The sequence below is a fragment of the Rhinoderma darwinii genome, assembly GCF_050947455.1.
Source record: "Rhinoderma darwinii isolate aRhiDar2 chromosome 1 unlocalized genomic scaffold, aRhiDar2.hap1 SUPER_1_unloc_3, whole genome shotgun sequence".
NCBI lineage: Eukaryota > Metazoa > Chordata > Amphibia > Anura > Rhinodermatidae > Rhinoderma > Rhinoderma darwinii.
This window is the reverse complement of record NW_027461667.1, coordinates 109,937-254,115: the sequence shown is the minus strand read 5'-3', so window position 1 is coordinate 254,115 and position 144,179 is coordinate 109,937. Positions and strand designations below refer to the sequence as shown.

At 42.2% G+C, this 144,179-nt stretch overlaps 1 protein-coding gene across 1 annotated transcript; it reads right to left on the bottom strand.

Annotated features, from left to right (window-relative positions):
• Positions 1–38,103: 38,103 nt before the first annotated feature.
• LOC142673162 (uncharacterized) lies at positions 38,104–138,731 on the bottom strand. Its single transcript, XM_075847173.1, has 18 exons — positions 138,630–138,731; positions 138,351–138,465; positions 129,497–129,594; positions 129,221–129,332; positions 121,192–121,289; positions 120,916–121,027; positions 112,888–112,985; positions 112,612–112,723; positions 104,584–104,681; positions 104,308–104,419; positions 96,284–96,381; positions 96,008–96,119; positions 87,985–88,082; positions 87,709–87,820; positions 49,953–50,104; positions 49,319–49,492; positions 49,111–49,234; positions 38,104–40,079 (listed from the first exon to the last, which is right to left on the bottom strand). Exons 15-18 carry the CDS (start codon positions 50,028–50,030, stop codon positions 38,428–38,430), a joined length of 2,028 nt encoding a protein of 675 aa, XP_075703288.1. The 5' UTR covers positions 50,031–50,104; positions 87,709–87,820; positions 87,985–88,082; positions 96,008–96,119; positions 96,284–96,381; positions 104,308–104,419; positions 104,584–104,681; positions 112,612–112,723; positions 112,888–112,985; positions 120,916–121,027; positions 121,192–121,289; positions 129,221–129,332; positions 129,497–129,594; positions 138,351–138,465; positions 138,630–138,731; the 3' UTR covers positions 38,104–38,427.
• Between the last annotated feature and the right edge of the window lie 5,448 nt (positions 138,732–144,179).

Here is a 144,179-nt window from a genome sequence, read left to right as displayed (position 1 = left end):
GATGGACTCAGGAATCGATAATTTGGAAGATGTTTTAACATTTGGAGATGTCCCACCTAGAGTTGCCTCTCTAACCAACCCTAGGTACTGGAGTTTCCCGGTTTCTGTGGGCATTGGCGCACAAAATGACCCTTAAGGCCACAATACATACATACTCCAGAGGAGCGTTTTCGCTGCTTCTCTTGTTCAGACAACCGGACTCTGTCTACCTGCATGAGTTCTTCAGGTAGTGAACTAGGGGAAGGCAATAGTGGTCTCTGGACCGAGGGTGCTGGTCTGTGGACCCGGCTCTCCTGCCCAACCTCTTGAGTGCGCTCCCGTATTCTCATGTCAACCCGAGTGGCTAACAGGATGAGGGCATCCGAGGTAGAAGGAAGGTCGCGGGGCACCAGTTCGTCCTTGATGAGAGGACAGTCCTTGCCAGAAGGTCCCCACCAGTGCCTCATTGTTCCATGCCAGCTCGGCTGCCAGGGTACGGAAGGAGATAGCATACTCCCCTACTGTGGAACCCTCTTGCTTGAGGGTCAACAGAGTGGCCGCGGCAGAAGATGTTCGACCCGGCTCTTCGAACACAGCACGAAAGGACTGCAGGAACAAGGCTAGGTCCGAGGATACAGGTCCTTGTTGTTCCAAGATTGGGTTCGCCCATGCAAGGGCCTTGCCAGCAAGAAGGGAGATGATAAATGCTACCTTGGCCTCCTCGGAGGGGAAGAGATGAGCCCGTAGCCTAAAATTAACCATGCATTGGTTAATAAATCCTCTACATGTTCTGGATCACCGTCATAACAATGAGGAAGAGGCAGAGAAACTGTGGATCCGGAACGTACAGGAGGCGCAACGGGCAGTGGTACAGCAACAGCCTCTGGAGGAAAAACCGGAGGTGGAACAGTGAGTAGATCCAGACGGACCATGATAGAATTTACAGCCTCAAGGAGTTAATCCTGGCGTGTGCGAAGGTCATGGATCTCTGACTGTATCTTCTGGACAGCTGACCAGGTCTCACTCTATACAAAAGTCTATAGCAGTTCGTAACACTCGGGTACCTGAACTAGTCCAGAGAGTGGCTGTGGCTTCAGCACGGATGGAGGTCGGTGGAGCAGGTTGCGCCAGACGTGGCAGGCAGTACAAGATGTGGAAGAAGACACTGGACGTGGCAGAATACACTGGACATGGCACATGACAGCAGGTGCAGTAGGACACGACTCCAACAATAGTAGGCACAGGAACAAGAACACAGCACGAGATACAGGAACAGGTAACAACTGGAACGGGAAACACTAAGGGACCATTTGCAAGACAGACTTGGGATATACTAACAACACTCAGGCAAGGATCAGAAGGGCTGGTGCCTTCTTATAGACAAGGAAATCATGTGGGTTGATGATCATGATTTTTTTCATGCGCACTCGCTGGCCATTTAAGAGCGGGCACGAGCATGCGCGCACACCGTATGGGACACAGCGGACCAGAGCGGAAGTGAGCGCTGGCATCTCCTAGGAAGGAGATGGGGACCAGCACTCACAGATCCATGGCTGCGGGCGTTGGGAGTGAGTGAACCCGACGGAACCGCGGCCATAGACGCTACACTCTGGAAGAGTGAAGACCTCTGCTAGAGGTCGCAGCTCACCCCATCCTGATATAGACCGACCACAAGAACCTCACTTATCTCCAGTTGGCTCAACGGCTAAAAACCGTCAAGCCAAGTGGTAGCTGTTCTTCACCCATTTCCAATTTGTGCTTCACTACCGTCCCACCGACAAAAATGTGGGGGCTGATGCCCTGTCCTGGTCGTTTGAAACAAAAAAAAGACACTGTGGAGACCCCTCAATGTATCACAGACCCATCCTGCATTATTACTGCTAATCCCCTGCAAGTTAGACATACCTCCGGCGAGGGCTTTTGTTCGGTTGGCAGACATGAGGAGAATTCTTCGCTGTAGACACAGCTACAAACTTGCTGGGCACGTGGGTGTTCATAAGACTCAAGATCTGATTGCTCGTCATTTTTGGTGACCCACGCTGCCCAAAGATATCGTGGACTTTGTCTCTTCCTGCACTGTCTGTGCGTCTAACAAGGTTGCTCATTCCAAGCCTGCCGGTCTGCTCCAACATCTGCCTGTGCCCAACGGCCCCTTGCAGCATATTGCAATGGACTTTGTCACAGATCTTCCTCCCTCAGCAGGATGCAATATGGTCTCAGTGGTGGTGGACCGGTTCTCGAAGATGGCACATTTTATTCCACTGACAAGCCTACTTTCTGCTCCTCGACTGGCAAATCTCTTCATTCAGCACATCTTCTGCTTGCCCCTTTATATCGTGTCTGATCAGAGGGTTCAGTTCCACTCGAAATTCTGGAGAGCCCCCTGTAGGCTCCTGGATGTGAAAGTGGAGTTTTTTTCAGCCTACCATCCCCAGTCCAATGGTCAATTCGAGAGGATTAACCAGATCATGGAGAATTATCTTCGTTATTTCATCGCCATGCAGCAGGATGACTGGGTACAGCTTCTTCCATGGGCCAAGTTCTCACATAACAACCACACAAGTGAGTCCACTACTTCCACACCATTCTACATTGTCTACCGCCAACATCCATGAATCCCTCTTCCTGCTCCAGCTACATCTCAGGTACCCGCAGCTGACTCTGCATTTAGGTACTTCCCACAAGTCTGGCAGAAGACCCGGTCCTCTATTCTGCTGGCTATAATCGACAGAATAATAAAAAAGTTATGTAATTTGGAAGGTGGGGAGGAAAAAACAAAAATTAAAAACCTAAAAAATAATTGCAGAGGGAAGGGGTTAAGACATACCGAATGTATAACAGGCATTACCACATGGGACTTTTTATAGGCCATGAGTTGTCAGTATAAAACCATCAGCCTTAGGGTATGTGCACACGGTAGCAGGCTTTTACGTCTGAAAAGACAGACTGTTTTCAGGAGAAAACAGCTGCCTCGTTTCAGTCGTAAATGCTCGTCCTCGCATTTTGCGAGGCTTCTCTGACAGCCGTAAATTTTGAGCTGCTCTTCATTGAGTTCAATGAAGAACGGCTCAAATTACGTCTGAAAGAAGTGCCCTGCACTTCTTTTGATGAGGCTGTATTTTTACGCGTCGTCGTTTGACAGCTGTCAAACGACGACGCGTAAATGACCGGTTGTCTGCACAGTACGTCGGCAAACCCATTCAAATGAATGGGCAGATGTTTGCCGACGTATTGTAGCCCTATTTTCAGACGTAAAACGAGGCATAATACGCCTCGTTTACGCCTGAAAATAGGTCGTGTGAACCCAGCCTTACAGTGTCAGGGCTGGAAGACAAGTGTGCAATGAAGATGCTGTGCTCGTGTGATCACCGAGGGAGCTGCAACGGTCAATAGCGACCACAGCATTTAAGTGGTGTGACATAAGGAGGGAGCTCCCTCTGTCAGCCATCAACGACCTGCAAACACGTAAACCGGCCGCGGATGGGATGCCATGGCAGCCGATGGCCTAACAAAGGCCGACGGGCCTGTCATGACTATAATCCTATTTAGTTGTGCATACTCAGTATAGCAAAGCAATATGTCAGCGATCAGCAGATTGCATCATGAAGTTCCCTAGTGGGACTAAAAAAAATATATTAAATACAATTAAAGTTTATTTTAAAAAAACGTAAAAGTTCACAGTAACAATTTTTACCATAAGGCGGTTTAATTTGTACAAGTATAAAAAAAGACACATATATAGCACCACGATCGTAACGACCCGAACAGTGAACACGTTATTTAAACTACATGATGAATGCAAAAAAACACAGCCAAATAACTATTTTTTTAATTCGTTAATTAAAATCAGACAGTGAAACGTATTATTTAATTTTTTTTAATCTATTTTATTTTTTTATTGTAGTTTAAAAAAAAATAAAAAATTCTCTGCAGAGGTCATTGTGCAGAGAGGGGGAGGAGGGGAGCTGTGTCCATCACCTATTGTCAATGGTGGATCTTGTGCTATCTATATATGGGTGTTACCCATCAGTGTAATTCTGCATGTGATAATAATGAGATGACTGCTGAGAAGTGATCTCTACAGAACAGGAAGGATCAGTCTAATATGAATGGTGGATCCTATGTGAGCAGAGGGAAAAGTGCAAGATATTTTAATTATTTTTAAATACAGATAATGAAAAATGCAAAAATCTAAAAGAAAAGTCTAAAGAAAAATGTTTAAATGGAATGTGTCGGGAATAAAACCTTTTTTTTTTTTTTTTTTTTCTTATTCAAATTTTTATTGAGTTTCAGAACACAAAATTTACAAAACATAGTGGAGGGAAGGCCTCCACACCTAAATAAAAACAAACAAGGTCAGTGGACCAAAGCAAAAACAAACAAAACACCAAAAGGAAAATCAATAATGTGCAACACATCTCAACATGAAAAAGAATGGTCGGTATACAACAGTAGCATGAGTAATCCTAGAGGCATAACAACAGAATGTACAGCGAGACCACTTAATTCAAACAGAGAAGAAGAGGCACATTACCCTAGACAGGGGAAGAGAAAGTATAGAAAAAGGCCCCAAGAGAGGGAGGGATAGGAGGGAGGGAGGGGAGAGGACAAGGGGATCCTGGACTCCAGTTCTGGCGTATTATGAATGAAAATCAGCAGCGCGCAAAAGCCATAGTACATTTCACAGGGGCATAGGCCGACTCAGGTTACCGCCGTGAGGTAGGAAGGAGAAGAAAGAAACACTATCCAAGGAGACCATGTAGACGTGTATTTTACCACAGATGCCGGGGAGTGAGCCACCAAGTGTTCCATTCGCTGTATCAAGGCAACTTCCCGAAACCACTCATCTAATGTTGGGGGTATTGCCGTTTTCCACCTGCGCGGGATTACTGACTTTGCTGCCTGAAGGAGATGTCTAACTAGTGAGCTTTTATAAACTTGTATTGGCATCGGGAACATGAATAAAAGAGCTGCTTCCGGAGAGTTGGGGACATAGACTCCAGTAACCTCCAATATTAATTTAAGCACCGCATCCCAAAAACTCCTCAACAAGGGGCAACTCCACCAAACATGAGACATCGAACCTCCTACCGCACCACAACGCCAACAATTGTCAGGCACAGACGGATACCATTTATGGAGCGCAGCCGGGACCCTATACCATCTAGAGACAATTTTGTAACTAGTTTCCTGGGCCCTAATGGCTATAGAGGCTTTTTGTGAGAGGGAGAAACACCGCTTCCATTGTGCATCAGTAAATGTAGTATGTAATTCTCTCTCCCAGGCCCCGCAGAAGGAGGGTAGTTGTTGGGAACGCTGTGAAAGGAGTAATTTATATATTGTGGATATGGTATGGGTAGGTGGCTGGGAGGAGACACATAGGCGCTCAAAGTCCGTCAACAACCTGTGAAGGTGTGCGCGTCGGTTAACTGTTCCATAAAAATGTTTTAACTGGGCATATTCATATATATGGCGAGTGAGGGGCACGGCATCGGGGCAGATGGAGGTTAGGGGGAGAAGAGAGGAAGCGGAGAGGACCTGCGCAAAATACATGGGGCCGGTGGGCGGCCTGCCTAGGAAGGAGCGACCAGCCTTACCAGCAGGAAAGGCTGGATTATCTGTGATAGGAGTTAAAGGACCCAGGGGGTCTATAAGCGAACATCCAGGCCCTAAGGACCTCAACGCCATGAGGGTATGGTAAACAACAAAGGAGGCTTGAGTCGGTCTGTTCCCGGGCAAGATCCACGGCAGGGATGATAGGGTACTGGGACATAGTTGTTGAGCCAAACGGACCCATAGTTTTGATTCTCGGTTATGAAAAAAATCTAAAACACGTGCGTGAGTTGATGCCAGATAGTAGAGCCGACAATCCGGCAGACCAACCCCACCCGTACCCCTGGAACGAGTCAGCAGAGCCCGGCTCAGACGTGGACGACCAGTCGGCCAAATGAAGGAGCCGAAGCATCGCTGAAGCCGCAACCAATAGGAGGATGGAATAGAGATGGGGATCGTCTGCAGGAGATAAAGTAAGCGGGGGAGGAGAGACATCTTAATAATATTGATACGACCAAACCAGGAAAACTCAGTCTTATGCCAGGAATTAAGATCAGTGCGAAACTTGGCCAGTAGGGGGATAAAATTATTTGTAAACAATTGTGTAAGGTCCCCACTTATACGGGCACCCAAATATGTAATACCCCTGGAGGGCCAGGAAAAGGGGAAATTACTTTGGAGAAGCGATACTAACGGGCCTGGAAGAGAAACATTTAACGCCTCAGACTTAGAGAAATTGATTTTGAAATTAGACCATGTTCCAAAACGAGACAACTCGGACATCAGTGAAGGAAGAGAGACATGAGGGTCTGTGAGATAGACCAATAGGTCATCAGCAAATGCCGAGCACTTGTATTCCTTCCCTCCAATGTTAATACCCTTAATATCCGTGTTGCTCCGAATGGAGGCCATGAGGTGTTCCATAACCAGGACATACAACAGGGGGGATAGGGGACAGCCCTGTCGTGTGCCATTGTAAATAGGGAAAGGTGCCGAGAGGGAGCCATTTATTTTTATTTGGGCCGAAGGCGTGCGATACAATGCCATAATTTTTGCCAAGAGAGAAGGTCCTATTCCCACATGCCGAAGGGTTTGGTAAAGGGCAGGCCACGATATTCTGTCAAATGCCTTTTCAGCATCCAGGGACAGGATCATGAGCGGGATTCGGTTAGTCTGGGCGTGGTGAATGATATCGAAAGTTTTAAGGGTGTTGTCACGGGCCTCCCGACCAGGCACAAACCCCACCTGGTCCGGGTGGATTAGTTCAGGCAGGTATTTATTCAATCTATTGGCGAGCAATTTAGCGTACATTTTTAGGTCTACATTGAGCAAGGAGATGGGACGATAACTGGAGCATAATTGAGGGTCCTTACCCGGCTTAGGGATCACTACGACATGAGCCAAGGTGGAACTAGGAGGAAACAGGACCTCCGGGGAAATAGAGTTAAAAGCTAACAACAAAAGCGGTAGCAACCGGTCCGCCAACACCTTGTAGAACTTGGCAGTGTAGCCATCCGGGCCAGGACTCTTCCCCCCTGGGAGATCGGTTATAACCCTGAGGAGTTCCGAGGAAGTGAAGTCCGAATCAAGTTCCTCAGCTATCTCCCCAGACAACGGTGTGAAGGGGGATGAGAAAGAATCCCGGTCCGGCGGATGGGAGGGGGCGGGGGTGGGAGGGTCAAGGTTGTAAAGATCAGAAAAAAAGCTATGGAAGCACTCCGCTATCTCTGGGGTCGTGTGAACAACTTGGCCAGAAGGAGCCTTAGTATTTGGGATGTGTGACTGGGCAATTCTAGTTTTTACAGCTCTGGCCAACATACGTCCGCTCTTATTGCCAAACTCGTAGAATTTACTGCGACAGACTTGGAGAGCGCGCTGCTGGGCAGAGTCCAACAGCCGTCTGGCGTCCTGTCGGGCAACCTGTAACTCCCGTAAAATCGGAAGAGACAGCGCACGTTTGTGAGCCAGTTCAAGAGCGCTAATTTTTTGGAGAGCAATTTTAAGGGAGTGGGCCCTTTCTCTTTTAAGGCGCGCCCCGTGTTTTATGAGGACCCCCCTGAGAACGCATTTAAGGGCTTCCCAACGAACCAAGGGGGACGTGTCATCCTGGGCATGATCAAGTGTGAAATGTTCCACAGTTTGAAGCAAATCAGCATGGCACACCCCATCCAGGAGCAGGGACTCATTCAGTCTCCAAGTCCAGGGGCCTTTAGTGATGAAGGGGAGATGTAAAGTACAATATACCGGGGCATGGTCAGACCACAGGATACTGCCAATGGACGTAGAGGCTACCCAGGGGAGAGCATGTTGCTGAAGGAAAATGTAATCCAAGCGACTGTAGGTGCCATGCGGATGGGAGTAAAAACTATAATCCTTATCCGTGGGATGTTGAATGCGCCATGCATCACACAGTTGAAGTTGTAGGAGAGCTCGCCTCGCCCGCCTAATAGCACCGTATGCAACACTAGAACGACCAGTAGAATTATCCACCGTCGGATCCAGAGTAAGGTTAAAGTCTCCGCACAGCACCACAGTCCCCCGGACCACCGGAAGGGCGGTTTCTATAAGTTGAAGAATGAAGGGCACCTGACCCTGGTTAGGAGCATAAGCGTTAATCACCGTGAATTCCCTCCCACCAATATTAAGCACTAAGATGAGGTATCTCGCCTCGGGATCCACAACAAGATTGACAACCTGATGGGGGAGAGACTTGTGAAGGGCTATGGCAACTCCACACGATCTGGAAAGGGGATTATTACTGAAATGCCACGTAGTGTAGTGTTTGTGCTTGATAGTAGGGGCATGTCCCTCCTTAAAATGTGTCTCCTGGAAGCATGCGATGTGTACCTTACGCTTGTGTAGATGGTGTAAGATTTGCGCCCGCTTTTCAGGAACATTCAGCCCCTTCACGTTGAAGGAGGCAATATTAAGGTCAGCCATGGATGCAGACTAAACGGCTCACTGAGGTATGCCGGGTAGCGCACGAAGGATCGGAGTCCAGGATCGCCAGGAGGGAAGCAGAGGAGGGAAACAAGCTAGGAGTAAAGAACAGAGCATTAGAGAAAAACACAGACATAAAATCAAACAAAAAAGGCAGTACGAAAACCACTGCCGCACAAACTAAGCGCACAATTGCGGAAGACCAAAAATTCGGTCCAAAACCTACAGGGGGAAGGTGACAACTATGCATAAGAGTTATCCGCACTCCCTAGCGTACAATAATATAAGTATTAACAGCTTAACATCATTTGCACACTTTAAATAACGAGAGAGGAAGACATTGGAAGGCATCTGAAGGTAATACTCAGAGCAACAAGCAATCTTGAAATCAGACATCAAGTAAGTAAGTAACAGGAGGAATTCCAGGAGCGACAGTCCGGATCATCATGCCGAACGGGCGGTCTCCATGGGTGGAGTAGGGTCACGTTCTTGTCGGCGTCTAGATCGTCTGCGAGGTCCACGCGGAGGACGACCCTCCGCCACAGCTAGGGGCCCAGAGAACGGGCGTCTCCCCCGCGATCCCCCGCCAGCAGAGGATAACAACGAGGGCCACTCCGGTAATGCAACATGAGGAAGGTTCAAGTCCCGCAAGAAACCAGGCAGGTCGGCCGGGGATCGCACAGTATAGGTACGGCCCTCCTGTCGAACCATCAGGGCAAACGGGAAGCCCCACCTGTAGATGATGTCCCGGTTCCGGAGCACCTCCAGCAGGGGTTTGAGAGCAGCTCTTTGCGCCAGCGTGTGTCGAGATAAATCCGGCAAAATACGCAACTGCGTGCCTTGGTGGAGAATGATGGGCTGCCGTCGGATTTTTTGGAGGATAGAGTCCTTGATTGCGTAAAAATGGATTCGGCAGATGACATCCCTCGGCCGAGGATCATCAACACTTACAGGGCGGAGAGCTCTATGTGCCCGGTCGATCTCTATATGGGTATTCGGCGGACGGCCTAGTAAAGTATTGAAGATGGTGGAGAGAGTCGAAAACAGCTCAGACGCAGGAACAGATTCGGGCAATCCTCGAACACGTAGGTTGTTCCTCCTATTACGGTTTTCAATATCATCAAGGTGCTGCTGCAAAGTGAACAACTGAGCTGAGTGCTGCTGAATAGTGGATTGGATATCTGCAATAGTGGCATTATCAGCCACCCGGTCCTGCGTAAGAGTGTCCACCCTCGTAGAAAGTGAGGAAAGTTCAGCACGAAACTGTGTAAACTCCAGCTTGCATTCTTCAACGATCTGTCTGGCGAAGGACGTCATATCAGCCCTAGTAGGCAACAATTGAACAAGCTGGCGGATATCTGAGAGAGTCGCCGGCCGATTTTCACATATAGATCCAGACGACGGGTCAGTAAAACTTAATCCCCTACTGGCTGGGGTGTCCACTTCAGGCGACGGGAGTGGGTGCAATTGAGGACCTTGGCCACTTGCAGGTAGTGCAGGCATAGCCCCAGGGTGCTGGGGAGCTCCCATAGGCAGGGTCGAGGCTATGGTTGTTGGGGCATTGGGGAAGCTGTGCCATGCAGAGCCAGAGGACCAAGAGGGAGAGGCCCCCACCAGCCCAGGGTCCCTGGGTGGGAGGGGAAGATCTGGAGCTATCAGTCCCACAGCGTGTGAGGTGAGCTGGGTGATGGGAGGCTCAGGGCCTCGGTACTCACTGTGCCTCCTAGCTAGCTCCTCCAACTGCAGCACTGCAGGCAGGGCAGGTGTGGTGTCTCTCACTCCCGGGGATGGTAGTAGGCCGCTGTCGGGTCTCGGAAGGAGAGGGCCCGCAGGCCATGAGAGCAGTGACGGGGGAGGGTGGTGTCCTGGCATGCGCAGGCCCTCCGGAGAAAGCCGGCCGCCATCTTGAGAGGCCACATGGTCCTGTGACAGGGGAACGGCGTCCGCCGCTACAGGGGCCCCTAATGCCTCCCAGCTAGACCGGGGATCTGGTGCCTCTGGGTCCGGTACCTTCTGCGTTGGCACACTCTCTTCCGGAGCAGCTGAAAGGAGGGCCGTGCTCTCCAGAGCAGGCCCGCATCCGCACGCCTCATGGTCCCGGCGGCCATCTTGGAGATCGGCAGGCGCTGTCGGCCGTGCCGCAGGATACATCACAGCCCGGGAAGGAGACAGAGGACCGGGGACCTTCAAGATCTGCACCTCAGAGGGTGAGTGGACGTGTCCTTCTGCCATCTCCGGCCCCCCCTGTGCACTGGTCCGTTGGGGATGGAGAGGTCGGGCGGCCATCTTGACCACCGGCCTCGGCCCGCGTCGCAGCCCGCAGCTGCATCTGGGGCTGTCGCCTAAAATAATCCCCGATATCGCGCTGGGGCGATGAGGGGCATGTAGGGGCTGCTGCCTTCGTTTTTTTTGAATTCTTCCCCATAGCTGGGAGCGGATGTCAGCCGATTTCGGGAACGCTAAGAGAGGAGCTGGAGAGAGCACGTCTTCACTCTCCCATAGCTGGCCACGCCCCCCTAAAACCTTTTTTTTAAGTAAGTTATTTATTTCTATTATATTTTTTACGTTTTTGGCTGTATTTTTTCTTTCTTCCACATGGTGGAAAGTATTCAAAATTAAATAATCATTTGACATGTTTTCCTATTTTGGCCACCAGAGGGAGCACTTCCCAGACTTACAGCAAGGTGAATAAGGCAAAGAAACGGACTCACAGCTGTCGTAAATGTGGGAGGGAACCTCACCCCCCCCCTCCTACAAGCCAGGACAAGGTGTCTTCAAATTGCTAAGCAGTGTCCGGCTGCCATTTTGGGTGTGATTCTGCAGCTGGCAGAAGCTATAGGACACACCAAAAGGCTAAGGGTGTGTTCACACGCTTACTAAACAAAGGGAAAATAGCTCCTGATTTTCAGCCATTTTTTAATCAAACTCGCATTTTTGGCAGCACTTTTTTACGGCCGTTTTTGGAGTCAATGAAAAACGTCTCCAAAAACTTCTTTTTGGCGGGCGACTTTTTACGTGCAGTTTTTGGAAAACGGCCGCGTAAAAACCCCCCCGTCGGATCAGAATGCCGTATTTCCCATTGAAACCAATGGGCAGATGTCTGTAGGCGTTGTTTCCGATTTTTCAGTCGTTTTTCGAGACGTTTACTGCGTGTGAACATACTCTTAGAACGATGAAAGTGAAGTGAATGACTTTTTAGTTGACCGGTTCACACGGCGTGCATTTGACAGTTTTTTTTGCGCATTTTACGTACCAAAAACCGCATAAAAAAATGCTTGATTACATTTGATTTTTCATGTTTGGTGTGTGTGTGTTCGCCGCTAATCGCAGCTATGAAGTATCAGCGGCGCCCGTGCATACTCCGCTCTGCTACATACACACACAGTCAGCACTGCTACATACATACATACAAACACTCAGCTCTGCTACACAGACACACACTCAGCACTGCTACATACAGACACACACACTATCAGCACTGCTACACACACATTCAGCACTGCTACACAGACACACACACACACTCAGCACTGCTACATAGACACACACACACACACACACACTTCGCTCTACTACGTCAGACAAGTTTAGCTCCGCACACCGTCCACACAGACAATACATCTAGCGACGGGGGGGCAGGGGCCTGTGAGAGAGAGAGGGACAGACAGAGACACACACCTTACCTGCAGTGCAGATGGTCTTAATAATGGCGCCTATCTCCCTACAAACCGGCTTCTCTGCTGTGTGACTCTGACCTGCATCTGCGCAGTACAGAGCCAGATAGCAGAAGCAATGAACAGCTGCCGTTCATGGAGTCCTATGCATTGTGCTGCCATATTCCATCTCTGTATGTGTCGTTAATCGACACATACAGAGATGAAAAAAAATGTCAGCCCCATAGAGAAGTAAAAGTTTGAATACATTAAAAAGTAGAAAGTGACAAAAATAAATACAATTTTTATTTAAATTATATTAAAAGCAATATAATTTAAAAAAAATCATGACACCTAACCTTTAACATAAAAACTTTGATACTAATCCTAGAGCAGGGGTCTCAAACACGGCCGGGTAAGTGGGCCACAAATAGAAAAAATTTGTAGTTGACGGGCCGCATTACGTTCAAATTTGATACATTACAAAATTGTTAATCAATTAGTTATTTGAACTACTATAACAATAGAAAATTACTATTACAATACATTACTAAAATAATAGCGCTAGGTTTAGACTTGACGGAAATTTGCGAGATTTCTCCACGTGCTTATTTCAACAATCCAGTTTAAGTGTTGCTAAACGCAGTCCGGCGGCTCAGTTGGCAGCGTTTGGCAGACACACAAATGTCAAGATTGGGCAGTCCCTTTTTAGATAGTGCCACAGTGCCCTCTGTAGATACTGCCACAGTGCCCTCTGTAGATATACTGACACCCACCCACCCGTAGCTAATGCCACAGTGCCCCCTGTAGATTCTGCCACACACACTGCTTGTAGATAGTGCCACCTCCCCCCCCCCAGTAGATAGCTCCATTGGGGCTCACTCTAGGAGTGGAATCCCCAGCCAGAGGGTTGCCAACGCTTTGGCCAGGGATTCTTCTGCTGGATGAGCCCCTGATGTCACTGTCCATACACAGTGACGTCAGGGGATCCTCTTGGACCGGAATGTGAGGTCAGGGGCATTCGCAGAGCCGTTGTCCCAGAGCAGAAGACTAGTATAGGCGCTGCTCCGTAACTCTGGGGAAGTCACTGACATCAGTGTCCATATATGGACAGTGATTTCAGGGGCTTGCCCAGAGCTGGAGTCCTGGAGCAGAGCCGCTTCTAGCACTCTACCTGGGATTCCAGCTCTGCTCTTGACACCACTGTTCATATATGGACCGAGATGTCAGGGGCAACCCCAGAGCTGGAGTCCCAGGCAGAGCTCTAGTAGCACTCCTACTGGGACTCCAGCTGTGCTCCTGACATCACTGTCCAGATCTGGGGAAGCCCGAGACACTGCTGTCCATATGTGGACAGCGATGACAGGGGATTCCACAGAGTCCCGGAGCAGAGCCTATACTAGCACTCTGCCCGGAACTTCGCTCTGGGGAAGACCCTGACAACACTGTTCATCAGTGGCATAACTACCATGGTAGCAGCCGTAGCGACTGCTGGGGGGCCCGCGGCTTGAGGGGGCCGTGCCATCAGCCGACATGCCCCCCATATGCATGGTGGCACCCCCAGCAGCTGTTACGGCTGCTACAGCGGTAGCGACTCTACTACGGGGCCCGTGCCGCCGAGCCTCTGACAAGTATAGGCCGGGCAACATAAGCCCTCTCATGCCCGGAGGCGTCGCTAGCACCGGAGGGGGCCTCAGTGCTAGCGACAATGACCCCCTCTTGCAGTAATTGTACCTGCGTCTATAGCACGCAGGTACAAATACATGCATTAGCGCTGGATAGCCGGGCACGTTCCGTGTCCGACCTTTCAGCGCATTAGAATAATGTGCCTTACAATAATGCGGATTGGCGGGGCAAAATAACCTATCAATCAGCGCCTTTCAACGACGGTAGCGTCGATTCTGCCCTGCCAATCAGCGCCTTTGAACGATGCACCGCTTGTTCAGCTCCAGCAGACCTGCTCAGAAGAGAGCAGATCTGCATTGCCACTGGACCATTCGGGAACGGGATCAGGGTATGTAGTTATTTATTTATTTTCTATAAAGACTGAGTGGCATTATCTAGAGTGAGGGCTCTATCTAGAGTGGGGCACTACACCGTGTTCCAAATTATTATGCACATTGGATTTAAGTGTCATAAACATTTAATTATTAGTTTTTCAATTAAACTCATGGATGGTATTGTTTCTTAGGGCTCTTTGGATCATTGCAATCAATCTCAGACACCTGTGATAATTAGTTTGCCAGGTGTGCCCAATCAAAGGAAAACTACTTAAGAAGGACGTCCCACATTATTAAGCAGGCCACAGGTTTCAAGCAATATGGAAAAGAAAAAGGATCTCTCTGCTGCCGAAAAGCGTGAAATAGTACAATACCTTGGACAAGGTATGAAAACATTGGATATTTCAAGAAAACGTAAGCATGATCATCGTACTGTGAAAAGATTTGTGGCTGATTCAGAGCACAGACGGGTTCGTTCAGATAAAGGCATAATGAGGAAGGTTTCTGCCAGACAATTTAATAGGATTAGGAGAGCAGCTGCTAAAATGCCATTGCAAAGCAGCAAACAGGTATTTGAAGCCGCTGGTGCCTCTGGAGTCCCGCGAACCTCAAGGTGTAGGATCCTCCAGAGGTTTGCAAGTGTGCAGAAAGCTATTATTCGGACACCCCTAAACATTGCTCACAAGCAGAAACGGTTGCAGTGGGCTCAGAAATACATGAAGACTATTTTTCAAACCGTGTTGTTTACTGATGAGTGACGTGCAACCCTGGATGGTCCAGATCGATGGAGTAGTGGATGGTTGGTGAATGGCCACCATGTCCCAACAAGGCAGCGACATCAGCAAGGAGGTGGCGGAGTCATGTTTTGGGCTGGAATCATGGGGAGAGAGCCGGTAGGCCCTTTTAGGGTCCCTGACAGTGTGAAAATGACCTTTGCAAAGTGCGTAGAGTTTATGACTGACCACTTTCTTCCGTGGTAAAAAAAGAACCGTGCCTTCCGTAGCAAAATTATCTTCATGCATGACAATGGACCATCTCATGCTGCAAAGAATACCTCTGTGTCATTGGCTGCTATGGGCATAAAAGGAGAGAAACTCATGGTGTGGCCCCCATGTTCCCCTGACCTCAACCCTATTGAGAACCTTTGGAGCATCCTCAAGCAAAATATCTAGGAGGGTGGGAGGCAGTTCACATCAAAACAGAAGCTCCGGGAGGTTATTCTGACATCCTGCAAAGATATTCAAGCAGAAACTGCCCAAATACTCACAAATGTAATGGATGCAAGAATTGTGAAGTTGATACAAAGAAGGGGTCCTATGTTAACATGTAACTTGGCCTCTTAAGTTTTTTTTTATTAAAAGAGCTTTTGATTTCTGTAAATAGGACCTCCTGATGCTACAAATTCAACAAATGACCATTTTAGTTCTCTTTACAACCTTTAAAATGTTTTGATCTCTGTTGTGCATAATAATTTGAAACAGTGCATTTTGAGTTTTTTACTTCTAGAAAAAAAACTTATCATTAGGAGATTTGTTCAATAAAATTTGTATTATACTCCAACGGTTGATGGCTTGAAGATTATACTGACTGTCATTTGCATCGACTATTTAGGAAAATCATTGAAAAATAACATTTGCATAATAATTTGGAACGCGGTGTATTGGGGTGCTTCGTCCCTTTTGCTTTAGTGCTTCTAGGTTGTTGTTGTCATTAGTAACCTATTCTATATCACATGTAATATCAGTGAAAGAATCATACACTGTAGTAGCATCCACTGAACACGGCTTGTTGCCATTAGTAACCTGTTCTATATCACATGTAATATCAGTGGCAGAAGCATACACTATAGTAACATCCACTGAACACGGCTTGTTGTCATTAGTAACCTGTTCTATATCACATGTAATATCAGTGACAGAAGCATACACTGTTGTAGCATCCACTGAACACGGCTTGTTGCCATTAGTAACCTGTTCTATATCACATGTAATATCAGTGAAGCATACACTATAGTAACATCCACTGAACACGGCTTGTTGTCATTAGTAACCTGTTCTATATCACATGTAATATCAGTGACAGAAGCATACACTGTAGTAGCATCCACTGAACATGGCTTGTTGTCATTAGTAACCTGTTGTATATCACATGTAATGTCAGTGGCAGAAGCATACACTATAGTAACATCCACTGAACATGGCTTGTTGTCATTAGTAGACAACCTAAGCGAACAAAAAAGGGACATAGCCCTAAGAATGATAATGAACTATATAGTATACAAAAGTGCAAAATCTTTATTAGATATGATACAACAGATAACACGGAATATAAAAACGAATGAACCACATATGGAGATAAAGACAGTGCGGTCAGATGTGAAAGATCATGTACATACAGAGTCAGCCAACCAAGGGTAACCGGGAACCGCTCATGTAACCCACAGGGAAAGGGAAGATAAAACGTGCATATAGAATGACTATGCCCAAATGTATAGGGAAGTGCTGCCAATCCACATATACAGTATGTGTGAACAGGCTAGGAAAATCCCAACAAAGTGCCTGGGCAAAAATAGTCAGGCAGGTAAGACTGTAATAATGGATAGGAAAACAGTAAATACGTCATACAGAAAGCCAATGCCAGCACGTACCCTGAGACATAATGGAGAGCGGAACCAGCAACCCAGAACGGAAGGATGAATGACGCCTCGATGCGCGTTTCGCCAAGCAGACCGGCTTCGTCAGTAACCTGTTGTATATCACATGTACTATCAGTGACAGAAGCATACACTATAGTAGCATCCACTGAACACGGCTTGTTGTCATTAGTAACCTGTTCTATATCACATGTAATATCAGTGACAGAAGCATACAGTGTAGTAGCATCCACTGAACACAGCTTGTTGCCATTAGTAACCTGTTCAATATCACATAAAATGTCAGAGGTGAAACATACACTGTAGTAGCATCCACTGAACACGGCTTGTTGTCATTAGTAACCTGTTGTATATCACATGTAATATCAGTGACAGAAGCATACACTGTAGTAGCATCCACTGAACACGGCTTGTTGCCATTAGTAATCTGTTCTATATCACATGGAATATCAGTGACAGAATCTACACTATAGTAGCATCCACTGAACACATCTTGTTGTCATTAGTAACCTGTTGTATATCACATGTAATATCAGTGACAGAAGCATACACTATAGTAGCATCCACAGAACACGGCTTGGCATTAGTAATCAGTTCTATATCACATGGAATATCAGTGATAGAATCTACATTATAGTAGCACCCACTGAACAAGGCTTGTTGTCATTAGTAACCAGTTCTACAGTGAAGGAAATAAGTATTTGATCCCTTGCTGATTTTGTAAGTTTGCTCACTGTCAAAGTCATGAACAGTCTAGAATTTTTAGGCTAGGTTAATTTTACCAGTGAGAGATAGATTATATTAAAAAAAATAACATAGTCAAAATTATATCTATTTATTTGCATTGTGCACAGAGAAATAAGTATTTGATCCCCTACCAACCATTAAGAGTTCAGCCTCCTCCAGACCAGTTACACGCTCCAAATCAACTTGGTGCCTGCATTAAAGACAGCTCTTACATGGTCACCTGTATAAAAGACTCCTGTCCACAGACTCAATTAATCAGTCTGACTCTAACCTTTACAACATGGGCAAGACCAAAGAGCTTTCTAAGGATGTCAGGGACAAGATCATAGACCTGCACAAGGCTGGAATGGGCTACAAAACCATAAGTAAGATGCTGGGTGAGAAGGAGACAACTGTTGGTGCAATAGTAAGAAAATGGAAGACATACAAAATGACTGTCAATCGACATCGATCTGGGGCTCCATGCATCTCACCTCGTGGGGTATCCTTGATCCTGAGGTAGGTGAGAGCTCATCCGAAAACTACACGGGGCGGAACTTGTTAATGATCTCAAGGCAGCTGGGACCACAGTCACCAAGAAAGGCACATATAAATAAATAATTAAATTATCAATCTATATCTATACGATATTATGTTTATTAACACAGTGGTGAAGGATCAATGGTATGTCTCTGACACTAATAGCATAGGACAGCGTAATATTTGATAATAAATTTGCTACAGATTGTATATTTATTGCTGACCCATGGGGAAAAAAATAAAAATTCCTCCATGGGTCCATTCTAACCATATAGCCAATTTCTCACCTTTTATATAACCTTATGCATCAAATAAATCATACAGTATCTCCATGGGTCAGCAATAAATATACAATCTGTAGCAAATTTATTATCAAATATTATGCTGTCCTATGCTATTAGTGTCAGAGACATACCACTGATCCTTCACCACTGTGTTAATAAACATAATATCGTATAGATATAGATTGATAATTAAATGATTTATTTATTTGTTCAGAATAAAACGTAAAATAAATTCTTCTTTTCAAATGAAATATAAATTACAAATAAATGTACTGTGTAGAGATGATTATATATAATCTATACATATATAAAATAAAGCCTCTTGACACTTGCAATTGAGGAACCAATTAAAAATGTTGGGACATTATAAATGCAATGTCTTTGGCTACACTTGCTAAACGGATCTGAGGAAATCCCGTTCAGGGATGAAACGCGTCAGCTGATCTAATCAAGCTGGGCAGGTAGTGATGTCTAAACCTGGCCCTGCAAATCCCTGACTAAATTTGGAGACATCATTTGGAAGGGGATACCATGTGAATTGGAATTCACCTTACTGCCGGCATATGCTCTTGCCCTCCCGGACCTTGTGCCTCTTGGTGTATGGTGTGGAACAAGTGGATACACAGAAGAAAATAAAAAATCATCTGACGTTGCCTTAAGGGTGTTGAGAAACATATGACCATACAGCTTGGAATTTACCTTTGGAAAGGCTTCTTCGTTCCGCCCGTGAACTGACTGCTCCCGCACATGGATCACAGATGCTCACCGGAAAATTAGAGGTAAAAACGCATGTTACCTTATAAAATCTTGGAAAACTTGCCGTCTTTGAATAAAAAGGATCGAGCGGGATATATTCAGACCTTTGGGTCTATTTAATAGACTGCCTACTACTATTGAGCCCCTTCAAAATCCAAGGTCATATGAAATAGGAGGGAAGAGTAAAACAACAAAAAAATCTGCCGTAAAATCAGCTTATGTGTTATGGGATGGCCAATCTCCCAGGACGGGAATTACACTATATAGGGGATTCTTACCCCAAAAAATATTTATATCCGTTAAAAATGGGAATGGTGGCCACCTTGAGGATAAAAAATACATTTTGTTAAAAAACGCAAGTGTGAATACAACCTAGCGATTGTTTCAAATGAATTATCTGTCCCTATGCTTAGGGAGAACATATGTATACTTATCATATAAGTGACTTAACTAGTATATGAAGGTGAATTAGATCACATGTTATCCTTTCCTGGCTAGGGAATTTTTTAAAATTTTGTATGTATATATTTATATATCCGAAAATATCCGAAGGTTAAAATAAAAATAATTTCTTATAAATTTGTATTTACCTGAGTGTGCTTTGATATATTTCTGGATTTTTTCTTTTTCTTTTTTGTTTTGTTGTCATTAGTAACCTGTTCTATATCACATGTAATATCAGTGACAGAAGTATACACTATAGTAGCATCCACTGAACACAACTTGTTGCCATTAGTAACCTGTTGTATATCACATGTAATATCAGTGACAGAAGCATACACTATAGTAACATCCACTGAACACGGCTTGTTGTCATTAGTAACCTGTTCTATATCACATGTAATATCAGTGACAGAAGCATACACTATAGTAGCATCCACTATAGTAGCATCCACTGAACACAGCTTGTTGTCATTAGTAAACTGTTGTATATCACATGTGATATCAGTGGTGAAGCATACACTATAGTAGCATCCACTGAACATGGCTTGTTGCCATTAGTAACCTGTTCTATATCACACGTAATATCAGTGACAGAAGCATGCACTAAAGTAGCATCCACTGAACATGGCTTGTTGCCATTAGTAACCTGTTCTTTATCACATGTAATATCAGTGACAGAAGTATACACTATAGTAGCACCCACTGAACACGGCTTGTTGTCATTAGTAACCTGTTCTATATCACATGTAATATCAGTGGCAGAAGTATACACTATAGTAGCATCCACTGAACACGGCTTGTTGTCATTAGTAACCTGTTCTATATCATATGTAATATCAGAGACAGAAGCATACACTGTAGTAGCATCCACTGAACATGGCTTGTTGCCATTAGTAACCTGTTTTATATCACATGTAATATAAGTGACAGAAGCTACACTATAGTAGCATCCACTGAACACGGCTTGTTGTCATTAGTAACCTGTTCTATATAACATGTAATATCAGAGACAGAAGCATACACTATAGTAGCATCCACTGAACACGAGTTGTTGTCATTAGTAACCCATTGTATATCACAAGTAATATCAGTGATAGAAGCATACACTATAGTAGCATCCACTGAACACCGCTTGTTGCCATTAGTAACCTGTTGTATAACACATGTAACATCAGTGAAAGAATCGACACTATAGTAGCATCCACTGAACACGGCTTGTTGCCATTAGTAACCTGTTGTATATCACATGTAATATCAGTGACAGAGGTATACACTATAGTAGCATCCACTGAACACGGCTTGTTGTCATTAGTTACCTGTTCTATATCACAAACAATGTCAGTGACAGAAGCATACACTGTAGTAGCATCCACTGAACACGGCTTGTTGCCATTAGTAACCTGTTCTATATCACATGTACTATCAGTGACAGAAGTATACACTATAGTAGTATCCACTGAACACAGCTTGTTGTCATTAGTAACCTGTTCTATATCACATGTAACATCAGTGACAGAAGCATACACTATAGTAGCATCCACTGAACACGGCTTGTTGTCATTAGTAACCTGTTGTATATTACATATGATATCAGTGGTGAAGCATACACTATAGTAACATCCACTGAACACGGCTTGTTGTCATTAGTAAACTGTTGTATATCACATGTGATATCCGTGGTGAAGCATACACTATAGTAGCATCCACTGAACACGGCGTGTTGTCATTAGTAACCTGTTCTATATCACATGTAATATCAGTGACAGAAGCATACACTATAGTAGCTTCCACTGAACACTGCTTGTTGTCATTAGTAATCGGTTCTATATCACATGTAATATCAGTGACGGAAGCATACACTATATTAGCATCCACTGAACACAGCTTGTTGCCATTAGTAACCTGTTGTATATCACATGTAATATCAGTGACAGAAGCATACACTATAGTAGCTTCCACTGAACATGGCTTGTTGCCATTAGTAACCTGTTCTATATCACATGTACTATCCGTGACAGAAGCATACACTATAGTAGCATCCACTGAACACAGCTTGTTGCCATTAGTAACCTGTTCTATATCACATGTACTATCAGTGACAGAAGCATACACTATAGTAGCATCCACTGAACACAGCTTGTTGTCATTAGTAACCTGTTGTATATCACAGGTAATATCAGTGACAGAAGCATACACTGTAGTAGCATCCACTGAACACAGCTTTTTGCCATTAGTAATCATTTCTATATCACATGTAATATCGGTGACAGAAGCTACACTATAGTAGCACCCACTAAACACGGCTTGTTGTCATTAAAAACCTGTTGTATATCACATGTAATATCAGTGACAGAGTTATACACTATAGTAGCATCCACTGAATACGGCTTGTTGCCATTAGTAACATGTTGTATATCACATGTAAAATCAGTGACAGAAGCTGTAATTATGGGGGTAGGGAAACGGACAAGTGAGCCCTAATCTACACACCACTCTGTCCCTGCCTACTTGCAACGACCCGCCCTAGGCGACGGGGTACAACTGGGCGGCGGTCCCTACGCTCAGTAAGTGCACGACAGACAAACAGACAAGGGTACACAAAGCTAAGGGAAATGGGGCAGTTGCCCACGGCAACACCGTGAGCAACAAGAGTGGTGAACGAGTCGAGTCAAACCAGGAGTGTACGAGGTACCAAACGCAGAGCAGGAGAGTAGTCAGTAAGCCAGGGTCAGTATGGAGCAGGATCAAATAGTCAGAAGCTGTAGCTGGGCCAGGAAACCACACGAGAAGAATCACAAGCTAAGGAGGAACAGGAAAGGCAGGTATAAATAGACAGAGGGCGGGAGCTAGCTCCGTCTGGCCAGGCTGCGATAGGCTCTCCCACTCCTAAGCCTGCCATCCTGAGTGGTGGAAGATGGAGTCAGTCTCAGAAACATAGACTCATGTGCAGACTGATTACCTATGGGCGTAGACACAGAAGTTGTGCCTGGCAGATCCTTTACACAAGCATACACTATAGTAGCTTCCACTGAACACGGCTTGTTGCCATTAGTAACCTTTTTTATATCACATGTAATATCAGTGGTGAAGCATACACTATAGTAGCATCCACTGAACATGGCTTGTTGCCATTAGTAACCTGTTTTATATCACATGTAATATAAGTGACAGAAGCTACACTATAGTAGCATCCACTGAACACGGCTTGTTGTCATTAGTAACCTGTTCTATATCACATGTAATATCAGAGACAGAAGCATACACTATAGTAGCATCCACTGAACACGGCTTGTTATCATTAGCAACCTGTTCTATATCACATGTAATATCAGAGACAGAAGTATACACTATAGTAGCATCCACTAAGCACGACTTGTTGTCATTAGTAACCCATTGTATATCACAAGTAACATCAGTGAAAGAATCTACACTATAGTAGCATCCACTGAACACGGCTTGTTGCCATTAGTAACCTGTTGTATATCAAATGTAATATCAGTGACAGAAGAATACACTATAGTAACATCCACTGAACACGGCTTGTTGCCATTAGTAACCTGTTCTATATCACATGTACTATCAGTGACAGAAGCATACACTATAGTAGCATTCACTGAACACAGCTTGTTGTCATTAGTAACCGGTTCTTTATCACATGTAATATCAGTGACAGAAGCATACACTATAGTAGCATCCACTGAACACGGCTTGTTGTTATTAGTAACCTGTTCTATATCACATGTACTATCAGTGACAGAAGCATACAATATAGTAGCATCCACTGAACACAGCTTGTTGTCGTTAGTAACCTGTTGTATATCACATGTAATATCAGTGACAGAAGCATACACTATAGTAGCATCCACTGAACACAGCTTGTTGTCATTAGTAATCTGTTGGATATCACATGTAATATCAGTGACAGAAGCATACACTATAGTAGTATCCACTGAACACGGCTTGTTGCCATTAGTAACCTGTTCTATATCTGTAATGACGGGGTAGGGAGACAGACAGGTGAGCCCTAATCTACCCGCCACTCAGTCCCTGCCTACTTGCAACGACCCGTCCTAGGCGACGGGGTACAACTGGGCGACGGTCCCTATGCTCAGTAAGTGCACGACAGACAAACAGACAAGGGTACACAGAAGCTAGGGAAACGGGGCAGCTGCCCACGGAGACACGATGAGCATCGAGAGTAGTGAACGAGCCCAGTCAAACCAGGAGATGAGCGAGGTACAAAAACGCAGAGCAGAAGAGCGGTCAGAAAAGCCAAGGTAAATCAGAAGCAGAGGATCAGTAGTTCAAGAAGCTGCAGCAGGGCCAGGAAACCAACAGAGAAGAATCACAAGCAAAGGCAGGTATAAATAGACAGAGGGCGGGAGCTAGCTCCGTCTGGCCAGGCTGTGATAGGCTCTCCCACTCCTAAGCCTGCCATCCTGGGTGGTGGAAGATGGAGTGAGTCTCACATACATAGAAGCAGGTGCAGACTGATTACCTATGGGCGTCGACACAGAAGTTGTGTCTGGCAGATCCTTTACAGTAACAAGTTGATTGATGTCAATTGAACTAATGTATAATTCACCTGGGAGACACTGATGACAATTTTCACAGGCTGAAATAAATGTGACTTTTTGTATCTACCTATTTTTAGATGTGATGTTAGGCTTGAAAAAGACCCTTCACTCACTATGGGTCGAAACGTTGCCTGTTTGCCGTAAGATGTTTTGACAATAAAACCGTTTTGAAGATCTGGAGACGTGTGATGTTGTCCTACTACTTTTCTTAGAATTTGCATTATGCCAGAGTGGGTTTGCCTGGCTTGACAGCATGCACCGCAAAGGACTCGGGACTTGTGCTGCTTCAAATTTTCTACTTTGGCTATATACAGGGGTATGTGACAAAAAACAGTATTACAAGTGACAGCCAACATGGTTTTACTAAGGACAGAAGTCATCAAACCAACATGAATTGTTTTTATGAAGAGGTGAGCAGAAGCCTAGACAGAGGGGCCCCTGTGGATATAGTGTTTTTGGACTTCGCAAAGGCATTTGACACTGTCCCTCATAGACGTCTAACGGGTAAATTAAGGACTATAGGTTTAGAAATTATAGTTTGTAATTGGATTGAGAATTGGCTCAAGGACCGTACCTAGAGAATTGTGTTCAATGATTCCTACATTGAATGTTCACCGGTTATAAGTGGTGTACCCCAGGGCTCAGTGCTGGGACCACTATTATTCAACTTATTTATTAATGATATAGAGCATGGGATTAATAGCACTATTTCTATTTTTGCAGATGACACCAAGCTATGTAATATAGTTCAGTCTATGGAAGATGTTCGTGAATTGGAAGCTGATTTGGACACACTGGCAAATGAAGCTTAATGTAGATAATTGCAAAGTTATGCATCTGGGTACGAACAACCTGCATGCATCATATGTCCTAGGGGGAGCTACACTGGGGGAGTCACTTGTTGAGAAGGATCTGGTGTACTTGTATATCATAAATTAAATAGCATCATGCAATGTCAAGATATTGTCGTGTATTAAAAGAGGCATGGACTCGCGGGACAGGGATATAATATAACCACTTTACAAAGCATTAGTGCAGCCTCATCTAGAATATGCAGTTCAGTTTAGGACACTTGATTAATGTTAATGTCTGTGTATGTGGCTGCACATCGTGTTCTAGTAAGAACGCGATGCTGCTGTGTAAATGAATGGAGAGGAGTGTATGACGCTGACTGGTCATTGATTGATCAGCGTCATACACTCCTCTGTACAACGCCCACTTGGTCGAAAGTAAAAACACACCCACTCGGGCATTAAGAAACTCATTAGAATAAATCTAAAAATCGCTAATAAAGTGGTTTCAAATAGATCGTTTTTCTAAATAAAAAGCATTACTGTCACCTACATTATAGCGCCGATCACATCATGTAGGAGATAGGGCACTTATAATGTGGTGACAGAGTCTCTTTACTTATATAGGAGATAGGGCACTTATAATGTGGTGACAGAGCCTCATTACTTATATAGGAGATAGGACACTTATAATGTGGTGACAGAGCCTCTTTACTTATATAGGAGATAGGGCACTTATAATGTGGTGACAGAGCCTCTTTACTTATATAGGAGATAGGGCACTTATAATGTGGTGACAGTCTCTTTACTTATATAGGAGATAGGGCACTTATAATGTGGTGACAGAGCCTCTTTAATATCTCCTAATGCAAAAAATAGTAATGGGCTAGGTAATGTCCCTACGGAACAACCTCCCTTGTATAATGAAAAGGCAACTCCATAATAATTACATATGCACACAAGAAACAGAGTATAGAGCCAAGTATATATGAAAAGAATAACTAATTTTATTAAATACATATAAAAACATACATGTTAAAATGCTACATGAGTGGAGAGACTCTATATGATATAAACACAGGTAATTAGGAAAGCCAGGTGTATGATGTATTTAAAGTCCTTATATTGAGGACATATGAATAGGGCAGTGTGCTATCATGTATAAATTTAGTTGTTTGAGTGTGGGCTGTTTTGTTAAAGGACGAGTGTCACGAAAAAAAATTTTTTTATATCAATTTGCATTTAGTGTTTTATTATAAAATCTTTTATTTATGTGTGTTTGTGTTTTACTTTTTTCTAACTTTTACTTCACTATGGGGGCTGCCATGTTGTTTTTCATCTCTGTTTGTGTCGATTAACGACACATACAGACATGGAATACGGCAGCTACAGTCCATAGGAGTCAATGAATGGGACCCGTTCCATTGACTTTGCTCTATGGCTCTGTACTGTGCAGACGCAGGTCAGAGTCACACAGAGCAGAGCAGCTGTTTGCAGGGAGAGAGCAGGCGCCATCTTGAAGACCAGCTGCACTGCAGGTAAGATGTGCGTCTCTGCATGTCCCACTCTCTCTCACAGACCGCCGCTCTGGTGACCCCCGACGGGCCTCCCCCCCTTGTGTGAAGGACACATGAAGAAACTGTATTGGGAAAGCCCTGAACGATAAATCTCTAGTTGTGCTGAGTCTGTTTGGGGATGTGACTAATGAACCTCTCAGTCTCAGCACAATTAGAGAGATTTGTCATTCAGGGGTCTGGGAAAGCTGGGTGACCACCATTACCCCTCCTACGGGAGTGTGAGAGGTTAATTAGTCACATCCCCAAACACACTCCACTAGGAGGGGTAATGGTGGTCACCCAGCTTTCCCAGACCCCTGAATGATAAATCTCTCTAGTTGTGCTGAGACTGAGAGGTTCATTAGTCACATTCCCAAACAGTCTCAGCACATTTAGAGAGATTTACCATTCAGGGGTCTGGGAAAGCTGGGTGACCACCATTACCCCTCCCACTGGAGTGTGAGAGGTTCATTAGTCACATCCCTAAACACTCCAGTATGAGGGGTAACGGTGGGCACCCAGCTTTCCCAGATGCAGATATAACCAGGAAAGGGCTGGATGGACGGGCTGAGGGTGCACAGGGTTTTTGGTGATCCCCCTCTGTCATGTGATCGGACCTAGGTTACCGGTTCATCAGACGGGGTACATGTGACTATAAATCTGTCCATAACAAGAGACAGTGCACTCAGGACAAGCCCTGCCCTCATGCCGTAGTTGTGTGGTTCTGTCTGCAGTGATGGTGGTGGGTGGCTCTGACTCATCTCAGGACAGAAGGGGTGTCCGGATTGGAGACACAACGCCGCACCTGTCCTCAGGTTGTGTCTGGTATTGCAGTTCACCTCCATTCAAGTGAATAGGACAGAGCTGTAATACCACACACGACCTGAGGACAGGTGCGGCACCATGTTTTCCTGGACGACCCCTTTAAGACTTTTCCCGTGTGTGGCAGAGCGGAGTGTGCACGGGCACCGCTGATACTTCATAGCCGCTTATCAGCTGTTTTGAAGAATCAGCGGCGAGCACCCCCCCCCCACACACACACAAATCCCCCAAGCACGCAAAATCAAGTGTAATCAAGCGTTTTTTATGTGTTTTTTTGCACGTAAAATGTGACAAAAAAAACATGTCAAATACACGGCGTGTGAACCGGTCAACTGAAAAGTCATTCACTTCACTTTCATCATTCTAAGGCTGGGTTCACACGACCTATTTTCAGGCGTAAACGAGGCGTTTTACACCTCGATTTACGCCTGAAAAGACGGCTCCAATACGTCGGCAAACATCTGCCCATTCATTTGAATGGGTTTGCCAACGTACTGTGCCGACGACCTGTCATTTTACGCGTCGCTGTCAAAAGACGGCGCGTAAAATAACAGCCTCGGCAAAGAAGTGCAGGACACTTCTTGGGACGTAATTTGAGCCGTTTTTCATTGAATTCAATGAAGAACAGCTCCAAATTACGGCCGTAATTGACGCCTCGCAAAACGCGAGTACGAGCAATTACGTCTGAAATGACAGAGCTGTTTTCTCCTGAAAACAGCTCCGTCATTTCAGACGTAAATGCAGTTACCGTGTGCACATACCCTAAGGGTATGTTCACACACAATGTTTTCAGCTGATAAATCGGAAGCAGAACGCCTACAAGCATCTGCCCATTGGTTTCAATGGGAAATAAGTCGTTCTGTTCCGACAGGGCGTTTTTTACGTGGTAGTTTTCCAAAAACAGCACGTAAAAAGACGCCCGACCAAAATGAAGTGCACATCACTTCTTGGGACATTTTTGGAGCCGTTTGTCATTGACTTTATAGAAAAATAGCTCCAAAAACGGCCGTTAAAAAACGCGAGTTTGATTAAAAAATGTCTGAAAATCAGGAGCGGTTTTCCCTTTGTTTAGCAAGCGTGTGAACACTTAGCCTTTTCGTGTGTCCTATAACTTCTTCCAGCTGCAGAATCACACCCAATATGGCTGCCGGACACTGCTTAGCAATTTGAAGACATCTTTACCTGGCTTGTGAGGGGGGGGGGGTGAGGTTCCCTCCCACATTTACAGGTTGCTTTGCCTTATTCACCTTGCTGTAATTCTGGGAAGTGCTCCCCCTGGTGGCCAACATTGGAAAACATGTCAAATTATTATTTAATTTTTAATACTTTCCACCATACGGAAAAAAATAAAAATACAGCAAAAAACTTAAAAGATATAATAGAAATAAGTAACGACACTTAAAAAAAAAGGTTTAATTTGCGACACATTCCCTTTAAGGACAGAAATGTCCAAAGAGTGTTTTCTAGAGTAAAATACTCCTAACCTCAATAACTCAGATAGCCTTGAGGAAGCGGATATCACGAAACGCGCGTCGGGGTTCTACACACAGGTATCCAGGCTACCAGGACTACTATTATGGGTAAGGCTATCTGAGTTATTGATGTTAGGAGTATTTTACTCTAGAATACACTCTTTGGACATTTCTGTAGCTGCCGTATTCCATGTCTGTATGTGTCGTTAATCGACACATACAGAGATGAAAAACAACATGGCAGCCCCCATAGTGAAGTAAAAGTTAGAAAAAAGAAAAAAGCAAAACACAAACATAAATAAAAGATTTTATAATAAAACACTAAATGCAAATTGATATCAAATTTGTTTTTTTCGTGACACTCGTCCTTTAACAAAACAGCCCACACTCAAACAACTAACTTTATACAGGATAGCACACTGCCCTATTCATATGTCCTCAATATAAGGACTTTAAATACATCATACACCTGGCTTTCCTAATTACCTGTGTTTATATCATATAGAGTCTCTCCACTCATGTAGCATTTTAACATGTATGTTTTTATATGTATTTAATAAAATGTGTTATTCTTTTCATATATACTTGGTTCTATACTCTGTTTCATGTGTGCATATGTAATCTATGGAATAGTCTACCGCAGGAGCTGGTCACAGCAGATGGCTTTAAAAAAGGCTTAGATCATTTCCTGGAAAAAAATATCAGGTATGAGAATGGGTAGAATTTTTGTTTCATCCCTTCATTTTATCCAATGCCTTTGTTGAGCTTGTCTTTTTCGACCGTACTATGTAACTATAACCAAGCTCAGTACATATGCAGTGGATATAAAAAGTCTACACACCCCTGTTAAAATTGCCAGGTTTTGTCATGTCAAAAAATCTTTACAAGATGAATAATTTCAGAACCATTCCACCTTTAATGTCACATAAAATCTGTACATTTGTATTGAAAAACGAACTAAAATCTTTTGGGGTGGAAAAACCATAATGTGGTTGCATAAATATTCACTCCATTAAACTAATATTTTGTTGAATTACCCTTTGACTTTATTACAGCATTCAGTCTTTTTGGGTAGAAGTCTATCAACATGGCACATCTTGATTTGGCCATTGTTGCCCACTCTTCCTTGCAAAATTGCTCCAAATCCGTCAGATTACGAGGGGATCTCCTGTGTACAGCCCTCTTCAGGCCACCCCACAGATTTTCAATAGGGTTCAGGTCTGGGCTCTGGCTGGGCCTTTCCCAAACTTTGATCTTCTGGTGAAGCCATTCTTTTGTTGATTTGGAGGCTTTGGGTCGTTGTCAAACTGAAATTCCTCTTCATCTTCAGCTTTTTAGCAGAGGCCTGCAGGTTTTGTGCCAATATTGACTGGTATTTGAAACTGTTCATAATTCCCTCCACCTTGACTAAAGCTCCAGTTCCAGCTGCAGAAAAACAGCCCAGAGCATAATGCTGCCTCCACCATGCTTCACTGTGGGTATGGTGTTCTTTTGATGATGTACAGTGTTGGCTTTGCGCCAAACATACCTTTTGGAATTATGGCCAAAGAGTTCGACCTTGGTCTCATCAGACCATAACACGGTTTCCCACATGCGTTTGGCAGACTTGATGTAGGTCTTTGCAAAACATAGCCAGGCTTGGATGTTTTTCTTTGTTAGAAAAGGCTTCCATCTTGCCACCCTACCCCACAGGCCAGACATATGAAGAATACTGGAGATTGTTGTCATATGCACTACACAACCAGAACCTGCCAGAAAGTCCTGCAGCTCCTTTAATGTTGCTGTAGGCCTCTTGGTAGCCTCCTGGACCAATTTTCATCTTGTCTTTTCATCAAGATTTGAGGGACGTCCAGTTCTTGGTAATGTCACTGTTGTGCCAAATGTAATCCACTTTTTGATGACCGTCTCACTGTGTTCCATGGTATATCTAATGCTCTGGAAATTCTTTGTTACCCTTCCCCTGATTGATGCCTTTCAACAATCAGATCCCTTTGATGTGTTATAAGCTCTTTATGGACCATGGCTTTTGCTGCCACATGCAACAAAGAAAATGTCAGGAAAATCCTAATAGAACAGCTGAACTTTATATGGGGTTACTAAGAATCACTTTAAATAATGACAGCTGTGTACTGACTACTATTTAACATGAGTTTAAATGTGATTGGCTAATTCTGAACACAACCACATCCCTAATTATAGGAGGGTGTTCACACTTATGCAACAACATTATTGTAGTTTTGTTATTTTTATTTTCCTCTCTAAATGATTTCAGTTTGTTTTTCAATGGAATTGTACAGATTATGGGTCACATTAAAGGTGGATAAAGTTCTGAAATTATTCATCTTGTACGGATTTTTTTCACATGACAAGAACCTGGCATTTTAACAATGTTGTGTAGACTTTTTATATCTACTGTAGATATATAGCTAATCTAGTGACTCGCTTTTAATGTTTAACAACCTATTCCTTATATGTGGTCAAGTTAAAAGTTCAGGGCACTCCAGAGCTCCTAAGAGCATTTGCACAACTCAGCCCCTAAGTTGGATTAACCCCCTAGCTACAGGGAGACCAGGCAAACTATCATAGGTGGGGCAACACAGGTGGAGCAGTACAGAGACAATAGCACAGTAGCACCAGTATCACAGCAGGCCAGCCAAGATATCTGTGATGCCACAGCAGGCTGGCACCACATACATTTAAAGGAAGAGGATAAATTCAGGGTGAGGGCGATAAATCCCGCTCATGCTTACTACAAACTCCAGGGGTCAGCCCAGAATATTCAGCAGTGGCCCCTGGAGGCTAGCAGTGCATGGTATCTGCAGCATTCAGCACGGAGAGAGAATGGTGGGGAGAGCAGTGTCGTCATCACACCACCGTCCTTAATGGGCAGAAGTGACATGTCAAAAACCATCCCACTTTTAAAGCAACCAGTCTTCTCTTCTAATTCAATCAGCATGACAGGGTGATATCTGCCTTGTCCTCGTTAACACTTTCTCCTGAGCGAACTAGAAGATCACTGAAATCATGTTAGCAGGTCATTTTGTGGCAGGGCTGAAATGCAGTGGAAATGGTTTTTTTTGTGATTAAGTTAATTTTCATGGCAAGGAATGACTTTGCAATTAATTACAATTCATCTGATCACTCTTCATAACAATCTAGAGTTAATGCAAATGGCCCTAAAAAAACTGAAGCAGCAAATTTTGTGAAAAATCTTTTGGCCAGGACTGTACAGCTGACACCCACTGGTGATGGTGCAGACTCCCAGTCATGCGTGCACAGCGGTTTGTGGAAATGCTTTTCCAACAGTGCTGTTGTAATGACGGGGGTAGGGAAAAGGACAAGTGAGCCCTAATCTACCCGCCACTCTGTCCCTGCCTACTTGCAACGACCCGCCCTAGGCGACGGGGTACAACTGGGCGGCGGTCCCTACGCTCAGTAAGTGCACGAGACAAACAGACAAGGGAACACAAAGCAAAGGGAAATGGGGCAGTTGCCCACGGCAACACCGTGAGCAACAATAGTGGTGAACGAGCCGAGTCAAACCAGAAGTGCACGAGGTACCAAACCTGAGCGAACGAGAAGATCACTGAAATCATGTTAGCAGGTCATTTTGTGGCAGGGCTGAAATGCAGTGGAAATGTTTTTTTTTGTGATTAAGTTAATTTTCATGGCAAGGAATGACTTTGCAATTAATTACAATTCATCTGATCACTCTTCATAACAATCTAGAGTTAATGCAAATTGCCCCTATAAAAACTGAAGCAGCAAATTTTGTGAAAAATCTTTCGGCCAGGACTGTACAGCTGACACCCACTGGTGATGGTGCAGACTCCCTGTCATGCATGCACAGCGGTTTGTGGAAATGCTTTTCCAACAGTGCTGTTGTAATGACGGGGGTAGGGAAATGGACAAGTGAGCCCTAATCTACCCGCCACTCTGTCCCTGGCTACTTGCAACGACCCGCCCTAGGCGACGGGGTACAACTGGGCGGCGGTCCCTACGCTCAGTAATTGCACGAGACAAACAGACAAGGGAACACAAAGCAAAGGGAAATGGGGCAGTTGCCCACGGCAACACCGTGAGCAACAAGAGTGGTGAACGACCCGAGTCAAACCAGAAGTGCACGAGGTCCCAAACGCAGAGCAGGAGAGTAGTCAGTAAGCCAGGGTCAGTATGGAGCAGGATCAAATAGATAGAAGCTGTAGCTGGGCCAGGAAACCACACGAGAAGAATCACAAGCTAAGGAGGAACAGGAAAGGCAGGTATAAATAGACAGAGGGCGGGAGCTAGCTACGTCTGGCCAGGCTGTGATAGGCTCTCCCACTCCTAAGCCTGCCATCCTGAGTGGTGGAAGATGGAGTCAGTCTCAGAGACATAGACTCAGGTGCAGACTGATTACCTGTGGGCGTATACACAGAAGTTGTGCCTGGCAGATCCTTTACAGTTGTATCTACGCGGCAGATATCAGGAAAGTGTAAAGGACATTTAACCACTTCCCGCTATTGGGCGTGACTGTACGTCCAGATACAAAGTGCGTTCCCGCACTCGCGCGTACAGTCACTCCCTGTAGATAAAGCGAGCACAGGAGCTGTGCGCGCTTTATCTTCAGCGGCTGTCAGCTGTCATACGCAGCTGACATCCCGATGCGATGGCTGTTACCGCCGATCGCAGACATTTAACCCCTTCAATGCAGCTGTCAATGGCGTCCGCCACATTGAAGTGGTTGACAGAGGGAGGGAGCTCCAACTGTACCCCCCGCGATGGATCGCAGGTGGTGATGGTTGCTATGGCAACCAGGAAGCAATTGCTAGGCTTCGTGGTTGCCCAGGTACGGAAGCCTATTAGGTCCTGCCCGAGGCAGGACCCAATATGCTAACTGTCAGATGATGAATGACAGTTACAATGCACTGCACTACATAAGTAGTGCAGTGTATCGTACCAGGGATCATAAGACCAGATCTTCAAGTCCCCAGGTCAGTGTAAAAAAAAAAAAGTGAAAAAAGTGAAAAAAAATGTTAAAGAAAAATAAATAAAAGTTAATAAGTAATAAAAACAATAATCGCCCTGTTTCCCTGATCAACTTCTTTATTATTAGAAAAAAAATGAAAACATGAAAAAAACCTATACATAATAGGTATCGCCACGTTCGGAACGGCCTGATGTATAAAAATGTCACATTATTTTTACCGCACGGTGAACAGCGTAAATTTTTTTAATAAAAAACAATGACAGCATTTTATTTTTTGGTCATCTTGTCTAAAAAAAAATGTAATAAATAGTGATCAAAAAGTTGGAAGTAACACAAAATGGTACCAATAGAAACTACATTTCGTAACGCATAAAACAAGCCCTCCCGCAGCGATATAAACTAAAAAATAAAAAAGTTATGGCTGTCAGAAAATGGCGACACTAAAACATTATTTTTTTTTAGAAAATAATATTTTTATTGTGGGAACGTAGTGAAACGTAAAAAAAACCATATAAATTTGGTGTTACTGTAATCGTATCGACCCGCAGAATAAAGTTAACATGTTGTTTATACTGCATGGTGAACACTGTAAAAAGAACAACAAAAAAACGGTTTTGGCTTCCTTATCTCCCAAAAAATGGAATAAATAGTGATAGAAAAAAAAAAAAATCGCATGTACCCCAAAATGGAACCAGTAAAAATTACAGCTCGTTCCACAAAAAAAAAGCCCTCACACAGCTCCGTCAACGGAAAAATAACACGTTATGACTCTCAAAACGCAATGGTGCAAAATGACGGCCCAGACTCATTTTTTAGGTCCAGTAGAATTTCACTAAATACCCCACATCATCATTTGCTGGACCCCACAAGTGGACCCCGTGCAGCGGAGATGAGGAAACTTTAGGGCTTTGTGCTGTTTATAAGGCTAGTGAAGAAGTCAAAGATTAGGCAATACTGGAGAGCAGATATTTTGTACAATACCCAATAAACTCGGCCTGTGTATAAAGGATTGGTTCAAAGCGTACCACACCAATCCATGGATTATTCATTCTCCCCATTATTACATCATCCTATTATGCCGATGCACTCCGCCCAGCTTACATATACCGATGTACTACACACAGCTTACATATACCCTGATGTACTACGCAGTTTACATATACCCTGATGTACTCCGCCCAGCTTATATATACCCTGATGTACTCTGTCCAGCTTACATATGCCCCCACATTATAAAATAAAATACCACTAAAACACCAAGCAAAATCTGCGCTTCAAAAGCCAAATGGTGGTCCAACTGAGCCTGGCAGTGTGTCCAAATGGCAATTTATGACCACATATGGGGTATTACTGTATTCTGGAGAACCCGCTTAACAATTTATGGGATGTGTCTACGGTGGTACAAGCTGGGCACTGAAATGGCATATCTGTGGAAAACGGCAATTTTCAATCTGCAACATCTATTGTTTACTCATTTTTGCAAAACACTTGTGCGGTCAAAATGCTCACTACACCCCTAGATAAATTCTTTGAGGGATTTAGTTTCCAAAACGGAGTAATTTTTCAGGGGTACCACTGTACTGGTACTATAGCTCAATGCAACATGGTGTCAAAAAAACGAATCTTGTAAAATCTCCACTCCAAATACTAAATGGCGCTCCTTCCCTTTAGAGCCTTGCTGTATGTCTAAATAGCAGTTTATGACCACATGGGTATTTCCGTACTCTGGAGAAGTTGCTTTACAAATATTACGGTGCTTTTTCTCCTTTATTTGTTGAGAAAATGAAAAAAAGTTATGCTACGTCTTATTGGAAAATAATGTAATTTTTCATTTTCACTGCCCATTTCTAATAAAATCTATGAGACACCTGTGGGGTCAAAATGCTCACTACCCCCCTAGATGAGTTCCTCAATGGGTGTAGTTTGCCAAATAGAGTCACTTTTGGGTAGTTTCCACTGTATTGGTACCTAAGGTGCTTTGCAAAAGCGACATGGTGCAGAAAAACCAATCCAGCAAAATCTGCTCTCCAAAAGCAAAATGGCGCTCCTTCCCTTCTGAGCCCTGATGTGTATTCATACAGTGGTTTATTACCACATATGGGGTATTTCCGTACTCTGGAGAAGTTGCTTTACAAATGTTATTGTGCTTTTTCGCCTTTATTTTATGAGAAAATAAAACATTTTGACCTAAAGCTACCTCTTAGTGGAAAAAAATAGAAATTTTTCATGTTTACGGCCCAATTCTAATGAAATCTATGAAATGCCTGTGGGTTCAAATGATGAATTCCTCAAGGGGTGTAGTTTCCGAAATGGAGTCACTTTTGGGGGGTTTCCATTGTACTGGTACCTTAGGAGCTTTACAAATGCGACATGGTACCGAGAAATGAATCCAGCAAAATCAGTGCTCCAAAAGCTAAATGGCGTGCCTTCCCTTCCAAATCCTGCCGCTTGCACAAACAGCAGTTTATGACCACATGTTTGGTATTTCCGTACTCTGGAGAAGTTGCTTTACAAATGTTGGGGTGCTTTTCCTCATTTATTTGTTGAAAAAAATTAAACATTTTGAGGTAAAGCTACATCTTATTGGAAAATAATGTAATTTTTCATTTTCACTGCACAATTCTAATGAAATCTATGAAACACCTGTGGGGTCAAAATGCTCACTACACCCCTAGATGAATTCCTCAAGCGGTGTAGTTTCCAAATGGGGTCTTTTTTGGGGTGTTTCCTTTATTTTTGCAGCACAGGTCCTCTTCTAACCGGACATGGTGCCTGAAATATAATTTAATAAAAGGAAGGCCCAAAAATCCTCTAGGTGCTCCTTTGCTTCTGGGGCTTTTGTTTCAGTCCAGTAGCGCACTAGTGCCATATGTGGGATATTTCTAAAAACTTCAGAAATCAGGGCAATAAATATTCAGTTGTGTTTCTCTGGTAAAAACCTTCAGTATTACAGGAAAAATGGAATTTCTGCAAAACAAAGTGAAATTTGCAAATTTCCCTTCCACATTGCTTTAATTCCTGTGAAACGTATAAAGGGTTAAGAAACTTTCTAAATGCTGTTTTGAATAATATAAGGGGTGCAGTTTTTAAAATGGGGTGATTTGTGGGGGTTCCTAATATATAAGGCCCTCAAAGCCACTTCAGAACTGAACTGGTCCCTTAAAAAAATAGGCTTTTGAAATTTTCTTTGAAATTAGAGAAATTGCTGCTAAATTTATAAGCCTTGTAACGTCCTAGAAAAATAAAAGGATGTTCAAAAAATTCTGCCAATCTAAAGTACACATATGGGAAATGTTAGCTAGTCACTATTTTGTGTGGTATAACCATCTGTCTTACAAGCAGATACATTTGAAATTAGAAGATGCTAATTTTTTGCAAATTTTCTCTAAATTTTGGTGTTTTTGACACAAAAATATTGAATATATCGACCAAATTTTTTCACTAACTTAAAGAACAATATGTCACGAGAAAACAATCTCAGACTCGTTTCGATAGGTAAAAGCATTCCCAAAATATTTCCACAAAAAGTAACACACGTCAGATTTAAATAATGAGGCTGTGTCATAAGGTCCAAAAGTGGCTGTGTCCTTAAAGGGAATGTGACGCTAGAAAAATTTTATTTTTTTTTAGTTAAACAATTAGTGTGTAGGTGATTAAACATTGTTGTAATTTTTTTTATTTTTTTCACGAGTCAGGAAATATTATAAATTAGATTCCTATTTATAATATTTCCCAGTGCTGGTCACTAGATGGAGCAATTCCCAAAATTGCAGCATTGCATGTGGTAAAGCAACCACATTGCTTTATGCTGCAAAATTTGGGAAAACTCACTCGCTCTAGTGAGCTCTCAGAATCCCCACCTCCTTTATCCTGGCTAGTGCCTGGAGAAACGAGGGGATTGAACGGTCAAACCTCCTACACTGTGTGTCGCCATTTTTTGAGCGAACACACAGTGTAGTAGGTTAACATACACTAGTAAACACACAGTAAAACACTTACATACACAGAAATAACTTACCTGCTCCAGCCGCCGCCGCTCCCTCCGCTCCGTCTGCTACCGCCGCTCCAAGTGCACAAGTCCGGAAGCCGCGACCGAAAGTAGTAATCTTACTGTCCGGCCGCGACTTCCGGTCCACAGGAAAATGGCGCCGGACGTCGCACATTTCAACTTGGACTGTGTGGGAGTGGCGCATGCGCCGTTCCCACACAGACGGCGTACACCATAGTGGATGGAACGGGCCCCGTTCGCATTCACTATGGGACTGTAGCTGCCGTATTCCATGTCTGTATGTGTCGTTAATCGACACATACAGAAATGGAAAAAAAAATGGCAGCCCCCATAGGGAAAAAGTTAAAAAATAAAAAAAAGTGAAACACAAACACACAAATAAATATAAAACTTTTTAATAAAACACTAAAATCAAACTGATGTAACATTTTTTTTTTGTGACACTGTTCCTTTAAGGGGTTAAATTAATCTCACAAAGTGACACATCGGATTTTAAAACAATGGGTCTGTGTTTACAAGGCCATAATTTGCTGAGTCACCAAGGGGTTATTGTATATGAATAACCTGGTGAGTTAAAAATATTTTTTTTCCCTCCTATAGCTTTTCCCACATTCCAAACAAGAATACAGGATTTTTTGATGCAATTTTTTTGATGTGTTGTAACATTTTATTTCCATGTAAAACATTTTCCATATATAGAACATCAAAATGTCTTCTCCCCTCTGTGAGTTTTCTCATGTTTAACAAGACTTCGTTTATGTGCAAAACTTTTCCCACATTCTGAACATGAATATGGCTTATCTCCTGTGTGACTTCTCTGATGTGAAACAAGATATAATTTTTGTGTAAAACATTTCCCACAATCTGAACATGAATATGGCTTCACTCCTGTGTGAATTCTCTCATGTGTAACAAGACTTGATTTAGCTGTAAAACATTTTCCACATTCTGAACATGAATATGGCTTCTCTCCTGTGTGAATTCTCTCATGTTTAACAAGACCTGATTTATCTGAAAGACATTTCCCACATTCTGAACATGAATACAGCTTCTCTCCTGTGTGAATTCTCTCATGTTTAACAAGACCTGATTTATCTGCAAAACATTTCCCAAATTCTGAACATGAATATGGTTTTACTCCTGTGTGAATTCTCACATGTGAAGTAAGATGTGCTTTAATTCTAAAGCACTTCCCACATTCTGAACATGAATACGGCTTCACTCCTGTGTGAATTCCCTCATGTATAACAAGACTTGATTTTACTGTAAAACATTTCCCACATTCTGAACATGAATACGGATTTTCTCCTGTGTGAGTTCTCTTATGTGTAACAAGATATGATTTGCGTGTAAAATATTTCCCACATTCTGAACATGAATACGGCGTCACTCCTGTGTGAATTCTCTCATGTTTAACAAGACTTGATTTTACTGTAAAACATTTTCCACATTCTGAACATGAATACGGCTTTTCTCCTGTGTGAATTCTCTCATGTTTAACAAGACTTGATTTATCTCTAAAACATTTCCCACATTCTGAACATGAATGTGCATTTTCCCCTGTGTGACTTCTCTCATGTAAAGTAAGATGTCTTTTATCTCTAAAGCACTTCCCACATTCTGAACATGAATACGGCTTTTCTCCCGTGTGACTTCTCTGATGTATAACAAGTTTTGATTTTACTGTAAAACATTTCCCACATTCTGAACATGAATATGGATTCTCTCCTGTGTGAGTTCTCACATGTGAAGTAAGATGTCCTTTAGCTCTAAAGCACTTCCCACATTCTGAACATGAATACGGCTTTTCTCCCGTGTGACTTCTCATATGTATAACAAGTTTTGATTTTACTGTAAAACATTTCCCACATTCTGAACATGAATATGGTTTCTCTTCTGTGTGAATTCTCACATGTGAAGTAAGATGTGCTTTAATTCTAAAGCACTTCCCACATTCTGAACATGAATACGGCTTCACTCCTGTGTGAATTCCCTCATGTGTAACAAGATATGATTTGCGTGTAAAATATTTCCCACATTCTGAACATGAATACGGCTTCTCTCCTGTGTGAATTCTTCTGTGCTTATAAAGACCTGAAATTTTTGTGAACTGTTTACCACATTGAAACCTTTTACCCCCTTCCTGAGCTGCGCATGTGGTAACCATCTGTGATTGGTCAGGAGAAGGTTCCTCATGATTAGGGGAATTATATGATAGATCTTTATTGTGAAGTCCTGGATGTACATTAAGGGCAATGTGGTTTTCTCCTGAAGACTGTGGCTTGATATCTTCATCTTCTACTTCATAATTTATCAAAAACATTACGTTTCCCTCAGAGTTCTTACTGGCATCTTCTGTTAGGATTAAAAATTAATTTTGTGATTTTTAGATTTTTCAAACCAGAAAGTAGACAACTTTATGACATATTAGGCTGCATGCAGGTTTTTTTTTTTATATAGTCAATCAGAAGTGGATCCAGCAGGAAGGAAAGGTTTGAGCCATTCCTTTCAAAACCAGCACTGGCTTTGGCTCAAAAAAATTCACCAAATACTGCCACAGAAATTGAATTGCCTAATTCCAGCCTTATAAATCTTTCAAAAACACTTTAAATGGACAATAATTTTTAATGAAAAACTTGTGTTAATCTAATAGTATACCTGATATCTAGCAATTTTGCTACTTGCGCTCTTTAAAAAATGTCTGCATTATCCTTGCAAAGTCTGTATAAAGTAACTGCCACTAGGTGACTCCTTTTCTATAACTTGTTGTCGACCTGTGGTTGTTCTACAAATTCAGTCCCGTGTTACAGAGAACAGTAGACATGCAGAAAATGGGGATGCCTCTCTCTGCTAAAGCTCCCTGTACTCATAGCCTAGCTGAACTCGCTCATGTATTCCTTGCAGTAGCGGTTTGCATCTGTCTGCTTTGTTAAAGATTTTTTCTGAATTTCCAGCATCTGACTCCGATGTGCACTTTGCCCTAGATATCTAATGTTTGCTGCAAGTATTTCTCAATAATAACTAAAAAGCTGCATGTACAGAGTTCTCACACTAAAAATTTGTATTTTGCAGAGAATTGCAGGAACTCGTGGCATTATGCCATGACTTTATAAAAAATTGCGGAAATTTAAACAGTTTTGCTTTTATTTGCAAGAATATTCAAAGCACTGAAATGCAGGTACGATATCATAACATTGTCGGGTACTGAGGAGCATGACTATTTTGAGCTATTGATGGCCTATCCTGAGGATAGGCCATCAATTTTTAAGGGCTGGACAACCGTTTAACAAACCTCCCATTTCACTTTCTAAATTCATTATTACTTACCTGTGTTAACATCTTCTGGAATTTCCTCCTCCACTCCACTCTTTTACGGTTGATCGCCGATCACCCATTCTTCTGCATCACCCTCCGCTTTCATATTAGTCAGATCATCCCCCTGATTTCACATATGTAACAAGTACAATACAGCAGAGTGTGTGAAGAATCTAACAGATCAACATAAGAAACCACCAAAATCTATGACCACATCTATGACCACAGGACCAAAAAGGTCCACACACCCCTATATAGTTCTGGTATAGAACTCAGCTTCATCTACCTGATGATTCTCTGGGACATTGTGATTTTCCTCTGGACAATCCTGGGAATACAGAGGACAGGGACATCTCTCCTACTGGATCCATCTGTAGGAATCACAAAGTGACTAAGTCCATGACTACTGTATATATATATCAGACACTTCCCTCAACACTTCCATGCTTATTAATCAGAGCCGAAATGACAATGTTGTGCTTCTCACCAACAGCGCCGCGGTCCCAGTGCTTTGTATGCCGCAGGCCTATTGTATCGTCCGCGATCGCAGACCTCAGATTTCTATAATCATGCAGATGTCTTCCTCCCCAGAGATGCCAGCACATGCGGCCGTCCTGTCCTGCAGTAACCACTGGGGTGTGCACAAGCTCATTTCTGGCCTTAATGGGCCAGAGAACACACATGTTTTAGATTGACTGATTGCTCCCATGGTCACCATGGACTATAAGAAGGGCCCTGCCCATTCCTTCATTGCCTGAGCGTTGTTGTATTACCCGTGTTAGTCTTTGCAAATGGTCCCTTAGTGTTTTCCAGTTCCCAGTTTTCCTGTTCATGCTACCTGTATCCCGTGCTACCTTGTTCCTGTGCCGTAGAAAGTTGGAGTCGTGTTGTGTCGTATACTACGCCTGCTGTATTTTGCCACGCCTGGTGTCTTCCTGCTGCCAAGGTCCCATCAGAGCTTGCCATCGCTACTGTCTGTATTGCCACAGGTACCCTTATTCGAACAATTGACTTTGCCTTGGTATCCCGTTTGGCCAGAAGCTATCCCGCTACGGCAGGACGGCCCAGTGGGTCCACACCCATCATGACAGTAAGCTCAGGCGATGGACCCGCTGGTCAACCCAAGACCATGACGACGTCACAAGTGATGTGAGCGGATATGCTAGACCTCCGGTCTCGACAGGACCAACTCCTCCAGGCGTTGAACATTATTGCACATCGGCTGGATGTGCAAGCTGCAGTTTCCCCAGCACCTGCTCCTATTGCCTCTGCTGTTTCTCCTACTACACCTCCGGGCAGTACTACATGCCCCAGTTGTAGAATGGAATTCTGGAGAGGTTCTCCAGTGGGGTCCAAGTGCCTCAACCGCTGCCTGGGGCACATCCATCTGGCCCAGCCTCCCCAGCCTCAGTCATTGGCAGGATTGCCTTCTCACTATTCAGTTTGCGGATGTTTTTAGCAAGAAGGAGGCGGAGACTCTACCCCCACACCGGGTGTATGGTTGCCCAATTGAACTGGTTCCTGACACATCCCTTCCCCGTGGAAGGGTATACCCTCTCTCCTTGCCAATCAGTCTATGTCTGCCTATATTAAGTAGAATTTGGAGAGGGGCTTCATACGAAAATCCTTCTCCCCGGCCGGGTTCTTCTTTATCAAAAAGGACGGATCTCTTCGACCCTGCATCGACTAACGGGGTCTCAACCAGATCAAAATAGATATCCATTGCCAGTGATTTCTGAGCTTTTTGACCGCATACGAGGAGCCAAAATTTTTTCTAAACTAGACCTGCGTGGGGCTTACAACCTAGTCCGGATTCGCCATGGTGACGAATGGAAGACGGCATTTAACACCCGAGACGGGCACTATGAATACCTGGTGACGCCCTTCGGTCTGTGTAACGCTCCCATAGTCTTCCAAGAATTTATTAATTACATCTTCCGTGACCTCCTCTATGTCTGTGTTGTGGTCTATCTTGATGACATCTTACATTTTTATCCAGACCCGACGACTCATCAGAGACATGTCCGTCAAGTTTTGCTGAGATTAAGGGAGAATCGCCTGTATGCCAAGTTGAGGAAGTGCGTGTTTGAGAGAAATGCTCTACCCTTCCTGGGCTACATCATCTCGGATAAAGGCCTCAAGATGGATCCTGAGAAGGTAAAGGCCGTCCTGGAATGACCACATCCTCAAGGCTTAAAGGGAACCTGTCACCAGCATTTCACCTATTAAACCGACTATACCTGGTGGTAGTGGGTGAAAAATCATTTCTATATAACCTATAATTATCTTCTTAGTCGGCTCTGTAGCTTTAGTATTTAGCTTTTTAGTGTTCCCACACAGTATGCTAATGAGCAGAAAAGAGTCAGATCTTCATTTGAAAAGAGTCAAATCTTCGTTTGGAAAGAGTCATATCTTCATTCCTCAAGTCTTTCCGAGTTTACCCCGCCTCCTTACTTTTGATTGACAGCTCCTCGCCTTCCCCCAGCACACAAAATCCTGCGCTTGTGCATTGATGTCCTCTTTTGGTGTGCGCGCACAAAGGGACACCGCATAATTACGATAAAAGGCGCAAAACGTTTGCAGACCGTTATTTACAGTTGGAAGAGGAGTTTAGGAGCGGGGATAACGGCAATGAACTTTTTATAGCAGCGGCCAGTGAGGGAGAAGTAAAGTTCAATAGGTGAAATGCTGGTGACAGGTTCCCTTTAAGGTCCATACAGCGTTTCCTGGGATTCGCCAATTTCTACCTGCAGTTCATCCCAAACTTCTCACTGGCAGCTCCCATCTCCACCCTCACCAAAAAAGGCATGAACACCAAGGTGTGGACTCCAGTAGCGGAATCCGCATTTAATAGCCTGAAGAGTGCCTTCACGTCAGCCTCTACCTTCCATCATCCTGATGCATCTAAACAGTTTTGTTACTCTAAACTTTCTCTTCTGCAGAGCGCAACTACTCGATTGGGGATCGGGAGATACTGGCCATCAAATTGGCCCTGGAGGAGTGGAGACATCTACTAGAGGGTGCAGTCCATCCCATCCTGATATTTACTGACCACAAGAACCTCACCTATCTCCAGACGGCCCAATGACTGAACCCCCGTCAAGCCAGGTGGTCGCTGTTCTTTGCCAGGTTCCAGTTTGAGCTCCAGTATCGCCCTGCCGATAAGAATGTGAAGGCCGATGCCTTGGAATTCATTCGAGATAGAGGACAACATGGAGTCTCCACAAACCATCATTGATCCGTCCTGCATTATCTCTGTCAATCCTTTGCAAGTAAGAGACAACCCTCCGGGGAGGACTTTTGAGCGCTTGGCAGACAGAAGAAGAATCCTTCGCTGGGGACACAGTTCTAGACTGGCGGGTCACGTGGGTGTCCGTAAAACCCGAGACCTGATTGCCAGTCATTTCTGGTGGCCCACGCTGCCCAAAGACATCATGGACTTTGTCTCGTCCTGCATGGTGCGCGCGGCTAACAAGGTTGCTCACTCCAAGTCTGCTGGCCTGCTCCAGCCACTGCCTGTGCCCAATGCTCCCTGGCAGCATATAGCAATGGACTTTGTTACGGACCTGCCTCCCTCTACTGGATGCAGTGCGGTCAGGGTGGTTGTGGACCGATTCTCGAAGATGGCTCATTTAGTTCCGCTGACCGGTATACCTTCTGCCTTTCGACTGGCCGACGTCTTCATCCAACACATCTTCCGCCTGCATGGCTTACCTCTGCATATCGTGTCGGATCAGGGGCTTCAGTTCACCTCGAAATTTTGGAGAACCCTCTGCAAACTCCTTGATGTAAAGTTGAACTTTTCCTCAGCCTACGATGCCCAGTCCAATGGCCAAGTCGAGAGGATCAAACCAAATCATGGAGAACTATCTACGACACTTCATCTCCAGGCAGCATGATGACTGGGTGCAGCTTCTTCCTTGGCCCGAGTTCTCCTATAACAACCACACAAGTGAGTCTACCGCTTCTACACCGTTCTTTAATGTCTACAGTCAACATCCACGAATTCCTCTCCCTGTGTCAGCTACGTTCGAGGTGCCTACAGCTGACTCTGCATTCAGGGACTTCCTAAAAATCTGTCAGCAAACCTGATCCTTTACTCTGCTGGCGGTCAGCCGAATGAAGCGAAAGGCAGACACAAGGAGAAGAGAGCCTCACCAATTTCTTCTGGGTACCAAGGTCTGGCTGTCCTCATGCAATATCCGGCTGAGGGTGCCGTCGTGCAAATTCGCTCCCAGGTTCCTCGGACCCTTTGAGATCCTCCAGCGGATCAACCCGGTCTCTTATAAGCTTTGGCTGTCCGATATCCTACCCTCAGAATCCCCAACTCCTTTCACGTGTCTCTTCTGAAGCCTGTGGTCCTGAACCGCTACTCTAAGACTCTTAGCCCTGCAGTTGCCCCCAGCGGTTCTGCCGATGTATTTCGGGTAAAGGAGATCTTGGACTTCAAGACGAAAAGCCTTTTACTTGGTGTATTGGAAGGGGTTTGGTCTAGAAGAGAGGTCCTGGGAGTCAGAGGAGAACCGAAACGTCTTCCCTCATTAAGAAGTTCCTCTCAACTTTCTGGCCCCAAGAAGAGGGGGCAAACTGTAATGTCCGCGGTCGCAGACTCCTATCATCCTGCAGATGTCTTCCTCCCTAGAGATGCCAGCACATGCGGCCATCCTGTCCTGCAGTGACCACTGGGGTGCGCACTCGATCTAATTCCCGGCCTTAATGGGCCAGAGCACACACATTTTTGATTGACTGATTGCTCCCATGATCACCCTGGATTAGAAGAAGGGCCCTGCCCCTTCCTTCATTGCCTGAGCTTTGTTGTGTTACCCCTGTTAGACTGCCTTCTACTCCACCATAGTATTCAATTGCATTTGTCTCCTAAGGATGTGAATACACCTGAAATCGCCAGCACACATGGGTCCTATTATTAGAGCCCCGTGCCAACCAAAAGAGTACCAGATTGTTGACCAGGAACAATACTCCCTGCTTATATGGGAAGTCAAAATTTACGAGAGGGAACCCACGGTCAGACAAAGTACCTGTAAGGAAAGCAACTACTCCAAGATTCCTCTCTACAAGGGATGGAAAACCACTGAGGTGTTGGAGGAAGCACTATAGTTATATACCTCCAAGTTTAATTTCCCTGGTGCGTTGAGTCTATGAGAAGTACTACACTATGCTCCTCCATATACACATTGATCATCCATAACATTAAAACCACTGACAGGTGAAGTGAAGAACATTGATGATCTCGTGACAATGGCGCCTGACAAAGGGGGGATATTAGACAGGAAGTGAATAGTCAGTTCATTAAGTTAATGTGTTTGAAACATGGAGAAGTATAAAATTACAAAAGGACAAATTGGTCAGAGTATCCCCAAAAACTGCCAGTCTTGTGGGGCGTACCTACCAAAAGTGCTCCAAAGAAGGACAACCGATGTACCGGCAACAGGGTGATTGGAGGTCAAGACTCAATGTGCGTGAGGAGCTCATCTGGTCCCAACCCACGGAAGGGTTATGTACGACAAATTACTGTAAGGACTCGTTTACACGAGCGTGATATACGTCCGTGCGACGCGCGTGTTTTTCACGCGTGTCGTACGGACCTATATAAAAGTCTATGGGGGCATGCAGACAGTCCGTCAGTTTTGCTCAGCGTGAGTCCGCTGAAAAAAAACTCACGACATGTCCTAAATTTGTGCGCTGTTCGCGCATCACGCACCCATTGAGGGCAATGGGTGCGTGAAAATCATGCGCACCACACGGAAGCACTTCCGTGGGATGCACGTGATTCGCGCAACAGCAGTCAAAAGTATGTTTGCAAACAGAAAACACCACGTGCTTTTCTGTTGACAAAACATCCAAACGGAGTGTCATCATGATGGCGGCTGCGCGAAAATCACGCAGCCGCGCATCATAAAGGGCTGACACACGGAGATGGTAAGTGCCTTTTGTGCATGCAAAACGCAGCATTTTTTGCGTGCGCAAAACGCACACGCTCGTGTAAACCAGGCCTAAAAGTCACTGCTGGCTATAATAGAAAGGTGTCTGTACACGCAGAGCATCACAGCTTACTGCGTATGGGCTGTGTAGCCGCAGACCAGTCAGGGCGCCCATGCTGACCCCTGTCCACCACCAAAAGTGGCTACAATAGGCAGTATCAGAACTGGGCAATAGAACGTGACGTGGTCCGATAAATCCTGTTTTCTTTTACATCATGTGGACGGCCGGGTTATGTCACTTACCTGTGGAAGAGATGGCAGCAGGATGCATTATGGGAAGAGAAGCCGGCAGAGGCAGTGTGATGATCTGGGCAATGTTCTGTTGGTCCCAGAATTCATGTAAATGTGACACGTAGCACCTACCTAAACATTGTTGCAGACAAGTAACCGTTATGGCAGCGGTATCCCTAACGGCAGTGCCCTCTTTCAGGAGGATAATGCCCCCTGACAAAATGCAAATATTGATCAGGAATGGTTCAAGGAGTTGACTTGGCTCCAAATACCCCAGATCTCAATCCGATCGATTATCTGTGGGATGGCCTGGAGAACAAGTCCGATTCATGGAGCCCGCACCTCACAATTTACAGGACTTGAAAGATCTGCTGCTAACGTCTTGTGCCAGACCTCATGGAGATGTCACATCTCCATGGGTCAGAGCTGTTTTGGCAGCCTGAGGGCGACCTACACAATCTTAGGCAGGTGGTTTTAATGTTATGGCTGATCAGGCTAGACAGAGAGAGACATTTTACATAGTTAGTGGGTTAAACAAGGTCTAAGTCCATCAAGTTTAAACTTTTTAGACTGACAAATCCCAATTCATCCAGAGGATGACAAAAAATACTTTATAGAGGACTTGCCGGCTCTGCTCACACGTCTATTTTAGTGCATAATTGTATTCCCCGTGAATCAACAATTCTGTAGCATTTTTTCTCAGAACTATGCACCATGCCGTTCCTGTTATTCCTACTGGAAATGTAAGATTAAATTCAGAAAAGCGTGTTACCATTCCCTTTGGGAAATAGTCTGATATTGTCAGCACTGATTGGACATTGTCAGACTATATGGACACGCCCCCAGATGGTAACACACTAGATGTCAAATCATTCATACATTTCTAGGAGGAATAACAGAGGAACAGCACAATAAAAAGTTCTAAGAAAAGGTGATGTATAATTATTAAATTATGGGATATGCAACTATTTAATTTACACAACGAATCCCAGTAGATCCAGAGGAAGGTAAAAAACAATCTTTACACGACAAAGACCCAATTCTACATAAAGTACAAAATACCTCCCTGCCCCGGCTGACAATCGAACAGATCCCTATTCTACATTACTACCACTGACCCTGTGTATTGTGTCTTAGGGTATGTGCACACACACTAATTACGTCCGTAATTGATGGACGTATTTCGGCTGCAAGTACCGGACCGAACACAGTGCAGGGAGCCGGGCTCCTAGCATCATACTTATGTACGATGCTAGGAGTCCCTGCCTCTCTGCAGGACAACTGTCCCGTACTGTAATCATGTTTTCAGTACGAGACAGTTGTCCGGCAGCGAGGCAGGGACTCCTAGCATCGCACATAAGTATGATGCTAGGAGTCCGGCTCCCTGCACTGTGTTCGGTCCGGTACTCGCGGCCGAAATACGTCCGTCAATTACGGACGTAATTAGTGTGTGTGCACATACCCTTACAAAGAAGATATTCAAGCCTTTGTTATATCTGGACATGATTGTCATGTCTGCTGTTCCCACATCAGTCGCAGATCAGTCGCTGGTTATATAAGACTATGTTCACACATGGAAAAATGGTGGCAGAAATTTCTGTGATTGTCCAACTCATCTGATTGTGGTTAGTAAAAGTTCATGTACCTGCTGCAGAAAGAACAACATTCAGTTATATAGAAACTTCTACTACAAATCTGTGACCATTCTCTAGTGCAGCACTGCAGCAAAGCAAGGAACGTGTGATCGGAGATCAGGAATCACATGTCTGTGTATACTGGACATGATGAAATTAACACTTCAACAAAAAAATGTATATATAAATTATATATCTATATCTCACCTTGTGATGAGCGCGGCCAGTAGTTCTCCATCATGACCTCCTCGTACAGATCCTTGTGTCCTTCTAGATACTCCCACTCCTCCATGGAGAAATAGACAGTGACATCCTGACACCTTATAGGAACCTGACACACACAATGATACAGTCATTACCCAGACACCAACAGTGCTGTTACTGTAGAATTTCCCAGAATTCCCTGCAGTGTCACCTCTCCAGTCAGCAGCTCAGTCATCTTGTAGATAAGTTCTAAGATCTTCTTCTCATGTATCCGGGAGTGAGGGGGAGGCTCTGTGATGGGGCTCTGACTACTGCTCCATCCTCCTGACTCATGGATGATGGGAGTCGTACAGTCACCCGATGTCTTCTTCACTATTGTGTACTCCTGTGTATGGAGAGAGACACTTAGAGAACTGAACACAGTATTCCCCCCTCAGTAGAAAGAGGGAGATTGTGACCCGCTGTATAGAGCTCTAGTGACCCCACATCTGTAATACTGGAGACCTCACCTACAAAAAGACATTGAGAAAATAGAACGAGGCCAAAACTAAAAAGGAAATAATATTGAGGGCATCAAGCTGGACCATGTGCTCTCCTCCTGCCGTCATCTTGTATGTTTCTATATAGTCATCCTGATCCTCCTGGTTCCTTGTCATTCTCATTGCGCTACATTACTATTGCTGCATTGGTGACATGACACATAACTGACCATATTGGTGGCTGATCTTCAGCTTCTTGACGTCACTTGGAAGGTCTGGACGTTGTTATACAGGACACTGGATTATTCCTATTATGTATTGTCCCTTCCCTATGTGGGACTTGTTCTATAATGTAGAAAAGTTTACCTCTCCGCTCAACAGGTAAATGATCTCCAAGGTGAAGTCTAATATTCTTCTGCTCATCTCATTCTTGTCCTTGTCCATCCTTGGTGGGTCATTCAGAAGGAACGTTGTGGAGGAGAAGATGAGATAACTGGAGGATCTAGTACTGCAGACGTCTTTATGAAGAAAGGAGAAGATGGAAATCATACAGGGGACAACATCATGTGTGACATACAGAACCTCACTTATTCATCATTGAGAGAAACATCTTCTCAGAGCCGTCACCACATGGAATAAAGGGGTATTCCCAACACGGACATTTCTCCCCGGGATATGCCAGAAATGTCTGATAGATGCGGCTCCACCTCTGGCCGTGCTCGGCTGTTTCTGGAACTCCGATACAAGTGAATGGAGAGAGTCGTGCACATGTGTGGTCACCTCTCCATTCATTCTCCACCTGGATGTAGTCATCACCTCCCCCGTTTTCCACACAGAGATGGAACCCCATATATCAGACACTTGCAACATATCTCTCAGGTGAGAAGAGTAAAATGAAGGCATCCCCCCCCCAGGCAATGAAGACCTGACTCCTGACAACCTGACACATGGTGGATACTGGGGAGACATTGCTGACATCTCACAAGACGTGGTGCACACTATGCAGTCAGTGTTTGATATAAACTGTGAGGTTCTGCAGCAGCTGAGGTCACATTATATATAAAGGAAACATGCAGTGTGATTTCTTATCATCATGTTATAGCGCAGGTGGAGCGGAGCAGAGTGATACATTGTTTTGTGGGATAAGATTCTGTATAAACTTGTATTTTACTAATTTAACCCCTTCCTGCACAGAACATTTACCGCTCAGGAGTTGTTCACAGGCTATAGGGAAGTCCGGACACCTGCTGCAAAGGCTGGAGATCTGAGAGAACTACGATTATAACCGTTTCACCCCTTCGATGCTGCGGTCAATAGTGACTGAGGCATCTAAGTGTTTGGGGGGGGGGGGGGGCTCCTCTGTAAGTTCATCCTCGCCTCGAGGTTGTGGACTAATGATGAGTTATCAATTTCAATTGTCTAGAGAGGAAAAAATAGCTTGACCATACAAAATGTTTTATTATGGATTTTTTTTAAACTATAAATAATTGTTATCACCCCAAAAATAATGACCGGACTTATGAATTACGATGTTTTACGACTTCTTTCAGCGTGAAGTTTAAGGAGTTTAGAAACATTATTGTAAAGTGTCTTCCCATTTGCGGTCAGGACCGGATGACATTATTCGGGATGGTGTAAGAATTATTGCAGAGAGACCCCAACTCGAGGACAACGTCTCCCCCGAGTTTATGTGAGGGTGAAATACGGGGTCAGACTTGTCTCACCACTGAAGGTTATTTCCACCGTGGCCATAAAAAGCCGATCCTGGAATTATAACAAAGCTACAAATAGTTCTTCATCTTGTACAGATAACGGGGTCACTAGTAAGACAGATATAGATTATACACATCACGTCATTTATCTCATCCGCTCTATACCAATGTCAGGTCAATATGTCGGTTGTACAACATTAATGGTGCGAATACATAAACCTCTTCTAGACCGTACCAAGAAAGTCGCCAGTAATCCATCAGTCATGTCCAAACACGGCCATCCCCATGACAACACTGAATGTCATGGTGCGGGAGAGAAGTATGGGGAAGGTTTACAGAATGGGCGATTTTACGAAAAAAACAAATCTAGATTATTTTCAACCCTATAGACGATTTTCGATTTTAATCTCGATTTTATTATTTTTAGGAGTAATTAACCCCTTAGTGACCAGCCTATTTTTTGCCTTCATTACCAAGCTAGTTTTTACGTTTTTAAACCGTCTCATTCAATGAGCTATAACTTTTTTATTTTTGCGTCGACATAGCTGTGTAAGATCTTGTTTTCTGCGGGACAAGTTGCATTTTTTAATAGCACCATTTTGGGTTACATATAATTTATTAACGTTTATTAATATTTTTTAAGGGGGGACGAAAAATCAACAGCAATTTCGCCACTCTTTTTTGTGTCCTAAATTTAGACCGTTTACCGTATTGTATAAATAACACAATAACTTTATTCAGCGGGTTGTTACGATTGCAACGATACCAAATTTATATACAATCGAAGAAAGGAACTGCAGCACTCAAGTTAATCTAAAGAAGTGTATTTGATTTATTCACCAATCATTAAAAACACTTGCAACGTTTCAACTCATGAATGGGTCTTTATCAAGCGCACCAAATGTATCGTTTTCTTATGTTTTACTACTTTTACACAGTAAAAACCCTTTTTTTTTTTCAAAATGATTTGTTTTTGTGTCTCCATATTTAAAGAGCCATAACTTTTTATATTTTTGTGTTGATGCAGTTGTATGAGGGCTTTTTTTTTTGCGGGACAACTTGTATTTTTTATAGGTACCATTTTGGAGCACACGCAACTTTTTGATCACTTTTTATTAGATATTTTTTAAGGCAGGTTTCACAGAAAACAGCAATTTTTGCATTCTTTGTTATTTTATTTTTTACGGCGTTCGCCGAGCGGGTTAAATAATGTAATAACTTTAAAGTTGGGGTCGTTACGGATGTGGCAAAACCAAATATGTGTAACTTTTTTTTTTGTAACCCCTTAACGCCCTGTGACGTACTATTACGTCACGGGCGGTGGACTGTTAACGCGAACTGACGTACTATTACTTCATCACGTTAACAGGGTACTGTGTCTGCAGACACAGTTTTAAAGCAGTGACAGCTTAACGATACCACTGCTTCAAGGCCAGGACCAGAGCTAGCCTCCGATCCGCCGATTAACCCCTTAGATGCAGCCCTCAAAACCGAGCGCTGCATCTATGGTGTTTACAAGCAGATCGGAACTCTGCAATGAAATTGCGGGGTTTTCGATGACTGCTCCGGCAGACCGGAAGCCTAGCAATGGCCTCCTGTCTGCCTAGAACAGACGCCTGCTAGGTCCCGCCCAGAAGCTGAGCCTGCGACATCAGCCGCTGGTGTCAGCTGTATGTTACAGCTGACAACATGTTGTAACGGCAGGGAACGGAGCTAGCTCCGATCTCTGCCATTAACCACTTATATGCCACGATCAAAAGCGATCGCGGCATCTTAGTGGTTTGTAGAGATCGGCATCAACACGACGTGATCGTGATAAAGCCGATCCTTGCTATGGCAACCGGAGGCCTAATAATGGCGTCCTGGTCTGCCACGTACAATAGCCCATTAGGGGTAGGCCCCGCCCACAGACGGGACCTAATAGGCTTGCTGTCAGAGATTGACTGTCAGATCTAATGCATTGCACTACGTGGGTAGTGCAATGCATTAGAGTAAAGGTCAGAGGTGCAGGCCCTCAAGTCATTTAGTGGGACAACAAACAAAAGTTGAAAAAAGTTGAATAGAAGTGTAAAAACAAAAGTTTCAAGTTAATAAAAACAAACACTGACTTTTTTCCTATAATAAGCCTTTTATTATACACTCTACAGAGTGCACAAACAGCAGTTTACGTCCACATATTGTGCACTAAAATGGCATATCGGCGGAAAATGTAAATTTTCACTTTGCACCATCCGCTACGCATTAATTATTGATGGAAGAACACCTGTGGGGGCAAAATGCTCACTACACCCCTTAAAATGCCTCAAGGGGTGTCGATTCCAAAATGGGGGTCACTACTTGGGGGTTTGTTTTACTATTTGACCTCGGAGACCTGCAATTGTGGTCCAATGCTGTGAAAATCACCAAAATAGACCTCAAATGCGCATGTTGCTCTTCACTTCTGAGCTCTGTCAAATGTCCAGGCAAATGTTAAATGCCTTGAGTGGTGTAGTTTCCAAAATGGGGTCACTTCTTGGGGGCTTCCATTGTACTCTGGTACCTTAGGGTTTTGCAAATGCAACATGGCGCCCAGAAACCAATCCAGCAAAATCTGCATGCCAAATAGCGCTCCTGCCTTTCTGAGCCCTGCCGTTTGTCCAAACAGCAGTTTATGACCACATGTGGGGTATTTCCGTACTCTGGAGAAATTGCTTTACAAATGTTGGGGTGCTTTTTCTCCTTTTATCCCTGAGTAAATAAAACCATTCAACTTTTTAGTGAAAAAAATGTTGATATTAATTTTTACGGCCTAATTCCAATAAATTCTGCAAAAGACCAATGCTTACTATACCCCTAGAAAGATTCCTTAAGGGGTGTAGTTTCCCAAAAGGGGTCACTTTTGGGGATTTCCTACTATTTTAGTCCTGTAGGCACTTTGCAAACGTGACATGTCACCCGAAAACCATTTGAGCTCCAAATGGTGATCCTTCCCTTTTGATCCCTGCCGTGTGTCCAAACAGCAGTTTATGACCACTTATGGGGTATTGCCGTAATCGAGAGAAATTGGTTTTCAAATGTTGGGGTGCTTTTTCTCCTTTATGCCTTGTAAAAATTGAAAATATCAACTTTTTAATAGAAAAAATGTTGATTTTCATTTTCCCAGCCTAATTCCACTAAAGTCAGCAGAAAACCTGTGGGGTCAAAATGCTCACTATACACCTCAATAAATTCCTTGAAGGGTGTAGTTTCCCAATAGGGTCACTTTTGGGGTGTTTCCACTGATTTCATCCCTCAGGACCTTTACTAATGCGACATGGCACCCAAAAAATCATTGCAGCAAAGCTTGAGCTCAAAAAGCCAAATGGTGTTCCTTCCTTTCTAATCGCTGCCGTGTGTCCAAACAGCAGTTTATCACCACATATGGGGTATTTCCGTAATCGGGGAAAATTGCTTTTCTACGATATATTCGAAATAATGTATATTTTAATTTTCACGGCTTCATTCCACTAAATTTAGTAAAAAAACTGTGGGGTCAAAATGTTCACTATACCCCTTGATAAATTCCTTGAGGGGTGTAGTTTGCGAAATGGTGTATTTTTGGGGTGTTTTCACTGTTTTGGTATCACAAGATCTCTTCCAACCGGGTATGGTGCTAAAATATATTCGAGTAAAAAGAAGGCCCCAAAATCCTCTAGGTGCTCCTTTGCTTCGGAGGTCTGTATTTCAGCGAATTGGCACACTAGGGCCACATGTGGGATATTTCTAAAAACTGCAGAATGTGGGCAATAAATATTAAGCTGCGTTTCTCTGGTAAAACCTTCTGTGTTACAGAAAAAAAGGATTAAAAATGTAAAAAAAATTAAATTTGTACATTTCATCCCTACTTTGCGGCAATTTTTGTGAAACGCCGAAAGGGTTAATAAACTTCCTAAATGCTGTTCTAAATACTTTGAGTGGTTCAGTTTTTAAAATGGGGGTGATTTATGGGGATTTGCATTGTATGGGCACCTCAAAACCACTACACAACTGAACTCATCCCTGTAAAAACAGTCTTTTGACATTTTCTTGAAAATGTGAGAAATTTCTGCTAAAGTTCTAAGCCTAAGGATGTTCAAAAAATGATGCCAATCTAAAGTAGACATATGGGAAATGTTAATTAGCATTTAATTTGTGCGGTATTACCATCTCTCTGAGGGTATGTTCACACGCAGTGACCAAAAACGTCTGAAAATACGGAGCTGTTTTCAGGGGAAAACAGCTCCTGATTTTCAGACGTTTTTGTAGCAACTCGCGTTTTTCGCTGCGTATTTTACAGACGTTATTGGAGCAGTTTTTCAATGGAGTCAATGAAAAACCGCTCCAAAAACGTCCCAAGAAAACGCCAGAATTACGTCTAAAAACACTGCATGTGAACATACCCTTACAAGCAGATACATTTAAATTTAGAAAAATGCACATTTTTGGTGTTTATCACAATAGAATACAGAATGTATAAACAAAATATTACCACCAACTTAAAGTATAATGTGTCACGAGAAAACAATCTCAGAATCGCTTAGATAGATATAAGCATTCCAGAGTTATTAGCACAAAGTGACACGTCAGGTTTTAAAAATGGGGCTTTGTCCTGAACGTGCCAACTAGTCCATGTCCTTAAGGGGTTAATAATAAAGCATTTTGTAAGGGGAAAAAAAGTGGATTTTTGATTTTTTTTTTCACTTTGTATTTTTATTTATTTAATATAAAATTTATTAAACGTATTTTTCGTTTTTTACTAGTCCCATTAGGGAACTTCACTATGCGATCATCCGATCGCTTTTATAATACACTGCAATACTTCTGTATTGCAGCGTATTCCTACCTGTCCATGTAAAACGGACAGCTATCTGTTAGGCCATGCTTCTGGCATGGCCTAGCAGGCATTAACTACAGGCAGACCTGGGGGCCTATATAGGCCCCTGGCTGCCATAGAAGACATAGGGACCTTTTGATCTTATCACGGGGTGCTGGTGGGATGAGAGAGGGAGCTCCCTCCCTCCAATACCACTCAGATGAGACGATCGCTATTGTGCGCCGCATCTGCGGGGTTAAACAGGTGAGATGGATACTTAATTCTATATCGCCCGTTCGAGCAGGTCTGCTCCCAGCCCTCAGTTACCAGAGGTAGCTGGGGTCAGGGAGATTTAACTGCTCATCTCGGCGTTTATTCCTATGCAGCACCGTAAAAAGGCAATGGCTTTGAATAAAGCCCGAAAGTTGCCACCGTAATAACACTAATGGGCGGTCACTAACGGGTTAAGGAATTACAGTGCATGCATTTCCCTTATCTAAAAAATACCAAGACACAAAACTTTTACATTAGGGAATTGCAGCCACATCTATTCTATAATATACACCGATTATCAGGATTGTCCCTCTCACACATAGCACCAGGGACAATCCTGATAATCAGTATATTATATAAGTGATCACACATAGCACCAGGGACAATCCTGATAATCCGTATATATTATATAAGTGATCACACATAGCACCAGAGACAATCCTGATAATCAGTATATATTATATAAGTGATCACACATAGCACCAGGGACAATCCTGATAATCAGTGTATATTATATAAGTGATCACACATAGCACCAGGGACAATCCTGATAATCAGTGTATATTATATAAGTGATCACACATAGCACCAGGGACAATCCTGATAATCCGTATATATTATATAAGTGATCACACATAGCACCAGGGACAATCCTGATAATCCGTATATATTATATAAGTGATCACACATAGCACCAGGGACAATCCTGATAATCAGTATATATTATATAAGTGATCACACATAGTACCAGGGCCAATCCTGATAATCAGTATATATTATATAAGTGATCACACATAGTACCAGGGACAATCCTGATAATCAGTGTATATTATATAAGTGATCACACATAGCACCAGGGACAATCCTCATAATCAGTATATATTATATAAGTGATCACACATAGCACCAGGGACAGTCCTGATAATCAGTATATATTATATAAGTGATCACACATATCACCAGGGACAATCCTGATAATCAGTATATGTTATATAAGTGATCACACATAGCACCAGAGACCATCCTGATAATCAGTATATATTATATAAGTGATCACACATAACACCAGAGACAATCCTGATAATCAGTATATATTATATAAGTGATCACACATAGCACCAGGGACAATCCTGATAATCAGTATATATTATATAAGTGATCACATATAGCACCAGGGACAATCCTGATAATCAGTATATATTATATAAGTGATCACACATAGCACCAGAGACAATCCTGATAATCAGTATATATTATATAAGTGATAACACATAGCACTAGGGACAATCCTGATAATCAGTATATATTATATAAGTGATCACACATAGCACCAGGGACAATCCTGATAATCAGTGTATATTATATAAGTGATCACACATAGCACCAGGGACAGTCCTGATAATCAGTATATATTATATAAGTGATCACACATAGCACCAGAGACAATCCTGATAATCAGTATATATTATATAAGTGATCACACATAGCACCAGGGACAATCCTGATAATCAGTGTATATTATATAAGTGATCACACATAGCACCAGGGACAATCCTGATAATCAGTATATATTATATAAGTGATCACACATAACACCAGGAACAATCCTGATAATCAGTATATATTATATAAGTGATCACACATAGCACCAGGGACAATCCTGATAATCAGTATATATTATATAAGTGATCACACATAGCACCAGAGACAATCCTGATAATCAGTATATATTATATAAGTGATCACACATAGCACCAGGGACAATCCTGATAATCAGTATATTATATAAGTGATCACACATAGCACCAGGGACCATCCTGATAATCAGTATATATTATATAAGTGATCACACATAGCACCAGGGACAATCCTGATAATCAGTATATATTATATAAGTGATAACACATAGCACCAGGGACAATCCTGATAATCAGTGTATATTATATAAGTGATCACACATAGTACCAGGGACAATCCTGATAATCAGTATATATAAGTGATCACACATAGCACCAGGGACAATCCTGATAATCAGTATATATTATATAAGTGATCACACATAGCACCAGGGACAATCCTGATAATCAGTATATATTATATAAGTGATCACACATAGTACCAGGGACAATCCTGATAATCAGTGTATATTATATAAGTGATCACACATAGCACCAGGGACAATCCTGATAATCAGTATATATTATATAAGTAATCACACATAGCACCAGGGACCATCCTGATAATCAGTATATATTATATAAGTGATCACACATAGCACCAGGGACAATCCTGATAATCAGTATATATTATATAAGTGATCACACATAGTACCAGGGACAATCCTGATAATCAGTGTATATTATATAAGTGATCACACATAGCACCAGGGACAATCCTGATAATCAGTATATATTATATAAGTAATCACACATAGCACCAGGGACAGTCCTGATAATCAGTATATATTATATAAGTGATCACACATAGCACCAGGGACAATCCTGATAATCAGTGTATATTATATAAGTGATCACACATAGCACCAGGGACAATCCTGATAATCAGTATATATTATATAAGTGATCACACATAGCACCAGGGACAATCCTGATAATCAGTATATATTATATAAGTGATCACACATAGCACCAGGGACAATCCTGATAATCAGTATATATTATATAAGTGATCACACATAACACCAGGGACAATCCTGATAATCAGTGTATATTATATAAGTGATCACACATAGCACCAGGGACCATCCTGATAACCAGTGTATATTATATAAGTGATCACACATAGCACCAGGTACAATCCTGATAATCAGTATATATTCTATAAGTGATCACACATAGCACCAGGGACAATCCTGATAATCAGTGTATATTATATAAGTGATCACACATAGCACCAGGGACAATCCTGATAATCAGTATATATTATATAAGTGATCACACATAGCACCAGGGACAATCCTGATAATCAGTATATATTATATAAGTGATCATACATAGCACCAGGGACAATCCTGATAATCAGTATATATTATATAAGTGATCACACATAGCACCAGGGACAATCCTGATAATCAGTGTATATTATATAAGTGATCACACATAGCACCAGGGACAATCCTGATAATCAGTATATATTATATAAGTGATCACACATAGCACCAGGGACAATCCTGATAATCAGTGTATATTATATAAGTGATCACACATAGCACCAGGGACAATCCTGATAATCAGTATATATTATATAAGTGATCACACATAGCACCAGGGACAATCCTGATAATCAGTATATATTATATAAGTGATCACACATAGCACCAGGGACAATCCTGATAATCAGTATATATTATATAAGTGATTACACATAGCACCAGGGACAATCCTGATAATCAGTATATATTATATAAGTGATCACACATAGCACCAGAGACAGTCCTGATAATCAGTATATATTATATAAGTGATCACACATAGCACCTAAGGGACAATCCTGATAATCAGTATATATTATATAAGAGATCACACATAGCACCAGAGACAATCCTGATAATCAGTATATATTATATAAGTGATCACACATAGCACCAGGGACAATCCTGATAATCAGTGTATATTATATAAGTGATCACACATAGCACCAGGGACAGTCCTGATAATCAGTATATATTATATAAGTGATCACACATAGCACCAGGGACAATCCTGATAATCAGTATATATTATATAAGTGATCACACATAGCACCAGGGACAATCCTGATAATCAGTGTATATTATATAAGTGATCACACATAGCACCAGAGACAATCCTGATAATCAGTATATATTATATAAGTGATCACACATAGCACCAGGGACAATCCTGATAATCAGTGTATATTATATAAGTGATCATACATAGCACCAGGGACAATCCTGATAATCAGTATATTATATAAGTGATCACACATAGCACCAGGGACAATCCTGATAATCAGTATATATTATATAAGTGATCACACATAGCACCAGGGACAATCCTGATAATCAGTATATATTATATAAGTGATCACACATAGTACCAGGGACAATCCTGATAATCAGTGTATATTATATAAGTGATCACACATAGCACCAGGGACAATCCTGATAATCAGTATATATTATATAAGTAATCACACATAGCACCAGGGACCATCCTGATAATCAGTATATATTATATAAGTGATCACACATAGCACCAGGGACAATCCTGATAATCAGTATATATTATATAAGTGATCACACATAGTACCAGGGACAATCCTGATAATCAGTGTATATTATATAAGTGATCACACATAGCACCAGGGACAATCCTGATAATCAGTATATATTATATAAGTAATCACACATAGCACCAGGGACAGTCCTGATAATCAGTATATATTATATAAGTGATCACACATAGCACCAGGGACAATCCTGATAATCAGTGTATATTATATAAGTGATCACACATAGCACCAGGGACAATCCTGATAATCAGTATATATTATATAAGTGATCACACATAGCACCAGGGACAATCCTGATAATCAGTATATATTATATAAGTGATCACACATAGCACCAGGGACAATCCTGATAATCAGTATATATTATATAAGTGATCACACATAACACCAGGGACAATCCTGATAATCAGTGTATATTATATAAGTGATCACACATAGCACCAGGGACCATCCTGATAACCAGTGTATATTATATAAGTGATCACACATAGCACCAGGTACAATCCTGATAATCAGTATATATTCTATAAGTGATCACACATAGCACCAGGGACAATCCTGATAATCAGTGTATATTATATAAGTGATCACACATAGCACCAGGGACAATCCTGATAATCAGTATATATTATATAAGTGATCACACATAGCACCAGGGACAATCCTGATAATCAGTATATATTATATAAGTGATCATACATAGCACCAGGGACAATCCTGATAATCAGTATATATTATATAAGTGATCACACATAGCACCAGGGACAATCCTGATAATCAGTGTATATTATATAAGTGATCACACATAGCACCAGGGACAATCCTGATAATCAGTATATATTATATAAGTGATCACACATAGCACCAGGGACAATCCTGATAATCAGTGTATATTATATAAGTGATCACACATAGCACCAGGGACAATCCTGATAATCAGTATATATTATATAAGTGATCACACATAGCACCAGGGACAATCCTGATAATCAGTATATATTATATAAGTGATCACACATAGCACCAGGGACAATCCTGATAATCAGTATATATTATATAAGTGATTACACATAGCACCAGGGACAATCCTGATAATCAGTATATATTATATAAGTGATCACACATAGCACCAGAGACAGTCCTGATAATCAGTATATATTATATAAGTGATCACACATAGCACCTAAGGGACAATCCTGATAATCAGTATATATTATATAAGAGATCACACATAGCACCAGAGACAATCCTGATAATCAGTATATATTATATAAGTGATCACACATAGCACCAGGGACAATCCTGATAATCAGTGTATATTATATAAGTGATCACACATAGCACCAGGGACAGTCCTGATAATCAGTATATATTATATAAGTGATCACACATAGCACCAGGGACAATCCTGATAATCAGTATATATTATATAAGTGATCACACATAGCACCAGGGACAATCCTGATAATCAGTGTATATTATATAAGTGATCACACATAGCACCAGAGACAATCCTGATAATCAGTATATATTATATAAGTGATCACACATAGCACCAGGGACAATCCTGATAATCAGTGTATATTATATAAGTGATCATACATAGCACCAGGGACAATCCTGATAATCAGTATATATTATATAAGTGATCACACATAGCACCAGGGACAATCCTGATAATCCGTATATATTATATAAGTGATCACACATAGCACCAGGGACAATCCTGATAATCAGTATATTATATAAGTGATCACACATAGCACCAGGGACAATCCTGATAATCAGTATATATTATATAAGTGATCACACATAGCACCAGGGACAATCCTGATAATCAGTATATATTATATAAGTGATCACACATAGCACCAGGGACAATCCTGATAATCAGTGTATATTATATAAGTGATCACACATAGCACCAGGGACAATCCTGATAATCAGTATATATTATATAAGTGATCACACATAGCACCAGGGACAATCCTGATAATCAGTGTATATTATATAAGTGATCACACATAGCACCAGGGACAATCCTGATAATCAGCATATATTATATAAGTGATCACACATAGCACCAGGGACAATCCTGATAATCAGTATATATTATATAAGTGATCACACATAGCACCAGGGACAATCCTGATAATCAGTATATTATATAAGTGATCACACATAGCACCAGGGACAATCCTGATAATCCGTATATATTATATAAGTGATCACACATAACACCAGGGACAATCCTGATAATCAGTATATATTATATAAGTGATCACACATAGCACCAGGGACAATCCTGATAATCCGTATATATTATATAAGTGATCACACATAGCACCAGGGACAATCCTGATAATCAGTATATATTATATAAGTGATCACACATAGCACCAGGGACCATCCTGATAATCAGTATATATTATATAAGTGATCACACATAGCACCAGGGACCATCCTGATAATCAGTATATATTATATAAGTGATCACACATAGCACCAGGGACAATCCTGATAATCAGTATATATTATATAAGTGATCACACATAGCACCAGAGACAATCCTGATAATCAGTATATATTATATAAGTGATCACACATATCACCAGGGACAATCCTGATAATCAGTGTATATTATATAAGTGATCACACATAGCACCAGGTACAATCCTGATAATCAGTATATATTATATAAGTGATCACACATAGCACCAGGGACAATCCTGATAATCAGTATATATTATATAAGTGATCACACATAGCACCAGGGACCATCCTGATAATCAGTATATAATATATAAGTGATCACACATAGCACCAGGGACAATCCTGATAATCAGTGTATATTATATAAGTGATCACACATAGTACCAGGGACAATCCTGATAATCAGTGTATATTATATAAGTGATCACACATAGTACCAGGGACAATCCTGATAATCCGTATATATTATATAAGTGATCACACATAGCACCAGGGACAATCCTGATAATCAGTGTATATTATATAAGTGATCACACATAGCACCAGGGACAGTCCTGATAATCAGTGTATATTATATAAGTGATCACACATAGTACCAGGGACAATCCTGATAATCAGTATATATTATATAAGTGATCACACATAGCACCAGGGACAATCCTGATAATCAGTGTATATTATATAAGTGATCACACATAGCACCAGGGACAATCCTGATAATCATATATTATATAAGTGATCACACATAGCACAAGGGACAATCCTGATAATCAGTATATATTATATAAGTGATCACACATAGCACCAGAGACAATCCTGATAATCAGTATATTATATAAGTGATCACACATAGCATCAGGGACAGTCCTGATAATCAGTGTATATTATATAAGTGATCACACATAGCACCTAAGGGACAATCCTGATAATCAGTATATATTATATAAGTGATCACACATAGCAGCAGAGACAATCCTGATAATCAGTGTATATTATATAAGTGATCACACATAGCACCAGGGACAATCCTGATAATCAGTGTATATTATATAAGTGATCACACATAGCACCAGGGACAATCCTGATAATCAGTATATAATATATAAGTGATCACACATAGCACCAGGGACAATCCTGATAATCAGTGTATATTATATAAGTGATCACACATAGCACCAGGGACAATCCTGATAATCAGTATATATAAGTGATCACACATAGCACCAGGGACAATCCTGATAATCAGTATATATTATATAAGTGATCACACATAGCACCAGAGACAATCCTGATAATCAGTATATATTATATAAGTGATCACACATAGCACCAGGGACAATCCTGATAATCAGTATATATTATATAAGTGATCACACATAGCACCAGGGACAATCCTGATAATCAGTATAGAATATATAAGTGATCACACATAGCACCAGGGCCAATCCTGATAATCAGTATATATTATATAAGTGATCACACATAGCACCAGAGACAATCCTGATAATCAGTATATATTATATAAGTGATCACACATAGCACCAGGGACAAACCTGATAATCAGTATATATTATATAAGTGATCACACATAGCACCAGGGACCATCCTGATAATCAGTGTATATTATATAAGTGATCACACATAGCACCAGGGACAATCCTGATAATCAGTATATATTATATAAGTGATCACACATAGCACCAGAGACAATCCTGATAATCAGTATATAATATATAAGTGATCACACATAGCACCAGGGACAATCCTGATAATCAGTGTATATTATATAAGTGATCACACATAGCACCAGGGACCATCCTGATAATCAGTATATATTATATAAGTGATCACACATAACACCAGAGACAATCCTGATAATCAGTATATATTATATAAGTGATCACACATAGCACCAGGGACAATCCTGATAATCAGTATATATTATATAAGTGATCACATATAGCACCAGGGACAATCCTGATAATCAGTATATATTATATAAGTGATCACACATAGCACCAGAGACAATCCTGATAATCAGTATATATTATATAAGTGATAACACATAGCACCAGGGACAATCCTGATAATCAGTATATATTATATAAGTGATAACACATAGCACCAGGGACAATCCTGATAATCAGTATATATTATATAAGTGATCACACATAGCACCAGGGACAATCCTGATAATCATATATTATATAAGTGATCACACATAGCACCAGGGACAGTCCTGATAATCAGTGTATATTATATAAGTGATCACACATAGCACCAGGGACAATCCTGATAATCAGTATATATTATATAAGTGATCACACATAGCACCAGGGACAATCCTGATAATCAGTATATATTATATAAGTGATCACACATAGCACCAGAGACAATCCTGATAATCAGTATATATTATATAAGTGATCACACATAGCACCAGGGACAATCCTGATAATCAGTATATATTATATAAGTGATCACACATAGCACCAGGGACAATCCTGATAATCAGTATATATTATATAAGTGATAACACATAGCACCAGGGACAATCCTGATAATCAGTATATATTATATAAGTGATCACACATAGCACCAGGGACAATCCTGATAATCAGTATATATTATATAAGTGATCACACATAGCACCAGGGACAATCCTGATAATCAGTATATATTATATAAGTGATCACACATAGCACCAGGGACAATCCGGATAATCAGTATATATTATATAAGTGATCACACATAGCACCAGGGACAATCCTGATAATCAGTATATATTATATAAGTGATCACACATAGCACCAGGGACAATCCTGATAATCAGTGTATATTATATAAGTGATCACACATAGTACCAGGGACAATCCTGATAATCAGTATATATAAGTGATCACACATAGCACCAGGGACAATCCTGATAATCAGTATATATTATATAAGTGATCACACATAGCACCAGGGACAATCCTGATAATCAGTATATATTATATAAGTGATCACACATAGTACCAGGGACAATCCTGATAATCAGTGTATATTATATAAGTGATCACACATAGCACCAGGGACAATCCTGATAATCAGTATATATTATATAAGTAATCACACATAGCACCAGGGACCATCCTGATAATCAGTATATATTATATAAGTGATCACACATAGCACCAGGGACAATCCTGATAATCAGTATATATTATATAAGTGATCACACATAGCACCAGGGACAATCCTGATAATCAGTATATATTATATAAGTGATCACACATAGTACCAGGGACAATCCTGATAATCAGTGTATATTATATAAGTGATCACACATAGCACCAGGGACAATCCTGATAATCAGTATATATTATATAAGTAATCACACATAGCACCAGGGACAATCCTGATAATCAGTATATATGATATAAGTGATCACACATAGCACCAGGGACAATCCTGATAATCAGTATATATTATATAAGTGATCACACATAGCACCAGGGACAATCCTGATAATCAGTATATATTATATAAGTGATCACACATAACACCAGGGACAATCCTGATAATCAGTGTATATTATATAAGTGATCACACATAGCACCAGGGACCATCCTGATAATCAGTATATATTATATAAGTGATCACACATAGCACCAGGGACAATCCTGATAATCAGTGTATATTATATAAGTGATCAAACATAGCACCAGGGACAATCCTAATAATCAGTATATATTATATAAGTGATCACACATAGCACCAGGGACCATCCTGATAACCAGTGTATATTATATAAGTGATCACACATAGCACCAGGGACAATCCTGATAATCAGTATATATTATATAAGTGATCACACATAGCACCAGGGACATCCTGATAATCAGTGTATATTATATAAGTGATCACACATAGCAGCAGGGACAATCCTGATAATCAGTGTATATTATATAAGTGATCACACATAGCACCAGGTACAATCCTGATAATCAGTATATATTATATAAGTGATCACACATAGCACCAGGGACAATCCTGATAATCAGTATATATTATATAAGTGATCACACATAGCACCAGGGACAATCCTGATAATCAGTGTATATTATATAAGTGATCACACATAGCACCAGGGACAATCCTGATAATCAGTATATATTATATAAGTGATCATACATAGCACCAGGGACAATCCTGATAATCAGTATATATTATATAAGTGATCACACATAGCACCAGGGACAATCCTGATAATCAGTGTATATTATATAAGTGATCACACATAGCACCAGGGACAATCCTGATAATCAGTATATATTATATAAGTGATCACACATAGCACCAGGGACAATCCTGATAATCAGTGTATATTATATAAGTGATCACACATAGCACCAGGGACAATCCTGATAATCAGTATATATTATATAAGTGATTACACATAGCACCAGGGACAATCCTGATAATCAGTATATATTATATAAGTGATCACACATAGCACCAGAGACAGTCCTGATAATCAGTATATATTATATAAGAGATCACACATAGCACCAGAGACAATCCTGATAATCAGTATATATTATATAAGTGATCACACATAGCACCAGGGACAATCCTGATAATCAGTGTATATTATATAAGTGATCACACATAGCACCAGGGACAGTCCTGATAATCAGTATATATTATATAAGTGATCACACATAGCACCAGGGACAATCCTGATAATCAGTATATATTATATAAGTGATCACACATAGCACCAGGGACAATCCTGATAATCAGTATATATTATATAAGTGATCACACATAGCACCAGGGACAATCCTGATAATCAGTGTATATTATATAAGTGATCACACATAGCACCAGGGACAATCCTGATAATCAGCATATATTATATAAGTGATCACACATAGCACCAGGGACAATCCTGATAATCAGTATATTATATAAGTGATCACACATAGCACCAGGGACAATCCTGATAATCAGTATATATTATATAAGTGATCACACATAGCACCAGGGACCATCCTGATAATCAGTATATATTATATAAGTGATCACACATAGCACCAGGGACAATCCTGATAATCAGTATATTATATAAGTGATCACACATAGCACCAGGGACAATCCTGATAATCAGTATATATTATATAAGTGATCACACATATCACCAGGGACAATCCTGATAATCAGTATATATTATATAAGTGATCACACATAGCACCAGGGACAATCCTGATAATCAGTGTATATTATATAAGTGATCACACATATCACCAGGGACAATCCTGATAATCAGTATATATTATATAAGTGATCACACATAGCACCAGGGACAATCCTGATAATCAGTGTATATTATATAAGTGATCACACATAGCACCAGGGACAATCCTGATAATCAGTATATTATATAAGTGATCACACATAGCACCAGGGACAATCCTGATAATCAGTATATATTATATAAGTGATCACACATAGCACCAGGGACCATCCTGATAATCAGTATATATTATATAAGTGATCACACATAGCACCAGGGACAATCCTGATAATCAGTATATATTATATAAGTGATCACACATAGCACCAGAGACAATCCTGATAATCAGTATATATTATATAAGTGATCACACATAGCACCAGGTACAATCCTGATAATCAGTATATATTATATAAGTGATCACACATAGCACCAGGGACAATCCTGATAATCAGTATATATTATATAAGTGATCACACATAGCACCAGGGACCATCCTGATAATCAGTGTATATTATATAAGTGATCACACATATCACCAGGGACAATCCTGATAATCAGTATATATTATATAAGTGATCACACATATCACCAGGGACAATCCTGATAATCAGTATATATTATATAAGTGATCACACATAGCACCAGGGACAATCCTGATAATCAGTATATATTATATAAGTGATCACACATAGCACCAGGGACAATCCTGATAATCAGTATATATTATATAAGTGATCACACATAGCACCAGGGACAATCCTGATAATCAGTATAGAATATATAAGTGATCACACATAGCACCAGGGCCAATCCTGATAATCAGTATATATTATATAAGTGATCACACATAGCACCAGAGACAATCCTGATAATCAGTATATATTATATAAGTGATCACACATAGCACCAGGGACAAACCTGATAATCAGTATATATTATATAAGTGATCACACATAGCACCAGGGACCATCCTGATAATCAGTGTATATTATATAAGTGATCACACATAGCACCAGGGACAATCCTGATAATCAGTATATATTATATAAGTGATCACACATAGCACCAGAGACAATCCTGATAATCAGTATATAATATATAAGTGATCACACATAGCACCAGGGACAATCCTGATAATCAGTGTATATTATATAAGTGATCACACATAGCACCAGGGACCATCCTGATAATCAGTATATATTATATAAGTGATCACACATAACACCAGAGACAATCCTGATAATCAGTATATATTATATAAGTGATCACACATAGCACCAGGGACAATCCTGATAATCAGTATATATTATATAAGTGATCACATATAGCACCAGGGACAATCCTGATAATCAGTATATATTATATAAGTGATCACACATAGCACCAGAGACAATCCTGATAATCAGTATATATTATATAAGTGATAACACATAGCACCAGGGACAATCCTGATAATCAGTATATATTATATAAGTGATAACACATAGCACCAGGGACAATCCTGATAATCAGTATATATTATATAAGTGATCACACATAGCACCAGGGACAATCCTGATAATCATATATTATATAAGTGATCACACATAGCACCAGGGACAGTCCTGATAATCAGTGTATATTATATAAGTGATCACACATAGCACCAGGGACAATCCTGATAATCAGTATATATTATATAAGTGATCACACATAGCACCAGGGACAATCCTGATAATCAGTATATATTATATAAGTGATCACACATAGCACCAGAGACAATCCTGATAATCAGTATATATTATATAAGTGATCACACATAGCACCAGGGACAATCCTGATAATCAGTGTATATTATATAAGTGATCACACATAGCACCAGGGACAATCCTGATAATCAGTATATATTATATAAGTGATCACACATAGCACCAGGGACAATCCTGATAATCAGTATATATTATATAAGTGATAACACATAGCACCAGGGACAATCCTGATAATCAGTATATATTATATAAGTGATCACACATAGCACCAGGGACAATCCTGATAATCAGTATATATTATATAAGTGATCACACATAGCACCAGGGACAATCCTGATAATCAGTATATATTATATAAGTGATCACACATAGCACCAGGGACAATCCGGATAATCAGTATATATTATATAAGTGATCACACATAGCACCAGGGACAATCCTGATAATCAGTATATATTATATAAGTGATCACACATAGCACCAGGGACAATCCTGATAATCAGTGTATATTATATAAGTGATCACACATAGTACCAGGGACAATCCTGATAATCAGTATATATAAGTGATCACACATAGCACCAGGGACAATCCTGATAATCAGTATATATTATATAAGTGATCACACATAGCACCAGGGACAATCCTGATAATCAGTATATATTATATAAGTGATCACACATAGTACCAGGGACAATCCTGATAATCAGTGTATATTATATAAGTGATCACACATAGCACCAGGGACAATCCTGATAATCAGTATATATTATATAAGTAATCACACATAGCACCAGGGACCATCCTGATAATCAGTATATATTATATAAGTGATCACACATAGCACCAGGGACAATCCTGATAATCAGTATATATTATATAAGTGATCACACATAGCACCAGGGACAATCCTGATAATCAGTATATATTATATAAGTGATCACACATAGTACCAGGGACAATCCTGATAATCAGTGTATATTATATAAGTGATCACACATAGCACCAGGGACAATCCTGATAATCAGTATATATTATATAAGTAATCACACATAGCACCAGGGACAATCCTGATAATCAGTATATATGATATAAGTGATCACACATAGCACCAGGGACAATCCTGATAATCAGTATATATTATATAAGTGATCACACATAGCACCAGGGACAATCCTGATAATCAGTATATATTATATAAGTGATCACACATAACACCAGGGACAATCCTGATAATCAGTGTATATTATATAAGTGATCACACATAGCACCAGGGACCATCCTGATAATCAGTATATATTATATAAGTGATCACACATAGCACCAGGGACAATCCTGATAATCAGTGTATATTATATAAGTGATCAAACATAGCACCAGGGACAATCCTAATAATCAGTATATATTATATAAGTGATCACACATAGCACCAGGGACCATCCTGATAACCAGTGTATATTATATAAGTGATCACACATAGCACCAGGGACAATCCTGATAATCAGTATATATTATATAAGTGATCACACATAGCACCAGGGACATCCTGATAATCAGTGTATATTATATAAGTGATCACACATAGCAGCAGGGACAATCCTGATAATCAGTGTATATTATATAAGTGATCACACATAGCACCAGGTACAATCCTGATAATCAGTATATATTATATAAGTGATCACACATAGCACCAGGGACAATCCTGATAATCAGTATATATTATATAAGTGATCACACATAGCACCAGGGACAATCCTGATAATCAGTGTATATTATATAAGTGATCACACATAGCACCAGGGACAATCCTGATAATCAGTATATATTATATAAGTGATCATACATAGCACCAGGGACAATCCTGATAATCAGTATATATTATATAAGTGATCACACATAGCACCAGGGACAATCCTGATAATCAGTGTATATTATATAAGTGATCACACATAGCACCAGGGACAATCCTGATAATCAGTATATATTATATAAGTGATCACACATAGCACCAGGGACAATCCTGATAATCAGTGTATATTATATAAGTGATCACACATAGTACCAGGGACAGTCCTGATAATCAGTGTATATTATATAAGTGATCACACATAGTACCAGGGACAATCCTGATAATCAGTATATATTATATAAGTGATTACACATAGCACCAGGGACAATCCTGATAATCAGTATATATTATATAAGTGATCACACATAGCACCAGAGACAGTCCTGATAATCAGTATATATTATATAAGAGATCACACATAGCACCAGAGACAATCCTGATAATCAGTATATATTATATAAGTGATCACACATAGCACCAGGGACAATCCTGATAATCAGTGTATATTATATAAGTGATCACACATAGCACCAGGGACAGTCCTGATAATCAGTATATATTATATAAGTGATCACACATAGCACCAGGGACAATCCTGATAATCAGTATATATTATATAAGTGATCACACATAGCACCAGGGACAATCCTGATAATCAGTATATATTATATAAGTGATCACACATAGCACCAGGGACAATCCTGATAATCAGTGTATATTATATAAGTGATCACACATAGCACCAGGGACAATCCTGATAATCAGCATATATTATATAAGTGATCACACATAGCACCAGGGACAATCCTGATAATCAGTATATTATATAAGTGATCACACATAGCACCAGGGACAATCCTGATAATCAGTATATATTATATAAGTGATCACACATAGCACCAGGGACCATCCTGATAATCAGTATATATTATATAAGTGATCACACATAGCACCAGGGACAATCCTGATAATCAGTATATTATATAAGTGATCACACATAGCACCAGGGACAATCCTGATAATCAGTATATATTATATAAGTGATCACACATATCACCAGGGACAATCCTGATAATCAGTATATATTATATAAGTGATCACACATAGCACCAGGGACAATCCTGATAATCAGTGTATATTATATAAGTGATCACACATATCACCAGGGACAATCCTGATAATCAGTATATATTATATAAGTGATCACACATAGCACCAGGGACAATCCTGATAATCAGTGTATATTATATAAGTGATCACACATAGCACCAGGGACAATCCTGATAATCAGTATATTATATAAGTGATCACACATAGCACCAGGGACAATCCTGATAATCAGTATATATTATATAAGTGATCACACATAGCACCAGGGACCATCCTGATAATCAGTATATATTATATAAGTGATCACACATAGCACCAGGGACAATCCTGATAATCAGTATATATTATATAAGTGATCACACATAGCACCAGAGACAATCCTGATAATCAGTATATATTATATAAGTGATCACACATAGCACCAGGTACAATCCTGATAATCAGTATATATTATATAAGTGATCACACATAGCACCAGGGACAATCCTGATAATCAGTATATATTATATAAGTGATCACACATAGCACCAGGGACCATCCTGATAATCAGTGTATATTATATAAGTGATCACACATATCACCAGGGACAATCCTGATAATCAGTATATATTATATAAGTGATCACACATATCACCAGGGACAATCCTGATAATCAGTATATATTATATAAGTGATCACACATAGCACCAGGGACAATCCTGATAATCAGTATATATTATATAAGTGATCACACATAGCACCAGGGACAGTCCTGATAATCAGTATATATTATATAAGTGATCACACATAGCACCAGGGACAATCCTGATAATCAGTGTATATTATATAAGTGATCACACATAGCACCAGAGACAATCCTGATAATCAGTATATATTATATAAGTGATCACACATAGCACCAGGTACAATCCTGATAATCAGTATATATTATATAAGTGATCACACATAGCACCAGGGACAATCCTGATAATCAGTATATATTATATAAGTGATCACACATAGCACCAGGGACCATCCTGATAATCAGTATATATTATATAAGTGATCACACATAGCACCAGGGACAATCCTGATAATCCGTTTATATTATATAAGTGATCACACATAGCACCAGGGACAATCCTGATAATCAGTATATATTATATAAGTGATCACACATAGCACCAGGGACAATCCTGATAATCAGTGTATATTATATAAGTGATCACACATAGCACCAGGGACAGTCCTGATAATCAGTATATATTATATAAGTGATCACACATAGCACCAGGGACAATCCTGATAATCAGTATATATTATATAAGTGATCACACATAGCACCAGGGACCATCCTGATAATCAGTGTATATTATATAAGTGATCACACATATCACCAGGGACAATCCTGATAATCAGTATATATTATATAAGTGATCACACATAGCACCAGGGACAATCCTGATAATCAGTATATATTATATAAGTGATCACATATAGCACCAGGGACAATCCTGATAATCAGTATATATTATATAAGTGATCACACATAGCACCAGGGACAATCCTGATAATCAGTATATATTATATAAGTGATCACACATAGCACCAGGGACCATCCTGATAATCAGTATATAATATATAAGTGATCACACATAGCACCAGGGACAATCCTGATAATCAGTGTATATTATATAAGTGATCACACATAGTACCAGGGACAATCCTGATAATCAGTGTATATTATATAAGTGATCACACATAGTACCAGGGACAATCCTGATAATCAGTATATATTATATAAGTAATCACACATAGCACCAGGGACAATCCTGATAATCAGTGTATATTATATAAGAGATCACACATAGCACCAGGGACAATCCTGATAATCCGTATATATTATATAAGTGATCACACATAGCACCAGGGACAATCCTGATAATCAGTGTATATTATATAAGTGATCACACATAGCACCAGGGACAGTCCTGATAATCAGTGTATATTATATAAGTGATCACACATAGTACCAGGGACAATCCTGATAATCAGTATATATTATATAAGTGATCACACATAGCACCAGGGACAATCCTGATAATCAGTGTATATTATATAAGTGATCACACATAGCACCAGGGACAATCCTGATAATCATATATTATATAAGTGATCACACATAGCACCAGGGACAGTCCTGATAATCAGTGTATATTATATAAGTGATCACACATAGAACCAGGGACAATCCTGATAATCAGTGTATATTATATAAGTGATCACACATAGCACAAGGGACAATCCTGATAATCAGTATATATTATATAAGTGATCACACATAGCACCAGAGACAATCCTGATAATCAGTATATTATATAAGTGATCACACATAGCATCAGGGACAGTCCTGATAATCAGTGTATATTATATAAGTGATCACACATAGCACCTAAGGGACAATCCTGATAATCAGTATATATTATATAAGTGATCACACATAGCAGCAGAGACAATCCTGATAATCAGTGTATATTATATAAGTGATCACACATAGCACCAGGGACAATCCTGATAATCAGTATATATTATATAAGTGATCACACATAGCACCAGAGACAATCCTGATAATCAGTATATATTATATAAGTGATCACACATAGCACCAGGGACAATCCTGATAATCAGTGTATATTATATAAGTGATCACACATAGCACCAGGGACAATCCTGATAATCAGTGTATATTATATAAGTGATCACACATATCACCAGGGACAATCCTGATAATCAGTATATATTATATAAGTGATCACACATAGTACCAGGGACAATCCTGATAATCAGTATATATTATATAAGTGATCACACATAGTACCAGGGACAATCCTGATAATCAGTATATATTATATAAGTGATCACACATAGCACCAGGGACAATCCTGATAATCAGTATATATTATATAAGTGATCACACATAGCACCAGGGACAATCCTGATAATCAGTATATATTATATAAGTGATCACACATATCACCAGGGACAATCCTGATAATCAGTGTATATTATATAAGTGATCACACATAGCACCAGGGACAATCCTGATAACCAGTATATATTATATAAGTGATCACACATAGCACCAGGGACAATCCTGATAATCAGTATATATTATATAAGTGATCACACATAGCACCAGGGACAATCCTGATAATCAGTATATATTATATAAGTGATCACACATAGCACCAGGGACAGTCCTGATAATCAGTATATATTATATAAGTGATCACACATATCACCAGGGACAATCCTGATAATCAGTGTATATTATATAAGTGATCACACATAGCACCAGGGACAATCCTGATAACCAGTATATATTATATAAGTGATCACACATAGCACCAGGGACAATCCTGATAATCAGTGTATATTATGGAATAGCTGAGCCTGCAATTCCCTTATGTAAAAGAATTGTGTCATATTATAAACACGCAGGATATCGGATTTATACCGCGGATTCGCTGCGCATTTGTTGCAGAATTTCCCTATTAAGTTCAATAGGAAAGTCAAGTTCCGCAACAATCGTCATTGTTCCCAGAATCCTCTGCGGCTACACCGCGTCTTCACAGCAACGATGCAGGTTACATATATATATATATATAAAAAAAAAGAAGGCGTCATGTGACTCCTTGAGCCAATCACAGGCTGGAGAGGTCACATGACACAGAGCAGCCGTAAGAGCAGGTACGTTTTGCTATGGTAATGTTCGGAGAGGTGAGGATCGGCCTTGTTGTAGTTCATCATTACAAAATACGACTCGTCCCACAAAACAACAGACCACTACAAAGACCAGAAATAGCAACTTACCCCAAAGAGGCCGGCACTGATGGGGTTAAATCCCTGCTCAGTCTGGGTTTAGGACTCCAGTGGGCGGGGTCACTCAATGATTGATACACACTCCTACAGCAACGACTGATAACAGAGAGAACACCCGACCAGCGCCTGGTCTCTACCTCGAATACTGCAATCGCTGAAGGACCTGTGCTGATGTTTCCACCATGGGACCGGCGCAGGAGGGGCGGAGCTTAGCAATAGAAAGTAGTAGTGGATGGAGGACCTGTGACGATATCAAGATCACGTGACCGGTGTATCAGGGGGCGGAGCTTAGAAGTGGAAATAATGAAGAATGGATGAAGTACCTGTGATGAGAAACATGTGACCACTGCAGGAGTTGTCTGAGACCTGAGATAATGTCACAACCATGTGACTGGGGCAGGAAGGGCGGAGCTTATCAGTGGAGAGAAGTGTTGGATAAAGGTCCTGTGACAATCACATGATGTGAGGGCTTGGTGAGGGGCGGAGCTCTGTGAGGGGGCGGGGCTTCTGTGCTGTTGTGGAGAAGTGATGGATTCAGCGTTTTCTTCTTCTTTTATAGGTTTAGGCAATTGTGTGAAAGCTGGAGCCAGGGGAATGGTGGGAGTTGTAGTCCTCTACTCTTATACCTCCTCCGTGTAATGTCCACTAATATCACATAACAGCCTAGACATGCTGGGAGTTGTAGTCCTCTCCTCCTATACCTGCTCCCTGTCATGTTCTCTGATATTCATAGTTACATAGTTTGTATGGTTAAAAAAAAGACACATGTCCATCAAGTTCAACCAAGGGAAGGGATGAAACAACATTTCTACACATTGACACAGGAGTTGATATTTTCTCATTACAGGAAATTATCTAAGCCTTTTTTAAAGCCATCTCCTGTCCCTGCTGTGACGGCTCCTGCGGTGACTATTCCATAAATTCACCGTTCTCACAGTAAAGAAGGCTTGTCGCCTCTGCAGGTTGAACCTTTTTTTCTCCAGACGGAGGGAGTGTCCCCTTGTTTTTTGAGGGGGTTTTACAAGGAACAGGATTTCACCATATTTTTTGTATGTGCCATTCATATATTTATATAAGTTAATCATGTCCCCCCTTAGTCGTCTTTTTTCAAGGCTAAAAAGGTTTAATTCTTTTAATCTTTCCTCATAACTTAGATTCTCCATGCCCCTAATTAGCTTCGTTGCTCTTCTTTGTATTATTTCCAACTCCAGGGCATCCTTTCTATGAACTGGAGCCCAGAACTGAACTGCATATTCCAGATGAGGCCTCACTAATGCCCTGTAAAGTGGCATTATTATATCCCTGTCCCCCGAGTCCATGCCTCTTTTAATACACGACAATATCCTGCTGGCCTTTGAAGCAGCTGATTGACACTGCATGCTGTTATTGAGTTTATGATTTACAAGTACACCCAGATCCTTCTCAACAAGTGACTCCCCCAGTGTAGCTCCCCCTAGGACATATGATGCATGCAGGATGTTCGTACCCAGATGTATAACTTTACATTTATCTACATTAAACTTAATTTGCCAAGTGGACGCCCAAACACTTAGTGTGTCCAAATCAGCTTGCAATTCACGAACATCTTCCATAGTCTGAACTATATTACATAGCTTGGTGTCATCTGCAAAAATAGAAACAGTGCTATTAATCCCATCCTCTATATCATTAACCCCTTCCCGCACCTTGACGTAACTGCACGTCAAGCTGTGAAGTAAGTTCATGCACCTTGACGTGCAGTTACGTCGGCAATTTAAAAGTTAACCGCCGCGCGGCGCTACACCGCAGAGGCGGTTAACTGTGTAGTCTGCCTGCCCTGGTGTCCAGGCAGAGTACAAGGGACCAATCGAAGCGGTCCCTCGTTAGAGAGGCTCCGATTGGTTAGTCTGTACAGACTAATCAATTGGATCTTAGCACGTTAGAGATCAACGTCAGAGGCTCTGATCTCCTCTGTTGGAGTCAGGAAGTGGAGGAGATCAGAGCCTGCAGCCGTCGTGTGCAACGAGTGTTGAACAAAAAAAACACTTAAAACCCACATTAACCCCTTGATCGCAGTCCCAAACTGTGATCACCCTCTCCCCTCCTCTCCCAGTCTATAAGGGAGCTTTTCTTTTGTTACTTTTTTTTTTTTTTTTTATTCAAAAAAATAAAATAAAAAACCCTTTAGTTAGTTTAGTCAGATCTAGTCAGTGTTAGTCAGCGTCAATTTAGCCAGTGTTAGATTAGTCAGATCTAGTCAGCATCAATTTAGTTAGTGTTAGTCAGCGTCACTAGTCAGTTTTAGTGTCAATTTAGTGTTAGTTAGTGTCGATTTAGTGTTAGTCAGCGTCAATTTAGTCAGCGTCAGACCGCCTGTCAGCGTCAGATTGCCCGTTAGCGTCGATTGCCCGTTAGCGTCAGATCGCCCGTTAGTCATCGTCAGTGTTAGTTTAGTCAGATCTAGTCAGCGTCAATTTAGTCAGTGTTAGTCAGCGTCCGTGTTGGTGTCAATTTAGTCAGTGTTAGTCAGCGTCAATTTAGTCAATGTCAGACCGCCTATCAGCGTCAGATCGCCCGTTAGCGTCAGATCGCCCGTTAGCGTCAGATCGTCCATTAGTCATCGTCAGACCGCCTGTTCGTCAGCGTCCGTTAGTCTCAGTCAGTTAGCGTCCTTCAGTTAGCGTCAGTCAGTGTGTGATTGTCAGGTAGTCATTGTCTTTTTGCAAGTGTAGTTTAGTGTTAGTCAGTTATAGTGTCATAAAATAAAAAAATTGAAAAAAATATATTAGTGTACGTTAGTGTTAGTATTTAGAAAAAAAAAAGTTCTATTCTACATTTTTTTGTATACACTTTCTACAGTATACAAGATTACATAAACCTTTACTGTACACAAAAATAAAAAATGGCCCGCAAAACATTTTCTGCATAGGAGGCGTATGAGATGCTGGCATCGGCCACATATACTGCGAGTAATGTAGGGTCCGCTTTTGTGTTGTCCTCTTCCTCAAGTGACACTGAGGAACCTCCTCGCAGTCGCAGGAGGGTTAGTGTTCAGGTTACACCTGCACCTGAACCTAATTGGTTGCCCCCAACCTCCTACACCCCCCAAGTACCGGACTTTACTGCTGCTGCAAAGGTCCAAGTCCAGACAGCAGGGCTGTCTGAAATTGAGTTTTTTCAGCTTTTTTTTCGGACAGCATTGTGGACAAAATTGTTGAGCAAACTAATCTTTGTGCTCAACAATTTATTACTGCCAACCCCGGTAGTTTTTATGCCAGGCCATACAGGTGGCATCCCACCGACAAAGCAGAAATGCTGCAGTACTGGGGATTGGTCCTAAATATGGGCCTAACAAAGAAGCCATCAGTGAGGGCCTATTGGTCCACTGATATTCTTTACCACTGCCCCTTATACCGCACCACAACACCAAGGGCTCGTTTTGAGGCAATACAGAAGTTTTTGCACTTCAATGATAATTCCCAGTGCCGCCCCCCCCCCCCCAGGATCACCCAAATTTCGATTGACTCTATAAATTTAGACCCCTTATTTCCCATTTGGCCCAAAAGTTTTCCATGTCATATACCCCTGGAAGAGAATTGCTATTGACAAGTGCCTGGTGCATTTGAAGGGAAGGGTGAAGTTCAGGCAGTATTTGCCCAACAAACGTGCCAGGCATGACATCAAGATCTACAAGTTGTGTGAGTCGGAGTCGGGCTACACACATACTTTTAAAATATACGAGGGAAGAGACAGTCAGATTGAACCCCCAAACTGTCCACCCATCCTGACCACAACAGGGAGGATTGTCTGGGACCTCCTGCACCCACTGTTTAATCAGGGGTACCACTTGTATATTGACAACTGGTACACAAGTGTACCCCTGTTCAAATGCCTGGTGGAACAAAAAACGGTGGCGTGTGGGACGGTCCGCAAAAACCAGAGACCGCTCCCAAAAACCCTTCTCGGCCAACCCCTGCAGCGTGGGGAGAGCAGGGCTGTCCAAGGCGAAGGGGTCCTATTTTTGAAATTCAGGGACAAGAAGGATGTGTTGATGCTAACATCCATTCATGATGCCACCTGCTCTCTTGTCCCTGTGCGTGGTGCAACACCCACCACCACGTCACGGCCTGTCTGCATCCAGGCATATAACAAATTTATGGGGGGAGTGGACCTTTTTGACCAGATGCTCAAGCCGTACAATGCCATGCGGAAATCAAAAATTTGGTATAAAAAAACTTGCGGTGTACTTTATCCAAATGGCATTGTACAACTCCTTTGTAATATACAGGAGCACTGGTCAGGAGGGGACATACCTGGAGTACCAGGAGAAGGTAATCAAATCCCTTCTCTTTGGGAATGTGGCAGAGGTAGGAGAAAGTTCTGCCTCTGCAAGTACGGATGTCCCCAGGATAGTTCCAGGGCAGCACTTTCCTGGTGAATTGCCGCCCACCTCAAAAAAAAGCCACCCCCAGAAGAGGTGTCGTGTCTGTGCCAAAAGAGGCATAAGAAAAGACACGACATACCAGTGGAACACCTGTCCCACCCACCCTGGACTGTGTATGAAGGAGTGCTTCCGGATATACCACACCTCTCTGGATTTCTAAATTTTATTTTCATCTGTCCCTTTCATTTATAATTTTCGGCCCTTTCATTTACAATTGCCGTCCCTCCCATTTACCATAACCAATTCACCATTTAAAATTTGAACATCCCCATAACAAAACTAAAAATTCCCATTATAACCCTAGATGAATATCTAGGATTTGTAATATGGTGTAGTATCTGCACAATTTTTTAGGCCTATGCAAACATGAAATGTGCCCAAAAATCATCAAAGTCAAATAAGGCCTCAAAATCCTTGTGATGTTCCAATATTTTCTGGCCCTGACCATATGTCCAGCAACAGAGAATTAGGGCCAATTTGGGGGTATTTCTAAACTCAGAAGAAATATCCTGATAAATGTTGAGGTGCTTTTCTTCACTTGCATGCTCTGTGTCTGAAAATTCTGTCCTATAAATGAAGCATTTGTCATATGTTCTTTTTCACGCCAGATATCCACAAGATTCTGAAAAAAAACTATGGGGTTAATAAAGTGATCACACCACTAGAAAAAATTCCTTGAGGGGCGTAGTTTTCAAAATGGGGTCATTTTTGGGGTGTTTACACTGTTTTGGTCCCCCCCAGTGCATTGCAAACACGACATGGCACTAAAAACTATTCTAGCAAAATCTGCGCTCCAAAATCCAAATGATGCTCCTTCTATTCTGAGCCCTGCTGTGGGTCCAAACAGCAGTGTATTACCACATATGTGGTATTGCTGTAATCGGGAGAAATTGCTTTACAAATTACTTTTTGTCCTTTATTCTTTTTTAAAATCTAAAATTTCTATGTTTTTTCAGAAAACAAGTAGGCTTTCATCTTCACACGAATGCAAATAAATTTTGCAAAACAACTGTGGGGTCAAAGTGCTAACTATACCACTAGAAAGATTCATTGAGGGGTGCAGTTTCCAAAATGGGGTCACTTTTATCTGTTTTTACTGTATCGGCAGCACAAGAACTCTTCAAATCTGACATGGTGCCTAAAATATATTCTAAAAAAGGAAGCCCCAAAATCCTCTAGGTGCTCCTTTGCTTCTGAGGCCTGTGCTTCAGTCCGTTAGCACACTAGGGCCACATGTGGGATATTTCTAAAAAAGTGCAGTATCTGGGCAATAAATATTGAGTTGCATTTCTCTGGTAAAACCTTCTGTGTTACAAAAAAAAATGGATTACATATGAATTTTGGCAAAAAAAATGAAATCTGTAAATTACACCTGTAGATTGCTTTAATTCCTTTGAAATGCCTAAAGGGTTAAAACACTTTCTGAATGCTGTTTTGAATACTCTGAGGGGTGCCGTTTTCAAAATGGGTTCATTTATGGGGACTTTCTAATATATAAGGCCCCTAAACTAACTTCAGAACTGAACTGGTCCCTGAAAAAATAGCCTTTTGAAATTTTCTTGAAAATATGAGAAATTGCTGCTAAAGTTCTAAGCCTTGTAACGTCCTAGAAAAATAAAATAAGGTTCCAAAAACGATGCAAATATAAAGTAGACATATGGGAAATATAAACTAGTAAGTATTTTGTGTGGTAATACTATGTCATCCAAGCAGATAGATTTAAATTTCGAAAAATTCTCTACATTTTGATGTTTTTCACAATTAAATATTAAATTTATCGACCAAATTTTTTCACTAACATAAAGTACAATATGTCACGAGAAAACAATCTCAGAATCGCTTGAATAGGTAAAAGCATTCCAGAGTTATTACCAAATAAAGTGACACGTCAGATTTGAAAAATCGGCTTCGTCCTGAAGGCCAAAACAGGCTCAGTCCTGAAGGGGTTAATAAATAAGTTGAATAATAGTGGTCCCAGCACTGAACCCTGGGGTACACCACTTATAACCGGGGACCATTCAGTGTAGGAATCATTGAGCACAACTCTCTGGAAACGGTCCTTGAGCCAATTCAGGTATCACTAAGATGTGTAAGACCATGTCTCGATCAGTTTGGTGGCCAGATATGCGGAGAGATGTAGAAAGGTTTGCTGTGGAATGTGACATCTGTGCTCGCAATAAGACATCTACAGCATTACCTTTTGGTCAGTTAGAACCTTTGCCAACTCCCAGGAAACCATGGACACACATATTCATGGACTTTATTTTCAAGTTGACCAGATCCGGGGGGAGAGATACCAAATAGGTTGTTGTAGACAGGTTCAGTAAAATGGCCCATTTTATACCCTTGTCTGGCTTGTCCTCTGCTGATAAGCTGGCTACTCACTTTAAAAAAACACCGAAAAAGGCCATACTTACAAATGGACACAGCCAGGCCAGAAATGCTGATGAAAGGGCGAGCAGGTGCTTTAAATAATAATAGCCACTCCCACTAGTCTTGAGTGGAGTGGTGTGTGGTGCATGGGATGTGTAGTAAGAAATAATAAATGAATAGTGTGTGTGCAAGTGTAATACTATAAGTGAAATATAGGGGGCAGTAATGAGTGAAGTGCCTCAATAGAAATAAATGGATAATGGGGTGCAAGTGAGTGAAACATGGAGGGATAGTGTGTACGTCATGAGGCACAACGTGTATAGCCAGGTAGAAGCCTATTTGTGACGCCTTGATAATTCATAGAGCGGGCTACCCTGCTTGCTATGCCAAACAACAACACACCATGCTCTCCCAGCATCAAAGACCCAGCTGTGTCCAAGAGAAGCGAATATACATAATAATGAAAAATACCTGGGGTATTGGTAATCATTTAGGCCAAAAGGACGCAAGCTCGCAATCCACGACAAGGATCCCCAGACTTGCGAGTCCCTAACTCCTAAACTGGAACAGAACGTTCCTGATGCACAAACAGAACCGATAAAAACACAGGGACATATACAAAAACACCGAAAAAGGCCATACTTACAAATGGACACAGCCAGGCCAGAAATGTCAGTATGGCCTTTTTCGGTGTTTTTCACTCACTTGCACCCCATTATCCATTTATTTCTATTGAGGCACTTCACTTATTACTGCCCCCTATATTTCACTTATAGTATTACACTTGCACACACACTATTCATTTATTATTTCTTACTACACATCCCATGCACCACACACCACTCCCCTCAAGACTAGTGGGAGTGGCTATTATTATTTAAAGCACCTGCTCGCCCTTTCATCAGCATTTCTGGCCTGGCTGTGTCCATTTGTAAGTATGGCCTTTTTCGGTGTTTTTGTATATGTCCCTGTGTTTTTATCGGTTCTGTTTGTGGCTACTCACTTTGTTCAACTAGTGGTGAGACTTCATAGTATTCCTGAAAATATTGTATCTGATAATATTGTATCTGACATGGGTTCACAGTTTGTGACTCAATTTTGGAAGGCCTTTGCGCAAATGTAGGTATTGATTTTGGTCCTCCGCCACCTATCATCCACAAACCAATGGTCAGACAGATAGTGAACCAGACATTAGAGAACTATCTCCGGTGTTGTTTCAGATTTACATGATGATTGGGTCAAGTTTTTGCCATGGGCAATTTGTTTGTAACAATTTGTGTCATGCATCCACTAATGTCTCTACATTTTTCTGTTACTATGGTTTTCACCCATAGGCATCTTCATTTACCGTCAGTGCGGGTTTTGACATTCCATTGCTCAGACTGAGGATTAAGATGTTGAAGTAAAACTGGAGTAAGGTCCATGGGGCTTTGGGCTCAGCTGCCCTTCGTGCTAAATGCAATTTTGATCGCCACCGCAGGCCACATAAGTTCAAAGTGGGAAATAGAGTGTGGTTGTCCATCAAGAAAATCAGTTTAAGACAACCATGTGGCAAGTTGGGTCTAGATTTATTGGTCGTTTTAAGATTTTAAGACAAATTAATCCAGTTTCCTTAATGGTGAATTTACAACCAAGCATGAGAATGCCCAGGACTTTTCATTGTTCTCTTTTTAGGCCTGTGTATACTTTCAGAAGGGCGATCCGTAGAACTCCTCCTGTTTTGGTCCGTTGTCAGCCTGAGTTTGTGGTCCAGAGGATCCTTGATTTTGAATGGCGTGGCAGACAACTCCATTACCTTGTTGATTTACGGGGTAACGGCCCAGAGGAAAAGTCCTGGGAACAGCTAGAAACATCCATTCTGATAGATTTTTTTAGTTAAACAATTATTATTTAAGTGATTACACATTGTTTTAATTTTTAAAATGTTTCAAAAGTCAGGAAATATTATAAATTAGATTCTAATTTATAACATTTCCATATGCTGGGCACTAGAGGGAGCAGTTCCCAAAATTGCAGCATGGTCAATGTGGTAAAGCAACCTCATTGCTTTATGCTGCAAATTTGGGGTAGAAACACTCTCTCTAGTATCGTCACACAATCCCCCCTCCCTTCTTCTAGCTAGTGCCCAGGAGGGGTTTGAATCTTCAAACCTCCTACACTGTATGCCGCCATTTTCTGAGCGACTGCACAGTGTAGGAGGATTAGATACAGTGCTCAGCAGACAGTATAACATGAACATACACGAACATAATACACACATCACATACACGAACATAAATTACATTCTCCTGCCGCCACCTTCGCTCCTATTCCTTGCGCCTTCGCTTCCTTGAACATATGGCCGTAAGTCATCATCTTATTGTCCGGCCACGGCTTCCAGTCCACTTGAAAATGGCGCCGGGTTTCACTCTGCGAACGAGCTTCGTTTGGGTCTGTGTGGAAGCGGCGCATGTCGCTCCCACTCAGACGGCGTACGCTTCAGAGAATGGAACGTCTCTCGTTTGCATTCTCTATGGGGTTGTATGTGCCGTATTCCATCTCTGTATGTGTCGTTAATCGACACAAACAGAGATGAAAAAAAAATGGCAGCTCTCATACAGAAGGAAAAGTAAGAACAAAGTAAAAAGTAGAACATGAGAACACAAATAAATAACATTTATGTTAATATCATATTAAAAGCAATATGATAAAAAAAAAAAAATCATGACACCTTCCCTTTAAGGGATCATCAGCCCTCTTTGAAGGGCTTGGTAATGTTACGATTAGCAGCAGGACTGCTGCTAATAAATGATTTCTGTTATCTCTATGTTTGGGCGTTGCTAGACAATGCCCTTGATCTGTGTCTGGATTTGGTCATCATTTAGCTTTGCCTGGTTAATTAGGGCAGAGTACTTTTCTGGGGGCTAGTATATACTTCAGGCCTGGATTACTCATGTACTGGTTATACTGTTTCTCTCATGTGCTAAATTCTTTACAAATTCTAGTTGGTGATGTTTTTCTTGTCTATGTATATGTGTTTGTTTGAAGTGTGAGACCTGTTGGTCTTCCGAGAGATCTAGTTTTTGTAAAGTGGCTTTTATGTGTATCTTGGTATCAATAGTTCCCCTGGTTTGTTTGCCTTTCCTGTGCATTTGATCTGCTGCCAGGGTGTTGTCTTTCCCTGCTGTGGGATAGTATTCAGATAGGGTCAGTTAGTGCTGTTAATTCTTTCCCACTGTCTATTCATCTGTTAAAGAGGCTCTCTCACTAGTTTAGTAATGCCCTATCTCCTAGCTAATCTAATAGGCGCTGTCACACTGACAATGCTAGTGAAAATTGTGCGTTTATTACTTTAAAAGTTATGAGCTTTTTTCTAAATATGTAAATGAGCCTTTATTAGACAAGTGGGTATCAACAGCAGCGATTCTCTTTTCGTGAAGCTACCTCACAGCCTCTGACGCTGTCCTATCAGCACGAAGCTGCTTCACACAGAATGAGAGAATGAAGCTGGAGGGAAGGGGGATCACTTTAAACAGCCACATCTCGGGCTGTGGACCACCTAGAACAGTGGTATATGAAAGATGAGATTCTAATGTTTCATATGACACCAGAATTGCAGTTCTAGCTGTGACACAACCGGAGATATTGCCATTTAAATACACAGTCGGGAATGGAAGCTGTATACTATATGATCACACTGTGTTGCTGGGCCGGGAAGGGGTAGAAGCTGTATGACGATTGGATAGTGTCCTACAGAAAACATTACACTGTTAGGAGATAGGGTATTAATAAACTGGTGACAGATCCTCTAACTGCTTTCATGCTATTCATCTGCCATCCACTCCATTTATGCGCCTCCATCTTCTACTAACTTTAGTGTTCGGTTCAGCTTTTCGCTGAAGTCCCTTTATGAATTAATTATTACTTACCTGTGGTAACACCTCCTGGAATTTCCTCCTCCACTTCACTCTTACACGGTTGATCGCCCCTCACCCACTCTTCTTCTTCATCCTCCGCTTTAATATTAGTCAGATCTTCCCCCTGATTTCACATATGTAACAATTCAGTACAATACAGCAGAGTGCGAAGAATCTAACACATCAACATAAGAAACCACCAAAATCTATGACCACATTTATGATCGCAAGACCCAAAAGCTCCACACCCCCCTATATAGATCTGGTATAGGGCACAGCTTCATTTACCTGATGATTCTCTGGGACATTGTGATTTTCCTCTGGACAGTCCTGGGAATACAGAGGACTGGGACATCTCTCTGGTGGATTTCTCCTAATGGATCCATCTGTAGCAAACACACAGTGAATGAATACATGACCATTGTATATCTGTCTATATATCAGACACTTCCCTCAAGACCTGCAATTCCATGTTTACTTTTAGAGCGTAAATTAATTATAGTATTTGTGTCCCCACCACTGTTCCCTATAAAGTGCGTGGCTGTGCTCACTAAACTAACACTAAGTCCGCGCACTGTCACGGCCGGTGGGTGGATGCAGTGGCAGATCATGCCGGTGGTGTCGCTAGCACTGGAGGGCGGACCCGGCGCTAGCGACAGCCACATTCACTTGCATCTGCGTCCTCAGGATGCAGATACAAATAATGCAGCCTATAATGCGTTGGGAAGACCCCCTTCACAGGCTGGCATGATAACGGCAATGCATAACGGTGGTCTGCGCAAGCGGTTCTGCCCGCAAGGCTGTGCAGCGCTCTGTCCGTTGCGGGAAAGAGGAAAGGTAAGTAAAATATAAGGCTATGTGGCACTATTTATAAGAGGAGTGGCTGTGTGGCACTATTTACAAGAGGGGGGCAGTTTGGCACTATATACAAGGGCGTGCCTAGTGGCAGTATATACAGGTTCTGTGTCGACGCCCATGGTTAATTAGCCTTCATCAGCTCCAAGGTCTGCTAGAGTGACACGATCTGTTACCACTCAGGCTTGCAGGCTGAGGAGAGGGCGAACCTATCACAGCCTGGCCTGATGGTTCTAGCTCCCGACCTTGGTCTATTTATACCCTCACTTGCATCAGGTTCCTTGCCTATGATTGTCTGGTATCCTGGCTCTGCGATTTCTGCTATTTACCTGATTGACCGCTGTTACATTGACCCTGACTTGCCTGACTTCTCCTGCTCTGATTTTGCTACTACTTACTCCCCTGGTTTGATTCGGCTCGTTCACCTCTGCCTGTTGCTCACAGTGTTTCCGTGAGCAACTGCCCCTACTTCCCCCTTTGATTCTGTGTGCCCTTGTCTTGTGTTGCCTGTCTTGCACTTACTGAGCGTAGGGACCGTTGCCCAGTTGTACGCCGTCACTTAGGGCGGGCCGTACAAGTAGGCAGGGACTGAGTTGCGGGTAGATTAGGGCTCACCTGTCCGTCTCCCTACCCCGATTCATTACAGTTTGACACAATTATATTCAGGAGCATAGTGTTTGGTGCTATTATATTTAGGGGCACAGTGTGCGGCACCATGATAATTTTATCTTTGTTTATAGGTGTGGAAATGTAGGTAAAGTGATGAGCCAAAGACATCGGAGTGGCAAAATCCGCAGAAATGGGTCATGGCTGGGAGAAGTCGCCATGAAGTTTATTATAGGAAATCCTTGTATTTCACAAAAAGTCTTTGTGCAGTCTAGGACTGATAGACAAATGGATATTACCATTCCCCTTGTCAGGAGGACGTGTCCCTTCACAGTGTGATACTGTCTGTATGTAGGGACACAGTCCTTTGACAAGGGGAATCGTAACACGTATTTGTGAATACTTACATAAAAAGGTAGTGCTAACAATAGTTTATAGCTGCAGTACTGGGGATTGGTGCTAAATATGGGCCTAACAAAGAAGCCATCGGTGAGGGCCTATTGGTCCACTGATATTCTTTACCACTGCCCCTTATACCGCACCACAACACCCAGGGCTCGTTTTGAGGCAATACAGAAGTTTTTGCACTTCAATGATAATTCCCAGTGCCCTCCCCCCCAGGATCACCCAAATTTCGATTGACTCTATAAAATTAGACCCCTTATTTCCCATTTGGCCCAAAAGTTTTCCATGTCATATACCCCTGGAAGAGAAATTGCTATTGACAAGTCCCTGGTGCAATTGAAGGGAAGGGTGAAGTTCAGGCAGTATTTGCCCAACAAACGTGCCAGGTATGACATCAAGATCTACAAGTTGTGTGAGTCGGAGTCGGGCTACACACATACTTTTAAAATATACGAGGGAAGAGACAGTCAGATTGAACCCCCAAACTGTCCACCCGTCCTGACTACAACTGGGAGGATTGTCTGGGACCTCCTGCACCCAATGTTTAAATCAGGGGTACTACTTGTATATTGACAACTGGTACACAAGTGTACCCCTTTTCAAATGCCTGGTGGAACAAAAAACGGTGGCGTGTGGGACGGTCCGCAAAAACCAGAGACCGCTCCCAAAAACCCTTCTCGGCCAACCCCTGCAGCGTGGGGAGAGCAGGGCGGTCCAAGGCGAAGGGGTCCTATTTTTGAAATTCAGGGACAAGAAGGATGTGTTGATGCTAACATCCATTCATGATGCCACCTGCTCTCTTGTCCCTGTGCGTGGTGCAACACCCACCACCACGTCACGGCCTGTCTGCATCCAGGCATATAACAAATTTATGGGGGGAGTGGACCTTTTTGACCAGATGCTCAAGCCGTACAATGCCATGCGGAAATCAAAAATTTGGTATAAAAAAACTTGCGGTGTACTTTATCCAAATGGCATTGTACAACTCCTTTGTAATATACAGGAGCACTGGTCAGGAGGGGACATACCTGGAGTACCAGGAGAAGGTAATCAAATCCCTTCTCTTTGGGAATGTGGCAGAGGTAGGAGAAAGTTCTGCCTCTGCAAGTACGGATGTCCCCAGGATAGTTCCAGGGCAGCACTTTCCTGGTGAATTGCCGCCCACCTCAAAAAAAAGCCACCCCCAGAAGAGGTGTCGTGTCTGTGCCAAAAGAGGCATAAGAAAAGACACGACATACCAGTGGAACACCTGTCCCACCCACCCTGGACTGTGTATGAAGGAGTGCTTCCGGATATACCACACCTCTCTGGATTTCTAAATTTTATTTTCATCTGTCCCGTTCATTTATAATTTTCGGCCCTTTCATTTACAATTGCCGTCCCTCCCATTTACCATAACCAATTCACCATTTAAAATTTGAACATCCCCATAACAAAACTAAAAATTCCCATTATAACCCTAGATGAATATCTAGGATTTGTAATATGGTGTAGTATCTGCACAATTTTTTAGGCCTATGCAAACATGAAATGTGCCCAAAAATCATCAAAGTCAAATAAGGCCTCAAAATCCTTGTGATGTTCCAATATTTTCTGGCCCTGACCATATGTCCAGCAACAGAGAATTAGGGCCAATTTGGGGGTATTTCTAAACTCAGAAGAAATATCCTGATAAATGTTGAGGTGCTTTTCTTCACTTGCATGCTCTGTGTCTGAAAATTCTGTCCTATAAATGAAGCATTTGTCATATGTTCTTTTTCACGCCAGATATCCACAAGATTCTGAAAAAAAACTATGGGGTTAATAAAGTGATCACACCACTAGAAAAAATTCCTTGAGGGGCGTAGTTTTCAAAATGGGGTCATTTTTGGGGTGTTTACACTGTTTTGGTCCCCCCCAGTGCATTGCAAACACGACATGGCACTAAAAACTATTCTAGCAAAATCTGCGCTCCAAAATCCAAATGACGCTCCTTCTATTCTGAGCCCTGCTGTGGGTCCAAACAGCAGTGTATTACCACATATGTGGTATTGCTGTAATCGGGAGAAATTGCTTTACAAATTACTTTTTGTCCTTTATTCTTTTTTAAAATCTAAAATTTCTATGTTTTTTCAGAAAACAAGTAGGCTTTCATCTTCACACGAATGCAAATAAATTTTGCAAAACAACTGTGGGGTCAAAGTGCTAACTATACCACTAGAAAGATTCATTGAGGGGTGCAGTTTCCAAAATGGGGTCACTTTTATCTGTTTTTACTGTATCGGCAGCACAAGAACTCTTCAAATCTGACATGGTGCCTAAAATATATTCTAAAAAAGGAGGCCCCAAAATCCTCTAGGTGCTCCTTTGCTTCTGAGGCCTGTGCTTCAGTCCGTTAGCACACTAGGGCCACATGTGGGATATTTCTAAAAAAGTGCAGTATCTGGGCAATAAATATTGAGTTGCATTTCTCTGGTAAAACCTTCTGTGTTACAAAAAAAAATGGATTACATATGAATTTTGGCAAAAAAAATGAAATCTGTAAATTACACCTGTAGATTGCTTTAATTCCTTTGAAATGCCTAAAGGGTTAAAACACTTTCTGAATGCTGTTTTGAATACTCTGAGGGGTGCCGTTTTCAAAATGGGTTCATTTATGGGGACTTTCTAATATATAAGGCCCCTAAACTAACTTCAGAACTGAACTGGTCCCTGAAAAAATAGCCTTTTGAAATTTTCTTGAAAATATGAGAAATTGCTGCTAAAGTTCTAAGCCTTGTAACGTCCTAGAAAAATAAAATAAGGTTCCAAAAACGATGCAAATATAAAGTAGACATATGGGAAATATAAACTAGTAAGTATTTTGTGTGGTAATACTATGTCATCCAAGCAGATAGATTTAAATTTCGAAAAATTCTCTACATTTTGATGTTTTTCACAATTAAATATTAAATTTATCGACCAAATTTTTTCACTAACATAAAGTACAATATGTCACGAGAAAACAATCTCAGAATCGCTTGAATAGGTAAAAGCATTCCAGAGTTATTACCACATAAAGTGACACGTCAGATTTGAAAAATCGGCTTCGTCCTGAAGGCCAAAACAGGCTCAGTCCTGAAGGGGTTAATAAATAAGTTGAATAATAGTGGTCCCAGCACTGAACCCTGGGGTACACCACTTATAACCGGGGACCATTCAGTGTAGGAATCATTGAGCACAACTCTCTGGAAACGGTCCTTGAGCCAATTCAGGTATCACTAAGATGTGTAAGACCATGTCTCGATCAGTTTGGTGGCCAGATATGCGGAGAGATGTAGAAAGGTTTGCTGTGGAATGTGACATCTGTGCTCGCAATAAGACATCTACAGCATTACCTTTTGGTCAGTTAGAACCTTTGCCAACTCCCAGGAAACCATGGACACACATATTCATGGACTTTATTTTCAAGTTGACCAGATCCGGGGGGAGAGATACCAAATAGGTTGTTGTAGACAGGTTCAGTAAAATGGCCCATTTTATACCCTTGTCTGGCTTGTCCTCTGCTGATAAGCTGGCTACTCACTTTGTTCAACTAGTGGTGAGACTTCATAGTATTCCTGAAAATATTGTATCTGATAATATTGTATCTGACATGGGTTCACAGTTTGTGACTCAATTTTGGAAGGCCTTTGCGCAAATGTAGGTATTGATTTTGGTCCTCCGCCACCTATCATCCACAAACCAATGGTCAGACAGATAGTGAACCAGACATTAGAGCACTATCTCCGGTGTTGTTTCAGATTTACATGATGATTGGGTCCAGTTTTTGCCATGGGCAATTTGTTTGTAACAATTTGTGTCATGCATCCACTAATGTCTCTACATTTTTCTGTTACTATGGTTTTCACCCATAGGCATCTTCATTTACCGTCAGTGCGGGTTTTGACATTCCATTGCTCAGACTGAGGATTAAGATGTTGAAGTAAAACTGGAGTAAGGTCCATGGGGCTTTGGGCTCAGCTGCCCTTCGTGCTAAATGCAATTTTGATCGCCACCGCAGGCCACATAAGTTCAAAGTGGGAAATAGAGTGTGGTTGTCCATCAAGAAAATCAGTTTAAGACAACCATGTGGCAAGTTGGGTCTAGATTTATTGGTCGTTTTAAGATTTTAAGACAAATTAATCCAGTTTCCTTAATGGTGAATTTACAACCAAGCATGAGAATGCCCAGGACTTTTCATTGTTCTCTTTTTAGGCCTGTGTATACTTTCAGAAGGGCGATCCGTAGAACTCCTCCTGTTTTGGTCCGTTGTCAGCCTGAGTTTGTGGTCCAGAGGATCCTTGATTTTGAATGGCGTGGCAGACAACTCCATTACCTTGTTGATTTACGGGGTAACGGCCCAGAGGAAAAGTCCTGGGAACAGCTAGAAACATCTATTCTGATAGATTTTTTTAGTTAAACAATTATTATTTAAGTGATTACACATTGTTTTAATTTTTAAAATGTTTCAAAAGTCAGGAAATATTATAAATTAGATTCTAATTTATAACATTTCCATATGCTGGGCACTAGAGGGAGCAGTTCCCAAAATTGCAGCATGGTCAATGTGGTAAAGCAACCTCATTGCTTTATGCTGCAAATTTGGGGTAGAAACACTCTCTCTAGTATCGTCACACAATCCCCCCTCCCTTCTTCTAGCTAGTGCCCAGGAGGGGTTTGAATCTTCAAACCTCCTACACTGTATGCCGCCATTTTCTGAGCGACTGCACAGTGTAGGAGGATTAGATACAGTGCTCAGCAGACAGTATAACATGAACATACACGAACATAATACACACATCACATACACGAACATAAATTACATTCTCCTGCCGCCACCTTCGCTCCTATTCCTTGCGCCTTCGCTTCCTTGAACATATGGCCGTAAGTCATCATCTTATTGTCCGGCCACGGCTTCCAGTCCACTTGAAAATGGCGCCGGGTTTCACTCTGCGAACGAGCTTCGTTTGGGTCTGTGTGGAAGCGGCGCATGTCGCTCCCACTCAGACGGCGTACGCTTCAGAGAATGGAACGTCTCTCGTTTGCATTCTCTATGGGGTTGTATGTGCCGTATTCCATCTCTGTATGTGTCGTTAATCGACACAAACAGAGATGAAAAAAAAATGGCAGCTCTCATACAGAAGGAAAAGTAAGAACAAAGTAAAAAGTAGAACATGAGAACACAAATAAATAACATTTATGTTAATATCATATTAAAAGCAATATGATAAAAAAAAATCATGACACCTTCCCTTTAAGGGATCATCAGCCCTCTTTGAAGGGCTTGGTAATGTTACGATTAGCAGCAGGACTGCTGCTAATAAATGATTTCTGTTATCTCTATGTTTGGGCGTTGCTAGACAATGCCCTTGATCTGTGTCTGGATTTGGTCATCATTTAGCTTTGCCTGGTTAATTAGGGCAGAGTACTTTTCTGGGGGCTAGTATATACTTCAGGCCTGGATTACTCATGTACTGGTTATACTGTTTCTCTCATGTGCTAAATTCTTTACAAATTCTAGTTGGTGATGTTTTTCTTGTCTATGTATATGTGTTTGTTTGAAGTGTGAGACCTGTTGGTCTTCCGAGAGATCTAGTTTTTGTAAAGTGGCTTTTATGTGTATCTTGGTATCAATAGTTCCCCTGGTTTGTTTGCCTTTCCTGTGCATTTGATCTGCTGCCAAGGTGTTGTCTTTCCCTGCTGTGGGATAGTATTCAGATAGGGTCAGTTAGTGCTGTTAATTCTTTCCCACTGTCTATTCATCTGTTAAAGAGGCTCTCTCACTAGTTTAGTAATGCCCTATCTCCTAGCTAATCTAATAGGCGCTGTCACACTGACAATGCTAGTGAAAATTGTGCGTTTATTACTTTAAAAGTTATGAGCTTTTTTCTAAATATGTAAATGAGCCTTTATTAGACAAGTGGGTATCAACAGCAGCGATTCTCTTTTCGTGAAGCTACCTCACAGCCTCTGACGCTGTCCTATCAGCACGAAGCTGCTTCACACAGAATGAGAGAATGAAGCTGGAGGGAAGGGGGATCACTTTAAACAGCCACATCTCGGGCTGTGGACCACCTAGAACAGTGGTATATGAAAGATGAGATTCTAATGTTTCATATGACACCAGAATTGCAGTTCTAGCTGTGACACAACCGGAGATATTGCCATTTAAATACACAGTCGGGAATGGAAGCTGTATACTATATGATCACACTGTGTTGCTGGGCCGGGAAGGGGTAGAAGCTGTATGACGATTGGATAGTGTCCTACAGAAAACATTACACTGTTAGGAGATAGGGTATTAATAAACTGGTGACAGATCCTCTAACTGCTTTCATGCTATTCATCTGCCATCCACTCCATTTATGCGCCTCCATCTTCTACTAACTTTAGTGTTCGGTTCAGCTTTTCGCTGAAGTCCCTTTATGAATTAATTATTACTTACCTGTGGTAACACCTCCTGGAATTTCCTCCTCCACTTCACTCTTACACGGTTGATCGCCCCTCACCCACTCTTCTTCTTCATCCTCCGCTTTAATATTAGTCAGATCTTCCCCCTGATTTCACATATGTAACAATTCAGTACAATACAGCAGAGTGCGAAGAATCTAACACATCAACATAAGAAACCACCAAAATCTATGACCACATTTATGATCGCAAGACCCAAAAGCTCCACACCCCCCTATATAGATCTGGTATAGGGCACAGCTTCATTTACCTGATGATTCTCTGGGACATTGTGATTTTCCTCTGGACAGTCCTGGGAATACAGAGGACTGGGACATCTCTCTGGTGGATTTCTCCTAATGGATCCATCTGTAGCAAACACACAGTGAATGAATACATGACCATTGTATATCTGTCTATATATCAGACACTTCCCTCAAGACCTGCAATTCCATGTTTACTTTTAGAGCGTAAATTAATTATAGTATTTGTGTCCCCACCACTGTTTCCTATAAAGTGCGTGGCTGTGCTCACTAAACTAACACTAAGTCCGCGCACTGTCACGGCCGGTGGGTGGATGCAGTGGCAGATCATGCCGGTGGTGTCGCTAGCACTGGAGGGCGGACCCGGCGCTAGCGACAGCCACATTCACTTGCATCTGCATCCTCAGGATGCAGATACAAATAATGCAGCCTATAATGCGTTGGGAAGACCCCCTTCACAGGCTGGCATGATAACGGCAATGCATAACGGTGGTCTGCGCAAGCGGTTCTGCCCGCAAGGCTGTGCAGCGCTCTGTCCGTTGCGGGAAAGAGGAAAGGTAAGTAAAATATAAGGCTATGTGGCACTATTTATAAGAGGAGTGGCTGTGTGGCACTATTTACAAGAGGGGGGCAGTTTGGCACTATATACAAGGGCGTGCCTAGTGGCAGTATATACAGGTTCTGTGTCGACGCCCATGGTTAATTAGCCTTCATCAGCTCCAAGGTCTGCTAGAGTGACACGATCTGTTACCACTCAGGCTTGCAGGCTGAGGAGAGGGCGAACCTATCACAGCCTGGCCTGATGGTTCTAGCTCCCGACCTTGGTCTATTTATACCCTCACTTGCATCAGGTTCCTTGCCTATGATTGTCTGGTATCCTGGCTCTGCGATTTCTGCTATTTACCTGATTGACCGCTGTTACATTGACCCTGACTTGCCTGACTTCTCCTGCTCTGATTTTGCTACTACTTACTCCCCTGGTTTGATTCGGCTCGTTCACCTCTGCCTGTTGCTCACAGTGTTTCCGTGAGCAACTGCCCCTACTTCCCCCTTTGATTCTGTGTGCCCTTGTCTTGTGTTGCCTGTCTTGCACTTACTGAGCGTAGGGACCGTTGCCCAGTTGTACGCCGTCACTTAGGGCGGGCCGTACAAGTAGGCAGGGACTGAGTTGCGGGTAGATTAGGGCTCACCTGTCCGTCTCCCTACCCCGATTCATTACAGTTTGACACAATTATATTCAGGAGCATAGTGTTTGGTGCTATTATATTTAGGGGCACAGTGTGCGGCACCATGATAATTTTATCTTTGTTTATAGGTGTGGAAATATAGGTAAAGTGATGAGCCAAAGACATCGGAGTGGCAAAATCCGCAGAAATGGGTCATGGCTGGGAGAAGTCGCCATGAAGTTTATTATAGGAAATCCTTGTATTTCACAAAAAGTCTTTGTGCAGTCTAGGACTGATAGACAAATGGATATTACCATTCCCCTTGTCAGGAGGACGTGTCCCTTCACAGTGTGATACTGTCTGTATGTAGGGACACAGTCCTTTGACAAGGGGAATCGTAACACGTATTTGTGAATACTTACATAAAAAGGTAGTGCTAACAATAGTTTATAGCTGCAGTACTGGGGATTGGTGCTAAATATGGGCCTAACAAAGAAGCCATCGGTGAGGGCCTATTGGTCCACTGATATTCTTTACCACTGCCCCTTATACCGCACCACAACACCCAGGGCTCGTTTTGAGGCAATACAGAAGTTTTTGCACTTCAATGATAATTCCCAGTGCCCTCCCCCCCAGGATCACCCAAATTTCGATTGACTCTATAAAATTAGACCCCTTATTTCCCATTTGGCCCAAAAGTTTTCCATGTCATATACCCCTGGAAGAGAAATTGCTATTGACAAGTCCCTGGTGCAATTGAAGGGAAGGGTGAAGTTCAGGCAGTATTTGCCCAACAAACGTGCCAGGTATGACATCAAGATCTACAAGTTGTGTGAGTCGGAGTCGGGCTACACACATACTTTTAAAATATACGAGGGAAGAGACAGTCAGATTGAACCCCCAAACTGTCCACCCGTCCTGACTACAACTGGGAGGATTGTCTGGGACCTCCTGCACCCAATGTTTAAATCAGGGGTACTACTTGTATATTGACAACTGGTACACAAGTGTACCCCTTTTCAAATGCCTGGTGGAACAAAAAACGGTGGCGTGTGGGACGGTCCGCAAAAACCAGAGACCGCTCCCAAAAACCCTTCTCGGCCAACCCCTGCAGCGTGGGGAGAGCAGGGCGGTCCAAGGCGAAGGGGTCCTATTTTTGAAATTCAGGGTTCAAGAAGGATGTGTTGATGCTAACATCCATTCATGATGCCACCTGCTCTCTTGTCCCTGTGCGTGGTGCAACACCCACCACCACGTCACGGCCTGTCTGCATCCAGGCATATAACAAATTTATGGGGGGAGTGGACCTTTTTGACCAGATGCTCAAGCCGTACAATGCCATGCGGAAATCAAAAATTTGGTATAAAAAAACTTGCGGTGTACTTTATCCAAATGGCATTGTACAACTCCTTTGTAATATACAGGAGCACTGGTCAGGAGGGGACATACCTGGAGTACCAGGAGAAGGTAATCAAATCCCTTCTCTTTGGGAATGTGGCAGAGGTAGGAGAAAGTTCTGCCTCTGCAAGTACGGATGTCCCCAGGATAGTTCCAGGGCAGCACTTTCCTGGTGAATTGCCGCCCACCTCAAAAAAAAGCCACCCCCAGAAGAGGTGTCGTGTCTGTGCCAAAAGAGGCATAAGAAAAGACACGACATACCAGTGGAACACCTGTCCCACCCACCCTGGACTGTGTATGAAGGAGTGCTTCCGGATATACCACACCTCTCTGGATTTCTAAATTTTATTTTCATCTGTCCCTTTCATTTATAATTTTCGGCCCTTTCATTTACAATTGCCGTCCCTCCCATTTACCATAACCAATTCACCATTTAAAATTTGAACATCCTCATAACAAAACTAAAAATTCCCATTATAACCCTAGATGAATATCTAGGATTTGTAATATGGTGTAGTATCTGCACAATTTTTTAGGCCTATGCAAACATGAAATGTGCCCAAAAATCATCAAAGTAAAATAAGGCCTCAAAATCCTTGTGATGTTCCAATATTTTCTGGCCCTGACCATATGTCCAGCAACAGAGAATTAGGGCCAATTTGGGGGTATTTCTAAACTCAGAAGAAATATCCTGATAAATGTTGAGGTGCTTTTCTTCACTTGCATGCTCTGTGTCTGAAAATTCTGTCCTATAAATGAAGCATTTGTCATATGTTCTTTTTCACGCCAGATATCCACAAGATTCTGAAAAAAAACTATGGGGTTAATAAAGTGATCACACCACTAGAAAAAATTCCTTGAGGGGCGTAGTTTTCAAAATGGGGTCATTTTTGGGGTGTTTACACTGTTTTGGTCCCCCCCAGTGCATTGCAAACACGACATGGCACTAAAAACTATTCTAGCAAAATCTGCGCTCCAAAATCCAAATGACGCTCCTTCTATTCTGAGCCCTGCTGTGGGTCCAAACAGCAGTGTATTACCACATATGTGGTATTGCTGTAATCGGGAGAAATTGCTTTACAAATTACTTTTTGTCCTTTATTCTTTTTTAAAATCTAAAATTTCTATGTTTTTTCAGAAAACAAGTAGGCTTTCATCTTCACACGAATGCAAATAAATTTTGCAAAACAACTGTGGGGTCAAAGTGCTAACTATACCACTAGAAAGATTCATTGAGCGGTGCAGTTTCCAAAATGGGGTCACTTTTATCTGTTTTTACTGTATCGGCAGCACAAGAACTCTTCAAATCTGACATGGTGCCTAAAATATATTCTAAAAAAGGAGGCCCCAAAATCCTCTAGGTGCTCCTTTGCTTCTGAGGCCTGTGCTTCAGTCCGTTAGCACACTAGGGCCACATGTGGGATATTTCTAAAAAAGTGCAGTATCTGGGCAATAAATATTGAGTTGCATTTCTCTGGTAAAACCTTCTGTGTTACAAAAAAAAATGGATTACATATGAATTTTGGCAAAAAAAATGAAATCTGTAAATTACACCTGTAGATTGCTTTAATTCCTTTGAAATGCCTAAAGGGTTAAAACACTTTCTGAATGCTGTTTTGAATACTCTGAGGGGTGCCGTTTTCAAAATGGGTTCATTTATGGGGACTTTCTAATATATAAGGCCCCTAAACTAACTTCAGAACTGAACTGGTCCCTGAAAAAATAGCCTTTTGAAATTTTCTTGAAAATATGAGAAATTGCTGCTAAAGTTCTAAGCCTTGTAACGTCCTAGAAAAATAAAATAAGGTTCCAAAAACGATGCAAATATAAAGTAGACATATGGGAAATATAAACTAGTAAGTATTTTGTGTGGTAATACTATGTCATCCAAGCAGATAGATTTAAATTTCGAAAAATTCTCTACATTTTGATGTTTTTCACAATTAAATATTAAATTTATCGACCAAATTTTTTCACTAACATAAAGTACAATATGTCACGAGAAAACAATCTCAGAATCGCTTGAATAGGTAAAAGCATTCCAGAGTTATTACCACATAAAGTGACACGTCAGATTTGAAAAATCGGCTTCGTCCTGAAGGCCAAAACAGGCTCAGTCCTGAAGGGGTTAATAAATAAGTTGAATAATAGTGGTCCCAGCACTGAACCCTGGGGTACACCACTTATAACCGGGGACCATTCAGTGTAGGAATCATTGAGCACAACTCTCTGGAAACGGTCCTTGAGCCAATTCAGGTATCACTAAGATGTGTAAGACCATGTCTCGATCAGTTTGGTGGCCAGATATGCGGAGAGATGTAGAAAGGTTTGCTGTGGAATGTGACATCTGTGCTCGCAATAAGACATCTACAGCATTACCTTTTGGTCAGTTAGAACCTTTGCCAACTCCCAGGAAACCATGGACACACATATTCATGGACTTTATTTTCAAGTTGACCAGATCCGGGGGGAGAGATACCAAATAGGTTGTTGTAGACAGGTTCAGTAAAATGGCCCATTTTATACCCTTGTCTGGCTTGTCCTCTGCTGATAAGCTGGCTACTCACTTTGTTCAACTAGTGGTGAGACTTCATAGTATTCCTGAAAATATTGTATCTGATAATATTGTATCTGACATGGGTTCACAGTTTGTGACTCAATTTTGGAAGGCCTTTGCGCAAATGTAGGTATTGATTTTGGTCCTCCGCCACCTATCATCCACAAACCAATGGTCAGACAGATAGTGAACCAGACATTAGAGCACTATCTCCGGTGTTGTTTCAGATTTACATGATGATTGGGTCAAGTTTTTGCCATGGGCAATTTGTTTGTAACAATTTGTGTCATGCATCCACTAATGTCTCTACATTTTTCTGTTACTATGGTTTTCACCCATAGGCATCTTCATTTACCGTCAGTGCGGGTTTTGACATTCCATTGCTCAGACTGAGGATTAAGATGTTGAAGTAAAACTGGAGTAAGGTCCATGGGGCTTTGGGCTCAGCTGCCCTTCGTGCTAAATGCAATTTTGATCGCCACCGCAGGCCACATAAGTTCAAAGTGGGAAATAGAGTGTGGTTGTCCATCAAGAAAATCAGTTTAAGACAACCATGTGGCAAGTTGGGTCTAGATTTATTGGTCGTTTTAAGATTTTAAGACAAATTAATCCAGTTTCCTTAATGGTGAATTTACAACCAAGCATGAGAATGCCCAGGACTTTTCATTGTTCTCTTTTTAGGCCTGTGTATACTTTCAGAAGGGCGATCCGTAGAACTCCTCCTGTTTTGGTCCGTTGTCAGCCTGAGTTTGTGGTCCAGAGGATCCTTGATTTTGAATGGCGTGGCAGACAACTCCATTACCTTGTTGATTTACGGGGTAACGGCCCAGAGGAAAAGTCCTGGGAACAGCTAGAAACATCCATTCTGATAGATTTTTTTAGTTAAACAATTATTATTTAAGTGATTACACATTGTTTTAATTTTTAAAATGTTTCAAAAGTCAGGAAATATTATAAATTAGATTCTAATTTATAACATTTCCATATGCTGGGCACTAGAGGGAGCAGTTCCCAAAATTGCAGCATGGTCAATGTGGTAAAGCAACCTCATTGCTTTATGCTGCAAATTTGGGGTAGAAACACTCTCTCTAGTATCGTCACACAATCCCCCCTCCCTTCTTCTAGCTAGTGCCCAGGAGGGGTTTGAATCTTCAAACCTCCTACACTGTATGCCGCCATTTTCTGAGCGACTGCACAGTGTAGGAGGATTAGATACAGTGCTCAGCAGACAGTATAACATGAACATACACGAACATAATACACACATCACATACACGAACATAAATTACATTCTCCTGCCGCCACCTTCACTCCTATTCCTTGCGCCTTCGCTTCCTTGAACATATGGCCGTAAGTCATCATCTTATTGTCCGGCCACGGCTTCCAGTCCACTTGAAAATGGCGCCGGGTTTCACTCTGCGAACGAGCTTCGTTTGGGTCTGTGTGGAAGCGGCGCATGTCGCTCCCACTCAGACGGCGTACGCTTCAGAGAATGGAACGTCTCTCGTTTGCATTCTCTATGGGGTTGTATGTGCCGTATTCCATCTCTGTATGTGTCGTTAATCGACACAAACAGAGATGAAAAAAAAATGGCAGCTCTCATACAGAAGGAAAAGTAAGAACAAAGTAAAAAGTAGAACATGAGAACACAAATAAATAACATTTATGTTAATATCATATTAAAAGCAATATGATAAAAAAAAATCATGACACCTTCCCTTTAAGGGATCATCAGCCCTCTTTGAAGGGCTTGGTAATGTTACGATTAGCAGCAGGACTGCTGCTAATAAATGATTTCTGTTATCTCTATGTTTGGGCGTTGCTAGACAATGCCCTTGATCTGTGTCTGGATTTGGTCATCATTTAGCTTTGCCTGGTTAATTAGGGCAGAGTACTTTTCTGGGGGCTAGTATATACTTCAGGCCTGGATTACTCATGTACTGGTTATACTGTTTCTCTCATGTGCTAAATTCTTTACAAATTCTAGTTGGTGATGTTTTTCTTGTCTATGTATATGTGTTTGTTTGAAGTGTGAGACCTGTTGGTCTTCCGAGAGATCTAGTTTTTGTAAAGTGGCTTTTATGTGTATCTTGGTATCAATAGTTCCCCTGGTTTGTTTGCCTTTCCTGTGCATTTGATCTGCTGCCAAGGTGTTGTCTTTCCCTGCTGTGGGATAGTATTCAGATAGGGTCAGTTAGTGCTGTTAATTCTTTCCCACTGTCTATTCATCTGTTAAAGAGGCTCTCTCACTAGTTTAGTAATGCCCTATCTCCTAGCTAATCTAATAGGCGCTGTCACACTGACAATGCTAGTGAAAATTGTGCGTTTATTACTTTAAAAGTTATGAGCTTTTTTCTAAATATGTAAATGAGCCTTTATTAGACAAGTGGGTATCAACAGCAGCGATTCTCTTTTCGTGAAGCTACCTCACAGCCTCTGACGCTGTCCTATCAGCACGAAGCTGCTTCACACAGAATGAGAGAATGAAGCTGGAGGGAAGGGGGATCACTTTAAACAGCCACATCTCGGGCTGTGGACCACCTAGAACAGTGGTATATGAAAGATGAGATTCTAATGTTTCATATGACACCAGAATTGCAGTTCTAGCTGTGACACAACCGGAGATATTGCCATTTAAATACACAGTCGGGAATGGAAGCTGTATACTATATGATCACACTGTGTTGCTGGGCCGGGAAGGGGTAGAAGCTGTATGACGATTGGATAGTGTCCTACAGAAAACATTACACTGTTAGGAGATAGGGTATTAATAAACTGGTGACAGATCCTCTAACTGCTTTCATGCTATTCATCTGCCATCCACTCCATTTATGCGCCTCCATCTTCTACTAACTTTAGTGTTCGGTTCAGCTTTTCGCTGAAGTCCCTTTATGAATTAATTATTACTTACCTGTGGTAACACCTCCTGGAATTTCCTCCTCCACTTCACTCTTACACGGTTGATCGCCCCTCACCCACTCTTCTTCTTCATCCTCCGCTTTAATATTAGTCAGATCTTCCCCCTGATTTCACATATGTAACAATTCAGTACAATACAGCAGAGTGCGAAGAATCTAACACATCAACATAAGAAACCACCAAAATCTATGACCACATTTATGATCGCAAGACCCAAAAGCTCCACACCCCCCTATATAGATCTGGTATAGGGCACAGCTTCATTTACCTGATGATTCTCTGGGACATTGTGATTTTCCTCTGGACAGTCCTGGGAATACAGAGGACTGGGACATCTCTCTGGTGGATTTCTCCTAATGGATCCATCTGTAGCAAACACACAGTGAATGAATACATGACCATTGTATATCTGTCTATATATCAGACACTTCCCTCAAGACCTGCAATTCCATGTTTACTTTTAGAGCGTAAATTAATTATAGTATTTGTGTCCCCACCACTGTTCCCTATAAAGTGCGTGGCTGTGCTCACTAAACTAACACTAAGTCCGCGCACTGTCACGGCCGGTGGGTGGATGCAGTGGCAGATCATGCCGGTGGTGTCGCTAGCACTGGAGGGCGGACCCGGCGCTAGCGACAGCCACATTCACTTGCATCTGCGTCCTCAGGATGCAGATACAAATAATGCAGCCTATAATGCGTTGGGAAGACCCCCTTCACAGGCTGGCATGATAACGGCAATGCATAACGGTGGTCTGCGCAAGCGGTTCTGCCCGCAAGGCTGTGCAGCGCTCTGTCCGTTGCGGGAAAGAGGAAAGGTAAGTAAAATATAAGGCTATGTGGCACTATTTATAAGAGGAGTGGCTGTGTGGCACTATTTACAAGAGGGGGGCAGTTTGGCACTATATACAAGGGCGTGCCTAGTGGCAGTATATACAGGTTCTGTGTCGACGCCCATGGTTAATTAGCCTTCATCAGCTCCAAGGTCTGCTAGAGTGACACGATCTGTTACCACTCAGGCTTGCAGGCTGAGGAGAGGGCGAACCTATCACAGCCTGGCCTGATGGTTCTAGCTCCCGACCTTGGTCTATTTATACCCTCACTTGCATCAGGTTCCTTGCCTATGATTGTCTGGTATCCTGGCTCTGCGATTTCTGCTATTTACCTGATTGACCGCTGTTACATTGACCCTGACTTGCCTGACTTCTCCTGCTCTGATTTTGCTACTACTTACTCCCCTGGTTTGATTCGGCTCGTTCACCTCTGCCTGTTGCTCACAGTGTTTCCGTGAGCAACTGCCCCTACTTCCCCCTTTGATTCTGTGTGCCCTTGTCTTGTGTTGCCTGTCTTGCACTTACTGAGCGTAGGGACCGTTGCCCAGTTGTACGCCGTCACTTAGGGCGGGCCGTACAAGTAGGCAGGGACTGAGTTGCGGGTAGATTAGGGCTCACCTGTCCGTCTCCCTACCCCGATTCATTACAGTTTGACACAATTATATTCAGGAGCATAGTGTTTGGTGCTATTATATTTAGGGGCACAGTGTGCGGCACCATGATAATTTTATCTTTGTTTATAGGTGTGGAAATGTAGGTAAAGTGATGAGCCAAAGACATCGGAGTGGCAAAATCCGCAGAAATGGGTCATGGCTGGGAGAAGTCGCCATGAAGTTTATTATAGGAAATCCTTGTATTTCACAAAAAGTCTTTGTGCAGTCTAGGACTGATAGACAAATGGATATTACCATTCCCCTTGTCAGGAGGACGTGTCCCTTCACAGTGTGATACTGTCTGTATGTAGGGACACAGTCCTTTGACAAGGGGAATCGTAACACGTATTTGTGAATACTTACATAAAAAGGTAGTGCTAACAATAGTTTATAGCTGCAGTACTGGGGATTGGTGCTAAATATGGGCCTAACAAAGAAGCCATCGGTGAGGGCCTATTGGTCCACTGATATTCTTTACCACTGCCCCTTATACCGCACCACAACACCCAGGGCTCGTTTTGAGGCAATACAGAAGTTTTTGCACTTCAATGATAATTCCCAGTGCCCTCCCCCCCAGGATCACCCAAATTTCGATTGACTCTATAAAATTAGACCCCTTATTTCCCATTTGGCCCAAAAGTTTTCCATGTCATATACCCCTGGAAGAGAAATTGCTATTGACAAGTCCCTGGTGCAATTGAAGGGAAGGGTGAAGTTCAGGCAGTATTTGCCCAACAAACGTGCCAGGTATGACATCAAGATCTACAAGTTGTGTGAGTCGGAGTCGGGCTACACACATACTTTTAAAATATACGAGGGAAGAGACAGTCAGATTGAACCCCCAAACTGTCCACCCGTCCTGACTACAACTGGGAGGATTGTCTGGGACCTCCTGCACCCAATGTTTAAATCAGGGGTACTACTTGTATATTGACAACTGGTACACAAGTGTACCCCTTTTCAAATGCCTGGTGGAACAAAAAACGGTGGCGAGTGGGACGGTCCGCAAAAACCAGAGACCGCTCCCAAAAACCCTTCTCGGCCAACCCCTGCAGCGTGGGGAGAGCAGGGCGGTCCAAGGCGAAGGGGTCCTATTTTTGAAATTCAGGGTTCAAGAAGGATGTGTTGATGCTAACATCCATTCATGATGCCACCTGCTCTCTTGTCCCTGTGCGTGGTGCAACACCCACCACCACGTCACGGCCTGTCTGCATCCAGGCATATAACAAATTTATGGGGGGAGTGGACCTTTTTGACCAGATGCTCAAGCCGTACAATGCCATGCGGAAATCAAAAATTTGGTATAAAAAAACTTGCGGTGTACTTTATCCAAATGGCATTGTACAACTCCTTTGTAATATACAGGAGCACTGGTCAGGAGGGGACATACCTGGAGTACCAGGAGAAGGTAATCAAATCCCTTCTCTTTGGGAATGTGGCAGAGGTAGGAGAAAGTTCTGCCTCTGCAAGTACGGATGTCCCCAGGATAGTTCCAGGGCAGCACTTTCCTGGTGAATTGCCGCCCACCTCAAAAAAAAGCCACCCCCAGAAGAGGTGTCGTGTCTGTGCCAAAAGAGGCATAAGAAAAGACACGACATACCAGTGGAACACCTGTCCCACCCACCCTGGACTGTGTATGAAGGAGTGCTTCCGGATATACCACACCTCTCTGGATTTCTACATTTTATTTTCATCTGTCCCTTTCATTTATAATTTTCGGCCCTTTCATTTACAATTGCCGTCCCTCCCATTTACCATAACCAATTCACCATTTAAAATTTGAACATCCCCATAACAAAACTAAAAATTCCCATTATAACCCTAGATGAATATCTAGGATTTGTAATATGGTGTAGTATCTGCACAATTTTTTAGGCCTATGCAAACATGAAATGTGCCCAAAAATCATCAAAGTAAAATAAGGCCTCAAAATCCTTGTGATGTTCCAATATTTTCTGGCCCTGACCATATGTCCAGCAACAGAGAATTAGGGCCAATTTGGGGGTATTTCTAAACTCAGAAGAAATATCCTGATAAATGTTGAGGTGCTTTTCTTCACTTGCATGCTCTGTGTCTGAAAATTCTGTCCTATAAATGAAGCATTTGTCATATGTTCTTTTTCACGCCAGATATCCACAAGATTCTGAAAAAAAACTATGGGGTTAATAAAGTGATCACACCACTAGAAAAAATTCCTTGAGGGGCGTAGTTTTCAAAATGGGGTCATTTTTGGGGTGTTTACACTGTTTTGGTCCCCCCCAGTGCATTGCAAACACGACATGGCACTAAAAACTATTCTAGCAAAATCTGCGCTCCAAAATCCAAATGACGCTCCTTCTATTCTGAGCCCTGCTGTGGGTCCAAACAGCAGTGTATTACCACATATGTGGTATTGCTGTAATCGGGAGAAATTGCTTTACAAATTACTTTTTGTCCTTTATTCTTTTTTAAAATCTAAAATTTCTATGTTTTTTCAGAAAACAAGTAGGCTTTCATCTTCACACGAATGCAAATAAATTTTGCAAAACAACTGTGGGGTCAAAGTGCTAACTATACCACTAGAAAGATTCATTGAGGGGTGCAGTTTCCAAAATGGGGTCACTTTTATCTGTTTTTACTGTATCGGCAGCACAAGAACTCTTCAAATCTGACATGGTGCCTAAAATATATTCTAAAAAAGGAGGCCCCAAAATCCTCTAGGTGCTCCTTTGCTTCTGAGGCCTGTGCTTCAGTCCGTTAGCACACTAGGGCCACATGTGGGATATTTCTAAAAAAGTGCAGTATCTGGGCAATAAATATTGAGTTGCATTTCTCTGGTAAAACCTTCTGTGTTACAAAAAAAAATGGATTACATATGAATTTTGGCAAAAAAAATTAAATCTGTAAATTACACCTGTAGATTGCTTTAATTCCTTTGAAATGCCTAAAGGGTTAAAACACTTTCTGAATGCTGTTTTGAATACTCTGAGGGGTGCCGTTTTCAAAATGGGTTCATTTATGGGGACTTTCTAATATATAAGGCCCCTAAACTAACTTCAGAACTGAACTGGTCCCTGAAAAAATAGCCTTTTGAAATTTTCTTGAAAATATGAGAAATTGCTGCTAAAGTTCTAAGCCTTGTAACGTCCTAGAAAAATAAAATAAGGTTCCAAAAACGATGCAAATATAAAGTAGACATATGGGAAATATAAACTAGTAAGTATTTTGTGTGGTAATACTATGTCATCCAAGCAGATAGATTTAAATTTCGAAAAATTCTCTACATTTTGATGTTTTTCACAATTAAATATTAAATTTATCGACCAAATTTTTTCACTAACATAAAGTACAATATGTCACGAGAAAACAATCTCAGAATCGCTTGAATAGGTAAAAGCATTCCAGAGTTATTACCACATAAAGTGACACGTCAGATTTGAAAAATCGGCTTCGTCCTGAAGGCCAAAACAGGCTCAGTCCTGAAGGGGTTAATAAATAAGTTGAATAATAGTGGTCCCAGCACTGAACCCTGGGGTACACCACTTATAACCGGGGACCATTCAGTGTAGGAATCATTGAGCACAACTCTCTGGAAACGGTCCTTGAGCCAATTCAGGTATCACTAAGATGTGTAAGACCATGTCTCGATCAGTTTGGTGGCCAGATATGCGGAGAGATGTAGAAAGGTTTGCTGTGGAATGTGACATCTGTGCTCGCAATAAGACATCTACAGCATTACCTTTTGGTCAGTTAGAACCTTTGCCAACTCCCAGGAAACCATGGACACACATATTCATGGACTTTATTTTCAAGTTGACCAGATCCGGGGGGAGAGATACCAAATAGGTTGTTGTAGACAGGTTCAGTAAAATGGCCCATTTTATACCCTTGTCTGGCTTGTCCTTTGCTGATAAGCTGGCTACTCACTTTGTTCAACTAGTGGTGAGACTTCATAGTATTCCTGAAAATATTGTATCTGATAATATTGTATCTGACATGGGTTCACAGTTTGTGACTCAATTTTGGAAGGCCTTTGCGCAAATGTAGGTATTGATTTTGGTCCTCCGCCACCTATCATCCACAAACCAATGGTCAGACAGATAGTGAACCAGACATTAGAGCACTATCTCCGGTGTTGTTTCAGATTTACATGATGATTGGGTCCAGTTTTTGCCATGGGCAATTTGTTTGTAACAATTTGTGTCATGCATCCACTAATGTCTCTACATTTTTCTGTTACTATGGTTTTCACCCATAGGCATCTTCATTTACCGTCAGTGCGGGTTTTGACATTCCATTGCTCAGACTGAGGATTAAGATGTTGAAGTAAAACTGGAGTAAGGTCCATGGGGCTTTGGGCTCAGCTGCCCTTCGTGCTAAATGCAATTTTGATCGCCACCGCAGGCCACATAAGTTCAAAGTGGGAAATAGAGTGTGGTTGTCCATCAAGAAAATCAGTTTAAGACAACCATGTGGCAAGTTGGGTCTAGATTTATTGGTCGTTTTAAGATTTTAAGACAAATTAATCCAGTTTCCTTAATGGTGAATTTACAACCAAGCATGAGAATGCCCAGGACTTTTCATTGTTCTCTTTTTAGGCCTGTGTATACTTTCAGAAGGGCGATCCGTAGAACTCCTCCTGTTTTGGTCCGTTGTCAGCCTGAGTTTGTGGTCCAGAGGATCCTTGATTTTGAATGGCGTGGCAGACAACTCCATTACCTTGTTGATTTACGGGGTAACGGCCCAGAGGAAAAGTCCTGGGAACAGCTAGAAACATCCATTCTGATAGATTTTTTTAGTTAAACAATTATTATTTAAGTGATTACACATTGTTTTAATTTTTAAAATGTTTCAAAAGTCAGGAAATATTATAAATTAGATTCTAATTTATAACATTTCCATATGCTGGGCACTAGAGGGAGCAGTTCCCAAAATTGCAGCATGGTCAATGTGGTAAAGCAACCTCATTGCTTTATGCTGCAAATTTGGGGTAGAAACACTCTCTCTAGTATCGTCACACAATCCCCCCTCCCTTCTTCTAGCTAGTGCCCAGGAGGGGTTTGAATCTTCAAACCTCCTACACTGTATGCCGCCATTTTCTGAGCGACTGCACAGTGTAGGAGGATTAGATACAGTGCTCAGCAGACAGTATAACATGAACATACACGAACATAATACACACATCACATACACGAACATAAATTACATTCTCCTGCCGCCACCTTCGCTCCTATTCCTTGCGCCTTCGCTTCCTTGAACATATGGCCGTAAGTCATCATCTTATTGTCCGGCCACGGCTTCCAGTCCACTTGAAAATGGCGCCGGGTTTCACTCTGCGAACGAGCTTCGTTTGGGTCTGTGTGGAAGCGGCGCATGTCGCTCCCACTCAGACGGCGTACGCTTCAGAGAATGGAACGTCTCTCGTTTGCATTCTCTATGGGGTTGTATGTGCCGTATTCCATCTCTGTATGTGTCGTTAATCGACACAAACAGAGATGAAAAAAAAATGGCAGCTCTCATACAGAAGGAAAAGTAAGAACAAAGTAAAAAGTAGAACATGAGAACACAAATAAATAACATTTATGTTAATATCATATTAAAAGCAATATGATAAAAAAAAAAAAATCATGACACCTTCCCTTTAAGGGATCATCAGCCCTCTTTGAAGGGCTTGGTAATGTTACGATTAGCAGCAGGACTGCTGCTAATAAATGATTTCTGTTATCTCTATGTTTGGGCGTTGCTAGACAATGCCCTTGATCTGTGTCTGGATTTGGTCATCATTTAGCTTTGCCTGGTTAATTAGGGCAGAGTACTTTTCTGGGGGCTAGTATATACTTCAGGCCTGGATTACTCATGTACTGGTTATACTGTTTCTCTCATGTGCTAAATTCTTTACAAATTCTAGTTGGTGATGTTTTTCTTGTCTATGTATATGTGTTTGTTTGAAGTGTGAGACCTGTTGGTCTTCCGAGAGATCTAGTTTTTGTAAAGTGGCTTTTATGTGTATCTTGGTATCAATAGTTCCCCTGGTTTGTTTGCCTTTCCTGTGCATTTGATCTGCTGCCAAGGTGTTGTCTTTCCCTGCTGTGGGATAGTATTCAGATAGGGTCAGTTAGTGCTGTTAATTCTTTCCCACTGTCTATTCATCTGTTAAAGAGGCTCTCTCACTAGTTTAGTAATGCCCTATCTCCTAGCTAATCTAATAGGCGCTGTCACACTGACAATGCTAGTGAAAATTGTGCGTTTATTACTTTAAAAGTTATGAGCTTTTTTCTAAATATGTAAATGAGCCTTTATTAGACAAGTGGGTATCAACAGCAGCGATTCTCTTTTCGTGAAGCTACCTCACAGCCTCTGACGCTGTCCTATCAGCACGAAGCTGCTTCACACAGAATGAGAGAATGAAGCTGGAGGGAAGGGGGATCACTTTAAACAGCCACATCTCGGGCTGTGGACCACCTAGAACAGTGGTATATGAAAGATGAGATTCTAATGTTTCATATGACACCAGAATTGCAGTTCTAGCTGTGACACAACCGGAGATATTGCCATTTAAATACACAGTCGGGAATGGAAGCTGTATACTATATGATCACACTGTGTTGCTGGGCCGGGAAGGGGTAGAAGCTGTATGACGATTGGATAGTGTCCTACAGAAAACATTACACTGTTAGGAGATAGGGTATTAATAAACTGGTGACAGATCCTCTAACTGCTTTCATGCTATTCATCTGCCATCCACTCCATTTATGCGCCTCCATCTTCTACTAACTTTAGTGTTCGGTTCAGCTTTTCGCTGAAGTCCCTTTATGAATTAATTATTACTTACCTGTGGTAACACCTCCTGGAATTTCCTCCTCCACTTCACTCTTACACGGTTGATCGCCCCTCACCCACTCTTCTTCTTCATCCTCCGCTTTAATATTAGTCAGATCTTCCCCCTGATTTCACATATGTAACAATTCAGTACAATACAGCAGAGTGCGAAGAATCTAACACATCAACATAAGAAACCACCAAAATCTATGACCACATTTATGATCGCAAGACCCAAAAGCTCCACACCCCCCTATATAGATCTGGTATAGGGCACAGCTTCATTTACCTGATGATTCTCTGGGACATTGTGATTTTCCTCTGGACAGTCCTGGGAATACAGAGGACTGGGACATCTCTCTGGTGGATTTCTCCTAATGGATCCATCTGTAGCAAACACACAGTGAATGAATACATGACCATTGTATATCTGTCTATATATCAGACACTTCCCTCAAGACCTGCAATTCCATGTTTACTTTTAGAGCGTAAATTAATTATAGTATTTGTGTCCCCACCACTGTTCCCTATAAAGTGCGTGGCTGTGCTCACTAAACTAACACTAAGTCCGCGCACTGTCACGGCCGGTGGGTGGATGCAGTGGCAGATCATGCCGGTGGTGTCGCTAGCACTGGAGGGCGGACCCGGCGCTAGCGACAGCCACATTCACTTGCATCTGCGTCCTCAGGATGCAGATACAAATAATGCAGCCTATAATGCGTTGGGAAGACCCCCTTCACAGGCTGGCATGATAACGGCAATGCATAACGGTGGTCTGCGCAAGCGGTTCTGCCCGCAAGGCTGTGCAGCGCTCTGTCCGTTGCGGGAAAGAGGAAAGGTAAGTAAAATATAAGGCTATGTGGCACTATTTATAAGAGGAGTGGCTGTGTGGCACTATTTACAAGAGGGGGGCAGTTTGGCACTATATACAAGGGCGTGCCTAGTGGCAGTATATACAGGTTCTGTGTCGACGCCCATGGTTAATTAGCCTTCATCAGCTCCAAGGTCTGCTAGAGTGACACGATCTGTTACCACTCAGGCTTGCAGGCTGAGGAGAGGGCGAACCTATCACAGCCTGGCCTGATGGTTCTAGCTCCCGACCTTGGTCTATTTATACCCTCACTTGCATCAGGTTCCTTGCCTATGATTGTCTGGTATCCTGGCTCTGCGATTTCTGCTATTTACCTGATTGACCGCTGTTACATTGACCCTGACTTGCCTGACTTCTCCTGCTCTGATTTTGCTACTACTTACTCCCCTGGTTTGATTCGGCTCGTTCACCTCTGCCTGTTGCTCACAGTGTTTCCGTGAGCAACTGCCCCTACTTCCCCCTTTGATTCTGTGTGCCCTTGTCTTGTGTTGCCTGTCTTGCACTTACTGAGCGTAGGGACCGTTGCCCAGTTGTACGCCGTCACTTAGGGCGGGCCGTACAAGTAGGCAGGGACTGAGTTGCGGGTAGATTAGGGCTCACCTGTCCGTCTCCCTACCCCGATTCATTACAGTTTGACACAATTATATTCAGGAGCATAGTGTTTGGTGCTATTATATTTAGGGGCACAGTGTGCGGCACCATGATAATTTTATCTTTGTTTATAGGTGTGGAAATGTAGGTAAAGTGATGAGCCAAAGACATCGGAGTGGCAAAATCCGCAGAAATGGGTCATGGCTGGGAGAAGTCGCCATGAAGTTTATTATAGGAAATCCTTGTATTTCACAAAAAGTCTTTGTGCAGTCTAGGACTGATAGACAAATGGATATTACCATTCCCCTTGTCAGGAGGACGTGTCCCTTCACAGTGTGATACTGTCTGTATGTAGGGACACAGTCCTTTGACAAGGGGAATCGTAACACGTATTTGTGAATACTTACATAAAAAGGTAGTGCTAACAATAGTTTATAGCTGCAGTACTGGGGATTGGTGCTAAATATGGGCCTAACAAAGAAGCCATCGGTGAGGGCCTATTGGTCCACTGATATTCTTTACCACTGCCCCTTATACCGCACCACAACACCCAGGGCTCGTTTTGAGGCAATACAGAAGTTTTTGCACTTCAATGATAATTCCCAGTGCCCTCCCCCCCAGGATCACCCAAATTTCGATTGACTCTATAAAATTAGACCCCTTATTTCCCATTTGGCCCAAAAGTTTTCCATGTCATATACCCCTGGAAGAGAAATTGCTATTGACAAGTCCCTGGTGCAATTGAAGGGAAGGGTGAAGTTCAGGCAGTATTTGCCCAACAAACGTGCCAGGTATGACATCAAGATCTACAAGTTGTGTGAGTCGGAGTCGGGCTACACACATACTTTTAAAATATACGAGGGAAGAGACAGTCAGATTGAACCCCCAAACTGTCCACCCGTCCTGACTACAACTGGGAGGATTGTCTGGGACCTCCTGCACCCAATGTTTAAATCAGGGGTACTACTTGTATATTGACAACTGGTACACAAGTGTACCCCTTTTCAAATGCCTGGTGGAACAAAAAACGGTGGCGTGTGGGACGGTCCGCAAAAACCAGAGACCGCTCCCAAAAACCCTTCTCGGCCAACCCCTGCAGCGTGGGGAGAGCAGGGCGGTCCAAGGCGAAGGGGTCCTATTTTTGAAATTCAGGGTTCAAGAAGGATGTGTTGATGCTAACATCCATTCATGATGCCACCTGCTCTCTTGTCCCTGTGCGTGGTGCAACACCCACCACCACGTCACGGCCTGTCTGCATCCAGGCATATAACAAATTTATGGGGGGAGTGGACCTTTTTGACCAGATGCTCAAGCCGTACAATGCCATGCGGAAATCAAAAATTTGGTATAAAAAAACTTGCGGTGTACTTTATCCAAATGGCATTGTACAACTCCTTTGTAATATACAGGAGCACTGGTCAGGAGGGGACATACCTGGAGTACCAGGAGAAGGTAATCAAATCCCTTCTCTTTGGGAATGTGGCAGAGGTAGGAGAAAGTTCTGCCTCTGCAAGTACGGATGTCCCCAGGATAGTTCCAGGGCAGCAGTTTCCTGGTGAATTGCCGCCCACCTCAAAAAAAAGCCACCCCCAGAAGAGGTGTCGTGTCTGTGCCAAAAGAGGCATAAGAAAAGACACGACATACCAGTGGAACACCTGTCCCACCCACCCTGGACTGTGTATGAAGGAGTGCTTCCGGATATACCACACCTCTCTGGATTTCTACATTTTATTTTCATCTGTCCCTTTCATTTATAATTTTCGGCCCTTTCATTTACAATTGCCGTCCCTCCCATTTACCATAACCAATTCACCATTTAAAATTTGAACATCCCCATAACAAAACTAAAAATTCCCATTATAACCCTAGATGAATATCTAGGATTTGTAATATGGTGTAGTATCTGCACAATTTTTTAGGCCTATGCAAACATGAAATGTGCCCAAAAATCATCAAAGTAAAATAAGGCCTCAAAATCCTTGTGATGTTCCAATATTTTCTGGCCCTGACCATATGTCCAGCAACAGAGAATTAGGGCCAATTTGGGGGTATTTCTAAACTCAGAAGAAATATCCTGATAAATGTTGAGGTGCTTTTCTTCACTTGCATGCTCTGTGTCTGAAAATTCTGTCCTATAAATGAAGCATTTGTCATATGTTCTTTTTCACGCCAGATATCCACAAGATTCTGAAAAAAAACTATGGGGTTAATAAAGTGATCACACCACTAGAAAAAATTCCTTGAGGGGCGTAGTTTTCAAAATGGGGTCATTTTTGGGGTGTTTACACTGTTTTGGTCCCCCCCAGTGCATTGCAAACACGACATGGCACTAAAAACTATTCTAGCAAAATCTGCGCTCCAAAATCCAAATGACGCTCCTTCTATTCTGAGCCCTGCTGTGGGTCCAAACAGCAGTGTATTACCACATATGTGGTATTGCTGTAATCGGGAGAAATTGCTTTACAAATTACTTTTTGTCCTTTATTCTTTTTTAAAATCTAAAATTTCTATGTTTTTTCAGAAAACAAGTAGGCTTTCATCTTCACACGAATGCAAATAAATTTTGCAAAACAACTGTGGGGTCAAAGTGCTAACTATACCACTAGAAAGATTCATTGAGGGGTGCAGTTTCCAAAATGGGGTCACTTTTATCTGTTTTTACTGTATCGGCAGCACAAGAACTCTTCAAATCTGACATGGTGCCTAAAATATATTCTAAAAAAGGAGGCCCCAAAATCCTCTAGGTGCTCCTTTGCTTCTGAGGCCTGTGCTTCAGTCCGTTAGCACACTAGGGCCACATGTGGGATATTTCTAAAAAAGTGCAGTATCTGGGCAATAAATATTGAGTTGCATTTCTCTGGTAAAACCTTCTGTGTTACAAAAAAAAATGGATTACATATGAATTTTGGCAAAAAAAATTAAATCTGTAAATTACACCTGTAGATTGCTTTAATTCCTTTGAAATGCCTAAAGGGTTAAAACACTTTCTGAATGCTGTTTTGAATACTCTGAGGGGTGCCGTTTTCAAAATGGGTTCATTTATGGGGACTTTCTAATATATAAGGCCCCTAAACTAACTTCAGAACTGAACTGGTCCCTGAAAAAATAGCCTTTTGAAATTTTCTTGAAAATATGAGAAATTGCTGCTAAAGTTCTAAGCCTTGTAACGTCCTAGAAAAATAAAATAAGGTTCCAAAAACGATGCAAATATAAAGTAGACATATGGGAAATATAAACTAGTAAGTATTTTGTGTGGTAATACTATGTCATCCAAGCAGATAGATTTAAATTTCGAAAAATTCTCTACATTTTGATGTTTTTCACAATTAAATATTAAATTTATCGACCAAATTTTTTCACTAACATAAAGTACAATATGTCACGAGAAAACAATCTCAGAATCGCTTGAATAGGTAAAAGCATTCCAGAGTTATTACCACATAAAGTGACACGTCAGATTTGAAAAATCGGCTTCGTCCTGAAGGCCAAAACAGGCTCAGTCCTGAAGGGGTTAATAAATAAGTTGAATAATAGTGGTCCCAGCACTGAACCCTGGGGTACACCACTTATAACCGGGGACCATTCAGTGTAGGAATCATTGAGCACAACTCTCTGGAAACGGTCCTTGAGCCAATTCAGGTATCACTAAGATGTGTAAGACCATGTCTCGATCAGTTTGGTGGCCAGATATGCGGAGAGATGTAGAAAGGTTTGCTGTGGAATGTGACATCTGTGCTCGCAATAAGACATCTACAGCATTACCTTTTGGTCAGTTAGAACCTTTGCCAACTCCCAGGAAACCATGGACACACATATTCATGGACTTTATTTTCAAGTTGACCAGATCCGGGGGGAGAGATACCAAATAGGTTGTTGTAGACAGGTTCAGTAAAATGGCCCATTTTATACCCTTGTCTGGCTTGTCCTTTGCTGATAAGCTGGCTACTCACTTTGTTCAACTAGTGGTGAGACTTCATAGTATTCCTGAAAATATTGTATCTGATAATATTGTATCTGACATGGGTTCACAGTTTGTGACTCAATTTTGGAAGGCCTTTGCGCAAATGTAGGTATTGATTTTGGTCCTCCGCCACCTATCATCCACAAACCAATGGTCAGACAGATAGTGAACCAGACATTAGAGCACTATCTCCGGTGTTGTTTCAGATTTACATGATGATTGGGTCCAGTTTTTGCCATGGGCAATTTGTTTGTAACAATTTGTGTCATGCATCCACTAATGTCTCTACATTTTTCTGTTACTATGGTTTTCACCCATAGGCATCTTCATTTACCGTCAGTGCGGGTTTTGACATTCCATTGCTCAGACTGAGGATTAAGATGTTGAAGTAAAACTGGAGTAAGGTCCATGGGGCTTTGGGCTCAGCTGCCCTTCGTGCTAAATGCAATTTTGATCGCCACCGCAGGCCACATAAGTTCAAAGTGGGAAATAGAGTGTGGTTGTCCATCAAGAAAATCAGTTTAAGACAACCATGTGGCAAGTTGGGTCTAGATTTATTGGTCGTTTTAAGATTTTAAGACAAATTAATCCAGTTTCCTTAATGGTGAATTTACAACCAAGCATGAGAATGCCCAGGACTTTTCATTGTTCTCTTTTTAGGCCTGTGTATACTTTCAGAAGGGCGATCCGTAGAACTCCTCCTGTTTTGGTCCGTTGTCAGCCTGAGTTTGTGGTCCAGAGGATCCTTGATTTTGAATGGCGTGGCAGACAACTCCATTACCTTGTTGATTTACGGGGTAACGGCCCAGAGGAAAAGTCCTGGGAACAGCTAGAAACATCCATTCTGATAGATTTTTTTAGTTAAACAATTATTATTTAAGTGATTACACATTGTTTTAATTTTTAAAATGTTTCAAAAGTCAGGAAATATTATAAATTAGATTCTAATTTATAACATTTCCATATGCTGGGCACTAGAGGGAGCAGTTCCCAAAATTGCAGCATGGTCAATGTGGTAAAGCAACCTCATTGCTTTATGCTGCAAATTTGGGGTAGAAACACTCTCTCTAGTATCGTCACACAATCCCCCCTCCCTTCTTCTAGCTAGTGCCCAGGAGGGGTTTGAATCTTCAAACCTCCTACACTGTATGCCGCCATTTTCTGAGCGACTGCACAGTGTAGGAGGATTAGATACAGTGCTCAGCAGACAGTATAACATGAACATACACGAACATAATACACACATCACATACACGAACATAAATTACATTCTCCTGCCGCCACCTTCGCTCCTATTCCTTGCGCCTTCGCTTCCTTGAACATATGGCCGTAAGTCATCATCTTATTGTCCGGCCACGGCTTCCAGTCCACTTGAAAATGGCGCCGGGTTTCACTCTGCGAACGAGCTTCGTTTGGGTCTGTGTGGAAGCGGCGCATGTCGCTCCCACTCAGACGGCGTACGCTTCAGAGAATGGAACGTCTCTCGTTTGCATTCTCTATGGGGTTGTATGTGCCGTATTCCATCTCTGTATGTGTCGTTAATCGACACAAACAGAGATGAAAAAAAAATGGCAGCTCTCATACAGAAGGAAAAGTAAGAACAAAGTAAAAAGTAGAACATGAGAACACAAATAAATAACATTTATGTTAATATCATATTAAAAGCAATATGATAAAAAAAAAAAAATCATGACACCTTCCCTTTAAGGGATCATCAGCCCTCTTTGAAGGGCTTGGTAATGTTACGATTAGCAGCAGGACTGCTGCTAATAAATGATTTCTGTTATCTCTATGTTTGGGCGTTGCTAGACAATGCCCTTGATCTGTGTCTGGATTTGGTCATCATTTAGCTTTGCCTGGTTAATTAGGGCAGAGTACTTTTCTGGGGGCTAGTATATACTTCAGGCCTGGATTACTCATGTACTGGTTATACTGTTTCTCTCATGTGCTAAATTCTTTACAAATTCTAGTTGGTGATGTTTTTCTTGTCTATGTATATGTGTTTGTTTGAAGTGTGAGACCTGTTGGTCTTCCGAGAGATCTAGTTTTTGTAAAGTGGCTTTTATGTGTATCTTGGTATCAATAGTTCCCCTGGTTTGTTTGCCTTTCCTGTGCATTTGATCTGCTGCCAAGGTGTTGTCTTTCCCTGCTGTGGGATAGTATTCAGATAGGGTCAGTTAGTGCTGTTAATTCTTTCCCACTGTCTATTCATCTGTTAAAGAGGCTCTCTCACTAGTTTAGTAATGCCCTATCTCCTAGCTAATCTAATAGGCGCTGTCACACTGACAATGCTAGTGAAAATTGTGCGTTTATTACTTTAAAAGTTATGAGCTTTTTTCTAAATATGTAAATGAGCCTTTATTAGACAAGTGGGTATCAACAGCAGCGATTCTCTTTTCGTGAAGCTACCTCACAGCCTCTGACGCTGTCCTATCAGCACGAAGCTGCTTCACACAGAATGAGAGAATGAAGCTGGAGGGAAGGGGGATCACTTTAAACAGCCACATCTCGGGCTGTGGACCACCTAGAACAGTGGTATATGAAAGATGAGATTCTAATGTTTCATATGACACCAGAATTGCAGTTCTAGCTGTGACACAACCGGAGATATTGCCATTTAAATACACAGTCGGGAATGGAAGCTGTATACTATATGATCACACTGTGTTGCTGGGCCGGGAAGGGGTAGAAGCTGTATGACGATTGGATAGTGTCCTACAGAAAACATTACACTGTTAGGAGATAGGGTATTAATAAACTGGTGACAGATCCTCTAACTGCTTTCATGCTATTCATCTGCCATCCACTCCATTTATGCGCCTCCATCTTCTACTAACTTTAGTGTTCGGTTCAGCTTTTCGCTGAAGTCCCTTTATGAATTAATTATTACTTACCTGTGGTAACACCTCCTGGAATTTCCTCCTCCACTTCACTCTTACACGGTTGATCGCCCCTCACCCACTCTTCTTCTTCATCCTCCGCTTTAATATTAGTCAGATCTTCCCCCTGATTTCACATATGTAACAATTCAGTACAATACAGCAGAGTGCGAAGAATCTAACACATCAACATAAGAAACCACCAAAATCTATGACCACATTTATGATCGCAAGACCCAAAAGCTCCACACCCCCCTATATAGATCTGGTATAGGGCACAGCTTCATTTACCTGATGATTCTCTGGGACATTGTGATTTTCCTCTGGACAGTCCTGGGAATACAGAGGACTGGGACATCTCTCTGGTGGATTTCTCCTAATGGATCCATCTGTAGCAAACACACAGTGAATGAATACATGACCATTGTATATCTGTCTATATATCAGACACTTCCCTCAAGACCTGCAATTCCATGTTTACTTTTAGAGCGTAAATTAATTATAGTATTTGTGTCCCCACCACTGTTCCCTATAAAGTGCGTGGCTGTGCTCACTAAACTAACACTAAGTCCGCGCACTGTCACGGCCGGTGGGTGGATGCAGTGGCAGATCATGCCGGTGGTGTCGCTAGCACTGGAGGGCGGACCCGGCGCTAGCGACAGCCACATTCACTTGCATCTGCGTCCTCAGGATGCAGATACAAATAATGCAGCCTATAATGCGTTGGGAAGACCCCCTTCACAGGCTGGCATGATAACGGCAATGCATAACGGTGGTCTGCGCAAGCGGTTCTGCCCGCAAGGCTGTGCAGCGCTCTGTCCGTTGCGGGAAAGAGGAAAGGTAAGTAAAATATAAGGCTATGTGGCACTATTTATAAGAGGAGTGGCTGTGTGGCACTATTTACAAGAGGGGGGCAGTTTGGCACTATATACAAGGGCGTGCCTAGTGGCAGTATATACAGGTTCTGTGTCGACGCCCATGGTTAATTAGCCTTCATCAGCTCCAAGGTCTGCTAGAGTGACACGATCTGTTACCACTCAGGCTTGCAGGCTGAGGAGAGGGCGAACCTATCACAGCCTGGCCTGATGGTTCTAGCTCCCGACCTTGGTCTATTTATACCCTCACTTGCATCAGGTTCCTTGCCTATGATTGTCTGGTATCCTGGCTCTGCGATTTCTGCTATTTACCTGATTGACCGCTGTTACATTGACCCTGACTTGCCTGACTTCTCCTGCTCTGATTTTGCTACTACTTACTCCCCTGGTTTGATTCGGCTCGTTCACCTCTGCCTGTTGCTCACAGTGTTTCCGTGAGCAACTGCCCCTACTTCCCCCTTTGATTCTGTGTGCCCTTGTCTTGTGTTGCCTGTCTTGCACTTACTGAGCGTAGGGACCGTTGCCCAGTTGTACGCCGTCACTTAGGGCGGGCCGTACAAGTAGGCAGGGACTGAGTTGCGGGTAGATTAGGGCTCACCTGTCCGTCTCCCTACCCCGATTCATTACAGTTTGACACAATTATATTCAGGAGCATAGTGTTTGGTGCTATTATATTTAGGGGCACAGTGTGCGGCACCATGATAATTTTATCTTTGTTTATAGGTGTGGAAATGTAGGTAAAGTGATGAGCCAAAGACATCGGAGTGGCAAAATCCGCAGAAATGGGTCATGGCTGGGAGAAGTCGCCATGAAGTTTATTATAGGAAATCCTTGTATTTCACAAAAAGTCTTTGTGCAGTCTAGGACTGATAGACAAATGGATATTACCATTCCCCTTGTCAGGAGGACGTGTCCCTTCACAGTGTGATACTGTCTGTATGTAGGGACACAGTCCTTTGACAAGGGGAATCGTAACACGTATTTGTGAATACTTACATAAAAAGGTAGTGCTAACAATAGTTTATAGCTGCAGTACTGGGGATTGGTGCTAAATATGGGCCTAACAAAGAAGCCATCGGTGAGGGCCTATTGGTCCACTGATATTCTTTACCACTGCCCCTTATACCGCACCACAACACCCAGGGCTCGTTTTGAGGCAATACAGAAGTTTTTGCACTTCAATGATAATTCCCAGTGCCCTCCCCCCCAGGATCACCCAAATTTCGATTGACTCTATAAAATTAGACCCCTTATTTCCCATTTGGCCCAAAAGTTTTCCATGTCATATACCCCTGGAAGAGAAATTGCTATTGACAAGTCCCTGGTGCAATTGAAGGGAAGGGTGAAGTTCAGGCAGTATTTGCCCAACAAACGTGCCAGGTATGACATCAAGATCTACAAGTTGTGTGAGTCGGAGTCGGGCTACACACATACTTTTAAAATATACGAGGGAAGAGACAGTCAGATTGAACCCCCAAACTGTCCACCCGTCCTGACTACAACTGGGAGGATTGTCTGGGACCTCCTGCACCCAATGTTTAAATCAGGGGTACTACTTGTATATTGACAACTGGTACACAAGTGTACCCCTTTTCAAATGCCTGGTGGAACAAAAAACGGTGGCGTGTGGGACGGTCCGCAAAAACCAGAGACCGCTCCCAAAAACCCTTCTCGGCCAACCCCTGCAGCGTGGGGAGAGCAGGGCGGTCCAAGGCGAAGGGGTCCTATTTTTGAAATTCAGGGTTCAAGAAGGATGTGTTGATGCTAACATCCATTCATGATGCCACCTGCTCTCTTGTCCCTGTGCGTGGTGCAACACCCACCACCACGTCACGGCCTGTCTGCATCCAGGCATATAACAAATTTATGGGGGGAGTGGACCTTTTTGACCAGATGCTCAAGCCGTACAATGCCATGCGGAAATCAAAAATTTGGTATAAAAAAACTTGCGGTGTACTTTATCCAAATGGCATTGTACAACTCCTTTGTAATATACAGGAGCACTGGTCAGGAGGGGACATACCTGGAGTACCAGGAGAAGGTAATCAAATCCCTTCTCTTTGGGAATGTGGCAGAGGTAGGAGAAAGTTCTGCCTCTGCAAGTACGGATGTCCCCAGGATAGTTCCAGGGCAGCAGTTTCCTGGTGAATTGCCGCCCACCTCAAAAAAAAGCCACCCCCAGAAGAGGTGTCGTGTCTGTGCCAAAAGAGGCATAAGAAAAGACACGACATACCAGTGGAACACCTGTCCCACCCACCCTGGACTGTGTATGAAGGAGTGCTTCCGGATATACCACACCTCTCTGGATTTCTACATTTTATTTTCATCTGTCCCTTTCATTTATAATTTTCGGCCCTTTCATTTACAATTGCCGTCCCTCCCATTTACCATAACCAATTCACCATTTAAAATTTGAACATCCCCATAACAAAACTAAAAATTCCCATTATAACCCTAGATGAATATCTAGGATTTGTAATATGGTGTAGTATCTGCACAATTTTTTAGGCCTATGCAAACATGAAATGTGCCCAAAAATCATCAAAGTAAAATAAGGCCTCAAAATCCTTGTGATGTTCCAATATTTTCTGGCCCTGACCATATGTCCAGCAACAGAGAATTAGGGCCAATTTGGGGGTATTTCTAAACTCAGAAGAAATATCCTGATAAATGTTGAGGTGCTTTTCTTCACTTGCATGCTCTGTGTCTGAAAATTCTGTCCTATAAATGAAGCATTTGTCATATGTTCTTTTTCACGCCAGATATCCACAAGATTCTGAAAAAAAACTATGGGGTTAATAAAGTGATCACACCACTAGAAAAAATTCCTTGAGGGGCGTAGTTTTCAAAATGGGGTCATTTTTGGGGTGTTTACACTGTTTTGGTCCCCCCCAGTGCATTGCAAACACGACATGGCACTAAAAACTATTCTAGCAAAATCTGCGCTCCAAAATCCAAATGACGCTCCTTCTATTCTGAGCCCTGCTGTGGGTCCAAACAGCAGTGTATTACCACATATGTGGTATTGCTGTAATCGGGAGAAATTGCTTTACAAATTACTTTTTGTCCTTTATTCTTTTTTAAAATCTAAAATTTCTATGTTTTTTCAGAAAACAAGTAGGCTTTCATCTTCACACGAATGCAAATAAATTTTGCAAAACAACTGTGGGGTCAAAGTGCTAACTATACCACTAGAAAGATTCATTGAGGGGTGCAGTTTCCAAAATGGGGTCACTTTTATCTGTTTTTACTGTATCGGCAGCACAAGAACTCTTCAAATCTGACATGGTGCCTAAAATATATTCTAAAAAAGGAGGCCCCAAAATCCTCTAGGTGCTCCTTTGCTTCTGAGGCCTGTGCTTCAGTCCGTTAGCACACTAGGGCCACATGTGGGATATTTCTAAAAAAGTGCAGTATCTGGGCAATAAATATTGAGTTGCATTTCTCTGGTAAAACCTTCTGTGTTACAAAAAAAAATGGATTACATATGAATTTTGGCAAAAAAAATTAAATCTGTAAATTACACCTGTAGATTGCTTTAATTCCTTTGAAATGCCTAAAGGGTTAAAACACTTTCTGAATGCTGTTTTGAATACTCTGAGGGGTGCCGTTTTCAAAATGGGTTCATTTATGGGGACTTTCTAATATATAAGGCCCCTAAACTAACTTCAGAACTGAACTGGTCCCTGAAAAAATAGCCTTTTGAAATTTTCTTGAAAATATGAGAAATTGCTGCTAAAGTTCTAAGCCTTGTAACGTCCTAGAAAAATAAAATAAGGTTCCAAAAACGATGCAAATATAAAGTAGACATATGGGAAATATAAACTAGTAAGTATTTTGTGTGGTAATACTATGTCATCCAAGCAGATAGATTTAAATTTCGAAAAATTCTCTACATTTTGATGTTTTTCACAATTAAATATTAAATTTATCGACCAAATTTTTTCACTAACATAAAGTACAATATGTCACGAGAAAACAATCTCAGAATCGCTTGAATAGGTAAAAGCATTCCAGAGTTATTACCACATAAAGTGACACGTCAGATTTGAAAAATCGGCTTCGTCCTGAAGGCCAAAACAGGCTCAGTCCTGAAGGGGTTAATAAATAAGTTGAATAATAGTGGTCCCAGCACTGAACCCTGGGGTACACCACTTATAACCGGGGACCATTCAGTGTAGGAATCATTGAGCACAACTCTCTGGAAACGGTCCTTGAGCCAATTCAGGTATCACTAAGATGTGTAAGACCATGTCTCGATCAGTTTGGTGGCCAGATATGCGGAGAGATGTAGAAAGGTTTGCTGTGGAATGTGACATCTGTGCTCGCAATAAGACATCTACAGCATTACCTTTTGGTCAGTTAGAACCTTTGCCAACTCCCAGGAAACCATGGACACACATATTCATGGACTTTATTTTCAAGTTGACCAGATCCGGGGGGAGAGATACCAAATAGGTTGTTGTAGACAGGTTCAGTAAAATGGCCCATTTTATACCCTTGTCTGGCTTGTCCTTTGCTGATAAGCTGGCTACTCACTTTGTTCAACTAGTGGTGAGACTTCATAGTATTCCTGAAAATATTGTATCTGATAATATTGTATCTGACATGGGTTCACAGTTTGTGACTCAATTTTGGAAGGCCTTTGCGCAAATGTAGGTATTGATTTTGGTCCTCCGCCACCTATCATCCACAAACCAATGGTCAGACAGATAGTGAACCAGACATTAGAGCACTATCTCCGGTGTTGTTTCAGATTTACATGATGATTGGGTCCAGTTTTTGCCATGGGCAATTTGTTTGTAACAATTTGTGTCATGCATCCACTAATGTCTCTACATTTTTCTGTTACTATGGTTTTCACCCATAGGCATCTTCATTTACCGTCAGTGCGGGTTTTGACATTCCATTGCTCAGACTGAGGATTAAGATGTTGAAGTAAAACTGGAGTAAGGTCCATGGGGCTTTGGGCTCAGCTGCCCTTCGTGCTAAATGCAATTTTGATCGCCACCGCAGGCCACATAAGTTCAAAGTGGGAAATAGAGTGTGGTTGTCCATCAAGAAAATCAGTTTAAGACAACCATGTGGCAAGTTGGGTCTAGATTTATTGGTCGTTTTAAGATTTTAAGACAAATTAATCCAGTTTCCTTAATGGTGAATTTACAACCAAGCATGAGAATGCCCAGGACTTTTCATTGTTCTCTTTTTAGGCCTGTGTATACTTTCAGAAGGGCGATCCGTAGAACTCCTCCTGTTTTGGTCCGTTGTCAGCCTGAGTTTGTGGTCCAGAGGATCCTTGATTTTGAATGGCGTGGCAGACAACTCCATTACCTTGTTGATTTACGGGGTAACGGCCCAGAGGAAAAGTCCTGGGAACAGCTAGAAACATCCATTCTGATAGATTTTTTTAGTTAAACAATTATTATTTAAGTGATTACACATTGTTTTAATTTTTAAAATGTTTCAAAAGTCAGGAAATATTATAAATTAGATTCTAATTTATAACATTTCCATATGCTGGGCACTAGAGGGAGCAGTTCCCAAAATTGCAGCATGGTCAATGTGGTAAAGCAACCTCATTGCTTTATGCTGCAAATTTGGGGTAGAAACACTCTCTCTAGTATCGTCACACAATCCCCCCTCCCTTCTTCTAGCTAGTGCCCAGGAGGGGTTTGAATCTTCAAACCTCCTACACTGTATGCCGCCATTTTCTGAGCGACTGCACAGTGTAGGAGGATTAGATACAGTGCTCAGCAGACAGTATAACATGAACATACACGAACATAATACACACATCACATACACGAACATAAATTACATTCTCCTGCCGCCACCTTCGCTCCTATTCCTTGCGCCTTCGCTTCCTTGAACATATGGCCGTAAGTCATCATCTTATTGTCCGGCCACGGCTTCCAGTCCACTTGAAAATGGCGCCGGGTTTCACTCTGCGAACGAGCTTCGTTTGGGTCTGTGTGGAAGCGGCGCATGTCGCTCCCACTCAGACGGCGTACGCTTCAGAGAATGGAACGTCTCTCGTTTGCATTCTCTATGGGGTTGTATGTGCCGTATTCCATCTCTGTATGTGTCGTTAATCGACACAAACAGAGATGAAAAAAAAATGGCAGCTCTCATACAGAAGGAAAAGTAAGAACAAAGTAAAAAGTAGAACATGAGAACACAAATAAATAACATTTATGTTAATATCATATTAAAAGCAATATGATAAAAAAAAAAAAAATCATGACACCTTCCCTTTAAGGGATCATCAGCCCTCTTTGAAGGGCTTGGTAATGTTACGATTAGCAGCAGGACTGCTGCTAATAAATGATTTCTGTTATCTCTATGTTTGGGCGTTGCTAGACAATGCCCTTGATCTGTGTCTGGATTTGGTCATCATTTAGCTTTGCCTGGTTAATTAGGGCAGAGTACTTTTCTGGGGGCTAGTATATACTTCAGGCCTGGATTACTCATGTACTGGTTATACTGTTTCTCTCATGTGCTAAATTCTTTACAAATTCTAGTTGGTGATGTTTTTCTTGTCTATGTATATGTGTTTGTTTGAAGTGTGAGACCTGTTGGTCTTCCGAGAGATCTAGTTTTTGTAAAGTGGCTTTTATGTGTATCTTGGTATCAATAGTTCCCCTGGTTTGTTTGCCTTTCCTGTGCATTTGATCTGCTGCCAAGGTGTTGTCTTTCCCTGCTGTGGGATAGTATTCAGATAGGGTCAGTTAGTGCTGTTAATTCTTTCCCACTGTCTATTCATCTGTTAAAGAGGCTCTCTCACTAGTTTAGTAATGCCCTATCTCCTAGCTAATCTAATAGGCGCTGTCACACTGACAATGCTAGTGAAAATTGTGCGTTTATTACTTTAAAAGTTATGAGCTTTTTTCTAAATATGTAAATGAGCCTTTATTAGACAAGTGGGTATCAACAGCAGTGATTCTCTTTTCGTGAAGCTACCTCACAGCCTCTGACGCTGTCCTATCAGCACGAAGCTGCTTCACACAGAATGAGAGAATGAAGCTGGAGGGAAGGGGGATCACTTTAAACAGCCACATCTCGGGCTGTGGACCACCTAGAACAGTGGTATATGAAAGATGAGATTCTAATGTTTCATATGACACCAGAATTGCAGTTCTAGCTGTGACACAACCGGAGATATTGCCATTTAAATACACAGTCGGGAATGGAAGCTGTATACTATATGATCACACTGTGTTGCTGGGCCGGGAAGGGGTAGAAGCTGTATGACGATTGGATAGTGTCCTACAGAAAACATTACACTGTTAGGAGATAGGGTATTAATAAACTGGTGACAGATCCTCTAACTGCTTTCATGCTATTCATCTGCCATCCACTCCATTTATGCGCCTCCATCTTCTACTAACTTTAGTGTTCGGTTCAGCTTTTCGCTGAAGTCCCTTTATGAATTAATTATTACTTACCTGTGGTAACACCTCCTGGAATTTCCTCCTCCACTTCACTCTTACACGGTTGATCGCCCCTCACCCACTCTTCTTCTTCATCCTCCGCTTTAATATTAGTCAGATCTTCCCCCTGATTTCACATATGTAACAATTCAGTACAATACAGCAGAGTGCGAAGAATCTAACACATCAACATAAGAAACCACCAAAATCTATGACCACATTTATGATCGCAAGACCCAAAAGCTCCACACCCCCCTATATAGATCTGGTATAGGGCACAGCTTCATTTACCTGATGATTCTCTGGGACATTGTGATTTTCCTCTGGACAGTCCTGGGAATACAGAGGACTGGGACATCTCTCTGGTGGATTTCTCCTAATGGATCCATCTGTAGCAAACACACAGTGAATGAATACATGACCATTGTATATCTGTCTATATATCAGACACTTCCCTCAAGACCTGCAATTCCATGTTTACTTTTAGAGCGTAAATTAATTATAGTATTTGTGTCCCCACCACTGTTCCCTATAAAGTGCGTGGCTGTGCTCACTAAACTAACACTAAGTCCGCGCACTGTCACGGCCGGTGGGTGGATGCAGTGGCAGATCATGCCGGTGGTGTCGCTAGCACCGGAGGGCGGACCCGGCGCTAGCGACAGCCACATTCACTTGCATCTGCGTCCTCAGGATGCAGATACAAATAATGCAGCCTATAATGCGTTGGGAAGACCCCCTTCACAGGCTGGCATGATAACGGCAATGCATAACGGTGGTCTGCGCAAGCGGTTCTGCCCGCAAGGCTGTGCAGCGCTCTGTCCGTTGCGGGAAAGAGGAAAGGTAAGTAAAATATAAGGCTATGTGGCACTATTTATAAGAGGAGTGGCTGTGTGGCACTATTTACAAGAGGGGGGCAGTTTGACACTATATACAAGGGCGTGCCTAGTGGCAGTATATACAGGTTCTGTGTCGACGCCCGTGGTTAATTAGCCTTCATCAGCTCCAAGGTCTGCTAGAGTGACACGATCTGTTACCACTCAGGCTTGCAGGCTGAGGAGAGGGCGAACCTATCACAGCCTGGCCTGATGGTTCTAGCTCCCGACCTTGGTCTATTTATACCCTCACTTGCATCAGGTTCCTTGCCTATGATTGTCTGGTATCCTGGCTCTGCGATTTCTGCTATTTACCTGATTGACCGCTGTTACATTGACCCTGACTTGCCTGACTTCTCCTGCTCTGATTTTGCTACTACTTACTCCCCTGGTTTGATTCGGCTCGTTCACCTCTGCCTGTTGCTCAGTGTTTCCGTGAGCAACTGCCCCTACTTCCCCCTTTGATTCTGTGTGCCCTTGTCTTGTGTTGCCTGTCTTGCACTTACTGAGCGTAGGGACCGTCGCCCAGTTGTACGCCGTCACTTAGGGCGGGCCGTACAAGTATGCAGGGACTGAGTTGCGGGTAGATTAGGGCTCACCTGTCCGTCTCCCTACCCCGATTCATTACAGTTTGACACAATTATATTCAGGAGCATAGTGTTTGGTGCTATTATATTTAGGGGCACAGTGTGCGGCACCATGATAATTTTATCTTTGTTTATAGGTGTGGAAATGTAGGTAAAGTGATGAGCCAAAGACATCGGAGTGGCAAAATCCGCAGAAATGGGTCATGGCTGGGAGAAGTCGCCATGAAGTTTATTATAGGAAATCCTTGTATTTCACAAAAAGTCTTTGTGCAGTCTAGGACTGATAGACAAATGGATATTACCATTCCCCTTGTCAGGAGGACATGTCCCTTCACAGTGTGATACTGTCTGTATGTAGGGACACAGTCCTTTGACAAGGGGAATCGTAACACGTATTTGTGAATACTTACATAAAAAGGTAGTGCTAACAATAGTTTATAGCTGCAGTACTGGGGATTGGTGCTAAATATGGGCCTAACAAAGAAGCCATCGGTGAGGGCCTATTGGTCCACTGATATTCTTTACCACTGCCCCTTATACCGCACCACAACACCCAGGGCTCGTTTTGAGGCAATACAGAAGTTTTTGCACTTCAATGATAATTCCCAGTGCCCTCCCCCCCAGGATCACCCAAATTTCGATTGACTCTATAAAATTAGACCCCTTATTTCCCATTTGGCCCAAAAGTTTTCCATGTCATATACCCCTGGAAGAGAAATTGCTATTGACAAGTCCCTGGTGCAATTGAAGGGAAGGGTGAAGTTCAGGCAGTATTTGCCCAACAAACGTGCCAGGTATGACATCAAGATCTACAAGTTGTGTGAGTCGGAGTCGGGCTACACACATACTTTTAAAATATACGAGGGAAGAGACAGTCAGATTGAACCCCCAAACTGTCCACCCGTCCTGACTACAACTGGGAGGATTGTCTGGGACCTCCTGCACCCAATGTTTAAATCAGGGGTACTACTTGTATATTGACAACTGGTACACAAGTGTACCCCTTTTCAAATGCCTGGTGGAACAAAAAACGGTGGCGTGTGGGACTGTCCGCAAAAACCAGAGACCGCTCCCAAAAACCCTTCTCGGCCAACCCCTGCAGCGTGGGGAGAGCAGGGCGGTCCAAGGCGAAGGGGTCCTATTTTTGAAATTCAGGGACAAGAAGGATGTGTTGATGCTAACATCCATTCATGATGCCACCTGCTCTCTTGTCCCTGTGCGTGGTGCAACACCCACCACCACGTCACGGCCTGTCTGCATCCAGGCATATAACAAATTTATGGGGGGAGTGGACCTTTTTGACCAGATGCTCAAGCCGTACAATGCCATGCGGAAATCAAAAATTTGGTATAAAAAAACTTGCGGTGTACTTTATCCAAATGGCATTGTACAACTCCTTTGTAATATACAGGAGCACTGGTCAGGAGGGGACATACCTGGAGTACCAGGAGAAGGTAATCAAATCCCTTCTCTTTGGGAATGTGGCAGAGGTAGGAGAAAGTTCTGCCTCTGCAAGTACGGATGTCCCCAGGATAGTTCCAGGGCAGCACTTTCCTGGTGAATTGCCGCCCACCTCAAAAAAAAGCCACCCCCAGAAGAGGTGTCGTGTCTGTGCCAAAAGAGGCATAAGAAAAGACACGACATACCAGTGGAACACCTGTCCCACCCACCCTGGACTGTGTATGAAGGAGTGCTTCCGGATATACCACACCTCTCTGGATTTCTAAATTTTATTTTCATCTGTCCCTTTCATTTATAATTTTCGGCCCTTTCATTTACAATTGCCGTCCCTCCCATTTACCATAACCAATTCACCATTTAAAATTTGAACATCCCCATAACAAAACTAAAAATTCCCATTATAACCCTAGATGAATATCTAGGATTTGTAATATGGTGTAGTATCTGCACAATTTTTTAGGCCTATGCAAACATGAAATGTGCCCAAAAATCATCAAAGTAAAATAAGGCCTCAAAATCCTTGTGATGTTCCAATATTTTCTGGCCCTGACCATATGTCCAGCAACAGAGAATTAGGGCCAATTTGGGGGTATTTCTAAACTCAGAAGAAATATCCTGATAAATGTTGAGGTGCTTTTCTTCACTTGCATGCTCTGTGTCTGAAAATTCTGTCCTATAAATGAAGCATTTGTCATATGTTCTTTTTCACGCCAGATATCCACAAGATTCTGAAAAAAAACTATGGGGTTAATAAAGTGATCACACCACTAGAAAAAATTCCTTGAGGGGCGTAGTTTTCAAAATGGGGTCATTTTTGGGGTGTTTACACTGTTTTGGTCCCCCCCAGTGCATTGCAAACACGACATGGCACTAAAAACTATTCTAGCAAAATCTGCGCTCCAAAATCCAAATGACGCTCCTTCTATTCTGAGCCCTGCTGTGGGTCCAAACAGCAGTGTATTACCACATATGTGGTATTGCTGTAATCGGGAGAAATTGCTTTACAAATTACTTTTTGTCCTTTATTCTTTTTTAAAATCTAAAATTTCTATGTTTTTTCAGAAAACAAGTAGGCTTTCATCTTCACACGAATGCAAATAAATTTTGCAAAACAACTGTGGGGTCAAAGTGCTAACTATACCACTAGAAAGATTCATTGAGGGGTGCAGTTTCCAAAATGGGGTCACTTTTATCTGTTTTTACTGTATCGGCAGCACAAGAACTCTTCAAATCTGACATGGTGCCTAAAATATATTCTAAAAAAGGAGGCCCCAAAATCCTCTAGGTGCTCCTTTGCTTCTGAGGCCTGTGCTTCAGTCCGTTAGCACACTAGGGCCACATGTGGGATATTTCTAAAAAAGTGCAGTATCTGGGCAATAAATATTGAGTTGCATTTCTCTGGTAAAACCTTCTGTGTTACAAAAAAAAATGGATTACATATGAATTTTGGCAAAAAAAATTAAATCTGTAAATTACACCTGTAGATTGCTTTAATTCCTTTGAAATGCATAAAGGGTTAAAACACTTTCTGAATGCTGTTTTGAATACTCTGAGGGGTGCCGCTTTCAAAATGGGTTCATTTATGGGGACTTTCTAATATATAAGGCCCCTAAACTAACTTCAGAACTGAACTGGTCCCTGAAAAAATAGCCTTTTGAAATTTTCTTGAAAATATGAGAAATTGCTGCTAAAGTTCTAAGCCTTGTAACGTCCTAGAAAAATAAAATAAGGTTCCAAAAACGATGCAAATATAAAGTAGACATATGGGAAATATAAACTAGTAAGTATTTTGTGTGGTAATACTATGTCATCCAAGCAGATAGATTTAAATTTCGAAAAATTCTCTACATTTTGATGTTTTTCACAATTAAATATTAAATTTATCGACCAAATTTTTTCACTAACATAAAGTACAATATGTCACGAGAAAACAATCTCAGAATCGCTTGAATAGGTAAAAGCATTCCAGAGTTATTACCACATAAAGTGACACGTCAGATTTGAAAAATCGGCTTCGTCCTGAAGGCCAAAACAGGCTCAGTCCTGAAGGGGTTAATAAATAAGTTGAATAATAGTGGTCCCAGCACTGAACCCTGGGGTACACCACTTATAACCGGGGACCATTCAGTGTAGGAATCATTGAGCACAACTCTCTGGAAACGGTCCTTGAGCCAATTCAGGTATCACTAAGATGTGTAAGACCATGTCTCGATCAGTTTGGTGGCCAGATATGCGGAGAGATGTAGAAAGGTTTGCTGTGGAATGTGACATCTGTGCTCGCAATAAGACATCTACAGCATTACCTTTTGGTCAGTTAGAACCTTTGCCAACTCCCAGGAAACCATGGACACACATATTCATGGACTTTATTTTCAAGTTGACCAGATTCGGGGGGAGAGATACCAAATAGGTTGTTGTAGACAGGTTCAGTAAAATGGCCCATTTTATACCCTTGTCTGGCTTGTCCTCTGCTGATAAGCTGGCTACTCACTTTGTTCAACTAGTGGTGAGACTTCATAGTATTCCTGAAAATATTGTATCTGATAATATTGTATCTGACATGGGTTCACAGTTTGTGACTCAATTTTGGAAGGCCTTTGCGCAAATGTAGGTATTGATTTGGGTCCTCCGCCACCTATCATCCACAGACCAATGATAGTGAACCAGACATTAGAGCACTATCTCCGGTGTTGTTTCAGATTTACATGATGATTGGGTCCAGTTTTTGCCATGGGCAATTTGTTTGTAACAATTTGTGTCATGCATCCACTAATGTCTCTCCATTTTTCTGTAACTATGGTTTTCACCCATAGGCATCTTCATTTACCGTCAGTGCGGGTTTTGACATTCCATTGCTCAGACTGAGGATTAAGATGTTGAAGTAAAACTGGAGTAAGGTCCATGGGGCTTTGGGCTCAGCTGCCCTTCGTGCTAAATGCAATTTTGATCGCCACCGCAGGCCACATAAGTTCAAAGTGGGAAATAGAGTGTGGTTGTCCATCAAGAAAATCAGTTTAAGACAACCATGTGGCAAGTTGGGTCTAGATTTATTGGTCGTTTTAAGATTTTAAGACAAATTAATCCAGTTTACAACCAAGCATGAGAATGCCCAGGACTTTTCATTGTTCTCTTTTTAGGCCTGTGTATACTTTCAGAAGGGCGATCCGTAGAACTCCTCCTGTTTTGGTCCGTTGTCAGCCTGAGTTTGTGGTCCAGAGGATCCTTGATTTTGAATGGTGTGGCAGACAACTCCATTACCTTGTTGATTTACGGGGTAACGGCCCAGAGGAAAAGTCCTGGGAACAGCTAGAAACATCCATTCTGATAGATTTTTTTAGTTAAAGGGAATGTGTTGCCAGAAAAACATGTTTTTTTTAAAAAAATTAAACATTTAGTGTGTGGGTGGTTAAACATTGTTCAAATTTTTTTTATTTTTTTGCACGAGTCCAGGAAATATTATAAATTATTTCTAATTTATAATACTACCCATTTTTGGTCACTAGATGGAGCTGTTCCCAATATTGCAGCATTGCAACATTGGGTTAAAAGCCCTCGCTCTAGTGAGCTCTCAGCATCCCCCCCTCCTTTATCCTGGCTAGTGCCGGGATAAACGAGGGGTTTGAACGGTGTAACCTCCTACACTGTGTGTCGCCATTTTTTGAGCTAACCCACAGTGTAGTAGGTTTACATACAGTAGTAAACACACACAAACACGAACATACATTGAAATCTCTTACCTGCTCCTGCCGCCGCGGCTCCCTCCGGCCCGTCCGCTCCGTTTGCTGCCGCTGGTGCAAGTGCAGAAATCCGGAAGCCGCGACCGGAAGTAGTAATATTACTGTCCGGCCGCGACTTCCGGTCCACAGGAAAATGGCGCCGGACGGCGCCAATTTCGAATAGGACTGTGTGGGAGCGGCGCATGCGCAGTTCCCACACAGACGCCGTACACTGCAGTCAATGGGACGGGAGCCGTTCGCAGTCCCTATGGGACTGTGGCTGCCGTATTCCATGTCTGTATGTGTCGTTAATCGACACACACAGAAATGGAACAAAAAATGGCAGCCCCCATAGGGAAGAAAAAGTGTAAAAATAAGAAAAAGTAAAACACAAACACACAAATAAATATAAAAGTTTTTAATAAAGCACTAACATCTTTAACATATAAAAAAATAATTTCTGATGACACTGTTCCTTTAAACAATTATTATTTAAGTGATTACACATTGTTTTAATTTTTAAAATGTTTCACAAGTCAGGAAATATTATAAATTAGATTCTAATTTATAACATTTCCATATGCTGGGCACTAGAGGGAGCAGTTCCCAAAATTGCAGCATGGTCAATGTGGTAAAGCAACCTCATTGCTTTATGCTGCAAATTTGGGGTAGAAACACTCTCTCTAGTATCGTCACACAATCCCCCCTCCCTTCTTCTAGCTAGTGCCCAGGAGGGGTTTGAATCTTCAAACCTCCTACACTGTGTGCCACCATTTTCTGAGCGACTGCACAGTGTAGGAGGATTAGATACAGTGCTCAGCAGACAGTATAACATGAACATACACGAACATAATACACACATCACATACACGAACATAAATTACATTCTCCTGCCGCCACCTTCGCTCCTATTCCTTGCGCCTTCGCTTCCTTGAACATATGGCCGTAAGTCATCATCTTATTGTCCGGCCACGGCTTCCAGTCCACTTGAAAATGGCGCCGGGTTTCACTCTGCGAACGAGCTTAGTTTGGGTCTGTGTGGAAGCGGCGCATGCCGCTCCCACTCAGACGGCGTACGCTTCAGAGAATGGAACGTCTCTCGTTTGCATTCTCTATGGGATTGTATGTGCCGTATTCCATCTCTGTATGTGTCGTTAATCGACACAAACAGAGATGAAAAAAAAATGGCAGCTCTCATACAGAAGGAAAAGTAAGAACAAAGTAAAAAGTAGAACATGAGAACACAAATAAATAACATTTATGTTAATATCATATTAAAAGCAATATGATAAAAAAAATAATTCATGACACTTTCCCTTTAAGGGATCATCAGCCCTCTTTGAAGGGCTTGGTAATGTTACGATTAGCAGCAGGACTGCTGCTAATAAATGATTTCTGTTATCTCTATGTTTGGGCGTTGCTAGACAATGCCCTTGATCTGTGTCTGGATTTGGTCATCATTTAGCTTTGCCTGGTTAATTAGGGCAGAGTACTTTTCTGGGGGCTAGTATATACTTCAGGCCTGGATTACTCATGTACTGGTTATACTGTTTCTCTCATGTGCTAAATTCTTTACAAATTCTAGTTGGTGATGTTTTTCTTGTCTATGTATATGTGTTTGTTTGAAGTGTGAGACCTGTTGGTCTTCCGAGAGATCTAGTTTTTGTAAAGTGGCTTTTATGTGTATCTTGGTATCAATAGTTCCCCTGGTTTGTTTGCCTTTCCTGTGCATTTGATCTGCTGCCAAGGTGTTGTCTTTCCCTGCTGTGGGATAGTATTCAGATAGGGTCAGTTAGTGCTGTTAATTCTTTCCCACTGTCTATTCATCTGTTAAAGAGGCTCTCTCACTAGTTTAGTAATGCCCTATCTCCTAGCTAATCTAATAGGCGCTGTCACACTGACAATGCTAGTGAAAATTGTGCGTTTATTACTTTAAAAGTTATGAGCTTTTTTCTAAATATGTAAATGAGCCTTTATTAGACAAGTGGGTATCAACAGCAGCGATTCTCTTTTCGTGAAGCTACCTCACAGCCTCTGACGCTGTCCTATCAGCACGAAGCTGCTTCACACAGAATGAGAGAATGAAGCTGGAGGGAAGGGGGATCACTTTAAACAGCCACATCTCGGGCTGTGGACCACCTAGAACAGTGGTATATGAAAGATGAGATTCTAATGTTTCATATGACACCAGAATTGCAGTTCTAGCTGTGACACAACCGGAGATATTGCCATTTAAATACACAGTCGGGAATGGAAGCTGTATACTATATGATCACACTGTGTTGCTGGGCCGGGAAGGGGTAGAAGCTGTATGACGATTGGATAGTGTCCTACAGAAAACATTACACTGTTAGGAGATAGGGTATTAATAAACTGGTGACAGATCCTCTAACTGCTTTCATGCTATTCATCTGCCATCCACTCCATTTATGCGCCTCCATCTTCTACTAACTTTAGTGTTCGGTTCAGCTTTTCGCTGAAGTCCCTTTATGAATTAATTATTACTTACCTGTGGTAACACCTCCTGGAATTTCCTCCTCAACTTCACTCTTACACGGTTGATCGCCCCTCACCCGCTCTATTTCGGCTTCATCCTCCGCTTTAATATTAGTCAGATCTTCCCCCTGATTTCACATATGTAACAATTCAGTACAATACAGCAGAGTGCGAAGAATCGAACACATCAACATAAGAAACCACCAAAATCTATGACCACATTTATGATCGCAAGACCCAAAAGCTCCACACCCCCCTATATAGAGCTGGTATAGGGCAAAGCTTCATTTACCTGATGATTCTCTGGGACATTGTGATTTTCCTCTGGACAGTCCTGGGAATACAGAGGACTGGGACATCTCTCTGGTGGATTTCTCCTAATGGATCCATCTGTAGCAAACACACAGTGAATGAATACATGACCATTGTATATCTGTCTATATATCAGACACTTCCCTCAAGACCTGCAATTCCATGTTTACTTTTAGAGCGTAAATTAATTATAGTATTTGTGTCCCCACCACTGTTCCCTATAAAGTGCGTGGCTGTGCTCACTAAACTAACACTAAGTCCGCGCACTGTCACGGCCGGTGGGTGGATGCAGTGGCAGATCATGCCGGTGGTGTCGCTAGCACCGGAGGGCGGACCCGGCGCTAGCGACAGCCACATTCACTTGCATCTGCGTCCTCAGGATGCAGATACAAATAATGCAGCCTATAATGCGTTGGGAAGACCCCCTTCACAGGCTGGCATGATAACGTCAATGCATAACGGTGGTCTGCGCAAGCGGTTCTGCCCGCAAGGCTGTGCAGCGCTCTGTCCGTTGCGGGAAAGAGGAAAGGTAAGTACAATATAAGGCTATGTGGCACTATTTACAAGAGGAGTGGCTGTGTGGCACTATTTACAAGAGGGGGGCAGTTTGGCACTATATATAAGGGCGTGCTGTGTGGCAGTATATACAGGTTCTGTGTCGACGCCCGTGGTTAATTAGCCTTCATCAGCTCCAAGGTCTGCTAGAGTGACGCGATCTGTTACCACTCAGGCTTGCAGTCTGAGAAGAGGGCGAACCTATCACAGCCTGGCCTGATGGTTCTAGCTCCCGACCATGGTCTATTTATACCCTCACTTGCATCAGGTTCCTTGCCTATGATTGTCTGGTATCCTGGCTCTGCGATTTCTGCTATTTACCTGATTGACCGCTGTTACATTGACCCTGACTTGCCTGACTTCTCCTGCTCTGATTTTGCTACTACTTACTCCCCTGGTTTGATTCGGCTCGTTCACCTCTGCCTGTTGCTCACAGTGTTTCCGTGAGCAACTGCCCCTACTTCCCCCTTTGCTTCTGTGTGCCCTTGTCTTGTGTTGTCTGTCTTGCACTTACTGAGCGTAGGGACCGTCGCCCAGTTGTACGCCGTCACTTAGGGCGGGCCGTGCAAGTAGGCAGGGACTGAGTTGCGGGTAGATTAGGGCTCACCTGTCCGTCTCCCTACCCCGATTCATTACAGTTTGACACAATTATATTCAGGAGCATAGTGTTTGGTGCTATTATATTTAGGGGCACAGTGTGCGGCACCATGATAATTTTATCTTTGTTTATAGGTGTGGAAATGTAGGTAAAAGTGATGAGCCAAAAACATCGGAGTGGCAAAATCCGCAGAAATGGGTCATGGCTGGGAGAAGTCGCCATGAAGTTTATTATAGGAAATCCTTGCATTTCACAAAAAGTCTTTGTGCAGCCTAGGACTGATAGACAAATGGATATTACCATTCCCCTTGTCAGGAGGACGTGTCCCTTCACAGTGTGATACTGTCTGTATGTAGGGACACAGCCCTTTGACAAGGGGAATCGTAACACGTATTTGTGAATACTTACATAAAAAGGTAGTGCGAACAATAGTTTATAGCGGTCTATTTTACTGGTGTACTTGTAATATTATAGTATTTATAAAAGTAATTAAAACTAACTCAAAATAAGTTTTCTTATGGTCTCATTTAGTACGCTATATTAGTGTTTATTGGGGGTATTACTTTTGGTCATCGGAACGCCCACCATTGATGGAGACTTGCCCTGCTCCCTAACTGCTCCGCTCAGGAGCTGCTAAGTCTTAGAGCGAACATTGGTCCTCACCAACTGTGCTTGGGTCCTAGTGGTAGTTTGCAGGCCTCATGTGTCCGATGGGCAAATGAGAGCTAATGGTGTCGCAGGGGAGAGACGGCTTTTTACTCTATAATAATAAAATTACGCTATAACATTGAACATACACAGATTAAAGCGGCAGGACGCATCTCTTTTAAGAATGCCCTGCTAGTCAAAAAAATACAAAGGTGTCATCTGCTTTTTAGCCCCTAAAGAACTGAGCAATTTTTTGCCATGAGGACCAAGATAATTTTTTGGGTTTTGCCTCCTCACATTCCATCAGCCATAACTTTTCATTTTTAAGGCTACACAGTAATGCTCACCAGAATCAGTTGTGCAGCAGGCACAACACTAGGATAGGTTGATTCAAGTAGGGTCTGTGACTGCTGCTCCAACCTACAGGCCTCCAGCATCACGTACAATTTACCGGAGGAAGAGCTCCGATCGACCTTGAGATGCGTTGTACGTTCCTAATAAATCTTTTTATACTTATCTACACAACGGTGACACTGCCCAATCTATTCCTGCTTTCTTCCGATCACTCTGGATGTCTTACATAGTTATTTGAGGCCTTGTTGTTTGCGGGACAAGTCATATATTTTTTTTTAGGAATCATTTTCGGTTTAATACATCCTGGTGCTTTATCTTCTCCAAGTAAACGATGTAGTGCACACGCACCCGTCTGTCCATGAGATGTAAAAGAAAATGTGATTCATAAGACCAGGCCAACTTCTATTACTCCATGGTCCAGTTCTGATGCATGTGCCCATTGTAGGCTCTTTTAGCGGTGGACAGGGGTCGGCATGCCAGCCTCAACTGCAGTAAGCTGCGATGCTCTGTGCGATCTGACATCTTTCTATCGTAGCCAGCAGTAACTTCTTCAGCAATTTGTGCTACAGTAGCTCCTTTGTGGGATCGGTCCATTTGGACTAGTCTTCGCTCCCCATGCGCATTCAATGAGCCTTGGGTGCCCATGATACGGTCTCTGGTTTACCGGTTGTCCTTTCATGGACCACTTTTTGCTGGCACGAACCACTGCATACCGGGAACACTCCACAAGACCGGATGTTTTGGAGATGCTGTGCCCTGGTCGTTTGGACATCACAATTTGGCTATTGTCACAATCGGTCACGTCCGTACACCTGCCCATTTCTCTGCTTCCAACATCTACTTCAAGAACGGAGTGATCACTTGCTGCCTAATATACCCCCCCCCCTTGTCAGGAGCCATTGTAACCAGATAATCAATGATATTCTCTTCACCTGTCACTGGTTTTAATGTTATGTCTGAACAGTGTGTGTATGTGTGTGTATATATCACAATCGAAGTGAATTGTATAGTGGATGTATGTACATGTGTGTGTGTGTGTATGTGTATGTAGAACAGTGGAAGTGGATTGTACAGTGAATGTATGTATGTATGTAAGTATGTATGTGTGTGGATTGTACAGTGTATGTATATATATGTATCTGTGTATGCGGATTGTACAGTGAATTTACAACGTCACTAAAGTAAAAAGTGAATGTGGAAGAAATGGTCAGTTTGGAGATAATAAATCCACATCCCTCGTCATTCTCTACCCTCTCGTGTTTTTTAACCTTTAATAACTGGTGTTGGGGAAACTAAATGTTAAAGTTTTTATTTATTAGAGCAATTTAAAGAGTTTTGACATTTCGACGTGCGGAAAGTGCCGTTCTTCATATATTTTCATTGTGATCCTCAGAGTCAGGATTAGCAGAGCGACATATCGGAAGCTGTTGTTCTCCTGAACTCTCACTGAAGTTGCTCAGACTTGCCCGGTTTCTTAACCCCTTCCCGACATACAGTTACGTCATAGCCGGGTAGGGGAAGTATGGAGCTGGCTCACAGGCTGAGCACGCTCCATACAAAGCTGATGTGTGCTGTATAATACAGCTGACACTTCACAGTAACGGGCGGGATCAAGCTCGAGAGCGATCCCGCTAGTTTAACCCGTTACATGCCACAGTCATTAGCGACTGTGGCATTTAAATCGTTAGAAGCAGATGGCAGTTATAGCAGCCCCATGTCTGCCATCTTTGTGCTCCTATTACCACCTACCTCTGGCAGAGCTTAACAGAAGTCTGTCAGAAAGACGTTATACTGCAATACATTATAAAAAAAAAAGTAAAAAGCTGTTAAATGTTTTTCATTATGTAAAATAAAAAATATTAAAAAGTAAAAGAAAACCCCTTTAACCCATTTTCCCCCTAAAAAAATAAACAGAATTGGTATTGCGGCATTCGCAAAAGTCTGAACTATTTCAATATACCATTATTTAACACCGTAAAAAGAAAAATGTAAAAAACGCCAGAATCACTGTTTTTTGGTCACCTCACCTCCCACAAAAAAATGTAATAAAGGATGAGCGTGGTTATGATGTCGATAGGAGCCGACGTGCCGTTCAGGAGCTCCGGCAATCTTGGTACCATCAGCTGCCATCCGCCCTCCTAAAACCTCTGGGGGTGATTGCTCCTGCGTGGCTGTGTTCCCTACATCCTGGGGAGAGGATCGAACCGGGTCCGGCACAAATCTGGGCAACTGGCGTGTTGCGGCCCAGCAAGGAGGCTGTATCCCCGGCCCCGTTTTTGGAGCGGCGGTCCGACGACTCCCATTGAGGCGAGCTCAGCTGCCGTAAGTAGTGGAGTCCGTGACGGAGAGGCTGACAATGCTGTGCCCAGTTCCCTCAACAGCTGCCATCCTCTGGAGCCCATCAGAGCTCCCGTCGTTTCGCGGCCTATCAAGAGGCCCCGATCCCCGGCCTTGATTTTGGAGCGGCGGGTCCCCGACGACTCCCGTTGAGACGGGCCCAGCCTCTGCAGGCAGAAGAACACAGGCTGGAGGGGCTGCCACACCACTGTGCCTAGTTTCCAAACTAGCTGCTGCTCTCCGGAGCTCACTGGAGCTCCCGTTGACCTGCGGCATAGTCGGAGGCCCGGATCCCCGGCCTCGATTTTGTGTCGGCGGCCTGCATCGGATTGCTGGACCGGACACCACCTTCGCTGGAGGTGGGTCCTCAGTTGGAGGGAATTGCCTCACTGCACTGACTTGCTGCTTCAAACCTCAACACCAGCTTAGAGGCTTCACCTGCTTCTGGGATCCAGGCTGCAGGGTTACCACACCAGCCTCTCCCATCCCTGCATCCAAGGTGCGGCCGGTTCCTAGTCCTGCACGTCAGGGGGTAAGTGACACTACCCCTTTTTCCCAATTGGGCGAAAAACCCACGAGGACCTCTGTTACTGCACCTGCTAGGCTCGGCAACCTTACAGTGTGCAATCCCTGCCCTTTCCTGTCCACAGGATTATCTTTTCCTGCCTAGACCCACTTGAGAGCCGCACCTTGCCTTCCACGTAGGCCTTCATAAGCTACACGGCTGCCTTGCCTTCTGGACACTGGGGTACTCTCCTGCCAATCAGATCATTTGCTACCAAATGTGATCGTAATGTGGCCTTTTCATTCCTGGCTCCCTCAGACACATATACAAAGCAAGATGGTGAAAATTGGTCAGGCTAAACACGGAGACCCTCCTACTACCCCCAAACAAAAGAAATCCCAACCGGACATGGAAAAAAATTCCTGAAAAGACGCTCGCCCCAACGATCTATATCTTCCACTAAACAGTCACTGCTGCCTAACGATCATTGTGACACTTCTGATGCTGAAAGTTACATAGAGGAAGAAGTGGCA

Bases quoted from the DNA above. Each gene is read 5' to 3' on its own strand.
- LOC142673162 (XM_075847173.1), bottom strand. From the start codon at position 50,030: ATGGACAAGGACAAGAATGAGATGAGCAGAAGAATATTAGACTTCACC. The intron at 49,235-49,318 runs GTGACACTGCAG...TGTGTGTGTCAG, and splicing joins CTGAGCTGCTGACTGGAGAG to GTTCCTATAAGGTGTCAGGA. The intron at 40,080-49,110 runs GTGAGATATAGA...TAATCCTAACAG, and splicing joins CTGGCCGCGCTCATCACAAG to AAGATGCCAGTAAGAACTCT.